General features: G+C 42.8%; 1 protein-coding gene across 1 annotated transcript; it reads left to right on the forward strand.

Annotated features, from left to right (window-relative positions):
* Positions 1-31,598: 31,598 nt before the first annotated feature.
* Positions 31,599-101,884, forward strand: TMCC3 (transmembrane and coiled-coil domain family 3; the record flags this gene model as incomplete). Its single annotated transcript, XM_084254928.1, has 4 exons — positions 31,599-31,908; positions 93,566-94,482; positions 96,471-96,606; positions 101,582-101,884. Exons 1-4 carry the CDS (start codon positions 31,831-31,833, stop codon positions 101,882-101,884), a joined length of 1,434 nt encoding a protein of 477 aa, XP_084111054.1. The 5' UTR covers positions 31,599-31,830.
* Positions 101,885-125,966: the final 24,082 nt, after the last annotated feature.

Here is a 125,966-nt window from a genome sequence, read left to right on the forward strand (position 1 = left end):
AGATACCAGGAATTCTAACTCTCAGCTCATTTCCTTTCCATTATACTGTGCTGAATTTTAAGCCACTTCCAAATCAAAGAGACCGTGATTCCAATTTTAAAAGTAGTTTCAAAATTGTGGTGACTTGTAGAAGCAGATTTGCCCACGCCCACCTCCACTATCATCTCCACCTTATTGAGCTATCTCCAAGAATTTATGGATCAGAATTCTACATCATAATGATGAGTGCACAACTCTGTGGATATACTAAAGGCCTTTGAATTGTACACTTTAAGTGGATGAATTGAATGGCATGTGAATTATATCTCAGTAAAACTAGGTCAGAATTCTAAGTCATTCTTATGCCCACTGAAACTTGACAGTCATCATTGCAAGTGATGGGAGAGTTGGCTAGGATCTTAGAAATAGACCTTAAGTTGAACCAAAGGCAACATTCATGGTAGGTAACTTCCTCTGGGTAGGAAAAGATGGAAGCTCATAATCTCAGAGGCCACCATATTGGAGCAGCATTAATTGGTAGACGGTACCTCTATAGTTATGTGTCCTCATTTCTTATGCTCAGATGTGTGGGTGTGTCTGTGTTCAATGCTCACTCTGTAGTGCAGAAGGGGATAGCACTAACCAATAAATTTCAGTAAAGAATATTTTTAGATGAAAATAACTGTGAGCTATCACCCGTGACTATCAACAGTGGCAATTAATATTGGTAATGAGAGCTAATGTTTATTGAATGCACGATACTAGACACCTCATGTACATTATCCCATTCTGTCCTCCCAGTCATCTTAGGAATGAGTAGGTGCTGATGTTATCTCCATTATCAGACATGGAGACAGAGTCACACATGTTAAGTAACTTATCACACATAATGTCATGGGACAGAGTTAGGATTGATGGGGCCCGCAACATGCTACCCCAAAAGATAGCTCCTTGGCCTCCTGAAAAATTAAAGCTGAAGGAGTTTGAGAAAACAGTAGAGGTAGTGAGAAAACTCTGACCTTATCCTTGCCCTTCCCCATTGTTTCAGGTCATAAAACCCTCATGTGAGAGGTCCTCTCCCTCCACTTGGAGGAAGGGAGCATCCTTATCTCTGAGGACAAGTGCTGCCAAGAAGAATCCTAACAGGTCTTGCTAAGTACCCTCCAGTTTACTACAACTAACTCTTGCTCCTTAACCTGTCATGGCTGTGTACCCTTCATCAAAGCTAGCATGGAATTACTCAGGTTTAACTACTCCATTGGGTCCTCATTTCCCTATGAAGGATCCTGTGTCTCATAAAATTTATATTTAACAAATTTGCATGCTTTTCTCCTATTACTCTGTCTTTGTTAGTTTACTTTTCAGAAAAGTGAGGAGAAATTTTCCCTTCCCTTCAGGAATCGTTAGACTAAGTCTACTCATTAGATGAAGTCCATTCATTAGTTTAAGTCCATCAACCTGCTTTCAGGCTTTGGACCACATTTCCATATTCTCTCCCAAGGAACATTGGTTGTGCTATGCATAAGGTTATAATAAACTTATCTGGGAGAAAGGTCACCCCTTCACCACCCAGACTCCCCATCCTGGGAATCTTCCTGACATGCACAGAGGCCGTTCCTTTATGTCTCAGATTCCTCATCATGAAAAGTAAGAAATTATAGGGCCTCCCCGGTGGCGCAGCGGTTGAGTGCTGGGTTGCGAAGCTGCCCGCAGCCTCTGCAGCACCAGTTCGATCCCCGGCTGCAAACCGGCCACCGGAGGAGGGTCCCACATGGCGCACAGACCTCTCCTGCCGCCTGCTGCTCCCCTCAGCAGTGTACTTCGGTCCTTCTGCCTGCTCTGCTCCCCGCTCTGGCGAATTCTCTCTCCCTCCCGCGCTTCTGACTGTACCCAGTGCTTGTATAAATGAATGATAAATAAATAAATCTTTTAAAAAAAAAGTAAGAAATTATAAGCATACAGGGGTCAGATTTTTCCTACTCTCTTGGGTCTTAGATTCTGGACATTGTAAGGTCAGTTATAATTGCTGCTCTTGACCTGTCCTGAAGCCTTTTTGCTGGATTGAGGGTAAAGAGGAATGGCTTGCCTGGAAAAATCACCCAAGGAATCTGTCTAGAAATGTGCAAAATCACACCAAATTACTTTTGCTCACTTCAGTCACCTGAGCCAGGCTTGGAGTTAATTTTATGGGATCCCCAAAGACAGAAAGCTTGAGGAATCCATGAAGCTGTTGGGACACGTGCACACATCATTCCAGCATGAGGCAACATGTGGTAGCGGGTGTGAGCTCCAGATGGTACTGACTCTCCCTGTCCAGGATCCCCACCAACCCTTCAAAGTACTTAACTTTTCTTGGTTTCAGTTACCTATGAAAAGGAACAGTGACTTATAGGAGGAATATAGGTGAACCAAATAAGACATCAGGGGAAAAAATATCAATATGAAACATAACAAAACAAAACAAATACGAACAGTTATAGAGACATCCTGCAGAGGAGGGAGAGGAAGAGGGATCAGAGGGAGGGAGGGAGGTGCACAGGGGACGGTGGTGATGGTGCACGGGTACATTGGTGGGTGAAATTCTATGGGGACTACACCTGAGGGGCGAAAAACAAACAAACATTGTTTAAAAATGGACAATGATGTAAAATATAATTTAATTTTTTTTTAAAAAAAGGAACAGTGAAACCTATTTGCATGGTCATTGATGCATTGACAAACATCTTTCAGTGCAGTCACCTGCAATCACAAGAGATACTGGGGATACCCTGCATTTGTACAAAGCACGTTGACTGGCTCCACCTCATCTGATTCTGCCACCGAAGTTGGATGAATAACAGGTGACAGAGTTAAATAGCGCCTGGCCCAGAAGGCACAGCTCCAGAAGGGTGTGGACCTCTCCACTGCATTGTCACGGAGGATTACATGAAATAAAATTTACAAAGTGCTTTGTATACTTCCTGCCCCATAGAACAAACTCTATCAGCAACCTCATCACCAACTGTTGTTAGTGTTGTAAACAAAATATTTTCTGTGGCAGAAGGAAGGAGATACAGCTTCTAGTCATCAAGGAAGACTTCTTTGAGAAGGAGCCTTTGATCTGGGTCCAGGAGGGACGATTTCTGTGAGAGAGGAGAGGTTATTCCAGCCAGTGGCAACATAACCCGCAAGCACAGAGATGGGGCAGGCAAGACATGTGTAGGCAGGATGAGAAGTGCAGAACGAGGGAGGCAGATAGGGTGGGGAACTGTCAAAAGGGAGGAGATGAAGACTGGTCAGAGGGCTTTGTGCCAAGGCTCCAGCATCAACCGTGTTATCTGCTGGTCCACACACCTCAGTCTGGGTGCCAGTACCCAGTAAAGACAAATTGAGTTCTCTTTTTTCTCTTCTTTTGCATTTATGATACTGTTCATCCTTGCCAGTGCTAATTTGCAGGCTGGAAGAATATCCTGGCAGCCTTCAAGGGCTGCAGGGCTTACTCCTGGAGTCGCAGACTCTCACTCTCTGTAAGCCATGAGCGCATCACACTCTGCTCTCCCCTCCCCACACCTAGCCCATCCCTGTCGCAGCCACAGAGGCTGCGCAGCCCTGAGAATCTAGGTGTTGCTTCATTGGGCAGCCCATGCTCCAGACCCTGGGAGTCGAGAAGGAAAGAACCAATCTTGTTTTGCAGCCACTTAAGAGGATATTGGGGCAAATTGTGCTGAGAGGGTGATTTTAGCTGTTATCTGCTTGGATGTGGGATTGATTCACTCCCACTCAGAGGTCCTTGGAGCCCAGAATGTTGCATAAGTAAAATGCCTGATGCATTTGGTCTCTGTAACACTTAATCCACCACCTCCACCCCCCATTCAACATTCTCAATATTTGTAATGTACGGTGATAGCTAAAGGGCAGGACTAGAATCCTTTAAATTAAACTTTAAAAGTCATGAACTAATGGCTCTCTTCTGTCTTTGCCTCTGTAATTGGAGATGGCCGTATCCATGTCTCCCTAAGAAATGATCACAGTCTGAGATTGGTAAAGGGCTGGATCGTGTGTGTTCTTGCCCTAAGTGAGGCCTGGTTTCCAAAGGGTTTAAGGGAGAGTCTTGAAGCTTGGCTGGTCTGTAATTAGACTGGCTCTACTGGTTTTTCTTTGGGTAGTAAATTTGTGGACATTTACCATGTAGCAGGACTTGGTACAGGATTGGTACGTTGTCAGAGGCAGGGCAAACTGCAAGTATGTCACACTTGGAGCCTTTTCAGAGAGCAAGACCTTGCCTCAAGCTTAGGCCTGACTTAGCCTGAGTTTTCACAGTAAATCTGCTTCAACAGCAGCAGTTGTAGAAATAAAAATTATGCAGGTGTTTCTAAATATGTGACATGTGGAATTGTTAAGCAATCCTGATTTTTTTTCCCTCCTTGTATCAGTTGGTGAATGTTTGCACACATAACCAAACAGGTTGCTTCCAGGCTGGGTACAAATGATAAGCATCTTTCAGTGCAGTCATCTGCAATCACAAGAGATACTGGGGATACCCTGCATTTGTACAGAGCACTTTGGCTGGCTCCACCTCATCTGATTCTGCCACTGAAGTTGGGCGATGAACACAGGTGACAGAGTTAAACAGCACCTGGCCCAGAAGGCGCAGCTTCAGAAGGGTGTGGGCCTCTCCACCGCATTGTCACAGAACAGCAGGGCTTGATTGATTTTCTACAGCCCTCATTTTTCAGCTTCCCAAGAGAACCAGAGTAGGTCATCTTTTTGTTTCTTTGTTATGTTGACCCAATTACACACCTCCAGTTCTATAGATTTTCCATCTGCTAGGAGGTGGGAAGCAAATTAATAAACCCAGCCAAGGATTTCTTTAAACCAAATTGATAAGCAAACTAGCAGTTTCTTTGGAACAGGGAAGATAGTATAGACACACTAACCAAAACTCTGAAAAGGGATTGGGTTTTAGAACTTCTAAAAACTGTGTTATCATCTGAAATAATAAAGCCCACTTTCCCATTAACTGCAGGCCTGGAGCTCCCTTCAGCCTCCTCTTCACCGGCCAGCTTTGGAGAGAGCTGGCTGTTTCCCTGGCCTCATTGCCTCCCTTCCTGCTCATCTCCCTCTTATCCATCTGGACACTGCCCAGGTTTTGAAAGTCACCGGTAGTCTCATGGACAGTTTTGAAGATTCAATTAAATTCCTCTCTTAGCAGAATTCAGCGCACATGGCGATGCTGAGAAAGTGACTTAACATCTCTGAATTATTTATAAAGTGAGGGTAGCACCTTCCTCATAGTAATGTAGCAAGGTCTAAGTGACAATGCTTGTGGGAAGTGGTGAGCACAGGACCCATCTTGGCGACGCAACGGCAAATATCAGCCATGGCTCTTGCTGGCACGCTTTCCCCCTGGTCTCTGTGACTCTGTTCTCGTGTGTTCCTCCTGCGCCTCTGGTCCCATCTCTTCTTCCTTGGTATCATGAAATGTTGGAATTTATTCATTTCACAAATAATAACTTATTCTACAAATAATTCATTTCAACAAATAAGATAGGGAATTTTCTAGCTCGAAGGATATAGCCGTGAGCTCTATGTTTGCTGGCTTCAAGGAGTTACATCTGGAAGTGAAAATTATAAAAATTGATAAGTAATATTCCAGATGGTTGATATATGTTAAATATGTAGTAGTATTATAATCATAACATAAACATGTGCTATATAATGCTATATTATATATGATAAATTATATGTCAGGTGGGCACATGTCTGCTATTGTTAAGTTATAGAAAGCAAGGAAAGGGTTATGGATTGATGTGGCAATTTATAATAGAATGCTCAGGGAAGTCCTCACTGATTGGTTGATATATTTTTTCTTAATTTTATTTTTGCATAGAAGAATGGGGTGTAGGCCAGAGGTGTGCAGGGTGAGAGGATTCACCCGAGACAGAGTGGGGAGCAGAACAGGCAGATTTCCTTAAATACACTGCTGAGGGGAGCAGCAGGTGAGACAGGAGGGGTCTGCTGTGCCATGTGGGTCAGCTCCCTGGCAAGGGATCAAACTCAGGCCTTAGCAGTGATGGCACTGAGACTTAACCCCTAGGCCACCAGGGAGGCACTGATTGGCTGATATTTAACGGAGGACCTTAGGGAAGCAAAGGAGTAATACGTGTAGAATATCTAGGAGGGAACAGCAAGTGTGTGTACTTGGGGATACTTGGTATATTTGAGGAACTTCAAGAAAGCCAGTGTGACTAAAGCAGTGTGGGGAGAGAGGCAGGGTGGAGAAGGGTGGAGGTGGTGATGAGGTCACAGAAGTAGCCTTGGGTTAGAAGAAGGGCAGGGCAGATCATGTGGCTTTTTCCGGGCATGATAAGAACTTTGCTGTACTCAGAGTGAAATTAGAGGCCGTCAGAGGGTTTGAGCACAAAAGGGACATGAGCTTTGAAATGATCACCCTGGCTTCCGTGCAGAGAATAGACTGTTGAGGGACAAGGATGAAAGCAGACGGCTGGATAGGCAGCTCTTGAAATGGGTCAGCATTCCTCTAGGGCTTTCCAGATCCTTCATCCATCCTTTGTTCTCTCCAAGACACACATGGCTTCAAATAGCATCTGTGTACCCACAGCTCCCAAATTGAGCTTTTCTTGTTACCGAACGCCGGCCTCAGTTTCCCTCAGCCAATAAAAGGAAACTAAGTTTGAGGAAAAGGAAAGCGGTTTTATTTGTCGACAAATGAGGAGGGAGGCAGACTCATGTCCGAAAAAACCACCGTCCTGCTCTTTGGCAGCGGGCAGGGGTATTTATACAGGGGGAGATGGGTAGGGGTCTGCGAAGGGGAGGGGGAAGGGGTCCGCACAGAGACAAGTGGGCGCCAGCTCAACAGGGAGATGGATGGGTGTCAGCTCCTTCATCTTAAGGGACGGGGAAGGTGTCAAGGCACAGAGACGGGGTGATCGGGGTGATCACCAACTTGTTTTCCTTGGGCGAGGGGGAAGGGTCTACAGGGAAACCGGTGGGCACCAGCTTTTTTTTCTTCCCAAGGGGAGGGGAAGCTGCAACAAATGGGAAAGACAAGTCATCAATCCTGTTAATGCTAGATAAGGGGAATTGCAAAAAATGGGGGAAAGACAAACTTGTTAACTGTATCATTCTTGCTCCTGTCTTCTGACCTCCAGTGTTACTCATCCGTCTACCTGCTTCCATTTATACTTGGTGGCCACACACTATGTCCAGGTGCACCCCTATTTCTCCACATCCTTTCTGGCTCCTCTAAGATTGCACATTGTAGTCAGTGGCACCACCATGCTCTGCCAGTGGCTCCAGAACCCTCCTCAGAACATCCCTGTCTTGAACATGTCACACCCAGGAATCACCCAGCCCACATCCTCAGGTGTCCTCTTCACTGCTCTGCTCCCAGCTTCCATCACATCCTGTGTGAACTAGAGCAGTAGCCTTCTGCCTGGTCACCTTGTATCTATCCTGCCTCTCCAGCTACAACTGGATTATCAAATATTTCCCACAAAAATGGAGGAGGGATGAAAAAAATCCTTTCTGTAAAGATGTACCTTTTTCTCCTAGCAGAGCAGCCTTTTCAAGTTAGTAAAAGGGACATCTAGTGACATCAAAGTGTTTGCTTTTGGCTTGTATGGCTGGGGTGGAGAGCTCCCAAGGGCAGTTGACATCCCACTAACATTTGTGTGGCCAGAAGCTGCTGCCTAGAACCAAGAATGTTTTTGCCCCAAATAGGAATTTCAACACCTTCCCTTGGCCACAAAAAGCCTATTTCTGTCTGATTTTGAGTAATAGTTTTGCACCTCTATCCTCCTACTTAGAATGCCCCACTACATAATTAGGACATTTTCTTAATTAAAAAAGGGGACGGGGCAGTGGATATGGCACATGCACATATTCACTTCTTGATTTCATTTTATCAAGAAGAAAGCAGATTTTCTAATTCCACCCCATCCACAGCCATCGTGACTTAAAACAAGCATAAATAATAACACTCTGAACCTGGGGCTCCTCTGCTTAGACCAATCTGCCCCGACAGTTGGATTCTCTCATCTGGCCACCTTTTTCCCCAGCTTCATTTTGTACTTTTTCCTGCTGCACCAGATTTATCTCCATGTCTCAAGAATGCACCACTGCCCCCCCCCCACCCCTGTCCTTCTCTACCTCTTTTGTACCCCTTAAGAGCTGATCTTCCTCTGGGCCTCTACTTTTAATGTTTCTGTGCAAAAATCCTTCCAATTCCCAAATCAATTGGGTTGTTCTGTCTTTTGCCCCCATCACACCCTCCAGTTCTTCCTCGGGACTTAAATCGCAGTACACTTACTGGTTCAGTCTCTGTTTTTCCTGATCAGTGCTTTGCTCCATCTAGCCATATTCTGTCTGTCTCATTCAGCTGCTGAATCCTTGCAACCTGGCCAAAGCCTGCCATACAGCAGGCCCTCCAACAATATCAGCTGGCTGGTTTGCTTGGGTTTTAGCTGTAAATATCAGTGTGTTTCATAAAACAGAATGTCTTCCAAGAGAGGTTTGAATAACCTCTCATTAAATTGGCAGTCTATTTTATTAACAGAAAAGTACAGTAGTCATGAACTGCAGCTCTTAAAAAATGAAAATAGATTTTTCCAAGGCAGGTGGTGAACCAAGAGCAGGAAAGCTGAAATAATCCTGTGACTGTAGGTATCAGTCTTCTTATGGGCTCCATTTCACTGGGTCTCTTTTATAAACTGTAATGACTAATATGCCTAACCCAGAAAATAGTGTTTCACCTAGGCCAGAACGAATATTCATATATGTGCTCCCTGAGTTGAGGGTCAGGAGGAATTAAGGATAGTGAAGATGGAAAGTATTTTCACAACCCCCCCAAATCCAAAACTAAGTTACTTCACCCCCCTATCTCTCCCCACCTCTCCCTACCCTCCTACATCATCACCACCCACACACAAGTTTGCTATCTGAAGCTGCAAATACATTTTCTGGCGTTGGTTGTTTTGTTGCCAATGTATTTTACAATTTGTATAGAAATGTCCTGAAATAAAGACCAGTTTTCAATTTCTATTGGTGTAGAATGCACCCAAGTCCTGCCTCAGATGTTTTCCATTTTGAAAAGACTTATCTCAAACTTAAAGACTTCAACTCCCTTTTTAAAGTCATGGCTCCTTTTCTGCAGGAAATGTGTGTTTCTGGGATAGAAAAAACTGAAGGAAATAGATTTGATTTACAGAATATGCCCTTGGCATCTCAGAGAAAGCAATCAGAGACTTAAAGGGTGCTAGCCAGGGTTGGTCAATGTACCATTTTAAATCACAGAACTTCAGGTCTGCTCAAGGTTACGGGGTTATTGTGGCTGGGACTTTTCAGTTCTCTTTTTAAAAACACTGCCTAATTATGCACATGATGACAAAGACAAAAGCAACCATTCACTTCCTGGTTACTGTCCTACTAAGGATAACCTAAGGCAGACTTAAATTGTCTTAGTGATCAGAAAGAAAGTTGAGCAATATTAAGAAAAAAACAGCCTAAATTTAGACTGACCTCATGCATTAAATGTGAACAGAAGGACTCAAAATTTGCTGAAAACGAATAGTATACCACTGGGCCCTACAAACAGCATAACACATGCCCTTTGTATTGTTTTTTAATGGCACTGGTAATATTAGTGCAGAAAGACAAAGCATACTCTTAGTGTGAGAGATCTTTAATAGAATCAATGTGCATAGAAAGAAAAGAAGATTAACAGTTACCCAATAAAACCCCAAAAGTTACCCATTCCCTCATGGGTAAATGCCCAGAAAGGATTGTCCTAATCAGCTCTTCATAAGAAACTTAGAACACCAGTTTGTGAGGGTAGATTCCATTTGTGGAATTGTTAGGGAGAAAGGATGTCCTGAGCTAATTCCATACAGCCTTTGTGGACTCCACCCGCACTCCAGACCAAAGCCATCAGGGCATTGGGAAAGACAAATCCCACCACCACTAAAGGGAAGGTGGCTGGGACCTGAGGGTGGAGTTAAGCAGCCAGGTTGGGTATAAAAACCAGACACGTGGACCTTGGGGTCTCTCTCTCCCTCGCCTCCTGGCTTCACAGCTCCTGGCTCGCGGCCAGCTCGCAGAGTGCCATTTGGGATTCCAGATCAGCGGATCGGGTAGGACGCATTTAAAACTCTATCTCCCACTTTTCTCCCTGAGTTGTACATTTTCCTCTTTTCCCCTTCCCTTGTGAATAAATCTTTTATTAACCTTTTGTGTGTGCCTGCAGCGGAGTATTAAGTCCCTTTTAAGTGCGCGGGTGAGGACCCACAGTCAGGCAACCCGTTTTATATCAGGGCTGCCCTGTAACAGTAGCAAATGGAGCAGAAGTAGCCTTGGAACAGGGATTTGCTCTGATTTTTAGCAGAACTTGCAATTCCACACCTCTCTGATCCACTTGGAATGCTCTCTAAATTTGTATTTTTCCATCTCTGTGTCAGAGATCTCACAACCTGGTTTCTGGGCATACACAACTGTGCTGCTTCTAGAAGTTGGCATCAGGGATATGTTTTGGGATTTTCACACCACTGATAGCAGTTTTGGTGGAGGTGACGAGGACAGAGTTCTGGTGTAGTCCATACAGAAGAACACAGTTGAAGGACAGAGGTCCAGTCAATCAAATGAGCAAGCCACAGCTCAACTGCTCCTGGAAAGTCACCTCCCCATCTTGCTTTACCCCCCTGTAAGGAGGGTCAGAATGGGTCCAGCAGTGAGACATGCTCACAGGGTTCTCACATGCCTAACTGAAGAGGTGATGGTGGTGGCTCAACAACTTTCTCAGCACAGTTCAGCAAGACAGCATCTAGGCATTTGCAGCCTAATCACACTGGTACCGCCATTCCTGTCTCCACCACCTGGTTTTGTGATAGTAGCACAAACCTTCTCCTTTTTCTTTTCAGTCCTGGATTTAACTGCTTAAAACTTCTAATTGTCCATGACTTTCTGCAACACATTTTGGGAATATTTGCCAAGTCCTCTGGCTTGCTTGGGGTTTGGCAGCAGTGGACTTAGGCAATTTGGCCTTGAAGTTACCTTTCTTATCCTTGCCACAGCATGGGCTTATTGACTTCCGGTTTCCTCTCCCTAGTATCCAGCTTCTCAACTTTTTCACTTAGCATCCTTTTTTGGCCCATTGTGTACCCAGGTGAGAGAAAAGAAGCGTCTGGAAGGCCTCTTAGTTCTCCCCAAGCATGTACACTTGATAGTCTCCTGGTTCAGAAGGTGGAGAATCAAATTAAACTATACTTCTAATTAACAGGGTCACTAAAATTGATCACCAGTGCTTAAATTGATGAAACAACTAGACTATAAATTCTGTGAAACAACTACAAGATTCTAAGAAGCATTCACCTTTAAATACACCTGGTATGTTTTAAATGTATATTCTGTCCTCCTTGGCTTGATTTCTGGTATCAGGTAGTCTTGAGTTGGGATCAGTTCCTGACTGACCTTCTACCTTTTCATGTAACATTAGGTGATGGTCATGTCATGTAACATGTCATGTAACATTAGGTGATGGGTATGTTCAGCAGCTTTCCTATTCACGCAAGAAACACGAAAGCATTCTGCATTGCATTTCCATTCAAATAACTGCATTCAAAATAAAAGTACCTCAAAGATTGTGGAATTTTCCATCACTGATTGAGGTCAAATGGCCAAGATTTCACTTGCTTTACACCTAAATATGTATTAATTCAAACTTTCTAAAGTAAATGTCAGCTGTGCCACCAAAATAGAAACCAATATCCAGAGATTGAATAGTAGGCAATAAACCCAAGGTTTTGAGAAACTTTGAATCTAATTTTACATAATGCCATTACAAATACCAATTTTGAGCTTAGTAATATTAATAGAACTTGGTTCTGTTTATTAGAAAATGTAGGGAATTGGGGTGATTGGTCTGTGATAACAGGCAGACTTAGGTTGAATACGTTGCTCCAAGTGGCAGTAGGTAGGTTTCCTTCCCTCGCTCAGTCTCAGCCCCACTGTCCCACGACTCTGACAGGTGCTGTGGGGTGTGTATGTGAAGGTGTGTGGACACAGGCCTGGCCTCTTATCATGTGCTCCTGATAACAGAATAGTCTCTCTTCTTCTCCTGCCTCTTCTCCAGCTCTTTTTACATATCTGTGCCTCAGTTTACATCTAAAAAAGAAAACTGGACCATACACTCTTGAAGGTTCTGAAAATTTCTACAACTCTAGGCTTTAAAAACATACTTTAACAAAAATAGGTTCCTCCTTCAGAAAAAAAATATTGGCACCATATCTAGAAATATGATTGATATGTAAATGAAAATATCTACAGACCATGAACTGTGTCTGTGCTTTATGCTAAACATTAATTTTTTTCTGAAAGCAAGTTAATTGGAAAATCCAGAAAGCATCAACTATGTCTTGCATTCACCTTAAAAGAGCAATGAAATTCAATATCTTGAAATGAGTAAATGGAAGTATGTAAATATTTATTGGAATGAGAGTAGAGCAGAGAGAAGATTTGCTTTGTCTGCTAGTGGGTGGTAACACATCTATGGATCATTGTTTGCACTGAGCATTTAATAATCCCATCTGTTGAAAATGTATATTTGGAGGTACTTTGAAATTGCTATAAGCTACCTAGAAATTGGCAGGCATAGAATCCTGGAGAGATTCCAAACTCTGCAGCAGACTCAGAAATCCAATATAAATCAATATGTAATTATAGAATCTCATCTTTGGCCAGAGCTCTTTAAATATATTTACTTAGGCATGGTATAGACTTTTAACATCGGAATCTGGGTCTACAGAGTCCTTTGCTAAGCAGCTTCAGTTCTTAGGGGTACTCACCATTGGACTCCAAACCCCCCACTCCTCATTTGCCCCAACAATGGCAGAAGTTGCTCCTGCCCCCAGAAGCTCTGGCATTGTCTTCACTGATCACTCCATGCCCCACTGTCTCTCAAGTCCTTTCCCGCAGATAACATCTCATTTCCAAAATGAGTCACTGAGTCTTAAAAAAACTTTATACATTTCTCCTTCCTGTTCCCTCTTTCCACACCACAGGTTCACTTGCTCATTCTTCCCCTAGCGTTTCATTCAGAGACTCACCATCACAGTGGCTCTTGCCTCTCAGCTTTGTTTCTTTTTCTCGGTGCACTTCCTCCTTTAACATCTATGCTCAAGGGTTTCTCTTTTTTCTTCTTTCCCACCCTCCCTCCCATCTCTCTGCACCCTGCGCCCATATGTTTGAGGGGTTGCATGCTAAGAATTGTAGCTGCTCAGAAGGAGAAAAGATTGGATTTTTTGCAGGAGTTGCTGAAGACACTTAATAGATCATTGCCTCTCTACTTATCTCTCTTGAAATCTTTACGTAACTGTCTCTATGTAAAATTAAAGTAGGAGTCTAAGAGAGTACCTAATCAAAATGAGCCGTTTTCAACAAAAGAAATCAGGGTTTTATTTTCCCAGGGACATGGAGTGTCTCTGTAGGTTTAGACCCCCCTTCTGTTTCACTCCCCAGCTGCTGCTCCTCCTTGCCTCAAGCACAGCTGCCTGCACATACTTGCCAAGTTAGTAATCAGTGTACGTTAGAGGCTGAATGATGTCCCCCTGGAATTCATATGTTGAAGCCCTAGCTCCCCATTCGGAATGTAACTCTCTTGAGAGGTGGGGTCTTTAACAAAGTGTTGAAGTTAATATGAAACATTGGGTTGACCCTCATCCAATATGGCTGGGGTCCTTATAAGAGGAGGAAATCTCCTCTTATACACATGGAGACACCATAGGTAGGCGCACAGGGCCATGACCAGCAGGAGGTCAGTGAGGGGGTGGCCATCTGCAAGCCAAGGAGGGAGGTCTCACAGGAGAGCAACACTGTTGGCTTCTTGATCTTGGAGTTCTAGCCCCCAGACCTGTAGGGAAATCGCCTTCTGTTATTTACACCATCCCCTCTGTGGTGGGGTGTTATGGCAGCCCTAGCAGACTGATACAAACCATCCTTACAATGCTGTTTCTATGTTAGAAGGTCAACACAGGAGCAGACAGGAGAGTCTCAGACATGAGATTCAGAAAACAGGGTGAAACAGCTCTCCAGCAGGAAATAAACTCACTTGAAAGATGATCTGGAACATAATGATATGGAATGTGTTTGAAACATTCTTTTTTATCAAAGTCCAGCTTTACCCTCCCTCAAAGTCAGGGAAGAAACTCCACCACACGCTCAGAACTGCAAGTGTAAGCAAATCCTGGAGTGTCCAGACAGAGTTGGCTCTGTGCTGGTGCTGGAATGTCTGGTGTGTATGATTGCACTGGGAATAGCAGGCTTGGATAAGGTACAGGGCGATGAAACTGAGCTTTGCCTCATTGAACAACAAGTTAGATGGAGGTGAGCTGAGCGGTGAGGGTGAGAAACCCTGGAGCTCTCTCCCTGCACAGCTGGATTTTGGTTTTAGCTTTATGGCATCCGTATCAGAGATGTCTTTAGAAGTACTTTGCTCAGTAACTGAGTCCATCCATGCATTTATTGGCCTCCACCTCAGTTCTAAAATTTTGACCTTCAGGGCCTCCCCTGGTGGCGCAGTGGTTGAGTGCTGGACTGCGAAGCCTCTGAAGCGCCAGTTTGATCCTCTGCAGCACCAGTTTGATCCCTGGCCACTGATAAGGGTCCCACATGGTGCGCAGACCTCTCCTGCCGCGCCCCCTGCTCCCCTCAGCAGTGTTTTTCGTCAGTCTGTCTGTTCTATTCCCCATTCTGGCTCTGGTGAATTCTCTCACCCTCCCATGCTTCTGACTGTACCCCAGTTCTTGTATAAATAAATAAATAAATCTTTAAAAAAAACATATAAAATTTTGACCTTCATAAAGCCCCACTGACCTCTGGCTTGATCTAACACATTAAAGAAGAAAAAAATGTGTTTCATATACCCTCTTTTGTGGGCATCTTTATAATAAGCCCTTGGAGAAAACCATCATTTCAGTTTCTTTTTAATTTAATATATTTTATATAATTCTTACACCATTTTTCATTTTCACACAATGTTGCATTTTCAGTTTGGTTATATTTCCCACACAGTTCAACCCCCCTTATCTTGACCCTAATCCCTCTATCCCTCTTCTCCTCCCTAGCGCCCCCCCACCCGCCCATCGTCTGTCTCTGGTTCATAGTTGCTTGTTGATTTTGATTTTTTTCTTTCTTAGTCTTTTTTCTAGTCCCTTATATCATTTCAGTTTCTTTTTATTTTCATTGGGTATGAATAATGTAGGGACGATGATTCGTGTATTGCATAGTCTACTTGAATTCTCAATGAGTCATCAATAATAGAAAATATGACATAAGTTACAGAAATGAACTGCACCTGAATTTTTTTTTTTGATTAATGGTATTTATTTTTATTATTTTTTTTTTATTTTTTTTTATAAATTTTATTGTTATATTCCCCATACAATTGCAGCCCCCCCATTCTGACCCCAATCCCTCCCCTCCTGCCCCCGCCCCCCTAAAAGTGTCTCTGGTTCATAGTTTTTTGTTGATTTTGATTTTTACTTTCTTATAGTTATTCATTTTCCTGGTCCCTTATTTAAGTTTTCTAGATTCCTGCTATGAGTGAGACCATCCGGTATTTTTCTTTTTCTTTTTGGCTTATTTCGCTGAGCATGATCCCTTCCAGCGCCATCCATGTTGCTGCAAATTGCATGTGTTTATCTTTTTTGAATGCTGAGTAATATTCCATGGTATATATGGACCACATCTTCTTGATCCAGTCATCTATTTTTGGGCATTTGGGTTGTTTCCAAAGCTTAGCTATTGTAAACAGTGCTGCTATAAACATAGGGGTGCATGCACCTGAATTTTTTATTTTGGTGTGAGATAGGGATCTACTGTGGTTTTACTCTTTTCATGTGAACTACCGGTATTTTTCTTTCCCCATTGATTTATAATGCTCCTCAATAACAGATTATGCTTCCAATATTCATGAATCTGTTTCTGAACTCTATCTTCATTGGTCTCATGCCTGTTCCTAGTTACATTTACTGAATTGCTGTTGCTTATAAATCTTCTTGATATCTGGTGAAAAGGACTCACCCTTCTTGCTCCCAGTCTTGCTCCCAAAGTCATGTTTTCTTGCATTGAATTTTAAAACAAGCTCAGCAAATTTAGAAAAAAATCCTTTTTGATTGGGTAGTTTCATTTTTTCAGTTGGTTTAGGGAACTTAACATCTGGGAGATACTGTATCTTTTCCTCCCCCAAGAGGGAATACCTCATTATTCATTTTAGACTTTGTTTTACACAATAATAAATTTTGTTTCAGTTACTGCTATATGCTATAATCAAATTCCCAAACACTCATGGAAGGATTTTCATTGCAAGAACTATTCTAGGTACTCATTGATTTTTAAAATGAGTAAGTTAGTCTTCTGTTTCAAAAAGATCATAGTCTAGTAGGGTAGGATGTGATATACATGTGCAATTTATTTAATGTAAATTTGACTGTGACAAATACTATGTCCCTTTTATACATAATATGCTACCAGCAAAGGAAGTTTAATTTTGACCTAAGATATCACATGGGGGAAAGAGTTATGCATAACATGAGTATTAATGTTTATATAATATTTGTCCCATATTTTCTATAATAAAATGTCAAACTCTGTTTTCTTTTTTTATAAATGAATGTGGTCTTCGTTGTTTATGTAGACATGTAGTCAATAGAAAAATATTAATGTGGGCCTCCCTGGTGGCCTAGGGGTTATGTCTTAGTGCTATCACCTCTATGTCCTGGGTTTGATCCCCAGCCAGCGAGCTAACCCGCACATGGCACAGCAGACCTCTCCTGTCTTGCTTGCTGCTCCCCTCAACAGTTTATCTCAGTAGATCTGCCTGTTCTGCTCCCCACTCTGCCTGGTGAATCCTCTCATCCCCTGCACCTCTGGTCTACACCCCAGTTCTTCTATGTAAAAATAAATAAAAATATCAAAAAAAGAGAAATATTAATGAGATGTTTGCTAAGTAAATACAAAATATAATTTAAGGAAATTCAAGGAAATAAAAAATTCAGTTTTTAGTCCTGTATGCACATATAAGCCTCATTGACCACATGTGGCTAGTGTCTACTGCGTCCAACTGTGCAGATAATAACTTAATATTTTAGATATACAATTGATCTGGATAGCTAAATGAGGGAAAATATTTAAAGCACAGTAATTTAAATAGTTCTTCCTAAGATGGGGTTTATAAATAATATATATTTTAATTGATAATCTATATTTTAGTTGGTCATATCTAAGGCATTCTGATATTTTTGGATTGAAGAAAATATTATTCCTTTTGTAAAAGGGTCAGATGAAAATAATCAAGAATGGAAAAAACTCTCATCTTGGTAGAAGGTTGTCTAGAGAATAGTTTTGCAATTACCAGTGTCAGGAGGCTATGGTGAAATTTATGGATTTTCTGCCTCTTTGGGTGGAGCATAAGTTTTAAATTGAGCTTTAAAAGCTATTTGGTCTATTCTCATATTTCTTTTGTCTTTCTTCTTATTACCTTCAAGAACATTTTTAGCAGTTGTTTTTAACACTAAATGACCAACCTGTATTAATACTTTGAAAAGCCTACATGTTGCACTTCTGATAACTCTTGTGTGTGTGTCAAGTGTGTCAGCAGGAATGCCGGCCTGCCGGGTACCCTGCACACATCTGATTTTATATTGGATACTTTAAATCTTGCACTTGGTATAGCAGTTTCCTCCTTTTGTGAGACATTCCTAATAGAAGAAAAATCAATAGAATGTCAGAAATCTTAACTGGAGTCTCTCAACCACAGCAGATCTGGGAATAAGCAGTGAAGAATAATAGAATTACAGAATATCTTTCAAAACTGTCAGCTGGGACAGTGCACACTTCTAAATGCGCATAGGAAACTTAATCTTAACTGCCAAAGAGATGTGAGAATTGAAATTTCCCATTTTGTGAAGCTTGAAATGCAAAACTGGAAATCCAAATGCAAAACTTGGAAATGATAAAAAAATAAGGTTTACATGAATTTTCCTATAGAGGATAAAGTCAAAATAATGTAATTTTCATTTTAAGAAACCTTGTTAGTTTGTTTTTTCCCTCCAGGGAAAGGACAAGAAACATGAGGCATAGAACGTAGAAATCATCTTTGTGGAGTAGTTAGGATGCTTGCTATTCATTAAATTGTTTGGAAAGCTGGAGAAGGGTCAGGCAAGGGGAGAGGCTGATGGCAAGTCAGGTTCATGCATTAATTATTAGGTGAGGGACACGCAGCAGTGGGGTTTCTGGATGCATTGAGGTTCTTACCCACTCGTATTCTTGGCAGTGCCAGCACAGGCCTTTGCTTAAGAGAGTAATTGTTTCATAGATGCTGTTATCCCCATTCTACAGGTGAGAAGACTGAGACCTATAAATGTTAAATAATTATTCACAGATATGCACATAGTAAGTGAGTTTTGGAGTCAGATGGGCCTATAGTTTGGATTCTCCTTTTGCTGACTACTCTTGATCAAATAGATCTTTTCAGAGAACTGGATTGCTACTCTCTGAATTGGTAAAATAATAGCACCTACCATTGTAGAGCTAGGGATTGAGTAGCAAAATATTTGAGACTTCTGTTGACTGCTTTGCCCCGAACATTTGAGGGGTGTTTGGGGTGAGGTAGGACAAGAAAGGTGAACATTTGTGATACTTCATACCAGGCAAATTGGTAGGCTCTCTCAGTCAGTATTAGGTGGAGCTACATAAAAAGGGAAAACCCTACTTTGTAGCATGAGTTAAGATCATGGGAAGTGGTCTCTGGTTAGCATTTTCATGCAGAACATTTGATTTTCAGCAACAGATGACTGATGTTACTTGGAAAATAACTACGTCAATTTTTGTATCCATTCTGTTGATGACCATTGGGTTGTTTCCAGATGGGGACTGTTGCCACTATGAAGATCCTTGTGTGTGTGTGTGTCCTGGTTGACTTAGGTCCTCTGAAGTACGTGCTGAAGAGCGGAGAGCCTGGGTCTCAGTACAGGGCTCCAATGTCATTGGATTATGCCAACTCATACTTGAAAGAGGTTGTGCCTGTTTATGGTCTCATCGCTAACGTGAGATTTCCTTTTGCTGTAGGTCACTGGCAGGACTAAGTATTGAAATACTTTTAAATTTTGTCAGTCTGGAAGGGTTATCCCGATTGAGGGGAGCGATAACATCATTACGTAAACATTTCCCCATATGATTATAAGTTCTTTCTAAGTATAACTTGCAATACATGTACTGTAATTTTGTATGACTAAATCATAATTCATATATTTTTTGTAAGCAATAAACAACTGTTTCATAAACAGTCCTTTAGATTATTCTAAACTTTTCAGAATGATAAAACACAGTGAAGTGATGGGAAGTCTTTGTATTTTTTTTTAAAGGTTGATTTATTTATACAAAAGCTGGGGTACAGGCCAGAGGCATGGGAGGGTAAGAGGATTCACCAGAGGCAGAGTGGGGAGCAGAACAGGCAGACAACTGAAATACACTGCTGAGGGGAGCAACAGGCGTGGCAGGAGAGGTCTGCCCCACCATGTGGGTTTCTCCCTGGCCGGCCGGGAATCAAACCAGCGCTGCAAATATTGCGGGCAGCTTCACAGTGCTGGGCTCAACCCGCTGCGCCGCCAGGGAGGCCTGGAAGTCTTTGTCTTAATAAAATTTTTCCTGTACTATATTATTTTCAGGATAGATTTCTAGATGGGAAATTACTTTGTCAAAGTCTACACACACACACACACACATACACACACGCGCGCACACGCGCGCGCACACACACACACACACATACACAGAGAGAGAGAGACACACACATCACTGTGTTTTATGTGTGAGCAGGTGTCGTGGGGACAAATTAGTGTAAAGAGGGGAAACTTACCCTTTTCGGTCCAGAGCAACCCAGAGGAGGGCCAGAGACTTGCTTTCTTCTGTTTCTGTGATGATGAGGTATAGCATTGGAATGCGCCCTTTTCCTGAATAAGAACACTTTCCAGGACAACAGCATCGGTCTTTGACATCCTGCTGGTACTAAAGCAAGAAAGGTGTCACAGGAAGACAGAATTTAGCTTTGCTTTTTATTTTATGTAGATGTTTACTGAGCCCCATTTTGAAAGTGCTTTATGTATGTTCTCTCTTTTAGTCATTAACAATAATACATGGTGGATTCTATTGATAATATCATCCTCAGCTTACAAAATAGAAAACCAAGACTTTATGGCTAGTAAGTGTGACCATACTATCTATCTCCCTGTAAGTCCCTATCTTCTCCACGTAAATGTTTTTTTTTTTAAGATTTTTTTTTAAATTTATACAAGAACTGGGGTACAGACCAGAAGCGCAGGAGGGTGAGAGGATTCACCAGAGACAGAGCCGGGAACAGAACAGGCAGACTGAAGAAATACACTGCTGAGGGGAGCAGTGGGTGAGACAGGAGAGGTCTGCTTACCTTGTGAGTTGTTCCGAGGATGGCAGGGATCGAACCAGCACTGCAGAGGCCACGGACAGCTTCACAGTGCTGCGCTCAACTGCCTGCATCACCAGGGAGGCCCTCCACGTAAATGTTTTTGTGAATGATAGAAGCAACAGATACTGTCAGAATTCAGAGACAGAAGGCTTGAGCAAGCAGCATCTCTCTTCTGATAGGACTGTGACTTGGACTGATTTGTAGATATCTCTGGTAGTTTTATTTACCACCATTCTTATCTTGCAAAGCAAATTGATAAAATGCAAAGTGAATTCTCCAACCATGTGTTCCTGAAGTGTAGCTGGCTCATCTTTCAGAATCAGTATTTACTTAATGAAAAAGAATTCTCCTGGGCTGGCCATACACGGGTGGAGTTAGCTAGACTCCAGAGACCCGCTGCCTCTGTGAGTGAGTGAGTGAACACGGAAACCTTGGCGTCACAGCTCTAGTTACAGACTGAACCAAATGCAAAACTGTGTGTAGCACAAAGTAAGGCTTTTTCATCTTCATTTGTTTCTATCACTGTTGTGGACTTCTGGAAAACTGCACTCACAGGCAGCTGAGTCATACACAGTAACCAGACAGGGAAACCCTGCTTCCTACTAAATAATAGGACCAAGAGGTTAGAAATAACAAAGCACTCATGTTATATCTGTGCATACGTGACATAAAATAGACTCAAACTGATGTGGGAACCTCACATTAGGACATTACAAGTGAACTTTCAGGATTCGCTACTCAACATTAAACATAAACCTTTACCGAATAACTCAGTATATAATAAGTTCAGTTGAACTTGAATCAATCTATGAAACTTACATTATTCTTTCAGCCAAATCAGGACTCAACTGTCAGTGGTTCATTCACCATGAACATTGGAGAATGGTGCTAGGCGCTGTGCTCAGCACTGACTGCCAATGATAAAGAACTTGGCCTTCAAGTTCTTAGGAGCCAACTTGAACTTCAGGCATGATGCGCTGTGGCCAGATACTGATGGTGGTGTTCACGTAAATGAGCACCCCTGGGCCTCCCCAGTGGCACAGCGGTTGAGCGCTGGGTTGCGAAGCTGCCCGTGGCCTCTGTGGCGCTGGTTCGATCCCCGGCTGCTGCCCGGCCACCGGAGGAGGGTCCCACATGGCCCGCAGACCTCTCCTGCCACCCGCTGCTCCCCTCAGCAGTGTACTTCGGTCCTTCTGCCTGTTTTGCTCCCCGCTCTGGCTCTGGTGAATTCTCTCACCCTCCCGCGCTTCTGACTGTACCCAGTGCTTGTATAAATAAATAAATAAATTTAAAAGTAAAAATAAATAAATAAATAAAAACATGCCTTTATTTAAAAAAAATGAGCACCCCTCACAGTCTCTCCATTATCCCTCAGTTTCTACAGCTCTTCCCTCTGGTGGAATAGCGGGCCAGAATTGGAAGAATGTTGCGTGAACAACTTCTACAGAGACAATAATTTCCCTCCTCCTTGCTGTGTTGTTCCCTTTCCTCCCCAAAGACCAAAGTTCTAGAGATTACCACAATTGTATGTAAATTTAAAATACATTTTTTCATTAAAAAATTTATTTTGAGATTATTGTAGGTTCACATGGTGTTGTAGTGACTAATACAGAGAAATCCCATGTATCTTTTTTCCAGTTTTCCCAGAGGTAACAGTGCAAAGCTAGTCATACAAACACCATATTAACATTAGTACACAATCTGATTCTGATTTCCTCAGTTTTGCTTGACCCTTGAACAAAGCAGGAAGGGTGGGGAGGGAGAGGGGTTCAGGCCTTGATTATGCCAGCCCTGCAGCATCAAAATTCTGCACGTATCTTTTTACCCCTACCCCCAAATTAACTGCTAATAATAATCTGTGGACAGGAAGCCTTACTGATAACAAATATAGCTGGTTAACACACATTTTCTGTGAATGTACTATATACTCTACTCTTACCATAAAGTAAGCTAGAGGAAAGAAAATGTTAAGAAAAGCATGAGGAAGGGCCTCCCCGGTGGCGCAGCGGTTGAGTGCTGGGTTGCGAGGCTGCCCGCAGCCTCTGCAAAGCCGGTTCGATCCCCGGCCACTGGGCGAGGGTCCCACATGGCGCGCAGACCTCTCCTGCTGCCCACTGCTCCCCTCAGCAGTGTACTTCGTCAGTCTGCCTGCTCTGCTCCCTGCTCTGGCTCTCGTGAATTCTCTCACCCTCCCACGCTTCTGACTGTACCCAGTGCTTGTACAGATAAATAAATCTTTAAAAAAAAAAAAAAGGAAAAGCATGAGGAAAATACATTTACAGAACTGTTTTATATTTATCAGTATTATAAATTTACTTTGTCTTTTCAAAATGTTACTTATAAGTCGATCCCCTTCAATCTTGTGTTCAAGGGTCAGCTCTCTGTGTGTGTGTGTGTGTCTGTGTATGTGTCTGTGTGCAGTTTCATCACATGAGAACATCCCATCCGCCACCACAGTCAAGAAACAGAAGAATTCTGTCACCACAGGGTCCCTGCATTATTACCCTTTTGCAACCACATCCACTTCCCTCTTGCAAAACCCCCCACGCCGCTGCCCAGTCCCTAATTCCTGCTGACCATCAACCTCTTCTCCATTTCTGCAATTTTGTCATTTCAAGAATGCACATCAAATAGAATCATACAGTATATCACCTTTGGAGATTGGCTGCTTCTTCTGAGCATAATCATTCCCTCAACAGTCTCCCAACTTGTCTATCAGTAGTTTGGTGTTGCTTATTGTTACACTGTAGTCTGTAGTTTGGATGTCGGTTTATTCAGCCATTCACCTGTTGAAGGTCATCTGGGCTGTTTCCAATTTCTGACTGTTATGACTAAAGCTTCCGTGAACATTTGTGTACAGGTTTTTGTGTGATTCTATTTCTTTACTAGGGTAAGTACTAGAGCGCAATTTCGGGGTCTTGTTTTCCATGTTTAGTTTTACAGCAAAATGCCAAACTGTTTTCCTGAGCGACTGTACTACTTTATATCCCCATCAACAATGTGTGGATTGTCTAGTGTCTCTGTATTCTTACCAATGTAAATGTTATCATGATTTTTTTTTGTAGCTATTCTTATAGGTAAACAGTGGTAGCTCATGGTTTTAGTTTGCATTTCCTTAATGGTTTATGACCTTGAACATCTTTCCAGGTGTTTATTGGGCATTTCTATATCCTGTTCTGTGAAATACCTGTTGTGTCTTTTGTCCACTTGTCGGTTGGAATGTTTCTTTTTTTACTGTTGAGTTTTGAGAGTCATTACATAGTCCACATACTCACCCAACAAATTTGTTTGATAGTTGGTTTTGCAAATATTTTCTCCCCATCTGTATTTTGTCTTTTAATCCTCTTAACAGGAATTTCCACAAAGCCAAAGTTTGTCACTCAGATGAACTGAGATAAGTTTTTGTGCTTCTGAATGTAACCTCAAGTCTTCTGGAAAGACATGTTTTAGAGACCAGTTTGCAGAACACTTGAAGGCTTCCTATAGAATCCTCTTTAAGATTCATTGCTCTTGAGAAATCAATAGCATGAAATTCTTACACTTGCTAAAAAAAAATTAGAAGTAAGTTCACTAGCATGCAGAGTGTGGGTTGAGTCTGCTTTCCTGTTTTTTATTGAAATCTTGCCAAATGGAAGTTTTGGGTTTCTCTGCCAGTTTATTGCTAATGCTAAGTAACTAGCAGAGATCGTTTCCTTACAGTCACATAGAACATGATATGTGGAAAATTAAATACAAATGTTAAGACTGGTCATTTCCAGTTAGCAGTAAGCCAGATGGTTAAAATTAGAGGTTCGTATTTGAAGTAAGCTTGGAAGCTTCTGACCCTCAATATGTATATGTATATGTATGTACACATATGTATAGCATGTGTTCACCTCAAGTAAGTTGAATAAATTTTTTAAATTTGATTTAGTCTTTTTTTTCCTCCTTTCATGCTTAAGAGAAAGGCTTACTGTATGTTCTGTATGATAAACTTTTCCCTCAGCGGGCATACTTTATTACTAAAATCAAAATGGAATATGAAAGGAAATACATTTCCATTTGCTTTCCTAGAGGATGACATATTTGCACCTTTAAAGTGAAATTTCCCTTTATGCCTGTTTCCTTCTTCCTGCTGTAATGATGTTGTAACATTGAAATACCAAAGGAGGTGAGACTACTTCCTTATTTTGTCCGACCTGTGCACCAAGGACATAATTATTTTGGCACAGTTATGTAGCACCGTATCATATTTATTTAACTGTGTCCCTGTGTAGATGGGAGGTCCCTTCAGGATTGGCCCACATCTTACTCATTTTTATATTTCCAGCACCAAGAATCGAGCCTGTCACACAAAAAGGTGCTCAATAAATAATTGAAAAATTCACAAACTTCAACCACTACTCAATATCTGAAAATGGATACTATTTCTCATTCAGCAAGTTTTCATCCTTAATACTATGTTTATTCCAATCCCTTGAGGGAAGAACTTAACCTTATGCTTATATCTTACTCAATTTTTATTTTATTTTTATTTTCTATATATTTTACATTTTTTAAACAATATTTGCTCTCTTTTCTCAGGTGTAGTTCATAGAATTTCCACCACCAATTCACCCCTGCACCATAACCATAGTCCCTTGTGTTCTTCCCACCCTCACTTTGGTCTCTTCCCCTCTCCCTCCCCTGCAGAATAGCTCTGACAACTATAAATTGTTGTTTTGTTTCGTTGTGTTATTTATTGTTATTTTTTTCTCTTGGTTCCTTGTTTGGTTCCCCTATATTCCTTCTATAAGTGAAACCATCCTATATTTTTCTGTTTCCTTCTGACTTATTTCACTGATCATGATCCCTTCCAGCTCCATCTATGTTGCTGCGAATGGCATGAGTTTATCTTTTTTGATCGCTGAGTAGTATTTCTATTGTGTATATGTACCACATCTTCTTGATCCAGTCATCTATTTTTGGGCATCTGGGTTGTTTCCAAGTCTTAACCTATTATAAATAGTGCTGCAATAAATATAGGGGTGCAGGTATCCTTTTGAATTAATGTTTTTGTGTCCTTTGGGTAGATCTCTAGGAGTGGAATTGCCTTGTCATATGGTAGCTCCATTTTTATCTTACTCCATTTTTAAACCCCAATGCCTAGAAAATAGACTTTTAATAAATGTTTAATTCATTCATTCAGCAAGTATGCATTGAATACACAATACTATTTTGGAAGCTGTCTGGAATATGCCTTATCTAGAAGGCATAGTCCTTTTCCCTGAGGTAACCTCTAGTGGGAATGAGGACACACACAAATTTTCATATAGAACTTTTAAATAACATAAGATATTGTAACTTTTGTGTTAAAAGTGGGAAGTATTAACTATAATCAAACAGTTCATAGGCTGTCATCTGGGAGGAAGTAACCAGGGAATGTTCTCTAGCTAATGGCCTAAAAAAAACTGTTACCTCCATGCAGGTTTTCCATGGAAGCAAGTCAGAAGTTTCTCAAAAAAATTAGAAATAGATTATGATATGAACCAGCAATTATACCTCTTTTGTTATATATCTGAAGAATATAAAACCACTAATTCAAGAAGGTCTATTCATTCCTTTGTTCATTGCAGCATTGTTTACAATAGCCGAGATTTGGAAACAAGCTAGATGATTGGATAAAAATGGGGACGTACATACAATGGAATATTACTCAGCTGTTTAAAAAAAAAAGCTGCCCTTGCCATTTGCAACAGCATGGATGGAAATGGATGGGTTTATGCTAAGTGAAGGAGTCAGAAGGAGGACAAGACTGGATAAGCTCACTTGTGGGGAACATAAGAAAAGGAACAGACAAAACAAACCGAAACCCTGGATACTGACTATAAAACTAAGGTTAAAAGAGGAGGGGGGGGATGGGAGCAAAGGGTGGAGGGGGTTAGTGCACTGGGGTAGAAAGTTCTTGGTCCTTTGGTGTTGGTGTGGTGTGGTAACACACATCTGAGGAGGTGTGAATCTGTATTAAAACATACAGTGTTGTAAGTCAATGTTAACCTAAAGTTTTTTTTAAAAAGTGGCATTTAATAAAATTAGAGGAATAAAGTTTTTAAAAAACTGTACTTCTACTAGAATTCTCTGCTCGCTTTCCCTCTATTCGTGCTGTCCACCGTGCTTGCTTTCTCTTGAAATGATGCCCTGCTCTGTCTTCTTTCCATCCATAGCAGACATTGAATGTTGTATTAGTCAGGACTCTTGAAACTAGCCCAAGCAAAAAGAGGAATATGTTGCTTCACATAGCAAAACGGGGGCCCAGTCATGTCTGGTGTTCTCCATCCCATTACCAAGTGGGCACCGGAAATTTCTTCTATCCCTGCATGTACACACTACTCCTCCTATCAAGAAGTAACTTCCTTTTTTCCCTTCTTTGAGTCTGGGCTGCACTTTTGACTCATTTTGACCAATAGAATGTGACAGGAGAGATGCTCTGCCAGTTTCAGACTAGGCCTTGGCAGCTTGGCAGCTTTTGTTTTTACTCTCTTGAAAACCAGGCACCATATAAAGATGTCCAGCTACCCTGATGGAGAGAGGGGAGCCCTGGAAGATGAGACACTATAAAACATAACATGTTTTACTCTCAGGAAATTAAACATATGAACATAGAAACAGAGACCAGGAAAGTGGCCTCTGTTCCTATGGCTAACATGTGAGTGACGCCATCTTGGATATTCCTGCCCCAGCCGGTGTCTCATGGAGCACAGAACACCCTGAGCCCCCAGCTTTGGAGGTCTGCACATGTGCAGAAGCATGAGCCAGTGGGCGGTAACTGTAGGTGAATACATCTTAGGGTCATGCAACAATAGATAATGGAAAAAGCTGACTTTAGTGCTCTAACATTCAGTAATAAATCTTTCTTTCACGGTTCTGCTTTCCTCAGGGAGGCCGTCTGTGTGGAGGCAAGGATATCCACAGCAACAGTAGGTTTACATTCTACCAGTTTGGCAAAGCCTACTCAAAAGGAATCCTCTTTCCCAGTAGTTGTTGCAAAAGTCTCAAGAGTGACTCTCATTGGCTCCCACTGGGTCATATGTTTATTGCACAAGTCTCAGCCTCTCTGGGAGTCCAGGCTGGAACCTCACTTAAACTACTTCAGTGGAAGGTAGGGTAGGATTTAGTCTCAAAAGAAAAATCCAGGTACTGCTTCTAGGCACAGGATTCGGGCAGGTAAAATTAATAAATATGCACTACAAGATTCAAGTGTAATCCTACCTCATCTATGAAGCCTTTTCTGGTCATTGCAAACTTTATTGCAGCTCAATTACAGGTTCCACTTAGCATTTACATATGCTGCTTTCTCGAGCGGCTTACACTTGGGAAGTAAAAGCTTATTTCACACCCTAGATTTTGTACCTTTGTTTTCCTAACTGTTCTGATTACATTTGTTACAGTCAGAGTGTGATATTTTTTCCTTCTCTTTTTGCAGGATTTGGAGGTATCAGAGACAAACAATTCTTTCTCTCTCTCTAAACTCAAGGCATTGCCTCCAAAAGACAGACAGCATGTGATCCCATGGGTCTTGCTACCTGTAGGAGACCCAAATGGTGATCTGCATTGCTTGTTTTCTTTCTTTTGGGGGGGAGCTATCTCTCTCTTTGGCTATTTAATTTGTTTTAATTTTTTTTATTTTGCACGAATGCCCAGTAGAGCAGCTTTTGGGCAATAGCTATGATATAAATCTACATGATCTAAAAAAGAACATCCTCTGTTAACTGAAATTTAAGTGAGTCTAAAGAAATTTTAATTTGTCCTTCTCGTTGGGGGTCAGCATTTCCGGGATAGAGTTTTTCTGAGGAACCACAAGACAGTGATTGAAATGGAAAGTTGATGACTGTTGGCACACTGACCACAACCCAACCTTGGTTTGTCAGGAACCTCCCTTAGGACTGGCCTCTTTAAAATTATGTGCACACACCTGAATAGTCTACTTACTTAGCCCTACAAAAAATTCAGTATCAGACAAATTAGGGAGAAAACCTAAAGATGGACTCTTACTGGTCTTCAAAATGAATCTTTGTAAGGTTAAATTGACATAATGACTTAAGTTAATGGTAACAAGCTATTTTGTGCCTTTATAGCAATCTGTATACTTGCAAAAAAAAAAATTGTGCTGTTATGCTTATTTGAGAAGGTACCCCCAAGGTGCCTTAAATTCTGGAATTAAGGATACCATCATCATATCTGAGTCTTTTTATTGCTTTTGAAATTTTAAGTTAGGAAATTGTGTGTGTGTGTTTGTATATGTGTGCGAGAGGATGAATCTGTCTGTATCGTGAGCACCAGCAGTCATTTGTTAGAGCACTATTTATAATCTTGTACCTACTGAAACTTTCTTTATCCTCCCACCAGAGATAAAAACTGTTCTGAAATTTGTGTTTCTCTTGCCCTTGATTTTCTTAGTAGTTTTACTGTGTATCTTTGTTCTCCTAAAAAAAAAAAAAAAAAAGGGTCATTTATTCATATTTTTTAACTTTACATGAATAGAATCTTAATGTATGTAATTTTATGTGGCTTGCTTTTTTTGTTTTGTTTCTCTGTTGTTTGTGAAATTCATCCATATTGACTTTTTTAGCTTAAGTTCTGCTGTAGCTCATGTTTTCACTTTTCATAAGCAGATTTAAAAGTTCAATGTGGTTGAATTTTTATGGTTTATGCTTTTTGTGACCTGCTTTTTATAACTTGAGATCATAATTATATTCTCCCATTTTTTTCCTGACAATTTTAAAGATTGTGTTTTTTCTTCCTTATGTCTGTAATCTCTCTGGTGTTGATTTTTGTGTATGCTGTAAGATAGGGATCTATATTTTCCCCCAAGGAAAAAGACAAAGCAAATCACTCCAGTCTTTTCCTTAAAAATCTCCAAACCTTCCCATCTTCCTCAGAATTAAAGTCAAATTTCTTAAAGTGGAATAAATTGTCCCATCTCCTACTCTCTTTCTAGTGAATATAGGCCTCCCAAATGTTCTTAAACACTCCCAACATGGTTCTGCTTTGGGCCTTTTCCCTTTGCTGTTCTTTCTTTCTGAGACTTTTAATTCTTTGCTCAAATGTTACTTTAACATGAAGAACTTCTCTAGCCACTGTTACTGAAATCTCTCTCTCTCTCCACACACACACACACACACACACACACACACACACACACATACACAAACTTACTTTGATATCTCTCTGGAAGAACTTGCCTGAAAAACTCTGGGCCTGGGTCTCCCCAGTTGCGCAGCGGTTGAGCGCTGGGTTGCGAGGCTGCCCACAGCCTCTGCAAAGCCGGTTCGATCCCTGGCCACCTGGTGAGGGTCCCACATGGCGCGCAGACCTCTCCTGCCGCCCACTGCTCCCCTCAGCAGTGTACTTCGTCAGTCTGCCTGCTCTGCTGCCTGCTCTGCTCCCCGCTCTGGCTCTGGTGAATCCTCTCACCCTCCCGTGCTTCTGACTGTACCCAGTGCTTGTATAAATAAATAAATAAATCTTTAAAAAAAAAACAAAAAACAACTCTGGGCCTGGGTGTGTGTGTGTGTGTGTGTGTGTATGTACATATGCACATGCCTATATATGGACGGGAATTAAAAAGCACTGATTTAATTTTTTGAAGAATGATTTTATGATTATATGGGGTTTCCATTTTTCTCTTTTAATAAGTTCACCTTTATTTAAAAATATTAAAAATTTTACTTTCTGAATAGTGACTATATGCTAACAACTCAAGCATTCAATTTGAAAAGCATATACAATGAAAAAATACATTTCTCTCCAAGCTCTACCTTCTAGCTACCTAGTTTCCCTTACCTGCTGTCAGTTTATTGTATATTTCCTTAGTTTTTTGTATATCTTCCCAGAAATATGCTATTCATATATAAGCACATCATGTATTCTGGATGTACATAAAAGGTGGAATACCATATATATTACTCTGCACATTGATTTTGTTACTTAACCAGGGTATGTTGAGATATTTGTACATACATAGAGAGCTGTCTCATTCTATGACCGCCCACTGGATGGATGTATTATAATTTATTTACTCGGTCTCCCTCTGAAGGACAATTAGATCGTTCTCAATCTTTGTCATGGTCTTCTAACCGGTGTCCCTTCTGATGCATCTTTAATCAGTGCTTCACACAGCTCTAGGAGACATCCTCTTAACTTTCTATTCTCATACTGCCATTTCTGTGTTCAGAAACCTCCAGCAGCTGCTCAAAATTCAAAAGGCTGAACTTCGTGGCCTTAAGAATAGAGCTTTCACTATAGGGTCTCACCTACTTTTTCCACCATGTCCTCCTGAGTGGGCTTGAGGTTTTCCAAACATATCTGTGTTTTGAGGCTCAATATTTTCGTTCAGTCTGCACCACTCTCCAGCCCCCACCCTAGCACTTTTGAAGGGGAGGAGCAAAATCCTCCTTCCTCCCAGGCTGGTCTCATTGCACTCTTAACTCCTTTATAGAGCAGCTGCACTTAAAAAAACGCTCCAACCCTGTCTGCCATTATTATGCCCTCCGTCACGAACGCCAGGTGTTCAGAATTTTGCCTTCAGTAACTTATATTTAATTGTTTCCCAAACAGTCCTTTTGCTTCTAGACTCCAGATTCCTTCTGGGCAGCCACTCCTCCCTGAAAATAGAGAAAACTAACATGAAAAGATGTGCCTGGACTCCCAAGCAGCTTACAACATAAAGCTGAGCCAGACAGGCAAAATTAAACACACAAACACTGTCGGCTCTGTAAGTGGAAGTGCGTTTTATGCACAGTGGCATCATAAGAAAAACCATACATTTCCCCCAAAAAATCTCAGATGCCTGGCCTAGGGCCTGGTGCACGGTGCAGTGTCCATGCAGTGCGTGTCCAGGGCAACCACAACACGCGAGGAAGCTCTCAGGGCAAGCCTCGACATCTTGCTGGGAATCCAGAGGCGCACACACAAGTCCACAGCAGCGTGGCTGCCACTCATCTTCTGGAGGACAGGGCCGCGTGGGAAGGGGATCGAGTTGCAGCGAGGGCGCGCGGGAGGGAGGCCGGGGCGCCGCACCTGGGCCGGGTCTCGGGCCGGCGGGGCGCGCGGAGGAGGCGGGGCGCGCGGGGGAGGCGGGGCGCCCTGGGGGAGGGGCGGAGCCTCGCGCCCCGCCCGCCCGCGCGCCCCCCCTTCTCCGCCTGGGCCGTGGCGGCGGCGCGGTTCGGGTGGAGGCAGCAGTCGGGGCTGCCCGCGCCGCCCCCTCGGCCGCGTCTTCCGGGGCGAGCCGGAGCCGGAGCCCGAGCCGGAGCCCGAGCCCGAGCCCGAGCCCGAGCCCGGCCGGCTGCGCGAGGCGCGGCGCCCGCGCGCGCGGAGGGAAAGTTCCCGGCGCGCGCGCCGAGATGCCGGGCAGCGACCCGGTGCTCACCGTGGACCGGACCTACTCCGACCCGGGCCGGCACCACCGCTGCAAGAGCCGGGTGAGGGGCGCGGGCGCGCGAGGCCGGGTGGGTTCGGGCTCCCGCGTTCCCTCACTCTCGCCCCCCGCGTTGCGCTGCCTCGCTCCGCCTCTGCGCCGGCTCGGAGTCCGGGCGCCGCGGGGCCGGGGAGGGGGCGTCGGAGCCCCGTGTGCCGCGTCGCGCCGAGACCCCAGTCCCGCCGCCGGGGGCAGAGCCGAGCCAAGCCCGGACCCCGGCCCTGCGCTGCTGCTCGGCCCCCCGCGCGCCCGTCCCGGGCGCCCCGGCTCCCCGACGGCGCGCGCTCCGCCGCCCTCTCCGCCAGGGAGCGCCCGCCGCGCGCCGCGGGGACGCCGGGCACCCCAACCCCGCTCCCCGCCGGGAGACCACCCCCCGCCCCGCGCCTCCCCGAGGGGGGCGCGTCTCCCGGCCTGCGGGGTCCCGCGCTCTGGGCGGGGGGCCCGAGCCAGGTCTCCCCGAGGCGGCGCCCGGGGCGCCAGGTACCCCGCGGCGGCTGCTCCTGGCGCTGCCCGAGTGCAAAGTCTGCGCGCTGCTTCTCCGGAGTTTGCAGCGTGCGGAGCGGGCGCCCTCTCCATTGTTTGACGTGTAATTTGCTGTTGCTGATTTTGGCTCTGGGCGAAAATAGCTCGTGTGAGCGCGCCGCAGAGACGAGCGGGGTATGGGCTTCCAAATAAGAACAGAGGTCGCACCCCCAGCCCTGGTCCCAGCAAGGAGAGGAAGCCCCCGCCCTCCCCCCATGCCTTTGCCCTGTTCTGCTGTTCAGACGTCTAGGCTAGAGAGGAGTCACCTTTGGAGCAGCGCGTCCTCCAGCCTGGCATCCGTGGTGGTGGGAGATGACCTGGGGAGGTGCTGTGCTCCCCCAGCTGGCTTGTCAGGGCCTGAGGATCGGCCTCCATGTATAAAGTTCGCGGAGGTGGCGTCGTGCTCAGAATCTGGCTGCCTCTGCAGACAAGAGACCGGCCAAATGCAAGAGTAGCAACAGTGGCAGAATGTGGCTCGATGCCTCGCGCAGGGTTTGGTGTTCGACCACAGGTCGGAGATAGGGCCTGGCATGTTGGCCCAGCCTCCTTCCTTTTCTTTGGCATCCGTTGATCAGTGCAACCGAATGCTTTAAACTTTCACAGATTAAATGCATTTGGTGGACTACTTAGCCTCCTGCATCTGCTCCATTTCCAGCCTCACCAAGAACTCACTAGTGTTTGCCACTTTCTTTAAATGTTTCTCGAGACAATGTGTTGTGCAAGTCACTAGAAACGTTTTGGGGAAGAACATGTTGATAAAAGGTCTTTGGCTACCTACAGGTAGAAGTTTATGAAAGGGTGACTGGGGAAGATAGAGTTAACTAGCAAGTGAGGTGACCAGCTTTCCCCAGTGCATTACCGGGGGTGTCTGTAAAGTTAATGTTGCACTTGACAGAAGAAATTTCAGATTTGGGGGGAAAAATGTGCAAGCTGGGTTTTGCTTGTCACAACTGTGATCATCTTTGTGTAAACAACAAGATTTGTATTCTTTGCGGGATGGATGGCTGATTATAAACCCTCTTCAGCCATCTGGCAAAACTCACTCTTCGTAACTTGTGAAATGGTGTTAAAATTTTTACCTCAACTACTTACATGAGAAGTGGGGAAGCAAACATGTAATTAACTGCGGACTTTGTCTCTGCCTTATCTACAGTTGTTCCGTTTCAATGCCCATCTTTTCCCTTAAAGGTACTACACCATATGCAAAGGTTTTATTATTCCGACATTCTGTTGATGATGGTACACCTACTACAGCTGACTCTTGAATAACACAGACTCGAATTGTGTGGGTCCAGTTATACACTGATTTTCTTGTAAAAAAAAAATAAGCTTGCAGTATTGATGTTTGCTGTTATGATTTTTTTAATCTTTTCTCTAGCTTATTTTAACAATACAATATATAATAATGATATGGTATATAATAATGCATATAATATACACAGTCAGTAAATCGACCGTTTGTTATTTAAGGCTTTCCATCAGTAGCAGCCATTCGTTAAATTTTGGTGGGATGGTGTCAAAAAGTTTTATGTGGATTTTGACTGCCTGGGGCTCAGTATCCCTAACCCCATGATTGTTCAAGGGTCAACTGTACTTTGTTTTGTTAGCATGGCGATACCTGGTTCTTGCATAGACCCTGTATTAAAACCTAAGTTAGACATCTGTACTGTTCATTCTCAATTAGCTTATTGCGCAAATGAAATCTCACAAGTACTAGAATAAATCTGACCTGGGAGGGCTGTAGACAGGGCTCACAAGCAGGGCTGAGATCCCTGCCTAAACTTCTTGACTGACTCTGTTAGGATTTTTATTGTTGAGACAGCCATGTGTAGAGACAACTAATGGAAATTTTGTAAATTCAAAAAACTATTCTCAAGTGGGTCTGATGTAATTTTGAGTCTCTCCTTAAGGCTGCAATAAGTCTGCTGTAATGAAGGAAAGGCAGCCAGCAGATTTCCTGTGCAGAAATGCATCCCATTAGATGATTCTAGCTCTTGTGTTGTGGACTCAATTAGATAGAACTATAAAGACAGATTTTCTTTATACCCAGAAAGTATATGATACAAAAGGGAAAAACATCATGTAGTGTTAGCATTTAATTTCTTGATGTCATCCGCTCATTGGCAATAAACTATCCAGTTTAAGATGAACTATTTTGTGAACTCATTTGGTAAATGAGTCCCCCCTGAAAACACTAACGAAAACTGAAGGTGCATGGGATGAGCCGATTAACCTTTCAGAGAGATGAAATTTCCTCCCAGGAAGGGGCTAAGACTGAGAGACGGAGTTTTTGGTTACTAAATGGTCAGTTTTTGAGTTCAGTATTGATACCCTGTTGAGATAACAGCTCTCTCTTGCTGAGCTTGTTTTAGCCTTTGAGGCTGGAATGGTAACAAGACTGTACTATTTTAACCTGGCAGAAGTCTGTTTTGACAGTCTATTTTGACAGCCAGGTGGACTAACCTAGATTTTTTTTCCCCTTCAGTGAAAATGTAACATAAGTAATGAATTCTGTGATTGTCTCTAAGTTGACAAGTCAGAATCATTCACTTTTTTAAACTTCATCTAGGTAAACTCAGAAATGCTGTGTGTTAACTCCATGCGCAGCATCTCCCTCTACTTTTGAAAGAAAGCATATATAATGAGAATCTTTTTCTTTTTCATGACCCAGATATTTAAGGTCCATCTTTTTAAGACTATAAGCAGTCTGCTTTCTCTACAGTAACTGGTTTTTACTGATCAGTTATGTGTGAATCAAATTTTTGTTCTAATTTTAAGTGTTCTAAAATGCCTTCAGCCACTTGGCTACAGTGAACAGCTGGGCCTCGCAGATCAAATGACCTGGATCCTGTTCTGGCTCTTCACACTTCCCAACTGGGTGACCCCTGGGGCAGGGCTAACATTTCTTCGCCTTCAGTTCTCCATCTATAGAAGAAATGATCTTAGTTCCTACTTCTGGGAGTGATTGTGAGTCTTCAATAAAAGAGAATGTTTTAAAAAAACGACTGTGTGCACTTAGCTGTTACTTATTTTTATCTACATGTAAGGTCGTATTTTGTTGTTTTTTTTACTCTCTTGGTACCAATTTAATCACAACTGCTGGCTATCTTGAGTGCTTACTCTCCTTCTATCTCTAATCTGTTAATCTATCAGCCATCGATTGTGTTTTTCTTTGACATTTCTTTGGAATTCATACTTTTCTCCCCTGTCCCCCAGCCATCTCCTACCTTAGTTTAGCTCCTTTTGACTTCAGAAAGAGGTAAATGCTAAGAAGCTTCTTCATTACTCTTTAATTCTAACGACTTTTATTCCGTCCTGCCTGCAAGAACCAGACTGTTCTGCCTACAGAAACAGTTTCACTAGGCTAACCCCCAGGAGACAGATCTTGTCCTAGTGCTGCAAACTAGTGGGGCAATTTTGGGCCTTATTGTCATCTTGAGTCTTACTTTTCCTTTTGCATCCCATAGGGGTATTGAACACTCACAGTAATATCTATAAAATGTCAGGTATATAGCAAGAAGTCAGTATATAGTAGCCATTTGTTACTGCTGTATAGAAAGTGATCTTAAACTTGAAAATGCAACGGCTGCTAGTTGTATGACAAGTATAGTGATTTTTCTAGTGTTTTCAGCTTTTTGTACTCTGCATCACACGTTTCTCATCACATTGATTATTGTCATATTTGTTTACATGTTTGCAAACTGTAGACACTGGCACTTTGAGAGCAAGAGGTTTCATTCATTCATTGGATGCCGCCACCTGCTAGTTGCTATTGTAGGAATCAGGAATGTTACAGTGAATGGAATGTTACAGTGAATGGCTGGCAGCTCCAGAAGCTCAATATCTTGTGATTGTATCTTATTTTTACTCATTGTGGAGGAAATGATGATAATAGCAAGTCTTTAGCATCTGAATTAAAACCTGGGTAGGGCATGGTTGCCACCTGTAGTACATCCAGGTGTTCTGTGGTTTGGAATTAGATCCAGAATTGTGTGATGAGTAATGGCAAAGGCAGGAAGAAGAGGATGCATAGTTGTCCTCATAGTGGGAGTGGTTGGGCAGTGATCTAATAAGTTGCCTGCCTGCTACTCGGGCAGGAAATAGACCAAATAGGAATAGACTTCGGTCATAGGTGACACTGATCTGGGAAAGTGTCAGAGTGAGTGGTTTGTGAATACACTTTTAATCAGTGATTAGTTTTAATCCGAAGAGGTATTTAAAGGGAAGATGAATAATGATGACTGTCTCAAGTCAGACTTTCCTTAAATTTAAGGTGGAAAGATTGATGTGTGTGTTTCTTGAAGTATGTTTTGCATTAAGTGCACCAGCTCTCCCTTTAGGGAACACATGGCCAGCCACCACCAGCACTCCCGCTTGTCACATCCGCTATAGAACACCACGACAGCTGCTACCCAGTCGGATCACAAGATGTATTTTGCTTCAGACCATTCCCTGAATTTCTAGGGCTCTGTTAAGGTCAGAAATCAACCTAGACCTTCTGTGGGGAAATTGTCTCTGACTTGACTTAGGAGAGGCTACAGCATTCAGCCCTGCTGTTTCTTAACTGTTTTTATGTTTTCAGTGGTGGGGGCTGATTAGAGAGAAGAGAACCATGAATCATGCTACTGTGAATCAGAATGAGGACTTGACATTCCTTGGTAAAGGAGCATCAGCCTATAGGACCTGTGCATAATCCAACTGCTTCCATTGACTTGGGGGTAGGGAGATGTTACTTGAAGGAAAATGTAATGTGTTTCTTGTTTATCCCTCTGTAAGGAAGCATAAAGAACATAAAGGGAAAGTAGAATGCAGTGGCAACGATAATAGCCAACAGGCACTGAATTCCTTAGTATACACTGGGCATGATATTAAGCACTTCAAATGCACTATTGCCTTAATCCTCACATTATCCTTCTTAATCACTCCATTTTACAGATGAGGCCATTGAGGCCCAAACAGGTTAAGTTTTTATTCATGGGTCTGTGCTTATTGGGAGATGGTAGAGCTAGGATTTGTTGAACCCATACCTAATCCTAGAGCTTGCATTTTAACCACTTCCCTGTTTTCTGCCTCCGAGGGAATATGGACGAGCCCCTCAGTCTAAGTAAATCTGTTCACTCTTTGGAGATGGATCTATTCCAGTTCTGCAGGGAACCTAGCTAAATTTTGTTTGGGAGTCTTACAACACAGCACTTTGCCAGTCCTTTGTTTATGGTTGCAATATTGTGGTAAGAAATACATGTATTTAGTCATTCAGATGATCAAAATATATCTCACGCACATTTAGTTTTCATCAAAGGTCCTGTCTCCACTACTCCCCGCAAAGCCTTGGACTTTCCCACTGTTGAGAGTGTTAAAGTTGTCTCTTGCTGTGTTAATGAAAGTAACACCTGAGGATGGGGGCTTGTTCCCAAGAAACCAACAGGAATAGAGGGTGGAACTTGCATTCTCAAACCCTGACCTCCTGGAGCACAGAGGACTTGGAAGTTGAGTCCAGTTGCCAATGGCCAGTGATGGCATCAGTAATGCCGATGTGATGAAGCATCCACAGGGCTCCCAAAGGAGGGAGTTCTGAGAGCTTCCAGGTTGTGAGCCTGAAGATTTGGGGACATTTCTGGAGAAGACATGGAAGCTCCTCACCTTTTCCCTATCCCTTCTCCACGCATTTCTTCCACTGATTGTTGATTTATATTCTTCAGTGTTCTTTGTAATAAATACATCATGTAAATGGGTTCGTTATGGGTTTCCTAGGTTCTGTGTGCCGTTCTAGCAAATTAATTGAACCTGAGGACTCTCTCATGTATTTATAATTACATTTATTTCCTTACATTGTTGTTTGTTTTTGTGTAATATTTGATTTCTTCCCTTTGGTGTAGTCCCTGTAGTTCTCCCGCCACCATATCACCTATGATCCATCACCACCGTCCCTTGTGCTCCTCCCTGTTTTGACCCCTCTCCCCCCTCCTCCCCTGCTGGATGCTTCAGATCTGCGGTCAGCCTGCAAGTTTTGTCTTTTTCCTGACCCTCTGTTCCGTTTCCCTATAATCCACCTGTAAGTGAAACCATCAGGAACCTCTGATTTTCACCCAGCCGGAAAGATAATAATCTGGTCTTGCAACATCACCTGAAGTCTGAGGAGGAGCCCATGGGGACCTTTGATCTATCATCATTTGGTCAGAAGCACGGGTGACGCCGGGGCTTGGCACTGGTGTCTGAAGTGGAGGGAGGTCTGTGAAGTCTGATGCTGTGTCTGGATGGACAGTGTCAGAACTGAGTTGAATTCTCAAGATACCCAGCTAGTGTCTGAGAGTGGCTTGTTGGCATGCAGAAGCCTCCACACCCCCACTAGAAATTGGTCTCAGGACACCAGCTGTGTAATGGTCACATGTGCCCAATAAATACTTGATGAATGAAGGATTTATAGTGATGATTGATTTTTTTTTTTTTATAATGCGTAGGCTCTAAGAATCTTGCCAGTAGTTTGTGGAAGTCTTTAAAAGGGTATTAAATAAGCTCATGATTTAAGAACATGGTTAAAGAACCATCTACTAGCCTGGTATTTGGTCCCTCTGGAGGATGAACAGTTGAACGACATATATGAGGGTGGCTCTTCCTTGTGAAGACTGAGTCACAATCTGGCCTCACCAGATCTCTTGTAGGGTTCTAGCTGCCTTGGACTGAAGTTCAGAAAGTTAGACTCAAAGCTTTTACCATATTAGAACTGGAAGGGAGTTTAAACATTAAACAACTCTAGATGGTTCACTTGTATAAGAAGAAAGGAATTTCCACCAAACCAGTGCAATTATGAAACTAGTACAGACTGATTAGCATCCTCCCTTTTAAAGGGGAATTGCTTAAAAGAAAACTGCTTTAAACATTTTTAATTACCCAGTTAATTGCTAATTTACATGGGAAAAGCATCTCAGAAACAAACTAGGTAGAATGAAAATTTTAGATTATTTTTCGTAGAGAGTTAGTGAACAGATTAAAATTTTATGAGTTCTCTAAGCTTAAAAGACATGAATTTCAATGGTTTAGTGTTAGACCAATTATTATCATTTTGAATTTATTTCCAGACTTTTGGTGCAGCTGAAGTGAAGAGGGATGGCAGTTCCTATATAAACAACTGCTTTGAATCTGCTGCCACTTTTTTTTAAGATTTATTTATTTATTTATGCACACTGGGTACAGTCAGAAGCGCGGGAGGGTGAGAGAATTCACCAGAGCCAGAGCGGGGAACAGAACAGGCAGACAGACGGAGGACACTGCTGAGGGGGAGCAGCGGGCGCAGCAGGAGAGGTCTGTGCACCATGTGGGACCCTCGCCAGTGGCCGGGTTCGAACCTGTGCTGCAGAGGCTGTGGGCAGCTTTGCAGTGCAACGCTCAACCGCTGCACCGACAGGGGAGGCCCACTGCTGCCACTTTTTAAAAATAACCTTTTCTTAGACCTCCTGGGTGGTGACCTTTGACCTGTTGAGAGGTGACACATGCAGTGCCAGTTCCTATCAAGATGCCTCTCCTCAGGGGAAAGTCTGATTTCTGCTTCACACACTGACCTGAGAGCCTAACCCGGGATCAAGGTGTGACTTTAAGACATCTCTGCCTAGATGTTCCACAAGCCCCCTCAGTCTTCATGGCAAACTGAATTCATTCCCTCCCCACCCTTCCAGGTTAATACTTTGCCCACACAGGAGAATCCAAAACCAGATGCCCGGAAAGCTCCCCCAGTCACCACTCTCACCCACCACATCCTCATTTCACTTCTTCAATGTTCTCAGCCACCTTTTCCTCTTTATCCCCAGCATCTTTCTTAGTTTACTTTGGATTTGAAGGCCAGAGTGAAGGATTAAGCGTATGGACTCCGGAGTCAAACTTGAACGGCAGCTCCTCCTCTCACCTGCTATGTGAACAGCCCTGAGCACTGGTGTTAGGAAACCCAGGACAGATGTTGAGTCATTTGTTGTCTGCCACAGAGTTTACCAAACTTTACTCCTTCCCACACCTCCTACACATAGCTGCGTGCCACCTGTTCTATTACTTACTTAATATTTCTAAACCAATTCACTCCTTAAAACTTATGTTTTAAAGTATTAATGTTACTATGCTACCTGTAGCCACTGAGGCTCTGAGGCCCACAGCAGCAAATTAAAAAGATCAGCAAATGTTGAAGCAGTGTTGGACAGCTGCTAGCACAGTGTGGTTCTGTGTTATTAATGCTTTTGTTTATCCCACCTAAAATAATTCTGCATCGTTTAGGGAAACACTGCTCTTAATGTATTCTTTCTCCGCATTCCTTTATAAAACACTTCTTTTAGATCCATGGCCTAGAGGATGCTTCCAAATGCTTTAACGTTTTGGCATGAGCAAAACCCACACTGATGAGCTGAAGGCGGTCTTGCTTGGAAAGAATTGGGGAGGTGATCGTTGTGCCTGCTGCAGGCTGTGTCTCTAGGCTTCTGGTGACCTGTGAGAAACTGAGGCCGTGGAGGACCGTAAGCTGCAGAGTGGACTGTCCAGAAGATGGGGATTCTTTGGTAATTTCAGGCAAGGAGAGAAAGTGATGGGAGAGGAAATTTAAGCTCTGTGTTTTTTTGAAGTAAAGTTGAATGGAATTAAGCTGTGTATGTAGGCTTGTTGTAATATAAGGAAATTAAATTCTGCCTTGAGCTACAGACTTTGCAGAAATGTCGATAAAAGCACTGTCCAAAAATAAAGTAGGCCCTTAGTGAAAGCTCTGCTTCAGCACCTCAGTATCAATATAGCTGTTGCAGTGTGTGCAACTGTGTTTGGGGCCAAAGTGCCTTTTCTCTGTGTTTGGAAAGATGGTGTGATAATCCAGAAGGCCCGGAGCTTGACTTTGGATAGTCAATGGTGTACTATTTTAATCTCACTAATTGGAACAGGTGTTCTTTATTTGAGACTGAATCACTAGTTGGCATAGAATTTAATTTATCTGAAAATATGAGGTCCATTCAGTAAGAGCTGTTCGGGCTGTGTATATTGTCATCGGTAGAGCGCTTGGAAGCTTCAACCATTTAAAGCACAGAAGACTGAGCGGAAGATCGAAGAAATGCAGTTTGATAGTTTGCCACTTTGATTGCATTCTTAAATGTTGAGTGTAGAGCTGCTGAAGGAATACAGTGGAGTGTGGTCTGTCCAGATGCTTGAGAGGTCTGCTTGTAAAAATTTCTCCAGATGAGATAGAAGTCTGAAGTATATCCTTTAAATTTCACTACCTACCCCCCTGCCCCCAATAAGATAGCATGGTTCAAAAGGACTTTATGCTGTCCTCATATTTTTATGGGTATTAGCACATCCTGAGGCATGAGATGAAGGGGTGTGTCAGTGTGACTCAGCTGACCGCAAGTGCTCAAGTTGAGACACCTTCACACACCTTTAATGAAATCAGACACGGTCTCCAGATTATGAACTTCACCAACTGGACCACTCCTTTAATCTTCAGAATAAACTCTGCATGGAGTTTTGTCAGTCCCTGGGCTTAACCCTTCAACAGCACAGAATCCCAGCTTCTTTGCCCAACACCCAGGGTCTCACCTGACCTTTTTCTTTCACCCATTTTCAGCCCCAGAGCTCCGGCCTCCTTTCTTGGGGGGCACCCTCTGTGCTGCACCTCCCCCTGCAGTGACCTTTAGGGCTAACCGTCCCTAGGTCCAGCTGGGCAACCAGCGTGCAGGGGGAGAACAGCAAAACCCTACATACCTGCTGCACCTCCCCCTGCAGTGACCTTTAGGAATGGCTTTCACCAGGGTCCCTAGGTCCGGCTGGGCAACCAGGGGGAGAACAGCATAACACCCTGAAGCAGAGGAAGTACAGCGGAAGTTCCCTGAAAAGACAGAAGCTTATCAAAAGATAATGACCACCAAGAACCACTACAAGAATGCTAAAAATCTTATCCTGTCTTTTTAGAACTACAAACTTTAATCCCTTATTGTCTTTCTAAACTTCCTTCTTTCTTCTATAAAAGTCATTGCTTGTTATGTAGATCACCTCCCTGATGGTGATAGGCTGAGCCCTTGAGCAAGCTGATTTCATTGATATTCATTGTCCCTGTGCTTTTGGAAAACATATTTATATTGGTCACAAACTCAAAGAAAATTACACTCAGATTTTCACTCTTGAAGTGTGTCTGTTTGTCATTTCTTTCACCGACACCCTGACCACCCTGCACGCTTCTCTCAACCCTGAGGTGGCCTCTTCGTCTACTGCTGTGCTGGTCGGCGACACCTCTGCCCCACCCCCACCTCTCCATGGTACCTGCTCCATCCTCACCTCACAAGGGATGCTTGTGTTCTGTTTAGGCATGGAGACTGGAACTTAGATGGGGCTTTAGAAATACTGAACAAATGAGTGAATGTGGGCATGTTGTGAAATTGCGTGATGGGACTTGAGAAGCGAGAAAACTTACTCTATTCTTGGTCTGTATCAGTGCACATTAATCTACCTTGTTTTAATTGCTCTACAGGATTCCAGTGTATGGGTGTTCCATAATTCCAGTCATTCCATAGCTCATGATTAACGGACTTGCATATTGATTTCTTTTGTTATCACAGGCCCTTCAGTGACTCTGTTGGACACGCTTCTTTCTGTACATACCTGAAGATATGTTAGTAAGCTCAATTCTTAAAAAAAGAATTTTCTCTGCAGAGGGCTGGTGCATTTTAAATTATGATGTTGCCAAATTGGGTGCTGTACCTATTGTATGTCAAACACTACGTGCTAGGAGTGCAACAGTAATTGAAACTGATACCAGTTTATGTGACCTTGTGTGTCACTCCTCAACTCCTATCTTTCAGACACAGTATGTGATAGTTTCCTGATCCTTCGTCATCTGATAGTAAAAACTGGTAACTCATTTTAATTTATATTTTTTCCTGATACAAATGAAGTTGATCATATTTTTAAAATCTGCATTTAGAAATCACTATAGGCCCATGGCAAGCAGCAAAAAATAAAGCAATGTCCCATGTAGTTCTCACCCACATTTTCTCAGTGGTTACTTTGATAACTATAGTACAATAAGTTGATCATCCCTTACTTAAAAAAATTTGTTTGTGTTGTGAAGTATATGTTTTATATATTCTGTTCATTTATCTATTGGAGTTTTAATATTTTCAGTTTATTTGTAAGTATTACTTCAGTAGGTTGCTTTGTGGGGTATATGTTTTATATAGTCTGTTCATTTATCTATTGGAGTTTTAATATTTTCAGTTGATTTGTAAATATTACTTATTCAGCATGTTGCTTTGCATCTGAATCCCCCCTCCCATTTGTTACTCTAAATGTATTTTCTACTATTGTGTAATGAATTACCACAAACTTAGCAACTGAAAACAATACCTATTTATTATCTCACTGTTTCCATGAGCCAGAAGTCCATGAAAGGCTTATCTGCACCATCATCTCAGAGTGTCATCAGCCTAAAATCAAGATGGCAGCAGGACTACAGTCTCATCTGAGACTTGGAATCCTTTTCTACACTCATTGACTATTGAATTGAGTTCCTTGCAGCTATAAGACTGACAGTCTTATCCTTCAGTGGCAACACAGTTTTTCCTGTCTCATAGCTGTGTCCACAACATAGTAGTCTGTTTCACAGCCAATGGAAGAGCCTCTCTGTTGGATTTTGTCTCTTACCCTCAACCTTCTTTTCAAGGGCTCACCTGATAAGGTTAGGCCCTCTTAGGTAGCCACCTTTCGAGTTAAGTCAACTGATCAGGAACCTTAATTACAACTGCAAATTCTTCTACCTCTACCCTGTAATGTATCTTAATTGTGGGAGTGAAAGTCTTGCGCACACAAGGAGATAACAGATATCAAGCAGGGTGTGTGTGAATACCAGTAGGTGGGCCCCTTGGGACCCTCCTAGAATTCTGTCAGCGACATTCAATATGACGTATTTTGTTTAGCACATAGCTAGCACATAGCATTTGATCAATGTTTGCTGTGTGCTAGCAGGGAAAAGTTAGCATTTGCCATGAAGAATTAAAGTTTTATGTGTTAATAGGTTTGTGCTATTCTTTATTTTTTTAATATTTATTTTATTTTGTAGAACTGGGGTAGGTCAGAAGTGTGGGGGATGAGACGATTCACTAGAGACAGAGTGGGGAGCAGAACAGGCAGATCCACTGAAATACACTGCTAAGCGGAGAAGTAGGCAAGACCGAAGAGGTCTGCTGTGCCTTACATGGGTTAGCTCCTTGGCTGGGGATCTAACTCAGACCTTAGCAGTGATAATGCTGAGATTTAACCCCTAGGCCACCATGGAAGCCCAGTTTGTGCTATTCTTATACTGGCTTTTCATACTCAGATTCCTTTAAAAACCAAATACATTTAATACCTTTTATGATTTTTATTTTTATGTATTTTAATACTTGATGCAATTAGAATTTGATTGCCTTTCAGATATCTACAGGGTTATCCCTGTACCATTTCTTACTCGTTTCCTCTCGAAAAAACACACTTGATAAAGTTTTACTTTTTCTCTGGATTTTAAAACTATTGGAGTCTGAAGTTGTAATTTTTATTGTATTCATTGCGCATTGCTTTCCCACTCTCCCGCCCCACCCCCCAAGCCAGAGTAAATTATTTTGAAAACCCTACCTCATACATTTAGGAAACTTTCAAAAGCAGTGTGATTCCAGCATCATTCATTCGCAGTAAGGAAAGACCAAAAGGTAGAAAGGAAGACATGGAAAAGTTTGGTCTCGTCTTTTAAATTTTGCTGTCAATTCCCTTTTGAACTAGGTGAACTTTGAACAAGTTCTATTTGATATAGAATCCCACTTATCCACAGTTTTGCAAAAGCTGTGTAAAGGATGTGAATTGTCCTTCCTAGCTGCTGCTGTAAATGCCCTCAGTCCAGCATTCCAGTCGGGAAGATGGAGGAGCAGGATCCCATCCTGAATGTGTGCTCTGCAAGCCACAAGCCACTTTCAAGCTTGCTTTCCTCTCACTTAGTAAACATTTGTGTTGGACTCAAACTGGGAAATTTAAATTGATTTGTCACTCACATTAAGATAATGAATGCAGCAGGATTTCCGCTTGTGGGTAAATAAATAACTTTTTTGTCTTAGTTATCCTTATTTGTAAGTTAGCCCTGTGGCATGCTGACTGTCACCAGATCTTGGGAGTTGTTACATGCACCTGTGTTAATCACTGACGTACACCTGCCTCGTAATTTCAGCCTACTAGGGAGGCTTAGTTTTTGGTGACTGTGCCCAAAAACCAGCTCTGAACATTTTATAACCTGAACCAAGAGTGTGTTAATGGTGGAATGAATGAGCTTTTGTTACAGATGCTTTCGCTTGGGAAAAGCACTGAGCTTGTAAAATCTTCTGACTTAAACAAATTATCAAGTGATATTCGTTGTGTCAAAGCTAGCCAAAGTTTACCTCATATGCCTAGGAATCTAGAGGCATTTACTGAATGGGCATCTGTTGGGTATGCAGGTGGGCACCAGAATAAAGCCAGAGTCAGCTTGCACTCAGGTAGCTTCTCTGTCCTGTTGCCACCCAGGGAGCCCCGAGACTTCCTGTGTCCTGGAGAGCTGTCACTGCTTGGGTCAGTGGGAGCACGTGAAATGCTACTGTTGAGAAATGTGACTAGTGTGCTGGCCATTCAAGATGATCTAATATATTATCAAAGTTTCTGAAATCCTGGGGCTCAAATTAAGCTCTTATTATAAAGACAAAATGCAAGCTCATCAGCCTCATTGCTATTTAAGAAGAGCTTTGCATACTGAGCCCTCCTATTCCAGCAGACTCTTTTTTTCAAGCTTTTATTTCTGTGGACAGATACATGAATGAAGTAGTTTTGCATTTGTGTGGCTTTCTTTAAATGTTGATACCTTCCTGACCTTCATTTTTGAAATTTGTTGCACTTTTGGGATAATTCAATAGTAGTGTCTCTAAACAAGAATAATACACATGCTGTCTAAAGACAGACACAGGGCCTCCCCGCTGGCACAGCGGTTGAGCGCTGGGTTGCGAAGCTGCCCGCGGCCTCTGCAGCGCCGGTTCGATCCCCAGCTGCTCCCTGGCCATCGGAGGAGGGTCTCACATGGCGCGCAGACCTCTCCTGCCGCCCGCTGCTCCCCTCAGCAGTGTACTTCGGTCCTTCTGCCTGCTCTGCTCCCCGCTCTGGCTCTGGTGAATTCTCTCACCCTCCCGCGCTTCTGACTGTACCCAGTGCTTGTATAAATAAATAAATAAATAAAAATTAATCTTAAAAAAAAATAATAAAATAAAGACAGACACAAAGATTGTGTTCCCTGATACTCTGGACCTGTCAGAAATCCCAATTACTTTGTTAGTTAGTAATTCTTTAAAATAATTGCTCCTTAGTTTATTTACAATAGCTTCAAATATGGCTGGATATTTTTTTTTTAAGAACAGCTAGCTTATTAAATGCTCAGCTATTTTAATTTAAGCTTATGTTTGCTTTGGTTTTTCAATTTAAAATTGAAGTTAATATCCTGTGGAAGTAAAATGCAGTGACATCAGATTGCAAAATTATAAGGTAATGAAATGACCCATCAGGCAATATTTCACACTATATTTAAAAAATAAACCAGATTCATAGAAGGGAGAATGTTCTGAACATGGGGAAAACCCATATCAAATTATTAAGATGTTCTGGTTAAGTATTGAATAGACAGTTACCTTTAATTGTTAAATGCTTAAAACATGGGAAAAAATATACTGATATACATACCTCCTAGGCTTAACAGATGTTAACATTTTGCCATGTTTGCATCAGATTTCCGTCACCTGTCTTTCAGAAATAAGTGCCTTCTCTGAATGCCTCTTCCCTTCCTGCTTCTTAGAGGTCTCTATAACCTGAGGTTGCTGTATATCATTTCTTTGCATATTTTTATACATGAAATGAATCCATAAGCAATATAGTATTGTCTCTTGAATTAAATATTCACATAAAAGGCATCTCTTTTGTAACTCGCTAGTTTTTCCACCGTGGTGTTTGGAAATTTATCCCACTTTATTCCTGTTTTTCACTGCTGTACATTTCAGTCATAGGTAGGTTGATTCTGAGGTTCAGAAGTTCTGTATGCTTGTGGGACACTTCCTTTTGGGGAGATGCCTAGAAGGGACATTGCTGAGGCAAAGGGAAAAAAGAGTATCTTCAACTTTGCCATCTGTTCTTAAGGAACTCTGTTAAATAGTTATACTTCCAAATAATAGTTGTACTTTCAAAAAATAGTTGTGGTTTTTCAAAACCACATTTAAAATCTGTAACAGAAAGGTTTCATAATGACGTTAGATTTTGTGTAGGTGTTAAATAGTATTTGTTTAAAGTTTGTGCGCATTTTATTTTGTCTGACAGCAAATTGAATTTGAATTTGCTAATCAGCAGTTTTTTTTGAGCCTCAAGAATTTGTCATCTCTATGCTTACTCATTTCTGTAAAAGCTGATGTGTTAGTATTTATTGATCTATAAGTATATAAACTTGAAGTAAGTTTTAAATAATTAAATACAGCAAAGCTTCTCCCCTTTAATTGTACAGTTCTATGAGTTATGACAAACTCAGTCTTGTAACCATCACCCAAATAAAGTACTGAATGTTTCCATTAATAGTCCTCTTACCATTGTCTCAAGCCCTGGCTGCCATTGATCTTTTTTCTGTCCTCACCGTTTTGCCATTTCTAGAATGCAGTATCAGTGGAATCACATACTCTTTTTGAGTGTGACTTCCTTCACCTAGCATAATACTTTCGGGGATTCCTTCATTTTTTTTTGCCTATATCAGTAGTTCATTCCTCTTAGTAAGTTGTATCAGTATATTTTTAGGAGTACTAAAGTATGCATTCATGATACATGAAAAATGAAACCTGTGACTACATTTTTTTTTTAAGATTTGTTTATGCATGCAAGAGCTGCAGTACAAGCCAAAAGTGTGTGTGTGGCGGGGGGAGGGTGAGAGGATTCATCAGAGACAGAGTGGGGAACAGAACAGGCAGATTGACCCAAGTACACTGCTGAGGGGAGCAGTGGGCAAGTCAGGAGAGGTCTGCTGCGCTATGTGGGTTGCTCCCTGCCGGGGATCAAACTTGTGCTGCAGAGGTTGCAGATAGTGTCATAGGTTGCTTCTTAACAACCCCTTGTGCCACCAGGAGGTCCCATGTGACTAATTTATCTCAGCTTTTCTCATGTCACTGCTACAGTATTATAAAAAGTTTGACCTACCCTCAGAAGCTCTGGGTCTTAAGGTGTCCGTGTCAGTTGTTAAGCTGTCCCCGCCTTCTCTCCCTTCATACTCATATCCTCCTTCAGGGATGTCTCCTGCCAGTTGTAGAACATTTTGGGGAGACATGGATGAATAGTACCAATTTTCGTGGTTTTGGTTCACTTCTTACTAGCCATATATATATATATATATATATATATATATATATATATATATATATATATATATATATAGTGTGTGTGTGTATGTGTGCATTTTATCCTCATGCAAAGGAATTACTGATTCATGGGCACCACAGATAGGTTCTTCGATTTAACTCAGATGGAAAAAAGATGCTGCAGAGAAGAGAACAGAGATGCTAATCGTCATGGCAACGAGCAGGTTTTTATAGTGGAACACTGCCTTTGTAACCCAAACCAGTCACCTTTTTTCTAACCACAGAAAATAGATTGACTCAAACTTAAGGAATTATAGTACCATTTCTCAGTGTGGTTTTATTTATTGATTGATTTTTGGGGGAAGTCTTGCAGTGATTTTATTTATTTTTTTTTTTTTTTTTTTTTTTAAGTTTTGCTTTTATTTGTATACAAATTGATTGGTCTTTCATTGTCTCTGGATTTTGGGTCCTAGTTAGAAAGTCTTTTCCTACAAAGACCTTAAAAAGGATTGGCCCATAAATATTATTCAGCAATCAAAGATAAACTCATGCCATTCGCAGCAACGTGGATGGAGCTAGAAGGAATGATGCTCAGTTAAAAAAGCCAGAAGGAAAAAGAAAAATATCGGATGGTTTCACTTATAGCAGGAATATAGGGGAACCCAATAAGACATCAGTGTAAAAAATAATACAGTACAAAACACAACAAAGCAAAAAGAGACAATTATAAACCAGAGCCATCCTTGCAGTGATTTTAATTCCTTCATTTTCAGAGTGGAAAGACACCTTTCAGGTGCCTTAGAAATTTACAAAGTCAGGTACTTCTGGCTTTCCCATTATTATGCGACACCCTCCTCTGCCCTCCTCCACCCTCTCCTGTCTAATCCACTTGGCAAGAATTTTTATAAGGGAGTAGAAAGCAGATGAGCTTGGAGTCTGAACAGACGTGACGTGTTCTGTGCATGGGCTCCTCCCTGGGAAAAGTATCCCAACTCCTGTCCTTTAAAAGCTTTTGCTGTTGGACCTCGTGCCATCGTGTGCTTGGTTCTTCGCCTCTATTGCTCTCCACATTCAGCAGATACTGAGCATCTCCCTCCTGTGAGTCACTGTCTAGGTGGAAGGTTCAAAGTCCATCTTTTGCTAAGAACTGGAGGATTGATCCCGGGGTTTTCTTTTGTTACCTGTGGTGCGGTTTCACAGGCCAGTGTAAGACAAGACGGCTGATGTGAGCAGGTGCAACTTAACTTGGGAAAATGAGGACCTCCTTGAGTCTTCCAGCAGAGGCACTCAGAGAGGAGGCAAACACAGGGCTGTGCTTTATTTGCCCCGAGCTTCCTGACCCAAAGAGTCTCCTCCACCCAGGACCTTGCCTCGAGATACCTTGAGCTCAGGGGCCTCTGGCCCTAACACGGATCCTTGGACAGTATCATCGAGATTGGTGGTCGAGATTGCTGTGTCTCCACAGCATGTAACATGGAAAAGGAGTCACTTGGACACATGGCAGTGGATTTTAAAATACGCCCCCTCTAGCCTCTTGGGCTTGCTTCTTCTCACCCCCTGTCGCCCAATTGTCTGTCTCATTGTTTTTTCCACCAGGTCTGGAGTGGCTTGTGGGAGATGTCAGGCCAAAGTCCATTCCTTAACAGCACAGGTGTGGATCATGTTTGTGGAATAATCAGCAAATACATGTTAAGCATCAGCTGTGTCCCAGGCACTTCAGGGAACGAAGTAAAAATCTCCACCCTCATCAAGCTCATACTAGTACAAGGCAGACAGCCCAGAGATCAAAAGCTAAAACACATTATGGTAAATGATGGTGAGGGCAGTGTTGGCAAACAGATGCAAAAAGGGGGCCAGGAGGCCCAAGGTGTGGGAGTAGAGGGAACAGTTATAAATAGGCAGCTCCAGGAAAGCCTTCTCTGAGATAACTGAGGGGGGACCTGAGAAAAGAAGCCATGCTGATGTGCAGGGAAAGCGTGTTCCAGGGAGAGGAGACGGCCAGTGTAGATGCTCTGAGACAGGAGTGTGCTTGTTGTGTTGGAGGCATATCAGACAGGCTGTGTGGCTGTAGTAGGGTGAGCAGATGTGAGAGGTAGTAGGGAAGCTCTCTGCAGCCTTTGCAGTGTCAGTTTGATTCCTGGCCAGCCAGGGAGATTCCCACATGGCGCGGCAGACCTCTCCTGTCTCGCCCGCTGCTCCTCTCAGCAGTGTATTTAGGTCATCTGCCTGTTCTGCTCCCCACTCTGTCTCTGGTGAATCCTCTCACCCTCCTGCACCTCTGGCCTGTACCCTAGCTCTTGTATAAAAATAAATCTTCAAAAAAAAAAAAAAAGGTAGTAGGAAGGCCAGTTAACTCAACAATACAAGTTTTACAAGGATTGCCTAACTGCTGAATTACATGTAGGTCATGGGTGGGCAAAAACTGGTGCAGAGAGACCTGGGGGGAGTTGGGAGAGAGGGTGCTGGAGTGCAGGGGATAAGAAATGGTCAGATCTTCTAAATGCAGGCTATGCGGAAACCCTCCCTCGGTATGCTCAGACCTCTGTGGGGCCGCTTCATGCCTGGCTGAGGACCGAGGGCCTGGTTTTCAAATCCTGATTCTGCCACTTTAAGTTCTGTGGGTTCATCTTAGGTAATTTGCTCAACCTGTTTGAGCTGCTTCCTTGTGTGAAAATGAGTATAATTCTTTATAAGAATGCTGAAGGCTTATGTAAGATAACGTGCTGAAAGGGTCTTCCCTGACTGTCTTTCTCCACTCACCCCTACCCGGTCTCTTGTGTGCCTTTGTGACCTTGTCACTTTTGGTTCACTTGTCCCACAGAGATTGTATCTCCAATGCTTGGCACATACTGCAAAATTAATATTTAGATGGACAGAGAAACGGGAGGAAGCGAGGAAAGACAGGAAGATGAATTAAGACTTTCCCGCTTAGATATTAGTATAATATTTGAGTTCACACATTCCAGCAGACAGCAGGACTTTTTCTTTTTGGAGTTCAATGTTTAAGGACATCAAATGATTAGTTAAAGCCTAGGCTACATTTCTTATTTAAATAAGGCTAATTAGGGAAGACATAGAATCTTATTTCCATATTTTAAATTTTATCTTCCTGCTTTTGGCTTGTAGGAAGATATTTGAAGATGCTAATTGGGTTTTTTTTTTTTTTACTTAGGGTTCTTTAAGAATACAGATGTGTTAGGCGATTTCATCAACAGTCTAGAAGATTTTCCAACATTTTATTATGCAAAAGGTGGTAACAGTTTACCATTACCTGAGTACACGGGTGGTCTAAATTACTCTTCACAGTGTCAGTGTAGTAGTTTGAATGCCTTGTGGGTTTGGAATGCTTCTGTTACCTACTTACCACGTGGAAAGGTCCAATCCCAGCGTAGCTTTTCTGTTCGGAAAATTCTGTGATACCTTGTTCACTGTGAGATCATTTGACCTTCATCCAGAACTGCTGCGGTATCGCTTATGTTTAAAAGTCTGTGTTACAGGTTGCATTTTGTCCTCAAAGATATATTGAAGTCTGTGATTTATAATAAGAAATATATATTTGGTTTGCGTCCCCATTTCTGACACAAAGCTCCTAGAACCCTTGGAATTTTCTAAGTGATGAGAGTGACAAAAGTGAAATGTGTACCTTTTGTTACTTATATATCAAACTCCTTTCAGCCATGCCAGGGTTTATGTTGATGAGCTCACTTTTGGAAAGCACCGGAAGGATGGTACTGGTTGCTAGGGGAACCAACCAGGATTAGAGGGTTGATTGACACTTTCAGTACCACCCCCACTTCCAGGAAGGCCAGAGGTGGATTTAATCATCAGTGGTCAGTGGTTTGATTTACCATGCCCTTGTGGTGAAGCTTCCATAAATCCCAGGGACAGGGTCCTGGAAAGCTTCTGGATTGGTGAACATGCTGAGGTGCTGAGCTAGGTGGTCCAAAGAGGACACAGAAGCTTTGCTCTCCTCCCCACAAACCTTGCACTGTGCATCTCTCCCATCTCGCTATTCCTGAGTTAAAGACTGGTATTATGGATGTGTAACCTGCTAAGGAACTGAGTTCTGTCATCACTCTAGCAAACTCATCAACCAAGGAGGGGATCGTAGGAACCTCTAATATACAGCCAGCTTATCAGAAGCACAGGTAACAACATGAACTCACAATTGGGGTCTGAACTTGAGGAGGGCAGTCTTGGAGGCTGAGTCCTTCACCTTTGAGATGTGATACTGTATCTGAGTAGTGTGAGAATTAAGTTGTAGGACAACCAGTCGTATTGTAGAATTTTTTTGTCTTGAGACCACACAAACACATACACACACACACACACACACACGTGCGCGCAAACATTTGGTGACCAGAAGAGTAGTGTGAAAATAGAGGAGACATACAAGCGTGAGTTTTTCTTTTATAAAGTCCTAGTCTTTCTTGGAAATATGGTATTTACAGAGGAATCAAGTTAAAATGAGAGTATTAGGGTGGGCTCTAATCCACAATGACTGGTGTTCGTACAGAAAGGGTAAATTTAGAGATGGGCGTGCACAGAGGAAATATGATTTGAAGACACTGGATGGATCCTAACATGTAAAGGTGGAAGGTTAGTGATGCAGCTACAAATCAAGGAATGCCTGAGGCTACCAGGACCTAAGAGAGGGTCCTGGAGTAGTTTCTTTTTAGCAACTTCAGAAGGGACCTACCTGGTCTTGCTGACATCTTGGTCTCAGGTCTCTGGAACTGAAAGACACTTTCTGTTGTCTGAAGCTGTGCAGTTGGTGGTTCTTTGTTACACAGCCTGGGAGACTGATACGGTCAGCCAGCATATTTCCTTTGACCCCCACAGCACCTGAAGAAGCCCTAAGAGGTGGCTTCAGCGTGAGTAGAAATACACTCTAGGGGCTTTGGTTCTAGTTAGCAGATGGTTATCTCTGTGCTCCCCACAAATGCAGTTTTACTGATATTCTTTACCATCTAAATAAAAACAATATTTTAAATTGTAGCAAACTCATGAAACCCTATGACTAAGTAAGTCTGTGGACCCAGTTTGGAAAACATGGGGGTGGGAAGAGAAGTAGTTTAGACTCTGGCTCTGAGTTCAAATGCTGTCCCGCCACTTCGTGACTGTGGGGCCCTGGCCGCCTCAGTAATCCTTCTGAGTCTGTTCTGCCGCTACAGGATAGAAATGATACCTATCTCCCCTGTGAATTGAGGACTAAATGAAAAATGGTCTGCATTGAGCCCATCGCAGGTGTCCAGGAACTGATTGAATCTCGGAGGCTGTGGTTCAGGTGGAGGACCTGAAATGGTTTAGTTGGAGTGGGATCCTCGCTGACATAGGAGGTCTGACTCCCTTTTGAACTTTACCTAAGATTTTTTTCATCCAAGTGCTTTTTCCCCTCAGATAAAAAAAAAAATGATTCCTTTGCTCAGAGGAGACCAGAAGACAGCATCTGGTTTGGGACTGAGCCTGTTCCTTAACAGAACTCTAGACCTGAGACAATTAACTTGCCCAAGGTCAGGCGGTCTTCTCAGTTGCCTTATTTTTTGTTTCCTAGGATGACCTAAAGCCCAAAAAAAGGTTGTCTTATGTTTTCCTTTTTTAAAATCACAGCTTTATTAAGATATAATTCATACCCCCTACAGCTCAACCTTTACAGTGTACAATTTAATGGTTTTTAGTAAATTCAGAGTTGTGCAGTCATCACCACAATCAATTTTAAAACATTTTCATCATCCATTTCCATTAGCAATCACTCTATTTCCTTCTTCCCCAAACCTCCAGGCCAAGGCAGCCACTAATCTACTTTCTCTCTATGGCTTTGCCAATTCTGGGCATTGTCAGTAAAGCGGATCGGGCGTAAAGTGATCTTTCCTATCTGGCTTCTTCCAGCATAATGTTTTCAAGGTTCATCCCTGTTGTAGCACGTGTCAGCACTTAAATTTTAATGTCAGAATATTCCGTTGTATGGTGGATATGCCACATTTTATCCATTCACCAGTGTTGGGCATTTGGGTCATTCCCACTGTGTTGCTATTACGATTAATCTGTTATGAACATCTGTGCACAGGTGTCTGTGTAGGCACAGGGCCTCCTCCTGGGTACACACCTAGGGGTAGAATCACTGGGTCATAGGGTAATCCTACATTTACCCTATTGAGAAACTGCCAGTGTGTTCTTCATAATGGTGGTGCCATTTTACATTCCCACCAGCCATTTATGAGGGGTCCTGTTTCTCCATATCCAGCACTTACCATCTTTTGATTATAGCCATCCTCGTGGGTGCGAAGCAGTACCTCATTGTGCTTTTGTGTTGGCTTTAAGATTTCTTTTAATATAAGTAGTTGTATTGTTATATGAAGAAATAGGTAATACCTTTAACTGTGAAAGGCTGGTGTAATTAATATCATTTTATTATTCTGTGCATTGCTTCATTCCTTCTTTCTAGTCATTTCTTGAAGCTGCTTATCCAGCACCAGGCTTCGAATCACTGTTGTGAGTTCCCATGACTTGGCTTTTACATTGTTGCTGAAATTGCAGTGAAACAGGCCCCTAGAATTTCACGGTCCTCCCCATTAAAATGTCCAGGGTTGGAAGGCCTTGGACAGTAGCCAGCCTCTTGAGGGGTGTAGGAGGTGTCTGGCCCTGTGTTGTCTTAGGCAAGAGGCCAGGGCATTTACTCACTATTCTTCCAAAGGGTAGCTGCAGCTGTGCAGATGTACCAGTTATAACCAGTGGGTATGGCCAGAACTGGTCCCTTGTACCTGCAAAGATAATACTCCATGCCCTCTTTTTAGACATACTTTATGGGCTGAAAATTTCATCTTAAAGAACTGGAAGCCTCATAAATGCATAACACCTGTGAGGCCAAAAATAAACACTGGCTGGATGAATGAATAGCTCTGGCTCTGGAGCCGGACACCATGCCAGCCTGGCAGCTTGTGCAACCCACACCTAGTTGGCTTGGCCTACTGGATAGGGACTTGTAAACAGCAACTTTAGATGAAACAATGCATAATGAAATCAGGTCCTTGAATTATTGTTCAGCGTGGACGGGGTGGGTGGGGATCATTCTTTTCTAATCAACATAAAGGAAGGAGAGGACAATTTTCCAGGACTTGTTATGTCTAAGTACTCTGCACTTTCATAGCTTCATGCAAACAAGAGGCAGAAATGCTCTGTAAAATAAATTTTATAAAGCATTGACTAACTTTGGCTCAAAAGTTCTGTCATGTTAGCCTGCATTAAAATTTAAACTCCAATGAATATAGAAGGGTCAAGTCCCTTTTGGAACCTCTTTGCATTCAAAAATTTTTTTTTTAAGAAAAAGCTGTTCTTTCGGTCCAAGTGCCCAACTCATGGTGGCACTCAACAAGTACTAATTCTCTTTCCTTAACTCATTCTGCAATCAGTCTCACATTTTTCTTTACAGGCTTAGTAGTCCAGCTCCAGATATGACAGAACACAGGGTTGATTGTACTGGTTAGCTTATCATTACAGAGAAGTAAAGCTCATGGCAAAAATTAAGTATTGATGGAAATGAATATTGTAATTTGGTAGCTGCGGATTGACACATATTTGCTAAACAGCTGCTTGGATTTCAGGAAGCTTGCCTAGAAGAAAAAAAGATCCTAAGAACATTTTTACCCTTTGCCAGGTATTTATAAAAACATCATCTTTGTTTTTTTTTTTTTTTTTTTTTTTTTTTTTTTTTTTTGGGATTCAAATTCTGATTAATTCTTCTTCTTTTTTTTTTTTTTTTTTTTATAAATTTTATTGTTATATTCCCCATACAATTGCAGCCCCCCATTCTGACCCCAATCCCTCCCCTCCCGCCCCCGCCCCCCTAAAAGTGTCTCTGGTTCATAGTTTTTTGTTGATTTTGATTTTCACTTTCTTATAGTTATTCATTTTCCTGGTCCCTTATTTAAGTTTTCTAGATTCCTGCTATGAGTGAGACCATCCGGTGTTTTTCTTTTTCTTTTTGGCTTATTTCGCTGAGCATGATCCCTTCCAGCGCCATCCATGTTGCAGCAAATTGCATGTGTTTATCTTTTTTGAATGCTGAGTAATATTCCATGGTATATATGTACCACATCTTCTTGATCCAGTCATCTATTTTTGGGCATTTGGGTTGTTTCCAAAGCTTAGCTATTGTAAACAGTGCTGCTATAAACATAGGGGTGCAGGTGTTCTTTGGAATTGATGTTTCTGTGTCCTTTGGGTAAATACCTAGGAGTGGAATTGCTGGGTCATATGGAAGCTCTATGTTTAGTAGGTCCAGAAATCTCCACACAGCTTTCCACAGTGGTTGGACCAGTTTGCACTCCCACCAACAGTGCAGAAGAGTTCCTTTTTCTCCACACCCTCGCCAACATTTGTTGTTGCTAGTTTTTTTAATATGTGCCATTCTCACTGGTGTAAGATGGTATCTCATGGTAGTTTTGATTTGCATTTCCCTGATGACAAGTGATGTTGAACATTTTTTCATATGCCTGTTGGCCATTTGCATTTCCTCTTCAGAGAAGTTTCTTTTAAGCTCTTCTGCCCATTTTTTGACTGGATTATTTTCTTTGTTGTTGTTGAGACTCATCAGCTCTTTGCAGATTTTTGTGATCAGTCCTTTATCATTAGTGTTGGGTGCAAAAATGTTCTCCCAGTTGGTGGGGTTTCTCTTTGTTTTTGTTATTGTCTCTTTTGCTGTGCAAAAGCTCTTTAATTTGATATAGTCCCAGCTGTTTATCTTTGCCTTCACTATCACAGCTTTGGGTGATGTGTCTGTAAAGATGTCTTTGATGTGCAAATCACGTAGTGTTTCGCCTATATTTCCTTCTATATATTTTATGGTTTCAGGTCTTATGTCTAGTTCTTTAATCCATTTTGAGTTGATTTTTGTGTATGGTGTGAGGTGGTGGTCAAGCTTCATTCTTTTGCATGTAGCGACCCAGTTTTCCCAGCACCATTTATTGAACAAACTTTCTTTGCTCCAATGCATAGTCTTTGCTCCTTTGTCAAAGATTAGTTGACCATAAACCTGTGGGTTTATTTCTGGATTTTCTATTCGATTCCATTGGTCTGTATGTCTGTTCTTGTTCCAATACCATGCGGTTTTGATGATTATGGCTTTGTAGTATAGTTTGAAGTCTGGGAGTCTGATGCCTCCATTCCCTTCTTTTTTTTTCAGGAGAGCTTTGGCTATTCGGGGTTTTTTGTGATTCCATATGAATTTCATCAATAATTGTTCTATTTCTTTGAAGAATGACATTGAAATTTTGATTGGAATAGCATTGAATCTGTATATTGCTTTTGGAAGGATGGCCATTTTAATAATGTTTATTCTTCCAATCCATGAGCAGGGGATGTCTCTCCATTTCTTTGTGTCTTCTTCTATTTCTTTTAACAGTGTTTTATAGTTTTCTTTGTATAGGTCCTTTACCTCTTTTGTTAGATTTATTCCCAAATATTTGATTTTTTTTGTTTCAATAACAAAAGGGATGGTCTTTTTGATTTCTTCTTCTTCAGATTTATTGTTTGTGTATAGGAAGGCTACTGACTTTTGCGTGTTGATTTTGTATCCTGCCACTTTACTGAACTGATTGATGAGTTGAATTAGCTTTTCTGTGGAGTTTTTGGGGTTCTCTATGTATAATATCATATCGTCTGCAAATAGTGATAGTTTGACTTCTTCTTTTCCTATTTGGATTCCTTGGATGTCTTTCTCTTGTCTTATTGCCCTGGCTAGGACTTCCAGTATTATATTGAAAAGCAATGGTGAGAGTGGACATCCTTGTCTTGTTCCAGATCTTAATGGAATTGCTTTCAGCTTTTCACCATTGAGAATGATACTGGCTGTTGGCTTGTCATAGATGGCCTTTATGATGTTGAGGTATGTTCCTTGTATCCCAAGAATTTCAAGGGCTTTTATCATGAATGGGTGTTGCACTTTGTCGAAAGCTTTCTCAGCATCTATTGATATTATCATATGGTTTTTATATTTCTTTTTGTTGATGTGTTGGATAACGTTGATTGATTTTCGGATGTTAAACCATCCTTGTGCCCCTGGAATGAATCCAACTTGGTCGTGGTGAATTATCTTATGGATACATTGTTGGATTCTGATAGCTAAAATTTTATTGAGGATTTTTGCATCAGTGTTCATTAGGGAGATTGGCCTGTAGTTTTCCTTTTTTGTGTTGTCCTTGTTCGGTTTTGGTATTAGTGTAATGTTGGCTTCATAGAACGTGTTTGGTATTGTCCCTTCCTTCTCAATTTTTTGGAAGAGTTTGTGAAGGATAGGCACTAATTCGTCTCTGAATGTTTGGTAGAATTCATTTGTAAATCCATCAGGTCCTGGGCTTTTGTTTTTGGGGAGGTTTTTGATTACCATTTCAATTTCGCTAATTGTAATTGGTCTGTTTAGGTGTTCTATTTCTTCTTTATCTAGCTTTGGGTGATGGTAGAGTTGTAGGAATTTGTCCATCTCCTCTAGATTGTTAAACTTGTTTCCATATAACTGTTCATAGTAGTTACTGATTATTCTTTTGATTTCTGCTGTGTCCGTTGTGATTTCTCCTCTTTCATTGATGATCCTGTTTATTTGTGCTTTCTCCCTTTTTTCCTTTGTGAGCCTGGCTAGGGGTTTGTCTATTTTATTGATTTTTTCAAAGAACCAGCTCTTGGTTTCATTGATCTTTTGGATTGTTTTTTTAGTTTCAATTTCATTTATTTCTGCTTTGGTTTTTATTATTTCTTTTCTTCTACTGGTTTTGGGGTTTTTTTGTTGTTCTTTTTCTAGATCTTTGAGCTTCGAGATTAGGTTGTTTCTTTGCGTTCTTTCTTGTTTCTTGATGTGAGCTTCTATTGCTATATATTTTCCTCTTATTACTGCTTTTGCTGCATCCCATACATTTAGGATATTGGTGTCCTCCTTGTCGTTCAATTCAAAAAATTTTTTAATTTCTTCTTTGATCTCCTCATTAGTCCAATGGTCTTCCAGTAGTGTGGTTTTTAATCTCCATGAGGTAGGAAAGTTCCTTGCCTTCTTTTTATGGTTTATTTCTAGTTTGATGCCTTCATGGTCAGAAAAGATGGTTGATATGATTTCAATCTTGGTGTATCTGTTGATGTTTGTCTTGTGCCCCAGTATGTGATCGATCCTGGAGAATGATCCGTGTGCGCTTGAGAAAAATGTGTACTCCATTTTTTTGGGGTTTAGTGTTCTATAGATGTCTGTTAAGCCCAATTGCTCTAGGTCTTTATTTAGAGCTTTGGTTTCTTTACTTATTTTTTGTCTTGTTGATCTATCCATTGTTGATAGTGGTGTGTTGAAGTCTCCCACTACGTATGTGTTTTCTCTGATGTCTGTTTTCAGAGAGGACAACAGTTGTCTGATATATTTTGGTGCTCCTTCGTTTGGTGAGTATATGTTAATGAGTGTTATTTCTTCTTGAAGTATTGTCCCCTTGATCATAATGTAGTGACCATTGGGGTCTCTTTTTATCTTTTTGAGTTTGAAATCTGTTTTATCTGATATAAGTATAGCTGTTCCTGCTTTCTTTTTTGGTCCATTTGCTTGTAGGATTGTTTTCCATCCTTTAACTTTGAGCCTATTTTTATCTTTTGTAGCTAAATGTGTTTCCTGGAGACAGCAAAAGGTTGGGTTTTGTTTCTTAATCCAGGCTGCAACTCTGTGTCTTTTTATTGAAGAGTTTAGTCCATTTACATTTAGAGTTAATATTGATATGTTAACATCTGTATTTGCCATTGTGTTTGTCTTTCCTTTGATTTTATTTATTTATTCTTTTAATAACTTTTTTTTTTTTTTGGCCTTCTTTCATTGTTATTCGTCGCTCTGAGGTTCTGGCTTTAGGACTCCTTGTAGTATTTTTTGGAGTGGGGGTTTAGTTGCAATGAAATTCCGGAGTTTCTGTTTGTCTGGGAAGGTCCATATTCTTTCTTCAAAGAGGAAGGAGAGCTTTGCGGGATAGAGTATTCTTGGTTGGCATCTGTTTTCTTGGAGTCTGTTGACTATGTCCCTCCACTCTCTCCTTGCCCGTAGTGTTTCTTCGGAGAAGTCTGATGTCAGCCTGATTGGTTTTCCTTTGAATGTTATCTGTTTCTTCCCTCTTGCCAGCTTCATTATTTTTTCCTTGTCCTGGATTCTTGGGAGCTTTACTATTATGTGTCTTGCTGTATTTTTCCTTTCGTCGTGGAAGTTTGGTGTTCTTCTTGCTTCTTGTATATCAATTTTCAGCTCCTTCTTCACATTTGGGAAGTTCTCTTCAATTATCTCTTTGAATATTTTCTCTGTTCCTACATCTCTCTCCTCTCCTTCTGGTATTCCTATAACTCTTATATTTCCTTTCCTCATGGAGTCAGATAGTTCCCGAAGTCTTTCTTCGTTCTTTTTCCTTCGTACTTCTCTTTCCTTTTCTGTTTTGGTTCTTTTTATTTCTGTGTCTTCAAGATTACTTATTCGTTCTTCCATTTCATCTATTCTGCTTTCCTTGCTTTTCCCAGAATTCTTTAGTTCTTCCATTAATTCTTTGATCTCCTGCATTTCTTTTACTTCCCTCTTTAGGGACTCAATTTCTTTCTTCTGACCATTGTTTTCCCTCTCTAGGGACTCAATTGCATTCTTCTGATCGTTGATTATTTTTCCCTTATCATTGTTTTCCTTAATGACTTCTGTCAGTTTTTTAATCACGGCAATTTTAAATTCTCTTTCTGGAAGGCTCAGAAATTCTTCCAAGTTATTGTCGTTGCAATCTGGGGGCTGGCTTTCTTTTTGTGGTGTGCTTTTTCTCTGGAGAGTTGCTAGGTTGCGTGTGGTTCTTCTCCTCCCTACTGTCTGTTTTCTAATTTGCCGTATGCGTTGGGACACTGTGTTGTTGGGACTTGCCGGCATCTTGGGTGGGCTTCTCTGTTCCCCTCTGGTTCTTCCAGGAGTCATCTGTCAGTTTCAAGCAGCCTTTACTGGAGAAAGGTCCCTGTTCTAAAATGCCGATGTGGGGACACACTCCCCTGTGCGCCTGGTCTGCCCCGGCGGTGGGTTCCTGCTTCCCTCTGGGCTTGGACTGCAGGCCAGAGGGGGTCTGGCGTGGGCGAACTTCCCCCGCTCACCTCTGGCTCCTGAGGAAGCCTTCTGCAGGTAGTCTTTACTGAAGAAATGTCCCTGTTCTAAAATGGTGATGTGGGACACACTCCCTGCGCTTCTGGTCTCAGGCACACTCTTCTGCGCGCCTGGTCTGCCCCGGCTGTGGGTGCTCGCTCTCCCTGTGGGCTCAGACTACTTGTTCAGAAGGGGCCCGGTGTGGGCTAACTCCCCAGCTGGCCACTAGCTCCTTCAGTAGCCTGTGCTGGGGTCAAGTCGCTAGGTGGCACCAGAGATCTCTCCTAGAGCCCTTGGGGAGCTGATTTTCCACCCCGTGGGACAGGGAGCAGAGCGGGGATGGTAGGGTACACCTCAACAGCTTTGGGGTGCTGTGTCTGCCTTGTGCCCCACCGTCGTGGGGAACCCACGCCCCTAATTTCGTGCCCCGGGTCTCAGTTCCAAAGCCCTCAGTTCCAGGACGCGGGCTGTAGCCCAGATCAGTGGCGCGGGAATGGCGCCTTTTGAATCCCGCTCCCCTGCCTGGGCGCCTTGTTCCTGCTCACTCAGGGAGGGCCTCGCCCGGGTCTCAGTTCCAAAGCCCTCAGTTCCAGGACGCGGGCTGTAGCCCAGATCAGTGGCGCGGGAATGGCGCCTTTTGAATCCCGCTCCCCTGCCTGGGCGCCTTGTTCCTGCTCACTCAGGGAGGGCCTCGCCCGGGTCTCAGTTCCAAAGCCCTCAGTTCCAGGACGCGGGCTGTAGCCCAGATCAGTGGCGCGGGAATGGCGCCTTTTGAATCCCGCTCCCCTGCCTGGGCGCCTTGTTCCTGCTCACTCAGGGAGGGCCTCTGCCGTCTCCCCGCAAGCCTAGGTCGCAGGCACAGGGGCCTGGGCAGCTGCAATCCGAGCGCCGCTTTCGCGCAAGCTTACCGGGCGGCCGGGGCTGTGTGCTGGTGCTGGTCTCCTCCTGGTGGGCGGGGCTCTCTTTTTAATGGCGCGTGGAGCTCACCTCCGCGGCGGATCCTGCAGGGTTCGCCTCAGCTCCCGTTCACGGGGTGTGGTGGCTGAAATAGTTCCTTTCCACTCACAGTCCCGCTTGCTGCATCCGTTTTTCTTGTTGGGCGTTTTGGTTTGTTGTTTCCCTGGTCTCTGCCGGTCGGAGAGTGCCGCCTCTGTGGGCGGGGGAGGGGAGCAGGGTTCTGTGCTTCCCTCCCTTCTCGTCCTCTTTTATGGCAACTTTCTTCTTCGGGCAGTTTGCTGGAGTCGTCCGTTTATCTTCCGTGTCCCAGTTCTCACTGGGACCTGCCGCTTTTCCTCCCTATTAACTTTTTTTAATGGGAGATCTTACTCGCAGCGTCTCCTCGCCGCCATGTTGCTCCGCCCCTCAAAAACATCATCTTTGTAATGTCCCCTGTAAAAGAAATTTTATAAAACACTGGCTGGCTTTGGCTCAAAAGTTCAGTCAAGTTAGCCTACATAAAAATTTTAAACTTCAATGGATATAAAAAGGTTAGGACCCTTTTGGAACCTCTTTGCATTCAAGATTTTTTTTTTTTTAAGAAAAAGCTGTTCTTTTGGTCAGTAGGTCTTTTTTTTTAGACTTTCAGGGAAGTCATAGTTACAGGCTTTATCCATGTCTCATTGGGTGCCATGGCAACAAAGGGTTATGACTTTATTAGAGGAGAGTCAAGCATGCCAGGAAAGATAAAAATCAGGGTATGGAAAATGTCTGACCAGATGAATGATTTTGGATCATGTGCCTTGGAACAGAGAGCCTTCCGAGTTGCCATCAGTCTCTATTACAAACCTAATTCCCAGTGGGTTGTTATGAGGTCATAGGGATGGGTGTTTATTTCCTGAAGATCTGTATGCATTTTGGCTTTTATTCATTCATTCATCTTTTTTATATCTTGCTATGTTTTTTTAAAGAATTCAAAACAGGAATGCTAGGAACCTAGTGAGAGATGATTCTGGTTTCAGAGGTAGAAATTTAGCACATCCTTGTGGAACTGATTACAGCTGTAAATTGTGAGACCGTGTGGGAGGACCAATTAGGGGGGCAATTATATATAACTCGATTGCACTCTCCCTGAATTAAAGCTTGCTGTGTGCCTTCCAAGCTGGGGGTTTCATTTCCCATCCATGTTTCTGGTTGATGGGTTTAAAGATATTGGTTCCAGGGCAGGATTGTGAAATCTCTGTAGGAGTCACCCTTTTCTTTCAACAGCAAGGTGCAGGCTGTTGCTATAACCAAAACTGCCTGCTTAATTAGAGTTCTTTTACATAGAGGTTCTAATATTTGACTAAGGAATGGCGAGACACAAGGACTTTGAATCATCCGCTGTGTTCTTGTTTCACCTGTGTTCTTGTTCTTGTTTCACCTCTGTTCTTGTTTCATATGTCTGGGGCCGTATTTACCTTTCTCTCTCTCTACCTGCTGTTTGACATCTGACCTCATACTGAAAGTGAAAGAACTCTGAAAGGGCAGAATGATTTAACAGCGTCAGTAACCCTGGTGTGAAAACCAGAGGCAGGTTCTGACATCTCTGAGTTCAGAATTCATTCGTAATTTATGGCCTCTTCCCGGTGGATCAGAAACCTCACAGATATGCTCATGTAAACATAAGACTAAGCAGGATAAGAGGAAAGAATTAGCTCACTGGGTATCAGGTCTCCCTGCTATCATTAATCAGCTATTAAGTTCTTCGAGAAATTCTTTAACTTCTTCGCCTTGGTTTCCGTATCTTAAAATATGGAGTTTGACCTGCACTGGTATTTCCCAGACTTCCCTGTTTATAAGAATAACCTGGGGCACTGTTATTAGAGATTCTGACTCGCTCAGTTTGGAGTGAGGTGGGGTGAGGATAGCAGGGGCTCCAGGTCATCTTTTGGACCAGATTAAGCTCAGTTATCAGCTTTTATTTGGGCACAAGTTAAGGGTGGGAGGAAAGCAATCTTAACACAGACCTGTAGTTTCTGCCCCCCAACATTGGTCTAGGAGGGCCGCAGAACAGGTGATTGCTGTCACAATTTGGGAAACTCTGGTAGATACAATTTGCACTCCCTTCCTGCCCCAAACACGACTCCCCACAAATTGCCCCTCACAACCATGTGAGCCAGAAGAGTTGTGTAGATGGGAGGGCCTCGTGGTGTCTGCCTACTCCCACATTCCAATCCATGTTTGAAAAGGCTATAAATTTTGGAGTAGAGTTAAAGTGAACACTTGCATTCATAGAATTTTCTACTCTATGCTTGTTGTTTTCTTTGGATAAGACGTGGTATTTGCTGAGCATAGTTATTTCTGTTGTGTTGAGGAAGTATGAGCAACAGAAGAATTATCTGGGGAGACTGTTAAAAAAATAAGATTAGACCCAAAGATTTATTAAGTCCTATAGTACAGGGCCTGGGTATCATTCCTTTTCTTTTTTTGAACTTGACAGGTTTTGCGGGGAGGGGTCCTTTTTTTCTTTAAGGTTTTAAGAAAGTTTGTGGGCTCCTCCCCTCTCCTCCCAATCTCACCCCAATTGCCAAAGTAAAACTAACTGGAAACATAGATGTTCAGCGCAAGGAAATGGTTAAATCAAGCCACTTAGTGCTTTGAGTCTGCCACACATTCAGCAAGTGCCTTAAAGGAAAAACCTGATGTCCTGAGACTCAGTAACTCTAAGGGCTCCCAGAATGTCACGTGAGATCATTAATTGCCACAGCAAACACATTTTAGTGTCTACCTGCTCTAGAGAGTTTCTGTTTGTGCCAGTTTAACAAAGATGAAATAATAATTCATTGAATTGCTCAGTAGGTCTTGCACAAAAACCTAAGTTATGAAGGTTCACCTTTTTTTCTTCCTGTTAACTTAAGAGGTACAAGTTCATGGGGGAAAAAATGCTCATGGTGCTCTAAAGGGCATAATGTAGAAAATGAAGTCCCTCCTTCCAGCTGTTTATCTCCAGAGATAAGCATTATAGTTTCTTGTGTAACTTTACAGAAATGTTTTCTACACAAAAGGTATACATTCATTTATTTAACCCAGTCTCCTGTAGATGGACATTTTAAGTTTCCTCTAAGGTTATTTTCTCCCCGTGTTTGTTTGGCTTTGTAATACTGTACTATCTTTGTACATCTTTTTCCTGTAACCATGTATGGGTAAATTTCTAAAAGCAAAACTGCTGGGTCAAGGGCTATGTGTCCGCTAAGTAAGGATAGTTGGGAACAAAAGGTCCTTCCAAAGGCTTGTACCAATTTTCTAGGGAAAATTTTTATTTTCAAAAGACTTTCCTGCCCCAATTGATTCTGATGTAACAGGAAAGCAGCTAACTATCCTTGTCTACTTAAAACTTGAGGCTCACTTTCGGGCCTCTGGTTGAAGGAATTAAATGAGATGTTTCCTAAGAAAGAGACAAAATTAAAAGGTGTCTAGGGAGTGCAGAGGAACAAGAGAATAGAGAATGTTTTAGGATACCAAGCCGCTAACTAACCCTGAATGTGTGTGGAGAGTGCTTCAGGAGGTGACAACCTGAACTGGGTTCTGAGGAAAGTCAGACACCATGGAACATAATGTGACGGTGAGAGAACCGCACTCTGGATGATGGGAAACTGTTGCTGAGACATGACAGGTCTCTTTTCGTAGATGCTGTAGGGCAGGTCTGGTGGAAGTATTAGTGATAAGGTGCTCTTTCTTCCTTTTAAACAGCACCTCTAATGTGAGCCGTGGAATAGCTTGTGTATGTGTTGTAAGTATATTTCAGAGTAACATATGTCATGTGGGAGGGCCCACATTTCAAAGAAATGTTATATTGAGAGAATTATGTCTCAGCAGTCCATCAAATTATGTCTCGGTCAGTCAAACTGTATCTCCTTATTGTCTGAGAACGAAGACATAGAGCCAGGTGGCGTGGGGATGGTGCCGGCTTAGAGCGGTTTCCATGTAATCAGTTAGGCCATCTACCTGCTTTTGTTTTGCCTCCAGTTGGCGGTGAGATAGAAGATCTGATAGACTCGCAGAAAAGTAGTTGACTCTATTCAAGCCAGGAAAGATTTGGGAGCTGTCTTGGATCTGTTTATCAATGAGATGCAAGATTTTGGAGGTGTGTTTAAAGGGAGGACATAAAGTCTGAGAGTGGCAAGAACTTCAGGTCAGGACTAGGCATGTTGAGGGAAGAGCACATGTTCTTCTTCAGCTCTTCGGCTAACTGTCCTCTCCAGCTAGACATGCCTGGCCAGCCGCATGGCCATATTAAAAGACAGCCAGAAATAAAGCAATTTCGGAAGACCATAGCTCTAGATTTAGTCAGTCTCTGCATTTAATCAAAAACAATTGAATGGGCCAAGTGACTAGAAAGCTTTGAGGCAATTACCAAACAATTTCATATCAGAAACCTGGGTTTTCGTTTTTGATGTTTTCAGGACTGAGACAACGTGAAACAAGTATGCTGGACTGGGCTGTGGATGAAAGAATGGTTAAATTGGAGAGGAAATAAAATACCCAATGACCGAGTTTTTTTTTTTTTTTTTTTTAGGTTAGGAAAACAGCTATAAAAATAGATAAGACAAGTTAAAACTCCAAATATGAAAACAAAACCGCAAGAAAAATGAACAAGCTTGCTTATGTGGAATTGAATTGTTATGCCTTCATGGTCAGTTCTTATTTTTTTAATATTTTAGTTATAAATAAAAGAGCAAAATGAGACTCCCAAAGAAAGTACATATTTCTTAGGTGCTAAGTATACTATTGATTTAACATTTGGTTTAAGGCAAGATCCATTTGCTAGAATTTATTATTTAACATTTATTTAAGACCTTTACTTGAACTGAGCCAGAGGAAAAAGGCCATACAGTATTAACTTGGGTAGACACACCCTTCCTCTTAAATATTGCAGGGCAAGATTTACACACAGAGTAAAGTTCCGTTATTTTGAGTAGCCTTCATTACACTGGCAGAATCCTGCCTTTCCCAAAGCCCATTACCTTTTTCTTCCCCAACACATCCTGCCCCAGTGCAGAATTAAACCAGTACCACTTAAATCACATAATAATTTTGGGATCTGTGCATTTGTTATTTAATGTCAAGGGCAGAAACCTCTGGTCCCCTGGGCCTGTTCTGGCCTGAGTTTTTCATGACTTCCAGCAGTTTAAGTATTTGAGAATCTGTTCCTACAAAGGAGGTCAAAGGGGATTTAAAGACAAGTGACTGACAGCAAGAAAGCTTGTTATCTGTTACAAGGGTTAGTGCTCGAATTATTATGAGACAAAGCCGTATGTGAGCACGAAAGGGCAAGAGGAAAATAATAACTCTCTTCAGTATCTGGTAAGACTTCCAGTCCTTTTCTGAGCTCTTTTCCAGGAGGAATTTCCTGAGATGAGCCTAGAGTCTCATAAAAAGTTAATTTATTTGCCCACAGTCATGCGGTTACGAAGTGGAAGAGCTGGGACTTGAGCAGAGACGTCTAAGGTCAGGTGTGTCCTCTCGGGGACCCCCGCGGCACTGTGGTGGACGGGCCCCAGTCCTGCCCCTTTTTTTCTTTCTGTGAATGTGTGTGTGGCTATCTGTGCTTAAATGTGCCCCAGAAACCTGAGACTCATCATGACTGAAGCGGAATTCCCCTTTACCCCAATCACCTCCTGTGGCCTAGCTTGTGAATGATCTTTTTTTTTTTTTTTTTTTTCTGATTATGTTTACTGAGGTAAAGTTTGTTGTATCTGCTTTGGGGGTTATAGGTTTAAACCTTTACAGATGTCCTATCACTAGTGCCCCACTAATACTCCACCATGTTCCACTGGCCCCCCTGGCTCCCCTGCTTTCCTCCAACCCTCCCCTTCTGGTTGCCTCAATTTGCAGTGAGATGCCAGGAGTTCATTATTGCTTTGGTTTTGACTTTGTTGTGTTTCTCTGCATTTCAAATATAAGCGAGACCATCCAGTATTTGCTTTTCTCTTTCTGACTTTGCTTACATTATCCTCTCCATCTCCATCCACGTTGTGGCAAATGGCAAGAGTTTGTTAACGTTTATAGCTGAGTAATATTCCACCTTGTGAGTGATCTTACCGGCTACCAGAAGGAGTAAAACAGAAATGGGTTATCCTCGATTCCTTGCCTTCTGATCCCCCACATCCAGTTTGTGTCATATTGATGCTATATTTCAAAGGCCATTAACCCTTTCTTCCTTACCACCCTGCACCCAATCTTGGAAACTCTCCCCATAGATGACTACAGAAGGCTCTAGTTTGCTCTACCAAAATGCCTTTTCTGGCCTGTTCTGAGGAATTGTCTGAAACAGGGATCCGGTCACCCTAGTCCTTCTAGGAGCTGCTGTGTGGCCTAGCAGATGAAGTCCAAATACCTTAGCATGATTTTTCTGGCACCCTAGGGTCTGGTGACTGTCTGCTGTCCTAGTTCTTCTCTGCCCTGCACTGTGTCCTCCAAATCCTTGCCTGCCGTCTGACTGATTCAGCACTGAAGCACTTTCTGCTGACCAGGCTCTTTGTGCCTTGTACCAACATTGACCCCTTTCTCTTGGCACCTTCCACACGTCTCTCATGGCCTCATCAGTGGCCTCCCTGGTTTCCCTGGCCCCTGGTCTGGTTGAGGACTGTGTCTCTTGACTCTTTATCACATCGTGCTGTGCCTGACACCAGAGGCACCAGTGAGCATCTGTCTCATGAATGAAGCAATAGAGCAGAGCATCTCTGACTCCCCTTGCTACCTTTGTGCTCCTGCCCTTTCCTGAGCCTTTAGGCCTCTGACTGCTCACTCTGCCTTCATTCATGCTGGGTGTCCTGTGCTCACTTCCCTGCTTTGCATTTACTCTGGCCCATCAGCATTTGTTGAATTGAACCCATATTCTGGTCCTGTTGCAATCCCAGAGCTGTGTGATGATAGGACGGATTCTAGTTTGCCTCCCAGCAAAGATACAGAATTGCCCATCCTCTCTTCTGGCAGCACAAAGCCCCCATTTGTCCAGCAGGAGGTTGAATACAGTGTATTATTGTTGGCGGCTGCATTGGTTCCAGAGCAGGGCGTGGAGTTTCTCCGAGACAAACACAGGAATACTCAGATATGTGAGCAGTGTCTCTCAAGCCCAGGGTGAGTCAGGTGGGTGCTATTGGATCGTCTAATCTCCTTCCTTGCAGATTCATGTGCCTCTCAGGCAAAAGGGTGAGCTGGTCCCCAGTCCTGTTTGCTCCCTGGTTTGTTGAGTGATGTTTGGTAAGTCTCTTCACTGCTCTCTTGTTTTTATCAGTGTGTAAATAAGTATTGCAGAACTTGATAGTGATATCCCACGAGGTACTTAAGTGAAATAGATTGCTTTTGTGCTCTTAATTGTTATTTTTGTGTTTGCCCAAATCTTTTCCTCATTTCTCAGTGGATTTCTGGCATTTAAACTGCCTAAACTCCCAGTGAGCCACTAAATTCCCCCTTTGATCATTTAAAAACACGTAAATCCAGTGTGTGTGTGATTTAATAGACGAATAAATATCTGGTTTTCAGTGTGCCAGCTACTCACTGGAAAAGGGCCAGTTCTCTCCCGCTGCCCTGTCCGTTTGGAAGTAATCCTGCGTCTAAGCGGGGTGAGTTGGAACCTTTGTACACTAACATCCAGTCTTTTGACATGTGGTCATCTTTGACAGCCCTTCTCCCTGGGAGCTTTAGACTCCATAAAACTGACTTTATGTGACAGTGTCAGCAACTGTCCCTCTATCATGAGAGGTGTGGCAGCCTCAGAGCTGTGCGGAAGGGGGAGGCAGCAGCAGGAAGCACGGTGTGCCTGAGTAATACTGCTCCCTGACACCCTGTGATGACAGATGTGGGGCTCCCTACGGAGCAAGGAAAGTTTCATTGTAGCTGAACTGTCCATGTGAGCTGCGCCAGCTCAGAGAAAATCATACTCAATTTGTGGCTGTGTGTGTGGGTCTGTGTCAAGAAAGACTTATGTGTATAGCCATAAAATAACTATATAATCTTTAATTTCCTGGGCATTAAAATATTTGAACGCATTTATCAATTCAGCTCTTTTTTTTTTTTTTTTGAGTATGTATCAGAGCTTTGTGTGGATTGTCACAAAGGCGGGCTTATTGATGATGATCCACAGTCTTTGGAAACTAAAACAGTTGGGCACAAGGGATGTGGGAAGTTGGTGGAGGGATTTGCTGCTTATTGCTTGACCCTTTGCATCTTGGAGAATAAATTTTTGTTATAAAAAATGGAGGGCCAGCTGTTCTAACAGCAAAGCCCCTTGTTGCATTGTGTCACTTGCTCCTGGGAATGGAATTTCCAGGTCTTTATGGCATGTGCATGTTCAAATGCCAGCCAATTTTTAATGTTTTCAGAATTTATTAAAAGTAAATATTTCAGGGCCTCCCCTGGTGGCGCAGCGGTTGAGTGCTGGGCTGCGAGGCAGCCCACAGCCTCTGCAGCACGCCAGTTCGTTCCCCGGCTGCCAGCGAGGGTCCCACAAAAAAAAAGTAAATATTTCAAGTACATCTTGCAATTTGTTTTCAATGTTGCCTCATTTAAAGCTAAATCCTAGGGACCTCCCTGGTGGTGCATCGGGTTGAGCGCAGCACTGTGAAGCTGTCCACAGCGTCTGCAGTGCGGGTTTGATTCCTGGTCAACCAGGGAGATTCATCTGTGGCACAGCACAGCAGACCTCTCCTGTCTCGCCCGCCGCTCCCCTCAGCAGTGATTTTCAGTCAACCTGCCTGTTCTGCTCCCCGCTCTGTCTCTGGTGAATCTTCTCATCCTCCTGCACCTCCGGCCCATACCCCAGCTCTTATATAAAAACAAATAAATCTTTTAAAAAAATAGCAGAAAACATCACTTTTTTTTTGTTTGTTTTGTTTGTTTTTTTTTTTTTTAAATAAAGCTAAATCCTAGGGCCATCAACAGTTTTTTTCATGGAAGCAGTTCTGTCCTGATTTGCTGTTAAAAGAACTGCAAAGAGGTAGCTTTATTGCTTTTTGTAGTTCTTGTTCCAGAAACCATTTTGGGAGGGCAAAACCAGTAAAACTCAAGAATCACAAAACAGTCTAATCATCTAGAGCCCAACATGCTATATGCAAATGGCTACTGGGCAGACTCTGGCACTTCCCCCATCATGAATAGGTGACACAGGCCATTGTCTGCTCCAGAGGGGGCTCAGTGAAGAGCCTCTGTGTGAACTCGTTGCCCACACAGTTCACAGCTCTGAGCTTTGGGAATCTGTGCTCTCCATGAAGGTGTTCCAATAGCACTGGTCACTTGAAGAGCTGGGTTTTGTGAAGAGTTGCTAAGAACGGTGTAGCATTAGTTTACATTACTTTTTATTTTTTATTTTTTTTTCCTCAGGTACCATTTTTTTTTTTTTTAATTTTATTTTTATATTCCACATACAATTACAACCCCCTTATTTTGACCCCAATCCCTCCTTCCTCTCCCCCCCCCCACTCCCCATAGAGTGTTTCTGCTTCATAGTTGTTTGTTGATTTTGATTTTTTACTTTCTTATAGTCATTCTTTTTCCTGGTCCCTTATTTAGGTTTTCTAGATTCCTGCTATGAGTGAGACCATCCGGTATTTTTCTTTTTCTTTCTGACTTATTTCGCTGAGCTGATCCCTTCCAGCTCCATCCATGTTGCTGCAAATTGCATGTGTAGTTTACATTACTTTTTAATGCAATTTTCTTTGAAACTTACTATTTATAACTTGGCAATTCCAACTTTGTTCCATAAAATATCATTTACAACTACCTTTTCACGTACAGCTTACTTCCTTGGGAAAGGGGATTTAAAAGCCCTCTTTTCATTGGGGAGTTTTTATAAAATCACATAAACTGAATCAGCAAGTTAGTTTAATTTACAAAAATGTTTATCCTGAATCCTGATACTAGTAAAAATCATAGGTCCTTAGAGGAAACAAGGAAGTCTCTCTCATATGTTAATGAAATTTTGCAGATGTTTGCATATTAATCTCACTTTGAGGATGCAGGCCCTTGGGAACTGTAAAAATATATACAAAATAATAAGATGAATAAAACCAACCTGTGCCCAAAGAAACTCTAAAACCCTGTCCCCAGATTCCCAATCCTATTCCCCAGAGGTAACCACCACTTACAAGTTTTAAGATATCCTTATAGAAATTTCCATACAAAAAGCACACTTGTGTACATTTATATAACACCTGCCCCCACTGCCCCTCTAAGGCACAAATGAATATGCACTCCAGACCCAGCTCTGTGTCATTTCTCCCTTAACCGTTTCACCTGCACAGCTTCCCACGGGAACTGGTTCTGATTCACCTCCACTTTAGTGACTGTTGTTTTCCATTGTCAACATTTTTAAATGGTTCCCATTGATGTATGTCTATGCTGATTCCAGAACTGGTAACTGGTAGTGGTGGTGGCAGTGGCGCTAGTGGCCAGACCAGGCCAACCATCTTTAGATGCAACAAAAAAGAATAGGAGAAACAAGCAGACTCGTAAATTATTGACCTCCTTTCTGTTCTTTAAGTCTCTTGATTTATTTATTATTTTTTTTTGGCCTGTTTTAATGTTTGGAGAACTATGTGGAAGCTCAGAAGGGCTGGGTTTATTGCTTCTTGCCTTTCCTTGCATCAGTTTTTTAAATATGATTTTGACAAAAATTGTGATGGTGATGATAGTGGAAGAGATCTGAGGCAAAGGGCTGTGCATATAATTTATTGACTAAGGAACTAGGAGATTCCAATTCTGATTCTCTTCTTGCCTACCTCTAGAGCAAACAGTGCCTCTTATAACAGGATTAGCAAAAACCTTTTCTTCATCTGTTGGGAGATGGACAAGATTCATTGCACAGAGCTTGTCATTGCACTAGCATTTCTCTACTGGTGTTATTGGTAAACTATTGGTGCCTGTCCTCTCCAAGCACCACTTTTCTCCCCTTTCTTTCGTTTTTTAAAATATTTTATTTTATATAATTCTTACATCATTTTTCATTTTTGGCACAATGTATGCGTTTTCATTTTGGTTATATTTCCCATGCAATTTTTCTCCCCTTTCTACCCGAATGGCTGAGCCAGCTCCCACAGTGCAGGCAAGAGTTGTTAGAGACACTCTCTGGAGCCTGTCTACAGTTAGGACATGGACAAATGGCTCAGTCCTGGCCAAAGGAATATAAGGGGAAATCTGCAGAGGAATTTCTGGAAAATTTTTTCCTCCCTAATGAAATAGGAAAGAAGAGCAGTAGACTTGCCTGGAGACAGAAATTGTTTCCATGTGATTCTCAGAAGTTCAGCAGCCTTCTTGCCTCTATGAAGGAACAAACAAAAGTCCTAAGAGTGGAATGAAAATGGAAAGAGCTTGGGTCCTTGATAATATTTTTGCCTTCATATCAGCTTGCCCTGATATTCTTAGTTGGTGAGATCATAAGTGCCCGGATTGTTGAACTTCAGTAACTAAAATTATACTAGCTGATACTCAAGCTTGCATAGAAAATAATATCAAAATACAAAACTCAGTTACAATACAGTTGAGTGGCTACTATGTTCAAGAGACAAATGTGAGACTCTAGGACTCAAAGGGCTGGGAGGGAGGGAGGAACAGGTAACGAACAAAATGAGGCAGTAGAAGATTTAAGTGCCACGGGAGGGATTCAAAGACAAGTAAGGACAGTGGGAGTTCTGAGTAACTACCAATTACTACATTGCAGGTGATAAGAAATGACTTTACATGGAAGAGAGAAAATTGAGCCAGACTCTGAAAGAACCCCAAGAGTTTGATAAGTAGAGTGTCATGGGGGAATGATACTTCAGGATGCCTGAAATTTTAAAAAGAACCTTGACTATGAAATAAGATATGAGTTTGAATTTTGGCTCATCACTCACTGTTTGTAACCTTGTCAGAGTTCTTGATTTCGTTGATAGTCACCATTTTAGACTCAACATAATTTGTGGAATTGGAGCAAGGATTAGAGGTCAAGTATGTCAAACTTATGCTGTGCTCACGGGTACGAAGCAAGTGTAGAGTGGATGATGAATGGTGGAGGTGGAAGGGAGTGGTGATGACTACATGCCAGAGTGGGTGCAGATGAGGAAAGGTGAGGTGGACTACTAGAAGTGATCGAGCATATTACTGACATGTGCAGTATTCGTCTGGACCAGCCATTTGGTCTAGATACAGGAATGTGAGTACAAAATCTGGAGCGAGACCAACTTGGGTCAAGACATGGAGGATCTTGACTTCCAAGTAATGAAATTTTGAGCTCATCCTGTGAATAGACTATGTGGTGACCATTGAGAGGGGCAGCCGAGGGACAGTGAGATGAGTTAGGAGATCCGGTCAGTGGTCTCAGTGTGCATATAAAAGATGTACACCAGGCTGGTATCAGATGCTGAAAATAATATCATGAAAGAAAGAGGGAATGTGAGAGGCAAGGCAGAGGGAAGACCTAACAATGACTACCAAAGGCTGAATGCCTGTCAGTTTAATGTGAAATTCAAAACAAATTTGTAATGCTTCCAGATAATCATATCCCAGGTTGGGCTAAGAATATTTGCAAGGTTTATTGAAATTTTGATGAAAGATGCTATGTAAGTGCAAAGTAAATGAAGGTATTCTAATCTGCTTGTCATCTAATTCTGAACTTAATTATGTTTGTCACTTTCCCACTGTTTATAAAGTTTGGTGCCTCTGAAGGATGTGCTCCTTAATAAAATAAACATATCTTTGCCTCTGATTAGATATGATTGAACACTTTGGATCAGCCCTATAAATATGATGTATGTATTCACTGATTGTTGACTACATATTTATCCACAATGGAAGCAGTTAAAGTTTTTCTCTGACATGGGGATTGTGGTACTTTCAGATATATTTACAATAGTTTTATTAATAAAACATCAGTCATAGTAACACTAAAGTAACGAAAGACACCAGAGCTATCATCAAGTACAGAAATCAAACTTCAGTTCATCAAATTTCCAGTGTAACATCTTGGACTGAATGAGGTTTCATCATGTTCTCATCTCAGTTGGTGAATCTTGAGCAGATGGTCCTTTAACATTTTTGAAATATTGAATAAGGTAGGTGGATTGAGTCAAATTAATAAAGAGCACTCCTTTGGAATACTGTCATGTAGCTTAGCAGCCCTTAGAGTATCATCATGTTCATCAACTCCCGCAATCTAAGACAAAGAGAAAAGCCCATTGTTGATGTAACTTGAGGAACTAGGCATAGGTCTCTTTCTTTTAAGATTTTCTTCTGTTTGGTAAAGTGGTAATTCTTCACATAGGCAATTCAGTCACAAGCTCAGAAAGGTGTCCTGTCTGAGGTTTCTTTCAGTCTGCTGGGAAGTCAGGTCTCTAAGTCAAATACAGACTCATGATTTGGTTTGTTGTGTTTGCAGTAAAGAGGCATTAAAACATTCCCAGACTGCCTTCTGTCATTCACACCCTTTTTTTTTTTTTCATTTTATTAATCTAATTTTTCCTTTTTTTCCCCCCAGCCAAATTTCAGTCATAATAAATATGCAGTGTAGATAGATGTCCTGTGTGCTTTCCTACAGTCAGAAGAATCTGGGATACTTTCCCTTACTATGGCTTAGAAAAGGGCAAATGTGATTTGCAGCTTACATTGAGGGATTTCTCTCTTCGATCCATAAATAAAAGACAGATGGAATTGTACTTTTGGGGAAACTTGTTAACGCCTGCCTTTTTTTTTTTTTTTTCATCCTAGATGAAAATTTTTATCCTTTGTAATCTGCCAAGCCTGCTGATGAAAATCACCAGGGCTGTGATAATTGGAGTTCCCTTAGCGTCTTCGGTCCACAGAAAGAGATGAGTAGAGATGTAGAGTAAAATACCAATCATGTATTTATGAGGCAAAATACCTGATTTTCCCCTCATGTGATGATGCATAATATTATTTAAGGTGAGAACTGAGCTGTCTGTAGCTTCATGTGGCTTGGAGAAAAAACAGTTGGACTGGTCACATGACCACTGCATCCTAAACAGGGATTTGGGCATACAATGTGTTGTTGCTGCACAATGCAGCTTGAGTATATGGGCATATGTTGACCAAATGCTGTAAATTTGTTAACAATTTCTTTGTGCTTGTGCAGCACACATGAACCAAATCTAAAATCCCTATGTCTACTATAGTCACAGTTAGGGGGGGGTTAAAAAATTAAGATTCTAAATAGTGTCTTTATTTAAGTTGGGTTTCTGAGTGATTATTGCCCTTTTTTTATACTCCACCTTCTCTGTTTCTCAATATTTTATTTTTATTACTTAAAAAAAATTCCCATTTCAAGTCCCTGGCTTCCCCTAGGTTAGTGATAAAGTGCTGAGACTAGCGTGGTTTGCAGCTCTGGTCCCAGGCTGACTGTCGTCTTCAGTGTCCCATGCATTCTCCCTGTAGAATTCCTGGCTCTGCGCCTCTTTTTGCCTAATCTTCAATCATGACCTAATTCAGAATGACTGGTTTACTCCTTGTAAGTCTAGATACACTAAGAAATTTCTTAAATATTCTGCCTTCTGCCTCTGTGGGCACAGTGTTTCTTACTAGATTCTCAGCTACTTTTTGAACCTGCCCTTCTAAGCCAAGAGCACACTACTGAGAAGCCTTCTCACTGAAGCTTTCTGTGCCTTATTTCTGCTCCTTTTGTTTCCTCTCTACTCTTGTAATGATTTGCTGTAATTATGTGGTTCTGCCCAAACAGTGAACTCCTAGGGCAAGTTGGTCATTCACATCCTTTGACTATAGTGCTTTTAGTGACAGCCTGACTCACAGAAGATGCCCAGAAAAACATTTTGAAGTGGGTGTTCTGTGTATTTGGTGGACCTGGTTTAGAACCTATGTTAATCAATTCCATTAAATATCACAAAAACAATTTTGTCTAAGTGAGTAAGCCTTAGTTGTACTTTGTGTGCCTTTAGTTAAATTCAGCCTCTGAGGAACAGTGGTTTCTAAATAACTTACGCAATGAACAGGGCATCTGCCATCTACTTCAGCATATTTAGAATTTTTGCTACATTTTACAGAATTCAAGATTAAATTTTTTTCCCTAAATCTGATATATTTAGTTACAGGACAAATACTAGTGCCTAGTTTGTGTGCCATATTTGTTCTTTTGTTTCCTGGTACTAAAAACAGTTATTTATTAGCTAGTGTCAATGAGAGTTTTCAAAACATTTAAAGTGATAAAAAGCTGTCAGAGTGCAGTGTGAACTGACTTACTAATGAAACTAAAGTTCTTTTCCTGCTACGAATGAACAATATTGTATGTTAATAACACTCATTTATTGAGTACTTATAATGTTATAGGGTCTATAAAGATAAATAGTAATTTTGACCACTGGTATTTTCATAGTCTGTTTTCTTTAGCATTTTGTATTTTGAGGGATACTTTGCAGTCAAGTGCATATATCTTAAATGTACAGTTGGATGATTTTTGCCTCTGTGTGCACCAAGTAACCTCCAGCTGTATCACTATTGTCAACTCTAGTGCCCCACATGCCACCTTCTGGCAAATCATTCTCCTTACCCCTGCGCCCCTGGTCTGACCTCTGAACCACTGGAATCACTGAGCATATCCACTGTCAAGTAGAACAACTGCAGAGACCTTCAAGGTTCCAGGGCTCAGCCACCTGTTTCCACAGATGAGGGATCTGAAACTGGGGAGTTAAGTAGACCGCAAGTCTCCCCCATTAGTCTAGCTCATGTGTCTTTTTGAGGTCATGATTCTGTGTCACAATTCAAATCTGATCGTGTGGCTGACCCCGGTCAATAGGAAAGCACTCTTGGGAATTTAGAAATATGGAAATATACTACCAACAGGACTTAAAATGTTGACCCAAAGAATTTCAGCTATCTGGAAATGTCTTTCACTTCCCTGTTAGCGTCAAAGTTGTGACTAACCCTGTTTTTGGAACTTGTTCTTTTATTAGCCCCATTTCTTAAAGGAGCAGGAGCGGGTGTTTTAACTAGTCTTATTTTGCCATTTTCAGTTTCAGTGCATTACCTTGAATTTTTGCTATTCCAAGATTTATTTCTATGAAGCTTTAGTGAAAACCGCAAAGATTATTCCTAGGATGAGAAGGCTTAGGATGAATTCTGTGATCTCCGCAAGTAAAGAAACTAGTCCTTAATCTTATACCCTCCTGCTAAGGTACCAATAATTCATATAAAAGATTTTAAAGGAGAAACTAATGAACTCAAAGCAATAGAAAATGAAATCCTTTATTGACCCATTAGCAAGGAAGTAGCCGAAGACCATTCTTCAGTATGTCAGAACCTTATTAAATATAATTAGGTGAAATCTATTAGTTGGTCATGAAATAAATTTAATGATTAATAGCTACCATTTTATATTTTTATATGGAAAAGCAGAAAGAAGAATCTTCCTTATCCAGATTCAATAATCAAAATTCGTGTTTGCTTTGTGTGTGTATGTGTGTGTGTAACCTGTTTCAAAGTAAGCTATATACAGACATCAGGGCACTTTGTTTCTGTGCTGTATCTAAAAACAATGACTATTTCAGCATAATACAGATAATGTACCTTACCAAATCAATTATAATTTCCTAATGTGCAGTTCTATTGCATGTAGTGAGGATTATTTTGTAAAATTGTGTTTCAGATGTGTGTGTGTATGCTTATATGTGCACCCATATGTATGTGTATATAAGTAAATGTATTTCTTTTTTTTTTTTATAGAGGCATGTTTTTTATTTATTTATTTGTTTGTTTGTTTGTTTGTTTGTTTATACAAGCACTGGGTACAGTCAGAAGAGCGGGAGGGTGAGAGAATTCACCAGAGCCAGAGTGGGGAGCAGAGCAGGCAGAAGGACCGAAGTACACTGCTGAGGGGAGCAGCGGGCGGCAGGAGAGGTCTGCGCACCATGTGGGACCCTCCTCCGGTGGCCGGGGAGCAGCTGGGGATCGAACCGGCACCGCAGAGGCTGCCGGCAGCTTCGCAACCCAGCGCTCAACCGCTGCGCCACCGGGGAGGCCCCCAGTAAATGTATTTCTTAATGAGGGTCTCATACAGAATTTGGAACATACTGCTTTATAGCTTAAAGAAGTTAGTTAGGCAAATACATTACTCAGTGTTGTTATTTCTGTGCTGAGTGTGGTAAGGCAACTAAAAAGTGAATACTTTCAGCAACCTAAATGTACAAGGATGGACAGGTCTCACTCAGCAGTATGCAAGAGCCAAATTGGTCAGGAAGGAGAAGAAATAATGTGGGCAGGAGTCCTTTGAAAAGACCTCATGGAAGAAATCTTGAAGGGATGTTAGGATTCGGATAAGACAGAGGTCTAGGAAATGGTATGTCCAAAAAGAAATGACGTGAGTGTTGGGGCTTAAACAAATAGTGCAGAAATGGACTCAGTGACCACAAAGCTAAGACTTGTCTGGTGGGTGGTGGAAGAAAGGACGAGGACATGAACAGTTGGGAAAGGAAAAATTACTCAGGGATTAAGTATCAGCAGGAGGAGGAACCCAGCTCTTTTTATTAAAAGAAAAACATCTTGATCAGTGTTGTAATGTGATGAAAGTGGAAGTTTAGAAGGTAAGTGTCATGCTTTCCATGGACTGGGTTGAAGTAAAATGCTAAAAGCAATGACTCTTGGTTAATCTATGATTTTGGGTGTAGGTGAGATAGTGAGGAGGGCTTAAATTCGGGTAGCTGGGTCTGGGGCTAGGACTCAGTCCAGAGAGCAGTCCCTGCACCAGGAAGTAACAGAATGTGGCAATGCTTGAATAAGGGATGAAGGAGAGAACCTGGGTACAATTAGGGAATGATGCCATTGATAAAGTCATGGAATTAATTGCAGCCCAGTCTTCCAAACCCCACACAGTATTTGTAAAAACAAACTTCCATGACACAATACTCTGAAGAATTAGTTGAGGCTTTTGAGAGGAAGTAGCAAGTTATGATTATCAGGCAAGTTTTCTAATGCAGTTTTCCTTTGTCTTACTGGGAAATGGAAATGTTAGACATCTGTCTTCAGGATCTCTTTAGAGTCCTCATTTTACTGAAAATAGCAACATAAAAGACTAATGGCACATTTTAAAAATTAAGGATCAGATACTGAGCTTTTAAACTTTAGTCATTTGAGATATACTGTACATCTCAAAAAGTCAGATTCAGTCATTCAAATACTACATCATCTTTGGGGTCGCTGGGTATTTTTTTTAAAGATTTATTTTATTTATACAAGAGCTGGGGTACAGGCCAGATGTGCGGGAGGGTGAGAGGATTCACCAGAGACAGAGTGAGGAACAGAACAGGCAGACTGACGAAGTACACTGCTGAGGGGAGTAGCGGGCGAGACAGGAGAGGTTTGCTGTGCCATGTGGGATTCTCACTGGCCAGCCAGGATCAAACCTTCACTGCAGAGGCTGTCAACAGCTTCACAGTGTGGCGCTCAACCCCTTGCGCCACCAGGGAGGCCCTGGCTGAGTATCTTTTTAAATGTATTATCTTTGCAGTTCAGTCCAGATTCATTGAAAGTAGATCTTAGGGGATTTCTGTGGTGTGTTAGATTCTGCTTCTCTTTTTCTCCTACCTCCCTCCTGTAAGATGCATGGGCAGATACAAGCCGAGTCCATGGCGGGGAAGGATGAGAAATCGTCATCTTCTACTGAAAGAATTTACATCATGGCAACAGTAGCACCATTGTTCTTGGCTTTGGGCTTTTCTGAAATTCCCATTTATTTGTGGTATTTTGTATTGAATGGCTGCCAGCCTACACTTAGGACATTTACTCTGTATGAGGTCTAAGGACTTCACATTACAGCGCTGCTTGTTTTATTCCTCACACCCTGGGCAGAAGATACTGCAGTGCTAACTTTACAGAAGAGGAAACCAAGGCATAGAGAGAGCAAATAACTTGCCCATGGTGATATAATTAATGTGGCATAACTGGCTCTGAATCTGTGCTAGTAGCTACCAATTTATGGTGCTACTGCATGAATGACACTCTGTATAAGACACATGGCTTTGGCATCAGGATTTCCCTATGAAACAGCTGGCTGATTGCTACAAGTGTTGTAATGGGATCCTAGAAGACTGCTTCCCCTCTTTGAAAATACAGTTAACCCAAATAATAGATGGGTCCTAGTAATGTTCATGGTATAGTGTTTATCTTAAAAAATGGCAGCCCACAATTCATTTCCTTCTAGTTTCCTTTCCTTCAGGTGACAAAACAATTTTTTTCATTAGAGGATGGTTCTCTGTCCAAAATATAAATCTTTGGTGCTTTTAAATGCCTGTGGCTAGGAGAGAAGGCGCTCTCCTCCTACCTACATCTTGGAGTGTGTAAGGATTATAGCATCTGCTAGGGCCTTCGCCAGAAGTGGGAGTGTATGTACAAACTGGCATGTTTCTGGTGCATTCGGAGTGGTTATGAGTGGTTAAAACAGAAGTGACCTACATTTTTTATTATTAGGACTTAAGCTGGTTTCTTCTCTTATTAACGTCAAATTAGGAGCATCAAGTAAATTGCCTTGTAGCACCAAGAACTGTCTAAGGCCATCTGTTAGTATTTGCTCTTCTGGTTTCTCTACCACACATATTTTTTACATTGGAATATTTTATGGTAACACAGTGATCTAAGTAAACCAAATGTTAGGAGTTGTGGGAAATATGTTCTTATCAAGGTTCCGACGTATTCCTGAGGGTCTTAATGGAAGGTGGAGGTATTTTAGAACCCAGACCTTGGAGACAGGTAGGCCTGGACTGGAATCACAGCTGTGCCACATTACAGTTGTTAGGACTGCAGACAAGTCAAGTACTTGTCCCATCCATCAAATGGCAGGAATTGGCCAAATCACAGATTTTTAAAAGGAAAAATAAATTCATATATGTGAAGCATTTAAAATATTATGTTTAACAGATCCCTAATAACTGGAAGTTCCTCTGTTTTTTAAATAATTTGAACTATCTTGCTAAGATGCTGTGTACCTTTGCCCCATTTTCTTGAGGCCTGTTTTTGCCATTAAACAAGTCATTGCCTTCTTAGACTTTGAGGGTAAAAGGATCCCCTAATTTATGTCATCACATTCTATTGAATTGTGATTTCTTAAGTGACAAGGAACTATCTGATAATCTTGGTGGTGCATTAGATAATTTTTTTTTTCAGTTTTGCGTTTAATGCAATATGAGATTGCTTATACCCTCGTAAATACTGGATGGAATTAAAACTTGGATATGTTAGATGGAGCAGGCACTGGGGTTGTCTGCAAAATATGATGCCCACTGCAGGGGTGAGGGGTATCACCTAGGGAAGGACGGGTACACCTGGATCTTCTGTATACTTTGGATCTTAATATTTACTTAGAGTAACAGAGAGCCACAAAGACACGGTTTCCTAAATAATCTCTTGCATGAATCAAAAGTCCTCAATCCAGTCTTTCCTAAAAGTGGTCCAGCGTAAACCTCAGCTGCTAGTGCTTAATCCATTGCAAACAGCGAAAGAAAGTAAACTTGAGGGACAACTGACTGTCCCAGTTGGCTCTGTGTCAACCACCGATTCATGGGAGGGTTACCAGGGTCCTAACGGGAAAGGACTGTGAGGCAGGACACAGGTGGCTCGTTAGATATTTCCTCTCCTTGTGACTTCAGAAGAGTGGGGGAACAGATCTTTCACAAACTCTTCTTATACCTAGCAGGGTAAGCACTGCACATTTGGGGAGAATACAAAGCAAGCAATCAATTCTAGGTGGGTGTGGGAATGGGGGGGGTTTTACGGAAGACATGGTGTTTGAGTTGGTCCTTCAAAAGGAAGTTGGAATGGAGGTGTGGGAAGCCTCCATAGGGTGGTGAGCTTGTAAGCACTTAATACAGAGAATAGGAAAATGCACAAGGCATTTAGGAGCAGCTGGCTTAGTGGATTAAAGGAATAACATGAAGGTTAAAAGTTTAAACCTTGGTACAAATCCTGGTTCTGTGTCTCACTAGCTATAACAACCTAACTAATGCCACCTCACTTCCAGATCTAAAAAAACAAAGCTTTTCAAGTGAGACTATCTGTAAAGCTTCAACCTTACTCCACTGCCTTGTTCAGGAGATATGCTCAGAATGTCATATGATGAGTCTGCTGGAATATGCCCAAGAGGGGACCATAATCAAGAGAATTTTATTTATTTTTATTTTTTAATTTTATTTTATATATTTTTACGTCATTTTTCATTTTTGCATAATGTATGCATTTTCATCTTGGTTATAGTCCCCATACAATTCCCACTCCCCTTGTTTTGATCATACTCCCTTCTCCACGCCCTGTAGTGTGTCTCTGGTTTATAGTTGCCTGTTGATTTTGATTTTTACTTTATTATATTAGTCTTTTTTCCTGGTCTCTTATTTAGGTTTTCTAGATTCCTGCTATGAGTGAGACCATCCAGTATTTTTCTTTTTCTTTCTGGTTTATTTCACTGAGCCTGGTCCCTTCCAGCTCCATCCATGTTGCTGCAAATTGCATGAGTTTATCTTTTTTGATTGCTCAGTAATATTCCTTTGTGTATATTTATCACATCTTCATCAGGAGAATTTTATTTATTTTTTTAAAGATTTATTTATTTATACAAGAACCAGGGTACAGGCCAGATGCACGGGAGGGTGAGAGGATTCACCAGAGACAGAGTGGGGAACAGAACAGGCAGACTGATGAAATACACTGCTGAGGGGAGCAGCGGGCACGACAGGAGAGGTCTGTCATGCCATGTGGGACCTTTGCCTGCCAGCCGGGATCAAACCCGTGCTGCCAAGGCTGCGGACAGCTTCACGACACGTTGCTCAACCACCTACACCACCAGGGGAGGCCCTGAAGAGAATTTTAAACCTTTGCTAGAGATTTCTCATGTTTGCCTAGGGGACTTTAAAGTTTTTTCAGAGAAATAGGATATGATCTGATTTGTCTTTTAGAAAGATTGTTGTATTTGATGCAAGGAAATAGTTTTTATATTGATTGGCCCCATTTGAAGGCTCAACACAACTTCAAAGTAAAGTTCTTTTTCCTCCCTAGAAATAACTACTAAAATGTTGATTGAATATACTTTTAATGGATATTAAGTCTTTTTTCCTTAGATATAATGGTATGTATTTATTGGTAAAACTAAAAGCAGCTTTTTATCTCTAATTGAACTTTGGAATAATACTGCTGGCTTTTATTAGAAAAGATAAAATTGCTCAAAGGAAATTACCTCAGTATTACAAAAGGGAAACAAATTAATATAGCTCAGTTTTCCTTCTCCCTCAAAACTGTTATTTCTCAACCCTGTCTGATGGCTAGTGATGTTTTGATCCATTTACAACAAATTCTATACTACAAATCATTCAGTACATATGTTTTCCCCTCCAGTATTTATTATTGTACTAAAAACAAATTAAGCCCTGACCTGCAGGTCATAACTCGTAGGTTTGCCTTGAGAGAGCACTACGGAACCTGAATACCAAAAGCTATATATCCTGAAAGTCTCATATAGCAGCTTTTCAAGGGGCACAAAGCCCCTTGTGACCCTAGTACAGTTTTTTCTGGGTGCCCTGGGAGTCGGGGGGTAGAAGTAACTCTGTCATTTTTTCAACTGGGTGTTTTTGGCCACTTTCTTCCTGTGGAACTTGAGAGCTTGTCATCAGAGGGAGGAGGGCGTGCCCAGCATCTGCAGATTACACCCAGCTCTTTCCTCTTAGAGCCAGGTTATGGGGAGTCACGGGGAAAGTATAACTAGAGCAGCGATAACATCCAAAAGTCAAAAACAAAGGGAGTGGGGAGGCAGAAAGGTCTAGCAGTTACTCTGCGTTTGGTCCTGAACTTCCTAGCATCCCAAGCCAAATAGGACATGTCATGATGATTGGCATCTGATTAACACCCGTATTTTATTCACCTTAGGTGTCTATCCAAGAAGCTATATACCACAGTAGACAGATTACCTTCACTTTTGTGTAAGGCACCTATAATGACCAGAGCGTGGATTAAAATGAGAAGTTACTTGGGTTTGCATTCAAGCTGGTTCTTTTAAAAACAGGCATTAGACCCAGTGAGACATCTAAAGATTCTTCCAGCTCTGAGGATCTGCCTTCTGTTGCAGTCAGTGCCCTCGTGTTAAGTTAGTCATTGCTGAGTGTCTGAGAGGCTGCTCCATACTGTTCAGAGTGGAGATGATCAAGGACTCTGGAGGACAGTGCTAGATCTGGAACTGTCACTCAGAAACACTCTTCCCCTGTGCTTTGGAGAAAGGTGGTGAATAAAATGCTAAAGGAAAAGAGAAGGTGTGTTGGGGGGATAGAACCAGTACTGGCATGGAGCCCCACTTTCTGCCCCAGGTCTGGCTGCTGGGACTGGCTATTTTTCTCTGCTCTCTAAGGATCTTTGCAGCCCAGGTTTCCTTCTACAGAGCTGCTTCTACTCCCTTAGTTCCAGGGAGTGGTTGTCTCAGAATAGAAGGTGGTGTTCACACCTCTCCCTAAAGGGAAATGCGCAGGTCCTTTCCCTGGGAAGGTTGTACTGACAGACGCTGTGAGAAACTGATGGGAATAACAAGCTTGGGTGGGAGAGAGTCCAGAACCACCAGAAGTTGTCAGTGTCCAGGTGTCCTCACTCACCCCCTCTCAGTTTCTTCTGAGTATAGGAACTAAAGGCTTCAAAGACAGTTTTTCTCCATGTAATCCTAAAATTAGGGCTTCCTATATCTCCTTCTTCAGAACTCACCGTCTCCCCACAAGAAGGAACTGGGAGCCCTTTCTTCAGGAAGACTGAGTTCTTAGTGCCTTGGCTGTAGAGGTGAGGGCCAGGTGTTAGGTGCTCACTGCCTTTCCCACACCTTTTTGAGCTGCATGGGGATAAAGAACTGGCCTCTCAAAGGTACCTGTCTTCTAGCCCCTGTTTCAGATCAGCCCAAAGCCCAGACTAAAAAGATTTACTTTACTTAAAATCAAGAAACAGAACTTTGTGTCCCTACAGAATTTCTTTTGTCAAGAGAAAAAGAAATGAGGAAATAAAACCTTTAGGATCAAACAAGTGGCATGACGTCCGTTCTGTACACTGGAAACTTATTTCAAGTTCAGAATGTACTATTATCACACTTGAACTACAAAAGGAAGTGGCCTAAACAAATTAGATCATCATTTTATAAAGACAGTTGACTGAAAAAAGATCCTTAAGGGAAGATGCTTTCTTCGAAAACATAGGTACTGAATATTCTGTATAGGTACGTGAATGTATTAATGAATGTCTTACCAAGGATGCTTACCAAGCCTTCAGAATAATTTTTTCAGTACAGGGCAGCTTAGTTAGCAAGAAAACCAAGTGGTGGATACAGGAGTCCAGTGGTTTGCTGAGAGGTTCCCTCACTGAGTGTCTGGACAGTTCTCAAGTGTGAGTGAGCTCCATGCAGGAAGCAGGAAGGTGACTTGCCAGTTAGCATGTGTTCCTAGGACAGGGAAACAGCTCACGTTACTCTGGTACCTATGCCTTTAGGGCAGTGCTGAGGTCCTGGACCTCTTCCCCCAGATGTGTCACCCAACACTGGCGGCCGAGGGGGACAGTGTCTTCCCTCTCCCCAGGCAAATCCATTGGCTTATCTGCTAACAGCCTTTTGCATGTTGGGGCTTAGACATGCTGCTTGTCCACAGGCCCTGTCTTCTCTTTCTGGTTTTTACCTTCTGTTTATCTCCCTCTCTCTCAGTGATTTGTAAATCCTCGGGCATGATGCTGATAAAAACAAGCTTTTTATTTTGCCTCAATCACTACTTTTGAAATCAGAGGTGAAGATTGGATTTCATAGTCTATGTCAAATCTGAGATTGTGTGACTCTGGCAGAACCCCAGAAAGCCTTTCTGGCAGAGTATTCCAAACCAAGTCCAGTGTCCACACACATCTGAATGATCATGTTCGGGGCACAGCAGAAATGGAGTTCTTACCTGGTTGGTCACTGAACTTGTCCAAATCTTTTGAAGTCTCGCATATTTTATATCTTAGTTGAGTCCCAACTAAGCTATTTATTATCTGTGAACCTCAAGAAACACACAGGTATTTTTTATAAGCCTTGCTTGCCATATAAAATAGGGTGTGTCCTGTATACCTATGTTTATTGCAGCACTATTTACAGTAGGTAGAACTGGAAACAACCCAAATGCCCAAAAATAGATGACTGAATCAAGAAGATGTCGCATATATAAACAATGGAATATTATTCAGCAATCCAAAAAGAAACTCATGCCATTCGCAGCAACATGGATGAAACTGGAAGGAATTATGCTCAGGGAAATAAGCCAGGAGGAAAAAGAAAAATAACAGGTGGTTTCACTTATAGCAGGAATATAGGGGAACCAAATAAGACATCAGTGTAAAAATATAGTAACAGTACAAAACACAACAAAGCAAAAACAGACAGTTATAAATCAGAGACATCCTGCAGGGGAGGAGGAGGAAGCGGTATCAGAGGGAGGGAGGGAGGTGCACAGGGGACTGAGGTGATGGTGCACGGGTGCATTGGTGAAGGAAACTCTATGGGGACTACACCTGAGGGGGTGGGGGGAAGCAAATATTGTTTAAAAAAAATAAAATTAATTAAAAAAATAAAAATTAATAAAAAATAAAATAGGGTGTGTGTGAATACATGAATGCATAAAATCTTGAGCACAGTGCTTGATTCACAGTAAAAGTCCTCAGTCATTGTTGTAAGAGAGGCAGGTTCTAGAGACAGACCACCTGGATCTCTATCCTAGCTCCAGCCTGGACTAGCTGTCTGCCCCAGGCAACTGACTTTTCTGTGCTCTTATTATTGTAAAATAGTAATAATAGTAGAAACTATGCTGGAGTCTTTAATAATTAAATAAGATACTGTACATGTCACTGGTGTGAAACTTCTCCTCCTGGACATCTGCCAGGATTGTCCTGCCCTGCCCTGCCCCTCCCTTGAAGTTAGGTGGGGCTAAAGCACTGAGTGGAGAAGTCTCAGGTGCCTCTGCTGGGCAGGAAGTTTTTAGCAGGTCTCTGCTCTTGCCCTGACTACCAGCAACATTCCAGGTGCTGGAAGCTCTGTCACTGCCTGGGTTCCTTAACAGATGCACAGCACACTGGTTGAAATGAGTAAATCCACCTTATTGTTTAAACCACTAATGTTATGAGTTTATTACCATAGCCAAGCCTAGCACCTTCTGACTGGTGCACCATAGGAACAGTCTTGACTGTAGACCTCAAGTTCAATTTCAGCTAAAATGAGCAAGATTGCAGAATGTCAGCTCTGCCCACTGGGACACCTGTGCCACAAAGATCTGTGAAAGCATTTGGATATTGAATATGGAACATGCAGCTCCTTTGTGGGTCTGTCTGTAAAACCACCCTCACATGTACTGTTACCTGGGAAATGAGGGCCAGTTTAAAGGACCCTACCCTCTCCTCATATTGGGTTCAAGCAGGGTTTCTTTAAACAAAGGTTCATTGTATCAGCCTTGACTAAGCAGGTGATTATCTGTCCCTGTGTCTGATCGCTCTGTGCCCCTGTATATTGTGGCCTCCTCTGTGTCCCCCAGAGCCCCAGGGGACTCCTTACATCTCAGTACCCTTAGTTCTCCAGGTGTCCGTGTGAAATGTCATAGGAGCCAGCCCCCCATTTGAAGCCTGAACAGTGTGTTCAAGCTGCTCTGGTAATGACTGAGTTGTGCTTGGCATCCCAGTGAGTAAGGCCTTGTGCTGGAGGACGGGATTATTGCAGAGATGACTCAGTGTCACTTTTGACGTCTGTCCAGAGCTTAGGCCTTTCCTTAGCCCTTTGTTCCAGAACATTGAGGTGACAGTGGAAATGTTTCTGCTGCCAGAAGGAAAACATGATTAGGAATGGCTTTGCACTCAGATGCTGGTGGTCCTCCATTTGCGTAGGATACCACGATGGCCATCATTGCAAGAGAACCTAAAGAGCCCTGTGGCCATTTTTGAAAACCGCATTATTTCTGCTAGAACAGTAGTACATGTTCATTGTGTTGTAAAACTTCAAGAATACGAAATCCAAATAGAAAGAAAGGTTCCTCATAAACCCAGGGTACAAAGATAACCGTTGTTAACACTGCAGCTTCTTTTCCTTTCATTTTTTACATACAGATAACGTTTTTAAATGAAATTGGGACAATTACAATAGCAAACATTTATGGAAACCGTTCTCTGTGCTGGGAAGTCCTTAAGCACTGTACATGCTATCTCATCTAGTCCTCACGATAACTCTTTGAAGAGTCATTATCTCCATATTTCAGTAGAGGAAATTGAGCCACAGAGAAGCTGAGTCATTTTTTCCAGGGGCATCCAGCTCAGAAGAGGGGGGCCATGGTGAAAATCAGAGCAGCCTGTCTCAAGAGCCCAGGTATTGACTGTTCTGTGATGTTGCCTCACAGGACAGGAGCCTGGAAGGCAGCTTGTGCAATGTTAACCCTGAGCTGTCTGGTTCTGTCTCCTGATTCTGTTCAATAGGAAGTCAAAGCTGCAGCGTGACTTGATATACCTGAGAGCACGCAGACGGCACATTTAGAGCCAAAACTAGAGCATGTGTCTCTCGAGCCAGAGTCCATGTGCACATCGGCTCTGGCCATCCATGAGCTTTCGTCCTCCCATACCCCAGCCCAGAAACCAGCACCATGCACTACCTCAGAGCAGAGTTCGCACTACATGCGGGACAGCAGGCTCGCACAGAACTTCTCCCCAGCATGTTCACAAAATTTCAGATTATGTTTGGGCATGTGTGAGCATCAAGCGATGATGTCTATAGCTGACTCTTAATTACCCTGCAGAGCTAGGGCTATAAAAAATTGAAAGGTGTGGCCCAGCCGTGGTTCCAACTTCTCCCCCTCACCAAACATGGTTAACTGAGATTTGCTGACGAACAGTAGGATTGATTGGCACTTCAAATGCAGTTGCGTTCCCAACCTGGACTCTGCAGGACATGCCAAGCATTGTTATAACTTAAAGTGGGCCAGAAGTCAGCCCGTTGCCTGTGCGTAAACATTTTTGCGTATGCAAGGTTGTCCTTCCCAGCAATCTGGAAGAGAATAAGGCCACTGTATTGAGACTCTGGAGTTGGGTGCCAGCTGCCACGGAGATAGAAGGTAGAAGGAAGGGTGATGACTTACTGCTCTGTTCAGTAAGGTAAGATATAAAAATTTCTCTCTCTTCAAAGGTCTATGGACTTCTCAATTGAAAATACCAAGTAGGTTGATTGTTTTAAAATAACTCAATTTTATCTGAGCTCCAGAAGGGCAAGAACTAGTTCTTAATGTATTGCACAACGTTGAGCAGAAAAAAACAAGGAGAGTACATGTGTGTAATAGACAGAACTAATGTATGCTGTGGAGGGGAGAGGCTGCAGGTTACTGGTGGAGGTGATAGAGTCCTGGGCTGTGAGGGGAGCTTCTGTTCTGTTCTTTAACTGGGTCTTGGTTACACCATGTGTTCAGTTTGTGAAAATTCATCTAGCGTTATACTTATTAAATGTACTCGGTGCATCGGGTATACTTCAACTGGAGTTTAAAATGTCCTCACTTGTATATGTTACAGAAAATCTCCATTTGATTGAAGTGATGTACAGTTTATTACCTCGGTATTGGAAAAGTCTCTCTACTTGAAATTGTCAGGTCTATATGGGCATAACTTCCAAGGTCTTTTTTTTTTTGATAAATATATTAAAAATAGGTCTCAAGTGACTGTATGGCAAACTCTCTTGAATAAAGAATCTTCAGTAAACATTTATTGATAGTTTCCTGTGAAGAGGAGACTACAAACTTAGCGTTATCACCATTTGCTTTTCATCACTTCCGACAGCACTCAGAAAACTTCGTAGAGGTAGCATTTGAAATTAATCTCATAGAATATGTAGGATTTTGAAGTGGGTGGATAATAGACATGGCAAATATATGTAAGAGGATAATCATAGAAAATCCGCATACGTTCTGGAAACTTTAGGTTATATGGTTCACTTAAGACGGATGGCCTCTGTCAGGGGCAAGGTGAGGCCTCAAAGGTAAGCCTGGGCATTAAAGGGGCCAGGTTGTATTATTTAATTTAGGGAGCCAAAGAATGTTGCTGAGAAGAAGAGTCATATAATCAGATCAGTAGCCCCAGTGAAATCAAACTGCCGGTGTCGTGCTTGCAGTTACCGTTAACACCCTGTCTACCCAAAATAAACTTTTTCTAGGGCTAGTGCATTCCTCGTTACTGTAATTGGAGCCTGCTCCTATTTGGGTCCACAGTGAGGTCTTGACCAGGTGAAGTCACAGTTCCCCGGTCCTTTTATTATTCATCCTGTTTTCTAGTCTTACAGTGATTTGACACTCACTTCTCTCTGCCCTTTCTTATGTGCAACTGTTCTGCCAGATCAAACACCCTGTGTCTCTTCTTCATGGCAGAAATGTGTGTATTGCAGGAGAAGGGCCAAGAAATCATGTAAACCTACTGTAAATGGTGAAGGAGGCCAGACTCATCATCCTGGGTTGTGTCCACTGTGCTCTGGGCTCTTTCCTCAGGGAGCGAGCACAGGGTGGGAGTTTACAGTGGCAAAGTATTAGTACTTATTGTTGGATGTGATCCACATTTGCGTCTGGGACACTAGACAGTGTGAGGTCCGTTAATATCTTACATCTGAAAAAGATAATTTATGCAGCATATATTGTCCCATTTGATTTCTTTTGACTATCAAGGCATTATTCTAATCAAAGGGTTGTTACTTGGCCAATAAGATGCTTCAGTCTAGATTGTATGAATCTTTGTTTAGAGATGATTTTCAGACTCTACAAAGACCCACTTGTATTCCTCTAGGACGGAGGAGTAGAATATCCCAATTCAGAAAGAAGACCAGAGTTGGGGGGATTTAAATACAAATCCTGGCTCTAAGCCTCAGATTCCATAGAATATATGGATCATGTTCTCTGCCCAACATTGTAGTGAGAATCAGACAAGCCAACCCTTCTGAATAGCCACAGTGCATGGCACACAGATTGCATTTGCTTGTCCCATTCTAGAGCACAAACACCCCCCAACCCCCATGTCAAGATGCTCGCTGCCACACTGCAGTTCTTTTCCCCAGATGGCCCCTGAGTGAGAAAGTATTTCTTATGGCCTTGTTATTATCGGTGTTTGTTTTTTAATCATGGTGGTTGTGACTTGGGATTGTTGGTTTCCACTTCTAATAAATATTGTGGTGTTACTTGATTATTCAATTTAATATTGTGCCATATTATTCCATCATAGCTGTTTAACGGTGTCATTAAAAAATAGTCTTATGTTGATGAATGTACCTGCTGAAATTTAACCTTTTTACTTTTTAAAAAATTCTCTGTTAAATGATTAAGTTCTGAATTAGATGTATTTCCCACAGTGATAAAGTTCACTGTGAATGAGGCAGGGCAGGTATTCCAGGTACCTGGGCACTTTGGGAAACCAGGACTGACTGGTACTTTTATTCCGTTATGAATTGTCTACCTGACAACCAGCAGTTAGCGTCTAATCAGGCAATATTAGGTTGGATCCCCTGGAGGTACTGAATCTCAGTTAGTTTGCATGGATACAAGGAGGAGTTGGAGTACCCTGTATTCAACTGGAGAGGATTAGTAGAGATTTTTATCCTATGACTACAGTTAGAAAATCTGGGACTTCACGTATCTCTGTTATATCTGCACAGATTCCCTCACAGTAAACCATCTCTTTGATTTCAGATCTTAAAGTTCTCTTCCCTGATCTTTCAGGTGGAACGGCATGATATGAACACCCTGAGTCTACCCCTCAACATCCGCCGAGGAGGGTCAGACACCAACCTCAACTTTGATGTACCAGATGGCATCCTGGACTTCCACAAGGTCAAACTCAGTGCAGATAGCCTCAAACAAAAAATTCTAAAGGTAACAGAGCAGATAAAAATTGAGCAAACATCCCGGGATGGCAATGTTGCAGAATATCTGAAGCTGGTCAGCAGTGCTGACAAGCAGCAGGCCGGCCGTATCAAACAAGTCTTTGAAAAGAAGAATCAGAAATCAGCTCACTCCATTGCCCAGCTGCAGAAGAAGTTAGAACAGTACCATAGAAAGCTCAGGGAGATTGAACAGAACGGAGCCTCCCGAAGCACAAAGGACATTTCCAGAGACAACCTGAAGGAAATCCAGCACGCCCTGAAAGATGCCAACGCCAAGTCCCGAACGGCTCCCCACAACATGGAGAGCAGCAAATCCAGCATGCCGGGGGTGTCCCTCACTCCTCCTGTGTTTGTCTTCAATAAGTCCAGGGAGTTTGCCAACTTGATCCGGAATAAGTTCGGGAGCGCCGACAACATCGCTCACTTAAAAAATTCCTTAGAGGAGTTTAGGCCCGAGGCTAGTGCCCGCGCCTACGGGGGCAGCGCCACCATTGTCAACAAACCTAAGTATGGCAGTGATGATGAGTGTTCGAGCGGCACTTCCGGCTCCGCAGACAGTAATGGGAACCAGTCCTTCGGGGCCGGGGGGACGGGCACGCTGGACAGCCAGGGGAAGCTCACCATGATCCTGGAGGAGCTGAGAGAGATCAAGGAAACCCAGGCACAGCTGGCTGAGGACATCGAGGCACTGAAGGTGCAATTTAAGAGAGAATATGGTTTTATCTCTCAGACCCTCCAAGAGGAGAGATACAGGTATTTCAGATTGTTCTCTTGGAATTCTTTTTAGACGTAGATCGCTAACTGCAGACTGATTTCTTGAATGTCTAAGAAGCTGGTGGTTGTCTTTTTCCATAAACTTGGCATTTGTGAGCCAGTAGTTCTTCCTCATACTTCACAATTCTGAGTTTTATAATTTCTGACTTAGAGCTTGATAGTTGAGCGTTCACTTCTGCAGCGCATATACTAAAATTGGAATGATAGAGATGTGTGGGTTTGTTCAAATATCACTATATAGTCTGTGACTTATGTGCTTATTAAGTTGATTGAATAGACTTTATAAAAAGTTCATTATACTAATTCATAGATCTGTATTTCATTTTGCTCCATAATAAATGCCAATAAAAAAACGACTTCATTGTCCAACAAGATAGGTTTTATTTAGTACCTAAATTTTAAAGTTTTTATATAGCATTTTTTATAGGTACTGTATTTTGCTCATTCAACCTTTCACCCTAAATATAGAGCTTTCAAGAATTAACTTGAGATTCAAGTATCAATTTAAATCTTGTGGATTTTATTTGCTAAATTTGAAAGTCAAGTGTTTTTCAGGCTAACATATTTATCGCTTATTAAGTGTGTATGGCTAAATATGAAGTGATATCCCACCATTTTCTCAATAAAAAGATCCCCCAAAAGATTTTTGAGCAAAACGTATGTTAACTTCTAAAAATGTAGATTAAAAAAGTGAGTGCCTGTCACATACTGTAACATTTGCATTTAGAATTTAGCTTGCATGCTGTTTCATATCTGATATCTGGTTTTATATCATGTTCATTTAGAAATGAGACTTTTTTTTCAACTCATGATTTATGTAACAGTTTTTTTTAACTTTCTGACTTGGGTATCTTTGTCACATAAGAACTATTTTTGAGTCACAGCTTTTCCGGATTATATTGCCATTAATTTCATCTCAATGGTTTGTCTAAATTCAGGTTTTACCCCAAGTCACAGGTATCCATTTATGTAAATTTAGGGTAGTTTGTTTTCATGTTTCACATAATTATTGATGTTTGATTCTTAGCCTTCCTACTGCTTACTTGAAGAGATCTCCAAAAGGCTATTCGCGGTACCAGCATCAGACAGCTGTAAAGTCCTATCTGATAATAGTCATTAAATATATATTGTTTTCTTATCTCTTTTTTTTTAAATGATTCTATCAAGTGACCTATATAAGTATCTAAAAATGGCAGTGGTCAGAGTCATTCAAGGCTGATGCATCTTCCCCAAATAGTGCTGCTTATTTCATTTTTAAAAAAATTATGATTTTAACTATAAAATAAATCCCTGTTCTCTGAAGGGGTGGGAGATGGGAATAGGAGTCTTTGTATTTCTGTTACATCAGATTTATTCTTTTGGAAATGCCACTTGATACACCATGTACAATTTGTAATACGTAATTTTTTTTATTGGCATTTAAGTTCCAAAAGCTGGAAAGTGTGTTCAGTTTAGCACTGGGAAATGGTAGAATTAGCTTGAGTATAAAGGTTAGCTCTTTCCTTATAGTCTCTGAATGAGAGCTGTGACTGCCAACAGGTAGGCACAGTAGGGTGCAGATGAGGGAGGGGCTATCAGAGTTCCAGTGAGGCCTTGCCTGGGGCCACATCCTGGATAGTCTTGTCTCCTGACCCGCCATGGTAAATGTACCAGCCAAAAAGAAATGTCCTGTCATCAGTGCTGCCAGCCAAGTTGCTAATCTGATGTGAGTGTAAAAGCCAGGTTTGGTTTGCATTAAACCTCAGCAGTGAGGACAGAGTCAAGACCACAGAGACCAGTCCTTTCTAGAGCCGGAATTCAGTGTTAACCCAACAGCAGGTTCTCCACACTCTTTTGAAAACCTGGTCTGCCAGGGGATGGAAGCAAACGGGGCAACGGCGGCGGTAAGATAAAAAGGATGTCCTGCTAGAATGTGCTGATGGGGGCCTTTGAAATGTCGCACTCAGTCAGTTCCTCTCTTTGCAAAGGTACGAGCGACTGGAAGACCAGCTCCATGACCTGACCGACCTGCATCAGCACGAGACAGCCAACCTGAAACAGGAGCTGGCCAGCATTGAGGAGAAGGTGGCCTACCAAGCCTACGAGCGGTCACGGGATATCCAGGTACCTTTCCTCTTGCTGTTTGACACGCCCCCTGGATCTCCCCAGCCTTCAATTCATTTAAAAAACTAAAGTGTCTCACTGTAAGCCCCATAGGAACTTCTGGCACTGGAGGAAAATGTTTTCTCTGCACAAACATTTCTTCTCCACCTCATTAACCCCATCAGCTCATGGTATTGATTTCTGAGTAAGGAGGCTGAACTGAGTAAGGAGGTTTACCTTCTGCCTAAATTAATTACCACATATTATTATCTACCCCAAGCCCATCACCTATATCTTTCCCTTCCTCCTACCACCACAATTTTTAAAATGTTTTAGACATGATAGAGACCCTGCCTTTAAGAAGGATCTGTAAGAGCCTGCCTGGGTGGGGAGTCAGGATTAGTTCAGCTGCCCTCCAGCTCAAGACACCATGAACAAGGGCCAGCTTACATGGCATAGACTGAGAACCACAGAAATTTAGATGCTCTGGGTCTCCTGTTTACCAACTGTGTGGCCCTGAACAAGCCTTAAGTCTGTCTGCTCATTTGTAAAATAAACGCTTTCAGGTTTGTAAGAATTATAAGCACTTGTATGTGTATCATATGCCAAGCCCTCACAAACCACTAGACTTGTGTCTTTTCTTCCCAATCACTCCTCACAGCTACCTTTTATGTAGGTCCTATTACTCTCCCCATTGGTCAGATGTGGAGACTTAGGCCCAGAGTGGTTAATTGACTGGAACAAGGTTTTTCAAGTAGTCCTGAGTGAATGACTGTCCTGGAGAAGGTAGGGCTCAAAGGGGTGGGTGGAATAGGGGTAGGTGGAAGGAAGAGGTAACTGGGTCAGGATGAACAATGGTGTGTTCCAGCTTTTATGTGCTCTGGTGCTATAAGGAAACAGGATCTCTTTCCTCTCCCACCCAGTTCTACTGAGATACAATTGACATAGAACTTTGTATTAGTTTGCGGTGTACAGAATAATGATTTGATGTGTATATAGTGCAAAACGAGTTCCATTAACATGCATCACCTTGCAGTTACCTATTTTTTTCTTGTGGTAAGAGCTTCTAAGATTCATTCACCTAGTAGTTTTCAAATATGCAACACAGTATTGTCCATTCTAGTCACCAGACTATGCATTCCATCCCCAGTGCTTGTTTATCTTATACCTGAATGTTTATACCTTTGGACTACTTTTACCCATGTCCCTTACCCTTCACTGCCTGCCTGTCAACCACTAACGGCTTTGCTGCTGCTTTCAGTTTGGCTGTTTTAGATTCCACATGTAAGTGAAATTATATGGTATTTTTTTTTCCTCTGTCTAATATTCTTCATATAGCAAAATGCCCTCAAGGTTTTTCTTTGTTGTCTCAAATGACAAGATTCCTTTTTATAGCCACAAATTCCTTTTTATGGCCGCCTACTATCCCATGTACAGTCATGTACTATATAACTATGTTTCAAGGATGGACCACATACATGACAGTGGTCCCCATGTATAACCTAGATTCCTGGAGGGCTGTGCCATCCATGTTTTTATAAATATTTCTCAGAATGTATCCCCTCTATTAAGTGACACATGACTGTATACCATGTTTTCTTTATTCAGTCATCTGGAGGTGGACATTTAGATTGTTTCCATGTCTTGGTTATTGTAAATAATGCTGTAGTGAAGGTAGGGGGTGGGGGCAGATACCTCTTTAAGATAGTGATTTCATTTCCTTCCCAGAAGTGGAATTGCTGGATCATATGGTAGTTCACTTTTTAATTTTTGAGGAACCTCCAAACCTTATTCCATAGTAGCTGTACCAATTTATGTGCCCATTGATTACTTTAAAAAAAGTGTCTTCTTCAAGAAATGCTCAGCTTCTTTTGTACAAATTTCCTTTATAGGCAGTGTTCTGAGGGCTACTGGTACTTTGTATCCTACTTTCCAAGGAAGAAAACTGAAACAAAGATTTCCCTCCAGTGACTGAGCTGGAATTCTAGCTGCCCATGTTTTGTTCCACTCTGTGATGAGGGCTGATCATATGCTAACCCCAAATGTCACCATAAACAATTCTAGGAGCCAGAGCATCAGAGCTGGTAGGAAATGTTTGCCTCTGAAAACTGTGATACAGAAGACGGTTGGGGGATTCTGCCATGCCCTGGGCTAGGAGGCCTAACCTCCCTGCCAGCTGGTTTTATTATTTAAAATCAGTTTAAATGTTAAGTGTTGCCAGGTGAGCAGTGTGGTCAGTATGGTAGAACATTCTATTTTAATAGAGCATGTCTGGGATGCCAGGGGAATGTCTGAGTATGTGGTTTTCTTATTTAGTGCGATGGTTTGGGCTAATTTTGTTCTTCCTTTTTTAAAGAAAGTACTTATGGGATGAAAGGGTAAGATAAAGGAACAGACTTCACAAGGGGAGCTTAAAAATCAGAAGAGTTCATTTCAACATTTTCTGGCTTCATCTCCAGCTCAGAAGTACAAAGGGGGACATCCTTGTGAGTGACTGGAGGGGGTTTTCTTGTCCAGAGAACTACCATATACTGGCTCAGTGGACCTCAGCTTCCTCATCTGTAAATGGAGATGTTATTGGACTCTGCTTCAGTAGGCTATCAAAAATATTTAATGGGAAAATACTTAACTGAGTGCTAAAGTCTTTCCCTGACACATTATAAGCAGTCAAAAAATATTATATTCTTACAGTCAGGGGACGGATTAGTATAGGTGAGGTAGCTGTTGCCTACAGACAAGCAAGGCTTTTGTTTTTAAGCAGCTGAGTTTTGTCTTTTTACCCTGCATTCCCAATTAAAAGTGCTGAAAAGATAATCTTTCTTCTTTCCTTGTCCCCCGTAAGTTAAATCTGGACCCAAGGAAGAACTAAAAATTGTGGAGCTGAAAAATACTTATGTAAACTATTGGACATTAATAAACAAAGTGAGGCTTCTGAGGTTAAAAGGATGGGAGATAAGGAGAAAGGGTCAAGCAAGCTAGGAGGGACAGTGGTGGCAAAGATTGAAAATAAATTAACTTTATTGCCCGAAAAGTCTTTTGGACATTTTGCTTGAGGTTGCATTTCATTTGCAGACCCACTTGCCTGGCATCTTGGTTTAAACAAAAAGACTTTTTGTAAGACTGAATATCTCTTAGTGGATGCTTTGACTAAAATTCCTTGCAATTCAAACTTAATTTCCTTGGATTTTTCTTTTGGTAAAAAAATTTGACAGAAGTACCAGGATCTGTCTGTTTCTATATGTAACTCATCGCTCTGATCAAAGTTGAATGGCTCTGCCTCAAAAGTTAATCTTCTGGGCCTCCCTGGTGGCACAACAGGTTGAGCGCTGCACTGTGAAGCTGTCCACAGCCTATGCAGTGTGGGTTCGATTCCCAGCCAGCCAGGGAGATTCCCACATGGCACAGCAGCCCTCTGCAGTGTCTTTGGTCCTTCTGCCTGTTCTGCTCTCCGCTCTGTCTCTGGTGAATCCTCTCACCCTCCTGTGCCTCTGGCCTGTCCCCCAGCTCTTGTACAAAAATAAATCTTTAAAAAAAAAAAAAAGTTAATTATCTGGTTCTATCACCGTTTCCCTGCCATGTCTGAAAGGGAGGAAACCACAGGCCATTGTTGGAAGGAACGTGATTCTGGGGCACATGCCTGGGATGGTAGAAAGTCTGCGCTTAGAATGTGAAGATCTGCGAATGTTATCCTTTTTGTTGGTAGCCTGTACAATTGGAAGTTACTATAGCAACAGAGAACCCTGTTCTTTGGCCCTTCATGCCTATTCACCAGAAGAAAAGCAAATCAATGTTGGAGCCATTATGTTTGTTTAAAACCTGGAAAGATAGCCATAATTTAATTGAGCAAACACCTATTGGTAAATGAGTTTTAGACAGCAGCCTAGTAAACTAAAACGGGCTCATTGTACTGCTGCTGGTTGGGCCCTCTTCTCCTCCAGAGGTGAAGGGTTTTTCTCTCAAACCTCCAATTCAGGCACTAGCACCAGTTTCTCCCGCGTTCAGCCAGTGTGTGATGCCTGCTTCCATGCCTGCCGCTGGCTCCACGCCAAGGAGCACAGCTACAGCAAGACAGCTCGGCCTCTGTCCTCACAAAACTATGGATTCTTGCTTGGGGTGGTGGGCTCAAGACTCTGATGAGTCTGGGAAGGCTTCCCTCAGGACCTGATAATCCAGGTGAAGTGTGAATGGGAGATTGACAGGGGAGAAGAAGGGAGTGAGCAGGCAGAGTACACAGCATGTGCAAAGGCCCCAAACATGTGCCTTTTCAGAATTTAAAATAACTACTGTGGCCAGAACACAGTGAGGGCAGTGGGGGCCGGCATTAAGTGGGACAGGAGAGCGTGGCTGGGCCTGGGCCGTGTTCAAGATTTCTCACTCCCTCATGAAAAGAAGTGACATCAGATCAGTATCTTTCAAAGATCGCTTGGACTGCTGTGGGGAGTAAGAAGTGTAAGGAAATTAGCAAAGTTTATTGCAGGCAAGACTGGTGACACAGACTCTGTGCGAGAAACATGAATCAGTTGAGTCAGACACTGAATGTTGCCCCAGTGGGTTTGGGTGATGGACTGTGCGAGGACAATGCCATTCTCAGTAGTGGAAAGGACTAGTAGCTGGCGATTCTGCCTACTCTGTGGCTGAAAGTAGTCAATTCACAAAGTGAAACCCCAACCATCCTCCAAATTGTCCCCAAGGCCACCAACAGATGCAGTGTCCTTAAGCACTTTATTTAAATACAGGTGGAGCCAAAATACTTAGCCATAATTCCTCATGTGTTGTACTTTGTGCTTGCTCACCCTATCCACGAATAACAGGATGAAATGAGTCTGGAGAGTCTTGCTTGTGTCGTCATCATACTGTGTCCACCATCATCATCGCTGTCGGTTCAGCCATGTGAAGCCACCTGGTCAGCCAGCACTGAGCTGGGGGCTTGTGTCCACCTGAACCCAGGCTCCCGGGCTGCCCGTGATCTCAACCGCTCTCTCCCTCTTGCCCACAGGAAGCCTTAGAATCCTGCCAGACTCGCATTTCCAAGCTGGAGCTCCACCAGCAAGAGCAGCAAGTCCTGCAGACCGACACCATGAATGCCAAAGTCCTCCTGGGGAAGTGCATCAACGTGATCCTGGCCTTCATGACCGTCATCTTAGTGTGCGTGTCCACCATCGCCAAGTTTGTCTCGCCCATGATGAAGAGCCGCTTCCACATCCTCGGCACCTTCTTTGCTGTGACTCTGCTCGCAATATTTTGTAAAAACTGGGACCATATTGTGTGTGCCATAGAAAGGATAATAATACCCGGATGAAGCCACTGGTTCCAGTTCTCAAAATCTTTCAGATTTTTATTTTAATGAAAACTCTGTGCATATTACCAAATTTTTTTAATGAACGTTTGTGCCAATGGAGGATTCCAAGAAGGCCTGGGCTGCGCGTTGTAAATAACCACAATTCTCTTAAATCAGTAGCGGTCGCCAGCTCAGTCCCTGTACTTGGTTAATGTGAATCTGTTTCAAAGCCCTCCCTTCCTTGCTCACTGCCTTAATCAAACCAGATTTCCTGCCCACCTGACTAGCACAGCTTGGCAAACTTCTGGTTATTGAGCACTTGGCATAGTGGCCCAGAAAGAAGGGATTTTAAATCTCTCTCAAATCTGTCAAAATTGAACTTCACTGTTAGTGACTGCATTTTCCCTGAGTCCGGTAAGCACCCAGGAGGTAGCAGGACTGGGCAAGGGAAGAGGCACAGGTGTGACTGTGCTGAGCACCTGTGACCTGTGAGAGCACAGTTCATGCCCTGTGCCCCATTCCACTGGTCCCAGGTGACCAGAGGTTCCCTGTGCACCCATGTCCGTGGTGGCTAATTGTATGTTACTGTCTATAACGTGGAACTCTTCTAACACACCTGTTCACCCATCAGATGTCTAACTGGGTATTGTTCTGTTGCACTTTAAATGATAAGACACAGGATTTATGAATGGGGCTTTTGCCGCCTTATACCCAAGGAGCCCCACACCCGAATTGCCTGCCCATTGAATGCCCTGCCTTCAAAGTATGCAGAAATGCTTCCAGATCTCTCATCAAACTGTGGCTTTAACATTCATTTGGGGTCTGGTAAACACTAGCCGGGGAGTTTGTTTCAGCAAATCTGAACTGTGACAAACCCCCCTGGAGGATGGGATGCACTTTATTCCCTGTGGGGGCTCGCAGAGCTTACTCAGTAAACAAGAACAAGTGTTGCTCTCATTGAAGGGGTTTCCCTCTAAGGACAGCAGAATCATAGTGTGTAATGCTGCAGTGCACTGAGGCAGGAATGCTGGAAGCAGGTGGAAATTAGGACCCTAAAAGGACCAGCAAGAATAAAATAAATTTGACACAGTGTCTAACCCCAGATGGCACAGTGTCTTACTGAAATAGGTTCTAAGGTGAGAGAATGTGCACACTTCCCAGAAGTTAACATCTGGGGCCTGCTTGGCAGATGCCAGTCATTGTCTTCAGCCCAGAGGATACTTTTCTTCAAATTTCTTTCTCTGTGTACATAAAGGAAGACATCTGGGAGACTTGAATGCAAATTGTTGTTCAGCCCCACCTCCTGCCAACACTGTCCTTTGCTGACGGCGTAGATGTATGTTAGTGTACATTTTCTTCTGGAAGACATCAAAATCACCTGATATAAATTAGGTGTGATCTTTTACAAATAGCTGCTTTTAGGGAAATTTCCTGAAACAATGTGATGATGTGCTCTGGTTTGAGAGAGTGGAATAGTTGAATATTTGGTAGACGTTTGGTGTGTGTGAGAGACTCATACAGCTTAAGCCTTCTATTTTAAGTTTACAATTCAGTGGTTTTTGTGCACAAACTATCAACTGTCATTCCTATCTAGCTCCAGATTCAAGCTTTTCAAAACCAATTAAAAAGTTTCTTTAAAATCTCGGGTTATCAAGTATTTTGGATTTAAGAAAGAGGGAGTTATATTCCCAACCCCCCTCATGGCTGGCAGACACCCCCTTGGTCTCCCAACGTGCCTATAAATACACTGTGATCCATCAAATCAAGGGGACAGAAATGGAGTCCAGGGAGGAGGGGAGGATGGAAAGTGTGCTTCCCTGTGACTTGTCGTTGTCGTGGCCAGCCCGACCTGTTCCCCTTGACCTGTGGGCATCAGCCTCCACGTGGGCTGGAGACTGATTGTAACATATATCCTGGAGTCCACCAGGGCCTGGGGTAGGCTCCTCTTGATCTCTGAGTCTTTCTCAGGTACCTTGGACATGCCAGGGGTCAGGGTAGGTGTAGAAGCTGCTTTTAGAATGAGATTGCTTGAGGTCAAGACTCTGAGGCAGTCCAAGGATGCTCAGGCCTCCTGGTGCCACCACACTCCACCTCCTTGCTCAGCCTAACAGGTTTGCTTTGCTAAATCCCAGGCTAGTGGTCAGTGTGTCTTCTTCCCAGAGAGAGAAGTAGAGAAGAAAATGGAAAAAGCATAGCTCTCCCCCTCCAGTCTGCAGCTGTCAACAGAAACTTCTAGAAACTGTCTCTGTTCTGAATATGGTAAGGACCTAAATCATCACACCTGATCATAAATTCTTTTCAAAGAATTCAGATTTCTAGTGATTCTCATTAGATATCGAATAACTTTTCATTTTGATATGATCAGCCTACATGGCGTATTTATTTTAGTGTCTTGTTGAAAGTTCGTGAAGCTTTTTAATAAGATAATACACTCCGTGGAGACTCTGACTCTCAGCAATTTATCCTTTCCTAATGAAGAAACCCTCTGCTAGTTATTTGCTACATAAGGAGATTAAATAAAATTTTATAAATATTCCATTAAAAATAGTGATCCAGCTAGAACATATCCTAGAATGAGATTTTTTATTTACATGTAAGTCAGCTAATCCTTTTCCCCCACTTTCATTAATAGTAAACATCTTGTTCATAGCTGAAGAGGAAAAACAGCTGTTACTGAGGGATATAGGATGCTCAATTCTAGCTCTGGATTTTGTCTATGTATGACATTACTTTCATGATTGCCAAGATAATGAGAGTGTGCTGGGGACAAAACAAAAACTTTAAAATGCTCTTCTGTGGGATTTGAATTGATGATTCCAACTTATATTTTGAGTATGATGAAACCAGAACAAAACATTTTCCCCTCCTGACCCCCCACTCCCCCCTCAAAATTTGAAAACCACAATGAAACAGTAACTAAAAGCACTCTGTTGATTTTGGACTGGCTAGTCCCAAGTTTCCAGCATGTACTATTAGTGGTTTTGCTTGTATGATTTCATCTGTAGGGTGAAAGCTCCTGAATCACCACCCCATGTCATTTCATCTCATAATGTTACTGTCTCTTGCTGTCAATTAGCATCCATGTGGTTTTAGCCCTTCTCCTGCTTTGTTACTTCTTTTCATTTAAATGTTGCCCTTATGTGTATGTTTATGGCTTTGCCTTATTTCTAGCATATCAGGTCTCATTATGAGTCCAATAAAGATGGTGGGGGGCTAGATTCCTTTTATATTATTTGGTTGGATGTTAGATACCAAATTATTTTGCATCAACTGGGAATATTTTTGTATTGAACCCAAATAGAGTTATATTGGTTTGGAAAATATTTAAATATACTTACTAATATGAACATGTGTGATTAAACAACCTATTTTGCATACTTAAACTTTTGAGGAGGAAGAAATTTTAAATTATTGAGTGTTAAAATTATTATTTTAAATACAGGGCTATATCTGTAGAGAGGTGTTTCAAGGAAAAGTTTAGCCCATGTGCTAAAGAAGGAATTGGTCTTAAAAGATAAATCACTGGAAAAAAAAAGAGATTGATCTACTTACATCAAAAGTAGTTGAAACAAAAAATGGTACAGTTCACAAGAGTTTGGGAACCCATGGATACAAAGCAGAATGAACCTTATAATTGTCTGAAGTCTCTACAATTCTTATAAAAGAAGCTGGGAAGAAATGTACCTTGATTGTTTTAGGGATGATCTGTGTGTTGCAATGCTAATTTATTTAAAGCCTATCTGCATTTGTCCTAAGAGGAGTTTTCCAACAAAATGTACTCTGTTTAAGCTCCTTTCGGCAGTTGTTAGTTAACAACTCTGAAAGTAGAAACTGGAAACATGTACTGTGAGATCTGTTGCAGAATTTCCATTTTGTGGAATACTGTGTAGTTCCATGTCAGTCTAAAATTATAAATTCTCTGTAGATCTTCACCCCATTGAAAGCAGGTGCCATTATTTTTTTTAAATAAACACTTGATGTTAGCTTTCACATTAAAGAGCTAGATTTCTTAATTTTTCATATTTGTCAGAGCCCATCTCAGTAGCAGACTTGTGTGTGTGTGTGTGTGTGCAATCAAATTTTAAAAGTAGACTTGGTTTAAGGAGCACTTTCAGGTTCACAGCAAATGACCGGAAAGTACAGATTTCCTGTATACTCCTGTCCCCACTCATGCATAGCCTCTCCTGTCAAACATCCCCCACAGAGAGTGCATTATTACCATCAGTGAACCTATGTTGAACCTACAAGGACACTGAAAGTTCATAGTTTATGTTAGGATTCACTCTTGTTCATTCAGTAGCTTTGGACAAATGTATAATGACATGCATCCAACATTACAGTTACAAAAAATAGTTTCACTGCTATAGAATTCCTGTGTGCTTTGCCCATTCATTCCTCTCTCCCCTCCCACCAATCACAATTCATTTTTAAGCTAATTTTTAGTCTTCTTTAAAGGCAGTTGGTGTGTGATATGCAGCTCCTTCCTCAAACCCTAGTGGGGGTTTATTCACAGTCAGTCCCTAGTACTGGGAAATGTGTCCTCACCTAGTGGAAAGAGGAGGTATGATAGGATGCTAAGGACAAAGCAGAAGCCATCGGGATGCAGAATGAGAAAGATGATGACAGCAGCCCTGTGACAGGTGTGCACATGACCAGTTACAGGAGAGTGAACTTACCCGAGACAGAAGCTCTGCCCTTAGCGGGGTACCTCTTGTTTGGTGCTTGAGTATTTACAAAGCACTTTATTATTCATAATGTGTAACTCATCCGAAGGCCCATGTGGGCATCACTCTCCCTGACACATGGATGAAATTGACACATGAGCTTTTCTCCAGGTCATGGTTAGCGAAGGAGGGAGTGGGGGCCCTCTGAGCTTTGCCTCTTCCTGATCCTGCCCTTTTGGTCCTCTGCCTCCAGGCAATGCAATGTCCTGAGGAGTTTACTGCATCGGTCATTCAGCACCCGCCGTGCACAAAGTAATTAAAATGCTTGGATGATACACGAGTTCACAAATACATGAGCTCATTCTGTGAGCTGGAAAATAGAGCGTATATGGGTCATTGGAAGTGTTAACGTGCAGCAGTTATTTTGCACACCTATTGTTATTTGCTGTATAAAGATACAAATACATAAAATGGAAATGATTGTAGTAAATGTGTGTCCAGCCCAAAACATATTCCCAAATGTTGATTTAGGGAAATCAAGTTAATTTTCTTTATAATATTTTGGTTAGTTGAGTTCTAGGCAAAAAGGTATTGCTATTGGATAAAGCAGTACTTTCTGATTTTGAGTAGCATAGAGGCTAATAAAAAACTTTGTAGACACCTGAGAATGACCACTGTCAACACCTTTCAACTATCTACAGCCCTACGTAGGTGTGAACATGAGAGATAGAAACTTACAGGACACACAGGACCATTCATAGATACGGGATGACAGCTAACGCTCTTTGACCGTTTACTGTGTGCAATGCACTGTGCCCAATTCTCTGCATGCAAAATCAGATGTAATTGTTCTAATACCATTAGGCACCATTATTCCTGAAAAACAGAAGAGGAAATTGAGGTGCAGAGTGGCCAAATAACTAGCAGCACCACATAGTGGGTAGTGGTGGGGGTATAGATTCAGCCCCAAGCTGTGTGACCCTGGAGCCCACACTAGTAACCACTACCCTGCACAGTAACAAGGGATTGAGCAGTTGGCTTCTTGCTCAGTTTCAGGAGCCCTGGAAGGGGTCACCTTAAAGTGTATGTCTGGAGGAGGCAATGCTGTGTTTGGAAGTTGTGCCTTTACACCTTTGCATGGCATGTGCTTTGGTGAGGGCAGGTACCTGAAGCCAGCATCCAAGGTCTTTGTAAAGCCAAGGGCCGACAGACCAGTGGCTGAAGAGAATAGCCTGCTTCTAAAGCAACTTCTACACTTTCCTTTGCTTCCTGAGCTTCTTGGGGTGTGTAATTGGCAGTTGACTTGGCTGAGTATTTATCGGGTTTTTTTGCTTAGCTCTGAGACGGTGAAGTCCCTGGTGGCTTCTGCTTTGTGCTCCATGACATCTGCTACCATCTGTGGTGGCTACCTCTGAAATTTCTCTCCTTGCTAAACCAGCCAGAATCTCTCCCCTGCCAGACCTCTCACTCGACTAACAGCAGGAATGAACGTGAGCCATGTTAACAGCTGTTTTTGTTGGTGGTTACTCTACTCGCCAAGGCATTGGGAATTGGATGTTTTTTTTCCTGTTCTGTTTTAAAATAAGCTACTGAGTAGTACAAAGAGAATTCTTGCCTTGGTAAGCCCTACCAGTTAGAGATGCCATTTGCTGAAGAAATCCCCAGGGGTCTGACTGATTCTTGGACTTGTCTGATTCTTGGACTTCCACATCACCAGCAGTGGTGCTGACAGTTGTCACTGTGGGTTTGCTCCCCAAAGAGATTTTTGATCGCTGTTCCCTTTTACTATCTCTGTAGTTTTAAACCCAGGCCATCTGGCTGCAGGGAACAGAGAACTAAAAGGCTGACTCCAAAATCCAGGCCACAGGCAGCACGTATTACATACCTATACCTTGGGGGCTTGGGCCAGTGGGGCCCTTTCAAACGAAAGCTTGATTCCCACACAGGGAATCTTCCCCAACACATTGGTCAGATTGTTGCAAGGTGACTTCCTGCTGTGCAGCATTTGCCCTTGTCCACAGTCACCCCAGAGAGTCAATGAAAACCATCTATGGAGGCAGAATGTGGGCGGCCCCATCAGTCCATTCAACAAGAATATTTCCTCAAAGGAAAAGCTGGAAGAACCCGGAGGTTGACGGCTGGTGGCCGGCCCTCCCGGCGACTTGGAGAGTGGGCAGCAGCGTGTCACTGGTCATGCTGGAGGCGGGGATCCTGACTGACCTGCTGCACTGAGTGGCCTCGTGGGTGCCCAGTTCACAGAGCGGTTCATGGTCTCCCTGTGATGACCCCTCTCTGCTGGGCCACCTGACGTGCTGTTTGCTGGCCTGCTTCAGTGGACCCGCCTTAGTGGGATCAGACTGAGCCAGCCAGCCCTCCGAGCCTTGCCGCTCCTTGGCAGCTATTTACATTTGGATGTCAGTCAGCACCTGGGTGCTCTTCTCAGAGTTGAGGTGCTGTGAGTCCATGTCATGGAGTGGCTTCTGCAGCCTTACAGGCAGGTGGCAAGTTCAGCTTGAAGCACGGGTGTGTACCCTGGCCTGCTGTCTCATTCACCTGGAGAGATGTCTAACCTCTCAGCATCCCCCTTCCTAAACTACCCAGTGCCTGCAGTAGTGAGGTTCTGGCGGGATAAAGTGCTTACAATGGGCCCTTCCTTCATTTCACGTATTAACTGAGCATCTAGGATGTGTCAGGCACTGTTCTAGGCACAGGAGTGCCAAGCATGTGCCTGTCCGGGCTACATGCTGGTGAGAGGAGACAGGTTGGAAGCAAAAATCCTACATTTGGTGGCAGCGAGGGCCCTGCTGGAGCATTTAACCTAAAATTAAGACTTACCTTAATTCTTAGGAGTGAACTTCCTGAGTGGTGTTTTTGTTTGGCTTTTAGATTTTTTTCCCTGAATTCCAGATATTTTTTCCCCTGAATTCTACATTCTTAGAGAGGAATGAACTTCCTGAGTGGTTTTGTTTGGCTTTTTGATTTTTTTTTCCCCCTAGCTCAACTGCACAGACACGCCCTGTGGTCCTGACAGAGTAGAGCTCTCCAAAGTGGAAATATTTCTAGGTCAGAGGGACTCAGCGCAGCAGCAGCAGGAGCTCTCGGAGGATCTAGGGTGGTTCTGTTTGGAAAGGGGCTGAGATGCTCCTGATATTCCTGCTTGTTTTGGTTTGAAATGAATAACATGCAAATGAGCACCTGGGTCTGAGTCAGCAGTGAGTAACCCCCTCTGCGGGATGTGAGCCCTGAGCAAGCAAACGGGTCTCCCCAATGGCTCCGAATCCTGGAGGAGCCTCTCACTGGCCTCGACCCCTAGCCCTGACCCATGCCTGTTACACCTGGGTTCAGGCCAGCTGCTCGCTGCACTGTGCGTGCCCAGGCGCCCTGGCCTGCAGGCTCAGCTCATGAAACAGCCTCACTCAGAAGCCTGGGGTCTCTCACCGCCTGGGCCCTTGGTGCTGCAGACAGCATTGTTCCCAGGAAAACACTCCCTTCCCCTGCAGCTCCCTGCCCCCATAGAAGACTGGGACCCTGCTTGGTCAGTGGTAAACTCCCAATGCCTGCCAAAGCAGCCCTCCAGCCAGCCCTTCCTCCCAGTCCTGCCTCTCCCGAGAGCTGCTCCGCCATCAAGTCCTTTGCTCCAGGCCTGTGTTTCCACAGGGTCAGTTCAGCCTACACGAATGTCCACACTTCTGTTACCCCAAACCGCTTTGTTTCCCTGTCTTTTCCCAGCTCGCTTTTTCTCTTCCCCTGAACCATGGTTTTTTAAAGGAATTAGTCTCTACGCCGCTCTCCTGGGACTGCTTCACTAAAAACCCAGTATTATACCCCCAACCTTGCCCATGTCTTCTCTCGGTGGGGTCCCCAGTGACCAGCGTCTGTGGTGTGCACTGCACCACCTGTATCCTTACCCAACGTCTCCATCCTTTGCCAGGTGACACCGCCCTTGCGGCTGAAGCATTTAGCCCCATTGGGTGTCTCCTTGACACTGTTCCTCTGGGCCCCCTTCCACCTCTTGACCACTCTCTAGACCCTTTAGGCTGCATCATCTCCATTTCACCCCCTTTGTACAGACTCCCCGTGATTCAGCTATCATCTGCGTGACTCATAACCACCATCTCTATGCAGAGAGTTCCTGTCTCTTTCTTTTAGCCATAGACCTCTATTTCCAAGTGTTTTACCTTCCTCTCTACAAATTTATCCTTACGGCACCTCAAAATACAAAACCCAGCTCATTATTTTGCTGTTGCATCAAATTCATTCTTTCTGCACTCCCTGATTTCACTAAAGGCACCATCACCATCCATCCACTCATCCATCCAAATTTAAAACCTCGAAACAATGCTTTTCTCCTTCACCAAGTCATGACAATTTTATCGTCTAAATAAGTCTTCCAAATTGTCCGCCTAGCTCTATCCCAGCTGCCACTCCCGTGGGGCAGGACAGGGCACCATCACTCCCCCCAGGACAGTTGTAACAGCCTCTTAAATAGTCGCCCTGGTCTTGGGTTTTATCCCCATCCGGTCCACCCGCTATGAGTCTACCAGTGTGCTTTTTCTAAAATGCCAGTCAGGCCACCTTTTTCCATTGCTTCAGCCTGTCAGTGGTTGTATCGTTCTCTACAAGGTCAAGCCTAGATTTCTAAGCAAATCCCAAGGTTCTTTGAGCAATGCCAAGTGCTTCCTTCTCCCTGTGATCACATTTCTTCTTCAGAACGTTCTCACATGTTAGCTCTGTGAAGCCTTCATGCTCTTCCCCTTCTCGCTCTGTAGTCTGTGAAGAAACACCCTGTTATCATAAACCTTCACCAGAGTGAGTGGAAACTGCTTTATGTCTGTCTCACCGAGTAGACAGTGAGTTCCCTGAAACCTGAGCCATGTCCACTCACCTCACTCTCCCCCGGGACCTCACTGAGTTCCAGGCACATGAGTGGTGTTCAGTAGATGCATTGAGCAAGGAAGCCATGTGGTGTGGGGAGGGACTGTCTTATGGGCTCCTTCCCTTCACCCTAGATTGTGAGTACCCTAGATTGGGATCCTGGTCTCATAAAACTTCTTTTTTTTTCTAGATATAATGGGTATACTAGTTTCAGCTGTACAGTATAAAGAGGACATGCATATGTTATGAAACATAAGACTAGCAAACATCCCTCTCCACACATGGTTACAAATTTTTGTTTTCTTATGATGAGAACTTTTTGGCCCCATTCTCTTAGCAACTTTCAAATATATAACACTGGATCCTTGGCTGTAGTCACCGTGCTGCACGTCACATCCCCGGGAGGAGTTTATCTTACAGCTACAAGTCGGAGCCTTCTGACCACCTTCGCCCCTTTAGCCCTCTCCTTACCCACCCACCTCTCCCCTCTGGCAACCACCAATGTGTTCTCTGTACCTATGAATTCAGGATTTAATTTATTTACGATTCTGCATATAAATGAGCTCCTATAGTTACTGACTTTTTCTGTCTTATGTCACTTTTTCTTCTTTACCATTCCCAGACAGTTGGTATTCAAGAAATATTACTGAATGTGAATTGGGTTTACTCAAACTTTCCTCCAGGAACCCTTCCTGTAACCATTCTCAATGGGTCCACTCTGTTGGGGGGTGTTTTGGTTGAGTAAAAGCCACTGCAAAGAGGGAATGCACCGATGATGGGTTTTTATTTCCTTGTGACAAGGACAGAGACAGTGACTAGCAAATCTAAGAAACTGTCCCCTAGAGAGGACAGCACGGCAAAGTCCCATAGTTTCCCATGTGGGAGGGGGTCTTCAGGAATGTCTGTGTTCCCAGTGCTGGTCGCCTCTCCTGGCCCAGCCTCGTCAGTCATTCCTCATCTTGTCCAGGGAGGTCTTCCAGAAACATACCTTCAGTAACACAACTTCACATGAAAGTTGGTCCTTTCCATGATTCTTACCTCCCCTAGGTTTTATGTACAGACAACAACCTAGTGTACATGGAACCGTCTGGTGACCTTGGCCGAAGGGATAGTTCCTGAACTTTTGCTGACTCTGGGCTCACACCCCCAATGCAAAGGGAAAGACACGAAACTAGAATAGCAGCACTCCTGAAAAGTTTCCCTTTAGCTTCACTTTCCCTGATACTGACCTTTACCTCACTCTGCCCTCCCCAATGTCCCCTCATCCTGTAACAGAAAGAATTCTAGGGTAATAAAGCAGGTCTCATAAAACCTCACTGGGTTTCAGGGTTCAGAGTTCACTCTGGCTAAAAATAGAGCGCACCTCAGAGCCCAGCCCAGACTAGCTTCCAGCACTTTTCACTTTTACCCAAATAGTGACCACTTTCCTGCAATCAAAACAAGGAAACATAATCTACAAAGAGCTCTTAGCTGACCAAGAAAAGCAGTTCCTGTGCACAGAACATGCCATTCAGCAGAACTCCCCCAGGGAGTGGGGGATTCGTGGATTAGGTCACGCCATCCTCACCTTGGCCTCCCCTCACTGTGCTGGTGAAGGAGTGAGGCACCTAGAGGTAGAGCAGGAAGTCAAAACCTCTGCTTCCAAACCGTCAGGCCAGAATGCCCCAAGTCAAAGCCGTCTGTGACCTGGCTTGGGGATCCTGCAATAGGAGAATTTCTGGAATTTCAGTGATTTCTGAGTACGGTGGGACCAATGTTTGAAATTTTGTATTTCCCATTTCTGAGTTTTCTGGAACATTTGGAAGGCATATGAAAGTAGGGTGGCTTGGTGTTCTAGGGAGGATCCCAGCCTCCAGCCTCAGTCACGCAGCCCTCTGAAGGCACCTGGTTTCTCCAGAACCTCTTAAAAACCCCAAGGTCTTGCAAATTCCCGTTTCTGCACAAAGAGGTCTAGAGTTACTTCCAGGTTCCAGAACTAAATATTTATATGTTCAGTATACATATATACTGCTGATGCAGAAATAAAGTTGATGCGTAGATAATAACCACATGTATTACGTATTTAGAGATTGTTTGATGCATATGAGTCAATAGAATGTATTGGCTTTTCAATTTTTTTAAATTTTGAAATGACCAGAAACTTAGACGAGTTGGATGTTCCAGACAATATAGAGTTCACAGCCCTGGTCTTACCTGATTTCTGGAGCACTGCAGCCCTCTCCCTGTGCTTCGACTCTTTGTCACCCTCTCGGGGTTTCCTTAATATCATAGGCTCTTGTGTCACCTTTTAATTCTCCACCACTCTTCAGAGTTCTGTGGTTCCATTATCTCTCTACCACTTCCTTTCTGTACTCTCATGGCTTCAGCTATCAACTATGTGAAAGATGTTACCGCGATTATGTTGGTCTGTGTAGTTTTGGAGTGACACACCCAATTTTATTTTTATTATTATTTTTTTAATTTTGTATATTTTCACAACATTTTTTCATTTTTACACAATGTATGCATTTTCCTCTTGGTTATAGTCCCCATACAATTCCCACCGCCCCCCTTGTTTTTTGTTTTTTTTTTAATATATTTTTATGATATTTTTTATTTTATTTTAATTTATTTATACAAGCACTGGGTACAGTCAGAAGCACGGGAGGGTGAGAGAATTCACCAGAGCCAGAGCAGGGAGCAGAGCAGGCAGAAGGACCGAAGTACACTGCTGAGGGGAGCAGCGGGCGGCAGGAGAGGTCTGCACACCATGTGGGACCCTTGCCTATGGCTGGGGATTGAACTGGCGCTGCAGAGCTTTGGGCAGCTTCGCAACCCAGTGCTCAACCACTGTGCCACCAAGGAGGCCCCCCCCCTTGTTTTGATCCTACTCCCTCTACCCCTCCCTGTAGTGTGTCTCTGGTTTATAGTTACTTGTTGATTTTGATTTTTACTTTAATATAATTAGTCTTTTTCCTGGCCCCTTATTTAGGTTTTATAAATTCCTGCTATGAGTGAAACCATCTGGTATTTTTCCAATTTTAAACTTCTATCAAGTATCTGTACATGGGTATCTCTTTCACCTCAAACTGAAAAATCAAAGTCATTGTTTTTTCTCCTCACACCCTATCTGTTCTTTCTGTACTCTTTACTTCTTTTTTTATATATTTTTTTACATCATTCTTCATGTTTAAACAATATTGGTTCCCCCCCCCCGTCAGATGTAGTCCCCATTGTGCTCTTAACTTCTGATAAAGCCAGCAGCACACCTCCATAGTCACTCGAGCTAGAAACCTCAAAGCCATCTTCCTTATTGCCACCACTGAGTCACGTCAATTCTGCCTTCCAAATATATCTCAAATGTGTCACCTTTGTACCTCCACTGCCACTACATTAGTTCTGGTTCATTTCTTCCCAGGGGAGTTGTAATAGCCTCTTGACTGCTGTCTCTTTCCCTGTCTGGTATGAGGATATGATACTTAGAGCTGTGGCAGCCATCTTGCAGCCATGAGGGGACAGACATGAGAAGTCATAGCCAGGGAACTAAAGATGGCTGGAGAAAATGGCAAGTGGCTGGGTCTTGTCAGCCGGGCAGTGTTGTTGAATGAATACCAGGGATCATTGAACCTGCATGCTTCTGGTGATGTGAGGGCCTAAGTGCCTGCCCTGTGTTAGCGCCTCCTAGTGGCCATTTTTAAAAAAATACTTATTTATATATTTTTACAGCATTGTTCATTTTTGTACAATGTTTGCTTACTTTTCTCAGGTGTAGTCTCCACAGAATTTCTACCACCCATTTCCCCTTGCACCGTTGCCATAGTCCCTTGTGTAAGAACACTTTCCCTCCCGTGTTTTGCTCCCTCTCCCTCCCCTGCAGAGTGTCTCTGATTAATTGTTGCCTTTTAATTTTGTTTTTTAACATATTATAACCATGAATTACATGATAAGCCATTTCAAACTGACACAGAATGGGAAAAAGGAAGGAAGAGAGTAAGCAATCTCTGACATGTTCATGTGACGATCTTGACGCGGTTATTTTAGTGTGGGGATACTGGGGGAAAACTTTTAGGTCCTGGGGGGAGAATCAAATTATTAGATGCTTAGTTTTTCTGTTGTTGTTATTGAGTCATATGTTCAGCTGATATCACACCCATGTCTCTCCGTGAACCTTTACCCAACCCCTCACGTGTTCCCTTTCACTTAGAACTGTTTTGGGGCTAACTTTGTGGGGGCTGTTTTTAAACGGTCACATCAAACATTCTCTGGATCAAAATGGTCATGTGAAGTGGGCCTCCATCAAAGGTACATTGTGGGCGAAGTCACTGGAAGGAGGCATATGGGATGTAGAGGCGGCTGCTGCCTGGCGGATACAGGGTGTGAGAAAGGAGGGAATGCCCATTTAACTGGGTCTTGCTTGGCTCCACCTCGTGCAGACTCCTTGCACTCAGTATGCCGCTAGGTGACCCCTTAGCTCTACCCGATGCACATATGAACCCCATGACATGACTCCCCAATGTCATATGGCGATCGTGACCTGCTCCCACTCCAAGGTCCATCTCCAGTGTCAGAGTGGTAATCTGGTTGGAAGTAGGACTGTGGGGTTGTCTTGAAGCTGAAAGTGTTACTAATGGCTGCTGTTGGTGGCTTAGGGGAAGCTCCAGGCAGAATCCTTAGCAGAGGAAGTATAAACATGAAATCCAGACCAGGGAGAAAAAAGAGGAACCTGAGGCTAATGGGGGACAAAGCAGAACTCAGGGTCCCTTTGAAAGCATCTCCACTGATATTCAGAAGCGCAGATGGATTTGAATGTGTCTTCATGGCCACGATCCTGGCGTTCTTACCAGTGGTCAAGATTGAGCGTGAAGAATTATGTCTCTGCCACCAAGTACAAAAGCTGTGGGACCAGCAGGCTGGCATCTGCCCAGTTCTTAGTAACTAGACCCCAAAAGACAGGGATCCCCAGCCACATGGTCTACCTCTCCCCAAGACCCACCTCCACCCTGGGCTGGCTCTTCTGAAAACAGTGCTTCCAGCTTTCCTAATTGTGACTAGTTGGTTATTGCTGGAGGAGTTGTTTCCCTGCCCAATGAAGACCTGCCCTCGAGCAAACAGAGAAATGCTGACTGAACAGGGTTGGCCACTGAAGAGCAACCATCTTTTGTTCATATCATTTCTTCCAACTTCTTCTTCTCTCTGTGAGAAAAATTTTAGGGGAGTGGGCATTTCCTCCTTCAAAAATTGTCACCCAAGCGCTCCATGGCCACCTGGCTGCTTCATGGCCACATCCTAAGACCACCAAGGCTCAGCCGGCCATTTCCGTATCCAGGAAACCAAGCAAATTGCTGGGTATGTCGTCCTCATTGCTGAGGTTGTAGCAGCCTCTAGGGGTTGCCACGGGTTACTGAGTACTTGGGACCGTGTCCATCAGTTTAAAGTGAGAACTCTCAGTAATTCCTCCAGGTGTCCCTAGAGGGCAAAGCTGATCTGCCGTCTGGACCACTTTCCCTGATGTGCAAGTCCTGGAAGTGGCTAGAGAAAGTGTAAAGAAGGAAACAGGTAGAACCTGTGGGCTGTCAGCTTGCCAACGTCCACCTAAGAATTACACTAAGTGTGTGCATGCAGAGACACACGTATACACATGTGTGTGCACATGCATGTGCACACAGGTACATACCTATGCCTGTGTGGACAGGTGCACGCACATGTATGCGTACACACGTGCATGTGCAGCCATGCACACATACATGCTCACAGGCAGCAACCTGTTGTGAATGGGGCTCACATTTTACTCATTATCACCCCTTCAACATCCCTCCGACCCCCTGGACTGACCCAGTTGTCTCCAGGTCCCAGTCTCCTTGTTCTGCACACACTGACGTGAAGCCCTGGAGAGAGCTGTTGCTAAGGGAACGTTTTGCTTTTTCCCCAGTCTGTCCACCAGGGTGTTCCATGCTCTAGTTTTTATGATTTGTCTCACAATCAGAAGCAATCTTGTCACTCCCTGCTTAACAGCCTTCAGGCATTCCCCTTACGGCTAGGGCTGGGGTAAAGGTGAATCTCCTACCAGTGGCATAGGAGGCTCCTTTCCTGTCTCTCCCACACCCTGCGTCTCTCAGCTGGCCTCTCCTGCCACAGCAACTCCACATCCTAGTTGGGTACAATCCTTTTGTGCTTTACATGCTGTGCTTGCTCTCACCCCTGAGCTTTGACAACAGTCTCCTCTGCTCATAGCTCTTTGTACTGCACAACAGTTTCTAGTCATTGGTTGTGAGTGTGAATGTGTGTGCATGTCACAGAGTACTCAGCAAGGCATGTGGGATCTGTCTGTTGCAGCGCCCCAAGCTCCTGCTCCAAAGGATGCTAAAAGAGTTTAAGACACAGCTTCTACTGTCATGGTATTTTATCTTCTGGTGGGATGAATAAGACATGAACACATGAAACAGCAGAAAACATCAAGTGCTAAACCAGAGACTGCAAATTGATGACCTGTGGGCTGAATCAAGCCTTTAAATGTCTCTTAGCTAGCATGGTTCCATCCACCCCCATTTTTTTGTTGTGGTAAAATATGCATAACATAAAATGTATTATTTTAACCATTTTTTTAAATGTACATGTCAGTGGTTTTAGGGAGTCACATCACTGTACAACCATCACTGCCACCTGTCATCCATTACATCATCTTTCCTTTGTTTGTACTTGTCTGTGTCCTAATCACATAAGGACGCCAGTCAACTTTAGGACCCCCCAGAAGACCTCATTTATCTTAATTACCTCTTTAAAGATCCTTCCTCCAAATACAGTGATATTCTGAGGTTCAGGGGAATTAGAACCTCAATATATAAATTGCAGAGGCGGGGAGGGGGACCTAATTTAGCAGGTAATAGATGGATAAGACTAGGAAGAGGGGAAAAGAGATACAGTGGGCATGCATTTTGTTATTTTCTCAGGATCTGTATTAGTTTCCTATTGCAGCTGTAATAAATTGCCACAAATTTATTAGTTTAAACAACACATTCATTTTCTTACTGTTCTGGAAGTTCTAAAATCAAGCATTGGCAGGGCTTTTAGAGGCAATAGAGGAAAATCTGTTCCCTAGCTTTTTCCAGCTTGTGCAGGCAGCCAGCATTCTTTGGCTTGTGGCTCCCATTACTCTGACCTCTGCTCCCATCATTACATCTTTCTTGTCACTAACTCTCCTGCCTCCTTCTTATAAGACCCTTCCAAATAATCCAGGATAATCTCCCCACTTCAAAATCTGTACCTCGGTCATATTTGCACAGTTTCTTTGCATGTAAGTTCATATACTCACAGTTGCTGGGATTGGGTCGTGGACTTGGGGGTGGGGCATTATCCTGCCTCTTCCCTACTTTAACCACCTCCTCTTCCCTACTCCAACTTTGAAGATCTGGGGGAAGCTATCATTCATGGTACCCCACTAGCACGGTCTTGTGACCCTAACCAGCTCTTTCAGAGTCCTCTGAGGGGTTTCCCCTTCAGTGGCAAAGTAATGCGACTTGAGTCTGGAGTTGTCAGGGATCAAGGTCAGAGGCTGAAGTTTTAGTTCTTGCAGAAATGAAGACGGAGGCTGGGAAAGAGAGACAGATGGTGATCTGGCTGTGTTTCATTGCTGGTTCCAGTTGTTCCTTAGGACAGCAGGTTGGGAATCAATATACCCCCCATTTAGTTTGTTTCAACTGGGTATCTGTCCCTGGAAATCAAAATCATCATGAAATATGTAGAAACTAATCTGAATGAAGGCTAGGCGGGGGTGAGGGGTGGGGAGACAGCAGGAGGGGGAGTGCATCTATCTTGAAGCTAATGAAGCTTTCATTTCAAGGTCACTAACTTTCAGGTGCCCATCCCTGGCTCTGGGTGGGAATCGTGTTCATGTTTTTGCAAAATTTTTAGGAGATGCGTTAGCTACAGTTACTAAAATCACATCAGTCTCTCTCCATTTCAATCTCCCTTCTATTAAATCCTCTCTTCCCTGGTCATGACCGTGGGCAAACCAGCTAGGGGAAATTGACTTGATGTTCCATTTATGTGTTAAATGGGATGTATTTAAGTTTGCTTGATGGTGGGTGTAGGAATAGATTTTCAGAATACTTCCACTATCCCACCTCACCCAGACAGGTAGCAAAAAATGTGCAGGGCTAGTATGACAATATGAATGTGTCCCACAGTGCTCACCACCAGAAATCAGTAGGCAAGGGAGAAGCTGGAACAAACAAGCTGGAAATGTGTGGAGCCAAAGGTCAGGCTGCTGAAATTCTTCCAATCAATGGGCATTGATTGAAATTGAAATTGTAAATTGGGGCTTTGAATTCCCGATCTAGTCAAAATTAAAGTTAACCCCTGCCAGGTATTGTATATTTCAGATAAACCTACATAAATAGACCATAAATTTTTCTTTTTTTAATGAAACTTGTGTAATATTGAGTTTATCTGGATTCCTATGGATGTAACCCCATAAGAATATTATACTCTAGTTGTAATCCCATAGGATTGCACCGATAGTGACTATGTCTGTGACATGGTCGCATGATTAGTGCGACCTAGTGGATTGGGCTATGTTTTAGCAAGACGTCACCAATCACAGGTTGTGAAACTAAAGCCTTTGAAAATCATCAATCATGCCAGAAAAAGGCCTGAAGTCGCTCTCTATTCTCTCTATGGATAATGGTATTTCAAGCTTATTGTTACATGAAAAGAGCATTGCAGCCAAAAAGAAAGGGAAAAAGTATCTTAGAAGTGTGTCAGACAATTTACACAGAACCATATGTTTTTTTTTTCTATAGCATGTTTTTGCAGTGATTTCCAATTTTTTAAATTTCCTGCAATTTCTTGTTATTTGTTATCTCCTATTTTCACATTTAATTTTTACTTAAAATTTTTTCATTCATTTTCTTTAAAAGAAGGAACATTAGTGAGGTCCCAGCAAACCTGAGTCACCCCCTTTCATAGGACACCTTGCATAGTCACCCCCTTGCCAGCCTGCCTGGGACAGAGGCTAAGAAGTGGGGGATCATGGCAAGCAGGTAGAGAGGGAAGGGGCGGGAGTCCTGACAGGGGAGGATGTGGAAATCCATGTGAGGGAAAGCAAGCCCCCCGAGGTTGACAGTGGGTGCATGATGGGTTCCTGCCAAGGAGAATGACATGAGAGAGGGGTTCCTTTTCTCTGGGAACAGATGCTTTCCAGCTGCTTCAACCTTCTGCACCTGAAATGAGTGGAGAGATGATTAAAGACAAAAACAGGTGGTACGTTCCAGAATCCTGAAAAAGAGTCAAAAATATGTCACTCTCTGAAACGGAGATTTATAAGAGCCAACATCCAACAGATGAGAGTTATCACAGATTGGGTGCTTCCCAAATCTCTCAACACCCCCCACGGAGCTGGGTAGCTTCTCAATTCATCAAGAGTTGAGAACATATCCTAAAACCCATCAGGGAAGCACCAAATTAAATGTAACTAATAAAAGATGCAATTTCCAAGAATACTGCTAAACAGATAATGACATATGATAAAGTATTTAAAATGCAAATTAAAAGATGGCAGTCTCACACACATAGATACACAGATGAATAAATCAGACTAAAAATAATCCATAACGCAGAAAACATATAATAGCTCCTATCCAAAAACAAATGACATAAATGGGAAAATATTTGTAACTCCTATCACAGCCAAAGATTAATTTTCCTAATATATCAGAGTTCCTATAAATGGATTTTTAAAAAGACCAACATGCTAACAGAAAAACAGGCAGTTAGGCAGCTCTTGAGAAAGGATGTATACGTGCCTTTTGGACATATGAAGAGATAGTAAATCCGATTCATAGTAAGAAAATGCAAAATAAGATTATGCTTTTCATAAATTTCAAAATAAGATGATCACTTTTCAACTACTGGATTGGCAAAGGTAAGAGAAAGTTTAGTAAAGGTGTGGGTTAACAAATGCAATTGTGGAGAACAATTAGTCAAAAGCTGCCAATATCCTAAGAACATGTACCCTTTGACTCAGCAATTTGACTTCTAAGCATTTATCCTATAGATGTGGTACATGTGGCCAAGATGACACACATACAAGATTATTTGCCACACACTTTGCAATCACAGAACAATGGGAGAAAACTTCTCTCAGTCCATCTGGAGGGCATCAAGTAAATAAATTATTGTATATCCATGTGGTAGAATATTACTCAGCCCCAAGAAAAATGAGGGACATTTATTTAAACTGACAAGAAATGATCTTCGACAAATGATGTGAAAATAAGCAAGGTGCAGAAGACAGAAAATACTCTCCAGCTACTGTTTTAAAAAGGGCAGGAGGGAGGAATGTAGCTGTGTGGGTATTTGTTTGAATAATCGTAAAACATCTGCAAAGATACCCGAGAAACTCACATCTCAGTTGCCTGCAGAGAGAGGCTCTGGCTGCCTGGTTGCTGAGGATGTAAATAAAGAGCCTGTGCCTCCGTGGTAGGCGTGGAGTCCTTCGTTGTTATCAACTCAGCAAATGTTGTTTGAGGGCTGGCCGTAGCGCAGGTGCTAGGAACGCTGCAGCTAGGGAAACGGATGAGTGTCCTGCGCCAGGGAGTGTCCACCCTCGTGAACATATATGATGGGCAGACAGGTGGACAAAAGGGGAACAAGACAGAGGGAGGGAGAATGGGAAGGGAAGGGCGATAAGAGAGAAAGAAAGAGTGGAAGAAAAGAAGGGAGGGTGGCGGGGGGGGGGAAGAAAGAAAGGGGAAAAAAGAAAAAATTATAACTAGCAAGTGGAGAGATTGTAAACAGGGTTGGTGGATTTATTATTCTAGCCAGGGTGGTGGTGAAAGAAGGTCTCGTGACGCCAGATATCTGAGGTAGAAGCATCCAGAAGACTAGCAGAGACCTAAGGTGGGTAGTTTTTTTTTTTTTTTTGAAAGATTTATTTTATTATTTATTTATACAAGCACTGGGAAGCACAGTCAGAAGCACGGGAGGGTGAGAGAATTCACCAGAGCCAGAATGGGGAGCAGAACAGGCAGACTGACGAAGTACACTGCTGAGGGGAGCAGTGGGTGTGGCAGGAGAGGTCTGTGCACCATGTGGGACCCTCGGCAGCCGCCGGGGATCGAACCGGCATTGCAGAGGCTGCGGGCAGCCTTGCAGCCCAGAGCGCAACGGCTGCGCCACCGGGGAGGCCCACCGTGGGTAGTTTTGAGGACTGGTGAGGACACTGGCATGGCTCAAGCATAGCCAGGGAAGGAGGCTGACAGGTAGCTAAAATGTGTCACCATTCTCCAGGAGCAGAGCAGCCTGCCTGGGCCTGCTGGGGTGGTGCCAGCCTTCCAGGGATCCCCAAAGAAGACAGATCCCCTGCTTGAAAAGCAAGTCTAGCTTTAGAACCGTGGAGGATAAATGGGTTGGTACATTCCACATTCAGGGGTGATGCTTATCTTTCTAGCCAATGCTTAGAATGACTTCTCTTTGAAATAACTTTCTGGGACCTCCCCAAATGTGGCATTAACCCCCAAAGCACAAAAGCTCCTCTCCATTTTCTTGGAGCACAGCTGTGTCTTGGAAGGAAACGGATGCAAACACCTATTCTAGTATTGGCTATTCCTGAGCCTGTGTGTTCCAGAAGTAGTCAAAGACAAAACAGACTTCCCTGCTTCTCCTCCCAAAGGTGGCTGGGCGCCCGTGGGACCACAGCTTCCCCAGTGGGGACATCCTCTCTGTATGCCATGTGCTATGTCAACTCTGTGGTCACACTGGGCTCTCGCCTTTTAAGATAACAAATCCCTGGCGGAAGAGGGTTGCATCTTGCATAATTGGACAGTTGGCTGTATCCAGAGGGAAGTGTTTGCAGAGCACATGGAAAGCCAGCCCAGGGGCCCACTTGTTTGCTCAGCATCCACATGGCAAACAGCAAGAGCCTCCCTTGCATGCAGGGGGTCAGAAAGGGATTTTCCTCAAATCTAAGCAAGCCTCTGGGATGACGGCTCACTCAAAAGGCTGTAGTGCAGGAAAGGGTGTTCTGGGATACCCATGCCAGGTCTCCTCTCATCTCAGATGGACACAAAGAATCTTTTCTCTTTCGTTTTGCTGTCTAGAAGCAGAACCAACCCTGGAATACTGAGCGGATCCTGGGCCCATTTCAGAGTCCAGGTCTCTGGAACCACAGCCCAAGGGCCAGCTGTAGGGAGCGGGGATGGGTGGAGGAGGGAGGCCCACTAGCTGTGCTGAAAATGACGACCCAAGGCTTTTATGCACATGATTAGTGATGAGGAGCTAGTTGCCTGGCAACAGCAGCCCCTTCCCCCTTCTATCCATACCCTTCAGGCTGCTTGTAATGTTTGGTGACATTTTCTTTTCATAGCAGAGACAAGGAGTCACCCCCTTAATAGCTGAAGATGGTGCCCATCCCCGGTCACTGGCTTATTGATCAGATTCCTGATTAGAAATCATCCCCCGTAGCATTTAATTATTAATCGCACATCAGTAGTTGCAATACCAAGATAGCCCCACAGATAGCTGCTCGTGCAAGTGAAGCGCTTATACCACAGCCTGATGACACAGAAGTGTTGCTTAAAAATAAGCTGTTCAAATAATTAGCAATATCTCTTTCTTCTAGGAGATTTGAATAATAAGACCTACCCTGGGCAGACTATACTCTGTTCACAGAGTTTCACTATTTTCTTTCAGACTCTTCAAACGTTACAGCAAGAAGAGTCCTTAATGAACACACCCCACTCGCCCCCACTCCAAAAAACTGCCTCCTTTTACAGGTGGACAAACCAGAAGGAGGTGAGGTGACTTTGGCAAAGTCACACGGCTCATGACGCCAGAGTTGGGCTGCATCCTACCTCCTGGTCCCCAGTCTCCTTCCACTTTACCTCTGGCCTTCAAAATTTAGTGTGGCTTAAGAATCTTGCCAGAGGGCATCCCTGGTGGCACAAGGGGTTAAGACACAACCTATGAAGCTACCTGCAGCCTCTGTAGCACAAGTTCAATCCCCAGCCAGGGAGCTACCCGCATGGCACAGCAGACCTCTCCTGACTCACCCGCTGCTCCCCTCAGCAGTGTATTTCAGTCGATCTGCCTGTTCTGTTCCCCACTCTGTTTCTGGTGAATCTTCTCACCCCCTACACCTCTGGCCTGTACCCCAGTTCTTGTATGCATAAATAAATAAGTCTTTAAAAAAAAAGAATCTTGCCAGGAGGCCATCGAAAATACAGATTCACGATTACTGCCTCCCCTTATCTCATATTACTTTCCTATTGCTGCTGTAACAAGTGACCACAAACTGAGAGGCTTAAAAACAACACATTTATTATCTGCAGTTCTGGAGGACAGAAACCCTAAAGTGGGTCCTAAATCCTAAAGTAGGATAAAAAGCCAGATATTGGCAAAGCTGAGCACCTTCTGCAGACTCGGGAGAATCTGAGTCTTGCCTTTTGCAACTTTTCCAGGCTGCCTGTGTACCAGGGCTCCTGGTCACCTCGCTCTTATCTTTGCTTCTGCATTCCATCTTCTCTGCCTCTCCTGCTGTTATAAGGACCCCTCTGATTACATGGGGCCCCTCGCAGTTGTGCAGGATAATCTCCCCATCTCAAGATCCCAAAGTTAGTCACATCTGCAAAGCACCCTTTGCCATGTTATGTAACATAATCATGGGCACTATAAGTTTGGGACATGGATGTCTTTGGGGGTTCATTTTTGGGGAGTTCCTCTTTGTGTGATCTGAAGAAAGTGACTTCACTCTGTTGAATCTTGGGATCTTGCAATACGGACATCTTTTGGGGATTCATTATATTGTGCCCATCCCCCGAGGTTCTGATCCAATCTTCTGGGGTAGAGCCTAGGAATCTGCATCTTGAACTCCTCCCTCAGACTATACAGCAGGAGCCCCCGAACACACCTGGGGCAATACTGTATCATCCAAGCTCTCATTTACTTTTCACAAGGAAATAGTGCCACGGCAGAGCAAGGTCCATTGTTTCCATTTTCTAAGAAGAGAGACTGAGATAGGTCAATTTCTAGTCCGGGGTGCCACAGTAAAGCCAGAATTGAAACCCATCTCCCCACTCCCCACATACAGTGTTCTTTTCACTCCAGCACTGTCACCACCTGGTTCGCCCCCTGTGTCCCAGAGGCAGGAGTGTGGTGCCTGCCTGCCTCATCTTGCACTGGAGGAAAACAACGTCAGGAATGGACCCAGTGGCCTGCCCAAGGCTCTGCTTCCTGGTGACAGGCTTAACCCCTCTTCCTGCTGAGGTACAGTGGAGATCAGCCATCTCCTTCACTTTTCCACAGAGATTTATCATTACCAATCTGCTGAGAAATACTTCTTCATACAGCATGAGATTGATGTGCTAAATTAATTTCAAATACATGAGACACAAATACCATCTGAGCCTTTTATCAATTATCTACACAGAACAGGCTGATGGGAATTAGGGGCTGGAAGAGACGGGGTTGAGGAGGTCAGGTGTTTTCTGTTCATGTCTCAGGAGAAAAAAAATAACAAAGGACACCCTCAATTGCTGGTGCACACGTGTGTGAGTGAGCACTAGGGGGCAGAGTATGTCCAGGAATGGGAG

The sequence above is a fragment of the Talpa europaea genome (assembly GCF_964194135.1).
Source record: "Talpa europaea genome assembly, chromosome: 15".
Lineage (NCBI taxonomy): Eukaryota > Metazoa > Chordata > Mammalia > Eulipotyphla > Talpidae > Talpa > Talpa europaea.